This window comes from Vipera berus (assembly GCF_964194415.1).
Source record: "Vipera berus genome assembly, chromosome: 1".
Classification (NCBI taxonomy): domain Eukaryota; kingdom Metazoa; phylum Chordata; class Lepidosauria; order Squamata; family Viperidae; genus Vipera; species Vipera berus.
Window position 1 is genome coordinate 356997475 of NC_138202.1, and position 114592 is coordinate 357112066.

At 44.8% G+C, this 114592-nt stretch overlaps 1 protein-coding gene across 2 annotated transcripts; it reads left to right on the plus strand.

The window, feature by feature from the left end:
- The first annotated feature begins 1044 nt into the window (after positions 1 to 1044).
- On the plus strand, positions 1045 to 87908 carry LOC308679496 (amyloid protein-binding protein 2). Of its 2 annotated transcripts, XR_014028785.1 has the most exons (14): positions 1045 to 1416; positions 21727 to 21815; positions 27185 to 27336; positions 30150 to 30273; positions 39254 to 39422; positions 46375 to 46464; positions 48012 to 48079; positions 48181 to 48286; positions 51015 to 51139; positions 52780 to 52865; positions 56116 to 56306; positions 57886 to 58051; positions 60584 to 61835; positions 87836 to 87908. XR_014028785.1 is itself a non-coding variant. In XM_081346696.1 (13 exons), exons 1-13 carry the CDS (start codon positions 1276 to 1278, stop codon positions 60835 to 60837), a joined length of 1761 nt encoding a protein of 586 aa, XP_081202822.1. In that variant the 5' UTR covers positions 1045 to 1275; the 3' UTR covers positions 60838 to 62109. The 2 variants fall into 2 exon arrangements, 1 of the variants encoding a protein (XP_081202822.1); XM_081346696.1 differs by lacking the exon at positions 87836 to 87908 and having other exon boundaries at positions 60584 to 62109.
- The last annotated feature ends 26684 nt before the right edge of the window (positions 87909 to 114592 follow it).

Below are 114592 nucleotides of genomic sequence, written 5' to 3' on the forward strand. Positions count from 1 at the left end.
ACAAATGCTGGCTCTTCGGCTTTGAAACGGAGATGAGCACCGGCCCCTAGAGTCGGAAACGACTAGCACGCATGTGCGGGGGAACCTTTACCTTTACCTATACATAGAATGAAGGCTACTGCTAAGCTTGTAAGCCGCCCTGAGTCTTCGGAGAAGGGCGGGATATAAAATGGAATAAAAATAAAATAAAATAAATTTCCCTCCCCCCCCACCCCCGCTTCCCGGGCAACCCGGACCTCCAAACTTACCGAACCCCCCACCCCCCACCCCCATTTAGCCTGCCCTAATGGATGACCCACAACCCTAAAGGCCGTGCGTGTGCGTGTGTGTCCCCGTGTCTGTGGAGGTAAGACAGGGGTAGGCAACCTCGGCTCTTTTATGACTCGTGGACTTCAACTCCCAGAATTCCTGAGCCAGCCAAGCTGGCTCAGGAATTCTGGGAGTTGAAGTCCGCGAGTCATAAAAGAGCCGAGGTTGCCTACCCTTGAGGTAAGAGAAGAATTTCAATTTTATTTTTATCTTGATTTCTGTACTTATTATATGTTTTGTTGTTAGCCGCCCTGAGTCCTTCGGGAGATAGGGCGGGATATAAATCCCATCAATAAATAAATAAAGAGAAGAAATTGCACGGCTGTTCCAACAGCAGCCTCCTTCCTTCCTCCCCCCCCCCCCGCGACATCCCCCCTCCGCTAAGCGGAGGGCGCGCGCGCCTCCTTCCCCCCCTGCGGGGGGCGTGGCCGTGGGGGGCCCCCTCCTCCGAGCCCGCGCGTGCGGAGAGGAGGGAGGGGGGGTTCGCCCCTCCCATTTTATTTAGAGGGCCCTCCGCAAACCCCGCCCCCAGCTCCCCCACCGCCCCCACCCCCCCCCCCGCTCCAGACGCCGCCGCGGCCTGCGCGCGCCAGGCGAGGCCGGCCTCTCCGCGGCTTTTCCTCAGGCGCTGTGAGGGGCGGCGGCGGCGGCGGGGCAAGCTCGGCGCGGACTCGCCCCTCACGCGGGCGGCGGGTTTTTGGCCAGGCCGCGGCGGCCGCCTCTTCCCTCCTCCTCCTCCTCCTCCTCAGCGAGGGCGCCGCCAGCGGCTCCTGCCTCGCCTCAGCCCGGCGGGTGAGGCAAAGCGCGGGGGAAAGGCAGGCGGAGAGCCGCGTCGGCGGCGTCGGCTGGGCGGAGCGACTATTAGGCCCGAGCGGCGAGCATAGCGGCGGCCGTGTGAAGGCAGTTGAGGCCTGACCGCCCGCCCGCCTGCCTGCCTGGTCTGGGCGGCCGCCCGAGCCAGGCAAGATGGCGGCGGTGGAGCTGGAGTGGGTGCCCGAGACGCTCTACAACACCGCCATCTCGGCCGTGGTCGACAGCTACGGCCGGGCGCGCCGGAGGGACATCCGCTCCTTGCCGGAGAACATCCAATTCGACGTCTATTACAAGGTGAGGGGAAGGCCCGGCCCGCCTGCTTCTCCGCCTGGGATGAGACTCGGATGTTGGGGAGGGGGAGGGGGGGGAGAGGACACGCTGGAATTTTGCCCCCCCCTTTTTAGACAAGGGGGGGGAGAAAAGAAAACAGGGAGGGTGACTTACCTCCCACACACACACACGGCCGTTGCCCCCCGCCTCTTTTGCACCCCCAACTTCCCCCAAACCACCACCACCACCACCATCATCATCATCATCGACCCCGGACTTGCAAGCGCCCCCCGATCTGCTGACTTAGCCCCCCCTCCCGTGGCTTTGCACCCCTTTTGGGGAGAATTGCAACCCACCCCCGTGCCTATCTCTTTAGTTTCCCCCACCCCTTTGGTTTGCACCCCCCCTTTGAAGAATGGGTTAGTCTAACAACCCCCCCCCCAGCTTTGGACACCTAGGGAGAATTGCAAACCCTCCCTCCTAAGCTCTTTGGTTTGCCCCATCCCATTTGTTTGCACCCCCCTTTGAAGAATTGGTTAGCCCCCCGCCCCCCAGCTTTGCACACCTTCTAGGGAGAATTGCACACACACACACCTCGTGCCTGTCTCTGGGTTCCCCCCACCCCATTTGTTTGTTTGTCTCCCCCCTATGAAGAATTGGACCCCTCCATCTGACAGCTGGTTGTATGGGCAGCTTTTTTTATTGCATAAAGAAATTTGAAAGATAAGTCCCCTGTTTCCTCCCCCCCCCAAAAAAAATATGGGCCTTGTTTATCCTGCACCCAGTTCTGTCAATTCATGCCAGAATTCTACCAAGAGTCCTTTTTCTTTGAATTCTGGTGTTTCAATGTTCCTGGAAAATGACACTGCTGTAATCCATGCCTTTTGCTTGTCTCTGCACCCTTTTTTTGTGTGTGGAGGAATTGCATCTGGGAGCTGCTCCCATTCACATGTTGTTTTCTAAAGTCACCTTGGGACCTCTCAGCCTTTGGTGGAATTTTGCTTCCTTTCTGGGTTTTTTTGCAATGGGATTGGCCTCTTGGAAATGCCTCTTGTTTTCTGTTCCGAAAAATGATTTGCGTCCATCAGAATAACTGGCTTCATCCCAGCCCATTGCTGCACGATTATTCCCCTTTGCTTTTCAGTTTGCATCCCAGGGATCTCTCTTCTGCCTATATCCCACCCAACTATTTCACTATTGCATCTCAGCTTCCTTGGACATTTTCCCTCCACTCCACTCCAAACCCTCCTCATTTCAACCCTGAGCTACAAATACAAGTAGTCCTCAACTTATAACCATTTGTTTAGTGACTGTTCAAAGTTACAACAGCACTGAAAAAAGTTATCAGACTTTTACGTGATCCCGTGATCAAAATTCAGATGCTTGGCAACTGACTCATATTTATGACAGTTGCAGTGTCCCGGGTTCAAGTGATGCCCTTTTGTGGCTTTCTGACAAGCAAAATCATTTGGGAAGCCAATTTCACTTAACAACCGTGTTACTAACTGAACAACTGCAGTCATTCACTGTGGCAAGAAAGGTTGTAAAATGGGGGCAACCACACTCAGTTAAGACATGTCTCACTTAACAGGAAATTTTGCGTGTACATTGTGGACTACCTGTATTCTACTGTATTGGCTCCTCAAAAGTTTATCCCCACTTCTAAAGTTGGCCAACTTTGATACCCTTTCTCAGTATGTGGCTTCATGATTTTTAAAACTTCCTCCAGAAAACTCCTCTCATTTGATTCTTTATAGTTTATTGGAGAATTTGAGACTTGTGCCTATATGACATCCCAGATTTCCACTCAACTACCCAACTAACTCATTTTTTAAGAGTCATTGCTCAACACATCTGGAGGGCATTGGTGCAGAAAGGTCAATTTAGGAGCTGTGGATACATCCTGTAGCACCCTTACAGGGCTAATTTACAACCTTGCTGCCCATCCCAGCCAGACATGAAATACTGTAATGTCATTGCTTTGGAATCTGTGTTGTTTTTATTATCTTGTGTATTTTTCTTAGAATGCACTATGGTTTGCAATGTATTTTTGAATTGTTCTGGTAAATTTTACCTGTTATAATACAGATAGTCCTCGACTTAACTGCTATTTGTTTAGTGACCAGTCGAAGTTACGACGACGCTGAAAAAAGTCACTTAGGACCTGCTTTCACACTTGTGACCATTGCAGCACTCCTATGGTGACGTGATCAAAATTCAGACACTTGGCAACTGGCATGTGTTTACGAGGGTTGCACTGTCCCGGGGTCATGTGATCACCGTTTGTTACCTTCCCAACCGGCTTCTGACAAGCCAAGTCAGTGGATGAAGCCAGATTCACTTAATGACTGCACGATTCACTTAACAGCTACAGTGATTCATTTAACTGCTGCAAAAAAAAGGATGTAAAATAGGGCAAAAGTCGTGGACGTAAGTCAAGAACTACCTGTAAAGAAGGACTGGTGCTTTTTAAACTTAGGTTTTTGAAGTATGTTCACAGATGGGACTTCATCAGGGTGCTGAGATGGGTGGAATTAATTGGAAACAGTCCTTTAATAGAGAATGTGTGCTTTGGGTGGGGGAGGTTTATACCACATAAAAATAATCATCTGATTGTTTACTGCAGTCCCTGCTTTTTGCTATCTCTGAATATTTTCAGAGCGGGATCAACAGGAAGGCTCCAAGCAAGTTGGGCAATAATCCTTGGTGTTTGTCTAGACTAAAATTCAGTGGCTTTGTTTTTCATATTGGTTACGTAGCAAATCACTTTATTTACATAGACTTTTCCTTTGAAACATAATTCATATTTATGTTCTTGATGGTGGTGGAAACCCTGTTCACCTTCTGTCCATTGGCTCAGTGGGTTAGGCCACTGAGCTTGTCGATCAGATGGTCGGCAGTTTGGCGGGTCGAATCGTGAGTGCCGCGTAGCAGAGTGAGCGCCTGTTACTTGTCTCAGCTTCTGCCAACCTAGCAGTTCGAAAGCACGTAAAAGTGCAAGTAGAAAAATAGGGACCACTACGGTGGGAAGGTAACAGCGTTCCGTGCACCTTTGGCATCTAGTCATGCTGGCCACATGACCACGGAGACGTCCTTGGACAAGTGCTGGCTCTTCGGCTTTGAAACGGAGATGAACACCGGCCCCTAGAGTTGGAAACGACTAGCACGCATGTGCGAGGGAACCTTTACCTTTTTAGAGACAATATGCGGCTTTCGTGTTCAAAAAAATAAGAATATTATTATTATTATTATTATTATTATTATTAATTTTATTTGTGTACCGCCCTTCTCCCGAAGGACTCAGGGCGGTGAACAGGGCAATACATATTAAAAAACAAGATACAAAAATTAAAAACGATTAAACAAATGCCCATGAATAAGTTAAAACACATTAAAATAGATTAAAACAGATTAATAAAACCCAACCCCATCCCATCAGGCCAGGCCAGCTTGTTCGAAAAGGTAGGTTTTGAGATCGCGCCGGAAGGAACGGAGGTCAGGCGCCATCCGGAGCTCGACTGGAAGATGGTTCCATAAATCCGGCGCGCCCACAGATCTTCCCACCTATCTTCCCACCTATCCGTTATTTTCATACACTGGAATGAATGTTTGCATGTTACATCTATCTTAATTTTTCTTCCAGAAAGAAATCTCTCCCATCTTTTTCACTTAGGAGTAACTCTTTAAGGGAGTCCATGAGTTAGTCTCAAGTGCAGGCTATATATCATATGGACAGCAGAATGTTTTAATAATAATTTAGCTAGAACCTCTTGTTGAGGGTTTCTGATTCATTCTTCTCTTCCCTCCACCTGAAAGAGCCCAAAATTTCTGTCGCTAAGTAAAGACATTTGTTAAGTGAATTTTGTCTCATTTATAAAGTGGATCATCAGAGTTGTTAAAATAGTAACATGGTTGTTAACTGGATCTGGCTTCCCCCTTGACATTCCTTCTCCGAAAGCTGCAGAATGTGCTCACATGACCCCAGGACACTGCAACCGTCATAAACATGAGTCAATTGCAAAGTGTCTGAATTTTGAGCACATGACCACAAGGATGCTGCAATAGTCATAAGTGTGAAAAACAGTCATATAGATCACGCTTTTCAGTGCCGCTGTAACTTCAGATGGTCACTAAATGAACTGTTGCAAGTCGAGGACTACCTTAATATGTTTTCTATAATGGATTTTTATCATATAAAACATCTGTCCTAGAAATTAAAATGTTCACGTGATGGGAATGCAGCCTCATTATTTAGAAATGGAAGGATGAACTTTAAGTAAGAGAAATCTGTCTGGGAAGAAAAATGTAAGGTCCCTGCATGCTAACAGAGAGCTATACAGGTGCTAAATCTGATTCCCCACCTGCTCCCCTCCTTACGTTGTCCCTGAATTAAAATTAGAACATTATATAAGGAAAACATTCTTGGAGAGTTGTCATGAAAAAATAAATATAACTCCCACATTTTGACCATGTGCCTGTGTTAAAAGGTGACGGTAGCTTGATAATGCAGCTGCCAAAGAAGTCTTCTCTGCCTTAAAAAAAGTGTTGTGCATTCTTGCTACTTCTCACAGCACATTACTTAGCTTATCAGTATGAGAAAAACAAGCCCTCCAACTTTAGTATGTTTTCATGGGAGTTGTGAATTGCTGACTAAGCAGTTTGCTTTGTGCCTTGTGACATGCAGTAGTTCTGTTTGTGTATGGTGATCAGGCGAGGGGGGCCTCTGGACAGACCACACCAAGATCTGATCCCTCCGCAAAGAATTTACTGGGGGAATCCTTTTGTTCCACGCATCAGATATTAGAATCAGGGGTGCGTCATGCGGAAGCCGTGCCCACCCCATTGCCGGCAATGGCAAAATCGTCCCTATGCGTTGCGTGACATCACATGACGTGAGTTTGACATGTCTGTATTAGATGGATATCTCTCAGTGTTTCTTTCAACATCCAATTCTTTCCGTTTGTGATGTTTAAAGGTCAGATAAATGCTGTGTTTTTTTAAACAGCCAGCAGAGAAGTACAAGAAGTCCTCGACTGATGACCAAAACTGAGCCAAAAAAAAATTGTTAAGTGAGTTTTGCCCCATTTTACGAACCTTTCTTGCCACAGTCATTCAACGAATCATTGTAATTGTTAAGTGAGTTACACAGTTGCTAAGTGAACCTGGCTTTTCCATTGACTTTGCTTCTCAGAAAGTTGCAGAAGGTGATGACTTGACCCCAGGACACTGCAACTATCATAAATATGAGTCAGTTGTTAAGCGTCTTAATTTTGATGACGTGACCATGGGGGATGCTGCAGTAGCCATAAGTCACTTTTTTCACTGCTGTTGAACTTTTGAATGGTCACAAAATGAACTGTTGTTAAGTCGAGGACTGCCTATTCAGGGGTAGGCAACCTTGGTTCTTTTATTACTCATGGACTTCAATTCCCAGAATTCCTGAGCCAGCCATGCTGAGGAGAAAGGGAATAGTTTCCATGCTGGCTCAGGAATTCTGGGAGTTGAAGTCCACGAGTCATAAAAGAGCTAAGGTTGCCTAGCCCCGGCCTATATAAATGATACTCTGAGACAGAGGAATAGTCTATAGCAGACATGTCAAACACAAGGCCCAGGGGGGCCGGATGCGGCCCACAAAGTGGTTTCATGTGGCCCGCGAAGCCATCCTGGAAACTGAGGGAACGGCCCCCGCTGCCTTGGCCCCAGCCCAGGCCGGCCAGGAGCCAATGTACAATTTTGTGGTGGTCATCTATGCTGAAATACATTCAGTCTTAGCTCCACAAGGCCATCTGAAAACAGGGACCAGCCCCTGCCATGTCGGCACTGCCCCCTGGGTGCACGCTGGGGAGGTATCACCCTTTGTGAGGAATGAAGAAATGCACCATCGCCTGGAAGTGGCCAGCACATGGCCCTGCCTACTTTGGGCAGGCTACGGTCTGGGCAGCGTTGCACTTCTCTTCAGATTTGTGCCACCCGGGTCAGCCTCTCAGCGCTGTGAGGAGAACGCCCCGCTGCCTGCCAAAACTGGACAGGCTGGGGGCTGGGTGGCATCGCGCTTCTCTCTGGATTTGCACTGCCTGGCTCAGCCTCTCAGCGCTGTGAGAGAGCGCCCCGCTGCCTGCTGAAACCAGGGAGGCTTTGCGCCGTTTGGCTCAGCCTCTTGGCACTGTGAGGAGATTGCCCCACTGCCTGGCAAAACAGGGCAGGCTGGGGTCTGGGCAGCATTGCGCAGGTAACATCGACTCTCACGCTGCTCATGGCATCCCCTCCCCCAGAGCCCACCAAGCCGGATATGTGAAGTAGGCGAGGGCCACGTGCTGGCCACTTCCAGGCGATGGTGCATTTCTTCATTCCTCATGAAGGATGACACTTCCCCAACTGCGTTTCTTGCCTGTTTTTCTCCCTCCCTCATCTCAAATATTTCCCTACCACTCTGTTCTTAGGAAGGAAGGAAGGAAGGAAGGAAGGAAGGAAGGAAGGAAGGAAGGAAGGAGAGGGAGGGTCTGAGGGAACTCCTGTCTTAGTGCTGCCCTGCTTCCCTTTCACCATCCCCTTGCCCCCTCCTCCTGGCCTATTCTGGGGGGTCTCCCATCCTATTGGTAAGGAATCTTTGGATAGGGAATGGGCCTCCCTCTGACTTTGCCCTCGTCCCCATCATGAGCAACCTGGCTAAGGAGAGCAAGCACAGCAGCTGGGTGCCCCCTTGGGGAAGTGGTGCTGGGCTTAGTGCCACGGGTGCTTGAGGGCTGGGCTGGGCATTTGACCTCCGCACCACCATCCAGCCCCCCCCTCCCGGTATGGCCTGAGAAGAACAGTTAGGCTCCTCCACTGGACCATGCCTTGGCACTTGTCCCAGTCTCATCTCCTTCTGCCAGAGACCCTCAGATCTGTCCCACACCTGCCCAGGGCCCCATAGGCACCCTTGACGCAAACAATGTAGAGCTGGCCATGCCCTCCCAGTAGGCCACATGCACTCCAGCCACGCCCAACCAGTAGGCCATGCCCACCCTGGCCACACCCGCCCAGCCCCCCAAGGGCAACCACAGTGCTGATGCGGCCCTCAATGAAATTGAGTTTGACACCCCTGCTCTATAGCATGGACAATACAGATGAATGCCAATTGGAAATGTAATTTGATTAGAAGTGTCAATGAATTACATATATGAGTCTAATGAATCACTCAAAATGGCAGAAGTCACCCAGTTTCTCCAAGCTCAGCCAACATGGCCTTCAGTCCAGGAGGATGGGGGGGGGGTTTACATTCAAATCATCTGGATGGTTTATGTTGGATAATTCTGTACCAGTTCACAAAAGCTTATGCCATGTAACATGAATGCTTTCTGGTGGGGCTTTGCCAATGTTGACCCCTGGCAACTGCCTGGGTTAGTCTCTGCAATTTTCTTGGCAGGGTTTTTAAAAATATTTTATCCGTGTCGTCTTCTAAGAGAGAGGTCATTTAGCTCAGGGCTTTTCAACCAGTGGTACGGGTACCACCTGTGGTACATGGGCACCTGGCAGGTGGTACACGACCATCCTAGAAAAGTAGCGGGGGAGGGGAATGAGCTGAACTAGTAGCAGCACCGCACAAGCCTGAGCAAGAGATGACTGGAGCTGCAGGGCTGTCAGGGCTCAGTGGAAGCGCCAGGATCAGCGCCAGGATCCAGATGGAGCTCGGCACCGATCCTGGCGCTTCTAAGCCCAGAAGAAGCGCTGATCAGCTGGAATGTTACAGCATCTCTCTACATGGCAGGGGTCCGGAGTACCTCAGGGAACACCTGCTGCCGGCATCAACCTCCCTGCGCCCTGTGCGTTCCCACAGAGAGGGACTCCTCAGGGTGCCACCGGTCAGAGAATGTCGATTGGTGGCCCCCAGGGGGAGATCCTTCTCTGTGGGCGCCCCGGAGCTATGGAATCAGCTACCGGTGGAGCTCCGGATGGCGCCCGATCTTCGCTCCTTTCGCCGCGATCTAAAAACATTTTTATTCGAACAAGCCGGCCTGGCCTGATGGGGGATTGGTGGGGTTTTTATTGCTGTACTTTTGGGGTTTTTATAAATGTATTGTATTAATTGTTTTTTAATGGGCAACTATTTAATCTTCTTTTAATATTTGTAGCTTCGCATTTTATTCTTGTCCTGCTCACCGCCCTGAGTCCTTCGGGAGAAGGGCGGTATAGAAATATTAATAAATTAAATTAAATTAAATTAAATCTCCAGGATCTTGTGATTTACATTCAGATGCTTGGCAACTGATTCATGTTTATGATGGTCACAGTGTCCCAGGGTCATGTGAAGTGACCAAAACCTGCTGGAACCACCCAGCAGATGGGGGGGAAATAAAAACCAACCCCCCCCCACTCCACCCCACCCTGCTGCCAATCCTCAACAGAAATCCTTGGACAGGAGGAAGAGCGCCGCCGGGTGGGCAGGCAGGTGTCTTGCTCGGCTGTGGCTTGGGGGGCACTTTTTTCAGTGCCATTGTAACTTCGAACAGTCACTAAACGAACTGTTGTAAGTCGAGGACTACCTGTACTTCATCGCTGTTTTCCTTTTTTTGGGGGGTCATGTTTTTGACACCTTGCTAGTCGACTGGTGGTACTCGGATGTTGCCATATCCTAAAAGTGATACAGTGGGTGAAAGGGTTGAAAAGCCCTGATTTAGCTGGTTTCATGCCTAAGGTGGGACTAGAAATCGCCCATTTTCTAGCAACTACACCAAAGTGGCTTTTGGTTTATAAAACTACAGGCAGTCCTCAATTTACAACCGTTCATTTAGTGGCCCTTCAAAGTTAATTAGTGGCACTGTAAAAAGCGACTTTACGACTGTTTTTCCTACCTACACTGTTGCTGCCTCCCCATGGTCATGTGATCAAAATTCGGACCCTTGGCAAACTGGCTCATATTTATGAGGGTCACAGTGTCCCAAGGTCATGTGCATCACCCTGTTGCCACTTTCTGACAAGCAAAGCAACAGGAAAGCCAGATTCACTTAACCAGCTGTGTTACTAACTTAACAATTGCAGTGATTCACTTAACGGGAAAGGTCGTAAAATGGGGCAGATACACTTAATAACTGTCTTGCTCGGCAGTGAAAATTTTGGACTCAATTGTGGTCATAAGCCGAGGTCTACCTGATGGGTCACACAACACATTGGACCAAAATGCATTCTGCAAATCTAACCAACTGATTTCATTAAATCAGTCATGGCTGAGTTAACTTTTTAGCTCGTCAGCTAGGATAGCAGCAGTCCAGGATTGTGAGAGGTACGTTTAAATTGTTATTCAGTGGGGAGCTCACTTGCTGATCCCTTTACGTTTTATTTGTTTCATTTCAAAATTAAATTTCAGTATGGTGGAAAGAGGTGGCACAGAGAAATGCCATGAATGCTGCTACTTTTGCAATAATCTTATTATCTATAATAATAATAATAATTATCTATAAACCATAGTTTGCAAAACAAAAAAAATTGTGTGATATGCAAGGCCAAAACCAAACAAACCCCATGCAAACGACTAATGCGCTATGTGAATCAAGCCTTTGTCTGCCCCAGCATTTGTATCCTTAGATTCATTGAACTTATTCTAGAGCCAACTAGATGGAATTGTGTTATCTTTGTTTTTCCAAGAAGCAGGAGGAAAAAAATAATTTCAAAATGTGACTAGGAAGTTGTGAAATAACGCTTGGAAAAATCTGGCAGGATGATAGCGCTGCAGAGGCATTATTTGCAAAAAGGCTACATTAGGAAAAATGAAAAGACAAAATAACCTCTGAGACCATGTCTTCTTCTCAAAAGAACAACATGGAACTGTGATTAAAATGTTTAATCCTGTGGTGGAGCCCGTAGTTTCTTTTCCTGGGAGAGAGCATGAAAGAGCATCACGGAGTTGCTATGCTGTGTAAAATAAATATTGTGTGTGCAGCAGCTTGGTGGGGTTTTTTTTAATTTGGAATATTTATTTACTTTATACTTTTTCTCTCAAAGGGAACAGAGTACGTCATCCAGTTTTTTTTTTAGCAAAGTTGTCTTTCATCAACATGTTGCTCTCATCAAATTCGGTCACAACTCTAATATGATTATCCTACGTCCATGGTGGTGAACGTATGGCACGCGTGCCACAGGTGGCACGCAGAGCCCTCTCTGTGGGCACGGGCACCGTCGCCCCAGTCTTAGGCCTTCAGCTGGGTTTTATAAAACCTTTTTTGCTTTAGGCCTCCACCGCCGTGTGCAAAAAAAAAAAAGTTTGATCAATCAATTTCAACTTCTCGCGGGGGAAAAAAAATCTCGCAAAGTTGGAATTGATTGAACTTTTTAGTCCCACCCAGTCTGCCATTACCACTGCAGCCACGCCTACCCAATGGGTCAGGCCCACCCAATTGGCCACACCCACCCAATGGGTCACGCCCACCCGGCACACGACGATAAATAAGTGGGTTTTGGGTTGCAATTTGGGCACTCGGCCTTTAAAAGGTTCGCCATCACTGTCCTACGTTATCAACTATGGTGGTAAAATAGCATAGCATGGGTAAAATGCAATGTAAAGGGGGTCTGTTGCTTATATGGAAGGGCTAATGCCTGCCTTTTAGTATTTTTTTTTTAATTTGAAGAATTAAAAATAAATTTCTGCGATATCTGGAAGTTGCACGTGAATAAGATGTGTATTTAATTTCTTAAAGATCTTTTTTTATAAATAAGGCAGCAAACATAAAAAATAAAATAAAAAATAAAACATACCTAATGCCCTTCCTGCTCCTTTTTTCACCACAATAACCTCGTGAGGTGAGTTAGGCTGAGGGAGAGAACTACTGGCCCAAAGTTTAGATACATAAAAATTAAATTTGCATTCAGATTCCAGAACAGTAGGTCCTTTTTAACTGCAACCCAGTTTGATTGATATTTTCTCTTTGAGTTAATCCTACTAACATCATTTGCTTCCCTTTAATCTCCAGAACAAATTCGTCTTTTCTGACTGCAACCACAGCTAAGCATAATTAAGCCAGTATTTTTAATCATTGGTTATTAAAGTAATGGCTTAGTTCATACGACATGCTAAGCCAGGAAGCAAGCGGCAATATGGTTTAGTTAGTACAATGTTGGAATGTGACGTAGGCCCCCCCCCCCCCCCCCCGGCTTCAAAACATGATTGTTTTTGCAATGTCTGGATTTCTTTTCTTTTTTTGGTTTGAAACATTTTGCCTGCTTATCCAAACAGCTGCTTCATAACTTTGCTTCCTCTCATCTTTGGCCTCCAGGTCCTGCTTTCCTGTGTCAGTTTGGATCCTGGCCTGCAGAGTTCTATACCCAGTAATATCCCCAAAGCACATCGGTTAAATTGCAGCTCTAATCCAACACCATTCAGAGAGAGGTTATGCATAGGCTGATGATTTTTGAAGGGCAAGATCTAAGAGGCAGAAGCCTTAAAGTGACAACTTGGATTTTAACCTAGAAAGAAATGACATGCTGTGTACAAATAATTATTTTCAGAAAGGAAGAGATGGAATACGTATAAGAGAGTTCAAAAGATACGACGACAACAACAACAATAATAGAGTTGGAAGGGACCTTGGGGGTCTGTCTTCTAGTCCAACCCCCTGTTTAGCCAGGAAACGCTATATCAGGGGTCCCCAACCCCCGGTCCGTGGACCAGTACCAGGCCACGGCATGCCAGCAACTGGGCTGCACAAACAAAGCCCCATCCCCAGGGATTTGGAAAGGGACCTTGGAGGTCATCTAGTCCAAGCCCCTGCTCAGACAGGAAACCCTATACCATTTCAGACAAATGGCTATCCAGTCTCTTCTAAAAAAACTTCCAGTGTTGGAGCATTCACCGCTTCTGGAGGCAGGTTGTTTCATTGATTAATTGTTCTAACTGTCAGGAAATTTCTCCTTAGTTCTAGGTTGCTTCTCTCCTTGATGGGTTTCCATCCTTTCTTGTCCTGCCTTCAGGGGCTTCTAAAGAGCAGTCAGGGTTGATCTCCTCTAGGACCGACCGGTTTGATCGCCTTGCAGTCCAAGGGACTCACAGGAGTCTTCTCCAGCACCGTAGTTCAAAGGCCGCAATTCTTTGGCGCTCAGCCTTTCTTGTGGTCCAAAATCCAATATTAGAATATAGGATAACAGAGTTGGGAGGGACCGTGGAAGTCTTCTAGTCCAACCCACTGCTTAGACAGGAAACCCTATGCCATTTCAGACAAGTGGTTGTCCAGTCTCTTCTTAAACTTTCAGTGTTGGAGCATTCACAGCTTCTGGAGGCAGGTTGTTTCATTGATTAATTGTTCTAACTGTCAGGAAATTTCTCCTTAGTTCTAGGTTGCTTCTCTCCTTGATGAGTTTCCATCCTTTCTTGTCCTGCCTTCAGGGGCTCTGGAGAACAGCTTTGACTCCCTCTTCTTTGGGGCAGCCCCTGAGACACTGGAAGACTGCTATCATGTCCCCCCTCGTCCTTCTCTTCATTAAACTAGACATACCCAATTCCAGCAACCGTTCCTTGTATGTTTTAGCCTCCAGTCCCCTGATCATCTTTGTTGCTCTTCTCTGCGCTCTTTCTAGAGAGTCTCAACATCTTTTTTACATCATTGTGACCAAAACTGGATGCAGGATTCCAAGTGTGGCCTTACCAAGGCCTTGTAAAGTGGGATTAACACTTCACGTGATCTTGATTCTCTCCCTCTGTTAATGCAGCCTAGCACTGTGTTGGCTTTTTTGGCAGCTGCAGCTCACGGCTGGCTCATATTGAAGTGATTGTCCATTGGAGTCTAGACAATGCATGGCTTTCTAGTGTGTTGTGGGAGCTCTCTTAGACCCTGAAACCCCCCATCCATTTATCTAGTGATAAGATGGCTCTAGCTAGGTATGGCCCAAAGCATTGCTTGGCCTGCTTCTGTTTCTGGTAAAATTCCAAGTGTTGATCTGTATACCTGTTTTATCAATTATTCCTGATATGGCTGACCTTTGCTTGGAGGACTCAAGAGACACGTAGCCAACTCTTTTGGAAGTAAGGCCTCGCTGAAATATGACAGGCATTTGGAGAGAAGAATTACAGTAATTACTTAAGCCACGCTCATTGGAAGAAGTGCAGTCAGCTGATTCTTAACTTTTATAAATCAATATTAACCAGCTGATTACCTTTTCAGAACTTTTATTTAGCCAACTTAGATACTTTTCATCCTTGAAATACGGTACTGTGGTTCTCTAAGATTGAGTTCCATGCTAAGCCTTGTTTAGTTTTGGTTTGGCGTAATGGTGTTAATGCAGTTAATGTAACCACTGTGATAGAATCTATGGGTTGTGACTCAGTGCAGAGATATGATAGCATGGGAAGCCCATCATATTTCCCCTGTGAAGGAATTCCATTATCTGGGAACCATCACAGAAAAAAATGCTACCCTTCACCACCATGCTGGAGGACTGATCTGTCATTAGAACACAGGAGGGTATCTTTAATTATTGATCACAGGTTAAGTAATTTCAGATCCTGCACTCATCATAAGCCATTATTGGCAAATTACTTTGGGTTGATGAAGGTATGACACCGATTCAAAACCAAGCCATATTTTGATGTCTGAATGCAGCCACAGGTAGTTTGCATCTTTTACTGCATGTTTAGTTTTTCCCCCCTCCAAATTATGCTTTTTGCATTCTTCAAAGGGACTTCAGTGGGTATTTAAAAAGGGATATTTAAGCCACGAAAATGTTGATCTTTATATGAAGTGAAAAGTGAAAATTAATTGTTTTTATTTAGTGTTTATTATTTTATTGTATTAGTTTTAATGTTTGTAAGCCACACAAAGTTGTCTCTGATGAAGTAAGAGGCACATAAATTTAATAAATAAAGACAAATAAATAAAAACATACTACCTGGAGGATTTGCTTTATATAGATTTAGAGGCATGTATGGTTATTCCATTTTCAGAATGTATGGCAGGGAGGAAAAAACAAATTGCAGGAAACACAATGAAATTAGCAAAGATATGTGCCCACCACCATTTCAATAGCAGTAACAATTCTCAATTCCTTGCAGGAAAGTTCAATTTTTCCAGCCTTTCAAAGTAATGCCAGGGTAGGTTTACCAACCAAACTTATCTCTGATAACTCTCATGTGATGAGCCTTTGAGTCAATTGGAAAAGGAACTGTTACAGGCAGGGTGGTGGCTAATTAACTGCAACTATTCTTGAAGAAAATAGACAAATTTCATTTCAAAATAGATTTAAAGTAAACTCTAGTGTTGAGGTAACTTCGATTAGCCCAGGGGTCTTCAAACTTGGCCCTTTTATGACTTGTGGACTTCAACTCCCAGAATTCCTCAGCCAGGCATGCTGGCTGAGGAATTCTGGGAGTTGAAGTCCACAAGTCATGAAGGGGCCGTAGTTCCCCTATGCTGGCTGAGGAATTCTGGGAGTTGGGAGTCCACAAGTCATGAAGGGGCCGTAGTTCCCCTATGCTGGCTGAGGAATTCTGGGAGTTGAAGTCCACAAGTCATCAAAGGGTCAAGTTTGAAGACCCCTGGATTAGCCTACAAGTGACTTTCGCTAACATATAACAGATAACAGATACAATAACAGTCTTCTGGGTTTATTTTTTTTTCTTTCCCTTTTTGATCTCTTTGGACTGGTGATGATACTCTGAAGTGTGTGAGAAGAGATTGAGAAGTGGGTCAGTGCATTATCTTCAACGGAAATACCTCCGGACTTTCTCTTGTCACCAGTGCTTTGCAGTGACTATATGAAATTACTGAGTGAGGTCACCAGAAGGTTTGGTGCTGTGTATTATTAAGATGTTGGTGTCACTTAAAACAATTTGTGTCATCATTCTCATGTCATGTCATTAACCTCCCTAGATGCCTGCCAGTAGGCACTGACTAACTGCAGGAGTGAGGAGGATACACTGAAATGGAATTTAAGCAAGATAGTATGTGTGTTGTCCATGAGTGCTCTTGAATCCTGGTGTTTCAGGTTGAAACACTCTCACCAGAGGTACTTACTGTAAGTCAGGGGTAGGCAACCCCGGCTCTTTTATGAGTCCATGAGTCATAAAAGAGCCGAGGTTGCCTACCCCTGCTGTAAGTAATAGACAGTTCCACCCATTCCTTGTAGCCTGATTTCCAAGAAGTAGTGCATTAATTGGTAGTCATCAAACTGGACTTCTGTGTAATTTGAAAAGTTTGGTTAATAGAAAATATAGCAATCAGATTGTTGGGTTGTGGGTTTTAAAAAAAACAAAAAACCTTGCCAAAAAAAGAAAATCTTGTCAAATTTAAACATTTGCCCTGACCCCTCGTAGATTTCTCGGATAAATTATGCAATGTTGGCTATCATATTTTAAAGAAATAAATAGCCTAGGTGTGAACTCATGTGGTTGCCCATCTTAGTCAAAACTCTGGACAGCTAGCAAAGCATAAAAACAGAAACATGGGTGAAAACAGTAGAACAAATTTACATCTTGGCCCTAAACTCTGAGAGAAGCACCCGGTTTTTAAGGCCTTCTGAAAGGCCAACAAGCGTTGGGCCTATCCAGACTTTAGTGGCAAAGCCCTTCCACCAAGCAGGCACTGTAACAGACAAAGTATCCCGCCCAGATTCCATAAGATGACACCTTTGGAAAGGACCTAAAGCAGTAATGGCAAACCTTTTAGAGACCGAGTTCCCAAACTGCAACCCAAAACCCAGTTATGTATCGTTGGGTGCCGGGTGGGCGTGGCCCATTGGATGGGCGTGGCCCATTGGGTGGGACTAAAAAGTCCAATCAATCAATTCCGACTTTCCGAGATCTTTTTTTTTCCCTGCGAGAAGTTGAAATTGATTGATTGATTGAAACTTTTTTTTTTTGCACACGGCGGCAAGGTTGACTCAGCCTTCCATCATTCTGAGGCCGGTAAAATGAGGACTCCGATTGTTGGGGGCAAAATGCTGACATTCTAAACTGCCCGGAGATTGCTGTAAACTCAAGGCACTAAGGGGTGGTGTATAGGTAGTCTGGGACCTAAACGTTGAGCCCAGAATTTCTCTTGCTAAGCGAAACATTTTGTTAAGTGAACTTTGCCCCATTTTACCATTTTTCTGGCCGCAGTTGTTAAGTGAATCACTACAGTTCTTAAGTTAGCAGCCTGGTTGCCAGGTGAATATTGGCTTCCCCATTCTTGCTTGCCAGAAGGTCGTAAAAGGTGATCACGTGACCCTGGGAACACTGCAACCGTCATAACAATCAGCCATTTGCCACATGCCTGAATTTTGATCACGCGACTATGGGGATGTTGCAACGGTCGTTAAGCGTGAAAAACGATCATTAGTCTTTTTTTTTTTAACGCCTAACTTTGGACAGTCATTAAATCAACTGTTGTAAGTCAAGGATTACCTATATCAGTTTTCAGTGCTACTGCTATTGCTATTTTTCTTTGCATAATCCCAATAGCTCCTTAAATCCATAAGAAAAAGTATGTTTGGGGCAACTCAAGAATGGGCCTCTCAAATGTCATATTGAGAAAGACACTCCCTGCAAAATACCATGTTTTGAGGTGGTTTTGTGGCTCAGGGATAATAATCTTTGATAGCATGGATCATGGAAATAAGGAGGAATTTCCTGACAGTGAGAACTACTAAGCAGTGGAATAGCTTGCTTCCCAGAGGCATGCTCTTATCACTGGACCTTTTCAAGAAAAAAAACAAACCCAGAACATTTGTCCAAGATGGTATGAGGACTCCTGCTTTGAACAGGGGGTTGAACTAGAACACAGGTCTGCAACCCGCGGCTCCGGAGCTGCATGCGGCTCTTTCAGCCGTCTCCTGCGGCTCCCAGTCCTCTGCCATGTGCAGTCCCCCCCAAAAAAAGTGGGACTAAAAAAGTTCAACCAATCAATTCAAATACGCCGGGTAGGTGCATATCTCGCCTTGGTTCCACTCTTCAGTCAAACCCTGTTCTGTGCATGTGCGCGTGTACGCGCATTCACACACATTTTTTGCAGCTCCCAGTTTTTCCTTTTGTGAGGGAACCAGTTCCAAGTGGCTTTTTCACTGTTTCATGTTGTTGGCCCCTGAACTAGAAGATCTCCAAAGTCCGTTTCAAACCTATGATTTTATGAGTATTGCCAATATGTCATAGTATGAGTTTACGCCGTAGGTCTCTTTTTAAGAGATTCAGAATGTGAAGGCTGTGTTGGTTCAGTGGGATTTGATATAAAAATTGCCGCTATAAATAGTTCTTTATGTTTTGCCTAATTCATGATCTTATTATTTATTTCAAGCGTAATCAAGTTCATAATCTTTTTTTTTTTTTTTTTGAGTTCAGCAATCTTGGTGGGAATTGCCCTACATATAAAATTTAGTACCTGGCCAGTTAAGTGTGCCATCTAAAACAAAAAGGGGCCTGTTTTGGAAAGGATTTTAATAACAAATGAGGTTACTTGATAAATACTTCCGTTATATAATTGCAAAATAATTATTTTTCCGGCTATTTTAAAAAGCCATTAAGATACACGGAAAACCATCAGATTGCCAGAGGTGTGTAATATTTGTAACGTGCATTATACATATTCGAATGGTATTAAAGTGATTAATAATAATGGCATATTTATTGACCTGGTTTTGGGCCTACATTGATCTGCGGTTTGTTGAACAAGTTAGCATAGCACGGTCAACGTAGGACACTGAGCTATGAATTGGGCAGACAACCTTTTTTCATTTACTGTATTTCATACTTGTAGGCAGCAGTGATGCCACCAGGATGGCAAACCTGATATTTCTGTTTGCTCTCCCTAACCTCCGGTGCCATTTTTAGGATATTTTGCGATCTGAGGGCAAAAAGGTGGATGAAAAGTTTAAAGCTGAAAATGTACCTATTTTGGCTGTAAGCGAAATAGCCGTATTTTCATTTAGTTCAGTATGCTGCTAACTCAGCTACGGAGGACAGTTTACTAACAGAATAACAAAATTGGAAGTGATCTTGAAGGTCTTCTGGTCCCGTGGTGGCGAACCTATGGCACGTGTGCCACAGGTGGCACGCTGAGCCCTCTCTATGGGCACGTACACCGTTGCCCTAGTCCTGGGCCTTCAGCTGGGTTTTATAAAACCTTTTCGGTTTAGGCCTCCGCCGCCGTGTGCAAAAAAAAAAAAGGTTCAATCAATCAATTTCAACTTCTCACGGGGGAAAAAAAGATCTTGCAAAGTTGGAATTGATTTTTTGAACTTTTTAGTCCCACCCAGTCTGCCGTTACCACTGCAGCCACGCCCACCCAATGGGCCACGCCTACCCGGTACCCGACGATACATAAGTGGGTTTTGGGTTGCAGTTTGGGCACTCGGTCTCTAAAAGGTTCGCCATCGCTGTAATCTAGTCCAAACCCCTGCTCAAGCAGAAGACCGTACACCATTCCAGACAAGTGGTTGTCCAGTCTCTTCTTAGAAGCCTCCAATGTTGGAGCGCCCACAACTTCTGAACGGAAGCATTTTCACTGGTTAATTGTTCTGACTTGTCAGGAAATTCCTCTTTAGTTCTAGGTTGGTTCTCTGTTTGATTAGTTTCCATCTATTGCTTCTTGTCCTGTCTTCAAGGTGCTTTGGGGAATAGGCAACACACACACACACACACACACACACACACACACACACACACACACACACACACACGTTTCTTTGTGGCAACCCTTCAGTGCTACTGAATTTATTTGCTATTTTTTTTCTCAGTGTAAAAGTCATTCTTTAAAAAACAACAACAACAACAAGGAAATGTTTTTTTAATAGAACATTAGATCTAGCTCCCTCAAACTAGGCACACATTGTTTGTTGACTTAGGGAAAGCATGCAGCACTGTAAACATATTTTTTCCCCCTGTATTATACCGTTGTGCAGATTTGCTAGGTAAGCAATGTATTATTTGCTACAGCAGGGGAAACAAAGCTGCTAAGTCCTTGTGAGTGTTTCAAAAAAGAAACTCAAGCACAATCCAAAAGATATTTTTTAATGAAAAAAAAAGGTCTCTCCTTTCCGGATGAGAAAAAAAAACACATCCTGGGATGAAAGTATTACCCTTAATCAGCTATTTTAAGAATTGTCTTCCTGTCTCCTCTTTCTTCTTGGTCCCATCAGCTATCTCTTTTGGATTGCCTTCCTTAAATTTACTATCCCCCAGGTGTACGGTCTCCCAAGTCCCGTGAAAATGTGAAAATCATGTGAAATGAAAACTCTATATCTGGAGGATATCTAGATTGGAGAAGATGACACTTAGAAGATTTCAAAAGGGAGGGGGAGGGGAAATTCATGGAAAATAAAGTTGACTAAGACATAAATAAATAAATAAAAATAACATCATTTTGCTTGCTTGTAGCATCAGGGATTCTGAAATAAACTGCCCTTATATACAGGTAGTTCTTGACTTATGACCACAACCGAGACCCAAAATTTCCTTTGCTAAGCAAGACAGCGTGTTAAAAGTGAGTGTTGTCCCATTTTACAACTTTTAACAACCTTTCTTGCCACAGTTGTTAAATGAATCACTGCAGTTGTTAAGTTAGTAACACAGCTGTTCCGTGAATCTGCCTTCCGCATTGCTTTGCTTGTCAGAAGGTTGGGAAAGGTGATCTCATGGCCCTGGACAGTGCATACATCAGACATGTCAAACTCGTGACGTCACGTGATGTCACGCAACGCATCGAGACACTTTTGCCATTGCCGGCAATGGGGTGGGCGCGGCTTCCAGATGATGCGCCCGGCCCGTGGGCTGGCAGTTTGACACCTCTGGCATCCATTATAAACACATGCCATTTGCCAAGCATCCGGTTTTTGATCCCATGACCACAGGGACCGTTTGAAAAAAAAGGTCGCAAGTCACATTCTTCAATGGCCTTGTAACTTCAGTCACGAAACAAATCGTTGTAAGTTGAGACTTACTTGTATAGGCAAACTCTATTTTTCAGAAGTAAGGGCCATGTATATAACTCTTCCATAAATTTATTTCTTCTTGCTACGTTGATTTAAAATTTGGGATGAAACCAGTCATTGTGGTTTCCTTAAAAAAAATGGTTTAATGCATTGTAGAAGTTAAACTGTGTGTTTAGTTTGAAATGCCACATCCAGAACACATTGCCTACTGTCCAGCAAATAGAAAGATATCTTTTAAGTGGCAAGATACCATCATATTGGAAGGAATGGGTGGCACACCCCAATTCATATTTGCCAAATACAGGAAGTCTGGAGAGGTCTTTGGCTTGAAAAGCCGCTCAGGATCTGGCTCTTCCAGAGGAGTCTTGTAACTGAGCAATCACTGTGCCAAACCCGTGTATGAAATTAGCACCTGTGGTTATATTAATACAAATCATTTCTTTTCTTTTTCTTTTTTTTTCTTTTATGCAGCTTTACCAACAAGGCCGACTATGCCAGCTGGGTAGCGAATTCTGCGAACTAGAAGTTTTTGCAAAGGTGCTTCGAGCTTTAGATAAAAGGTACATTTTGCAAATATTGCTTCCCCTTCCCCCCCCCCCCCTTGTGTTATGTATCAAACAGGTTTTGCCAGCAAAAACTTCCTCAGCCCAGTTCAAATGCCGATAAGCATTTTTTTTAAAAGTCCTGCTAATTTAAGCACGAATAAACTAAGATTCTGTCCTTGATTGGGGGCAGTGTGAGGGGGCTGTCAAACCTTTATGCAGGCTAGCTTGTCCGCTGCAGTTACACAGTAGTTTCCTCTTAATTTAAAATAGGCCTTTTACAGGTAGTCCTTGACTTACGACCATTCATTGAGCAACCATTTGAAGTTACAGCGCCTTTGTAAAAAGTGAATTATGACCGGTCCCTATAAGGTAGAATGATTGCAGCCGCCACCAGGCAGACAATCAAAATTTGGGTGCTTGGCAACCGAGATGCACTTAACAGTGGCTGCAGCCTCCCCGGGGTCACGTGATGCCATTTGCGACCTTCCCAGCCAGCTTCTGACAAGCAAAGCAAAGGGGAGGAGCCAGATTCACTTTAATAACTGCACGATTCACTTAGCAACTGCAGTGCTTCGCTTAACAACCATGGCAGCAAATAAGACACGGCTCCCTTTTTACAGCCGCCTCTTGTAGGAGTAGAAATTCTGGTCCCAGTTTGTGACCACAAGTCAAGGGCTACCTGTGTTATTGGAAACCACTAGCGAACTCTTCTTGGGTGGTGTTCCCTTAGAGCAGGGCTTTTCAACCTTTTCACCCACTGTACCACTTTTAGGATATGGCAACATCCGAGTACCACCCGTCGCCTAGCAAGGGGTCAAAAACTTGATGACCAAAAAGGAAAAAAGTGATGAAGTACAGGTAGTCCTTGACTTACAACAGGTTGCTTAGTGACTGTTCGAAGTTACAATGGCACTGGAAAAAGTGCCCCCCAAGCCACAGCCGAGCAAGACGCCTGCCTGCCCGCCCAGCGGCGCTCTTCCTCCTGTCCGAGGTTTTCATTGTTAGCATTTCTGTTGAGGATTGGCAGCAGGGGTGGGGTGGGGGGGTGTTTGGTTTTTATTTCCCCCCCTCTGCTGGGTGGTTGCAGCAGGTTTTGGTCACTTCACATGACCCTGGGACACTGTGACCGTCATAAACATGAATCGGTTGCCAAGCATCTGAATGTAAATCACAAGACCCTGGAGATGCTGCAACATTCCAGCTGATCGGCGCTTCTTCTGGGCTCAGCAGAAGTGCCAGGATCAGTGCTGAGCCCCAGCTGGATCCTGGCGCTGATCCTGGCGCTTCCGCTGAGCCCCAACAGCCCTGCAGCTCCAGCCGTCTCTTGCTCAGGCTTGTACGGTGCTGCCACCGGTTCAGCTCATTCCCCTCCCCTGCTACTTTTCTAGGATGGTCGTGTACCACCTGCCAGGTGCCCATGTACCACAGGTGATACTCGTACCACTGGTTGAAAAGCCCTGCCTTAGAGCAGGAGAGGAACAGCCTGAACAAACCAAGGGTTGGCTCAAAATGCATCACGAGTCTGGAGTCCCTACACCAGACATGTCAAACTCAAGGCCCGCGGGCCAGATCCGGCCTGTGACCTGTTTAGATCTGGCCTGCAAGCAGACTCGGAGGAGGAGGAGGTGATTGAGTATGTAGGGATGTGTGTGTGAGCTGAATTGGTGGCGCCGAAAAGGCCTGGGGGAGAGTCAGCGGGAGCTGCGGTGTTGCTGGGGCTCTGCTGAGGCTGCAGGATTGGTGCGCGCTGCTTCAGCTGATCTTGGCTTCCGGCGGCCTGGGGTGGCAGCTGCACGCAGTCTTCGGGGGACGAGTCAGCTGGAGCTGCGCAGCTGGGCAGGAACCCCAGAATCGGCGCCGAGCGCCGCGTGAAGACCCAGCTAGGCAGTGAGCAAACATGCATGAGGGAGGAAAGGAGGATATAATAGGAGGCGTTTTGGTGGGAAGGAGGAGGAGTGAAGGGGAGAGACAAGGCGAAAGGAAGGAGAGATGTCGATGGGGCAAGCCTGAAGGAGAGAAGGGAATAGGCTAGGACAGTGATGGCAAACCTTTTAGAGACCGAGTGCCCAAACTGCAACCCAAAACCCACTTGTGTATTGTTGGGTGCCAGGTGGGCGTGGCCCATTGGGTGGGTGTGGCCAGTTGGGTAGGCCTGGCCCATTGGGTGGGCATGGCTGCGGTGGTAACAGCAGACTGGGTGGGGCTAAAAAGTTAATAATAATAATAATAATAATAATAATAATAATAATAATAATAATAATAATAATAATAACCCCCTGCTAAGGCAGGAAACCCTACACCATTTCAGACAAATGGCTGTCCAGTCTCTTCTTAAAAACTTCCAGTGTTGGAGCATTTACCGCTTCTGGAGGCAGGTTGTTCCACTGGTTAATTGTTCTAACTGTCAGGAAGTTTCTCCTTAGTTCTAGGTTGCTTCTCTCCTTGATCAGTTTCCATCCGTTGCTTCTTCTCCTGCCTTCAGGCGCTTTGGAGAACAGCTTGACTCCCTCTTCTTTGGGGCAGCCCCTGAGATATTGGAACACTGCTATCATGTCAACCCTCACTCTTCTCTTCGTTAAACTACACATACCCAAGTTCAATCAATCAATTCCAAGCTTGGGAGATCTTTTTTTTTTCCTGTGAGAAGCTGAAATTGGATTGATTGAACTTTTTTTTTTTTGCACACGGCGGTGGAGGCCTTAAAGCGAAAAGGTTTTAAAAAAACCCAGCTGAAGGCCCAGGACTGGGGCGACGGTGCGTGTGCCCACAGAGAGGGCTCTGCGTGCCACCTATGGCATGCGTGCCATAGGTTCGCCACTATGGGGCTAGGAGAGGCTTCTGTGAGGCAAGCCTGAGCAAGAGAAGGGGACAGCAACTGGCATCCCTGTTCTACACCTTCAAAAGAGATCTAATTCCAGGTCCCCTTGGCGCCAGTTCCCATCGACCATAATAGATCAGATTCTTCTGTATCGATTGCATGGAATCAAATGGGTGGTGCTTTTGAAGTCTTATCCTGACTCCTTGTTTTTTGCGCCTGAGACGTAGTTTTTCCTCCTCAAAACTCCAGAATGCAACCATAGGGACTACTCGCGCTGGGGAGGCTGCATGCATGTGTTTGCTTGCTTTCTATGCCTCCCATCTCTCTGAGGCTACTCTAGAGGGCTTCAGCAAAAGTATCATATAAACATCTACAACAATAACTAGAGACCGTATGTGTAAAATTCTCTTAAAATCCAATCAAGCTTCTTGGGTGAACATTTTCCACTGGGTGGGCATACCATCTCTGGCTGTGATGCTGAGCGATGGCGGATTTGGATTGGAGTTCCAGGTTTTCATTTTGTATGTGTGTTTCCCCCTTTGCTGAGGACGCGGAGCAAATTTCTTCTGTAATGTAAAATGCGGGAAGCTGTTGGAACGAGTTGGGTAGATGTGTTAAAATTTCACCTGCTGTTCTGACTTCCTCTGCAGCTGCCGAGAGGAAAAACTAATACCAGTGTGAGGAGTGGGTGGGAATCTATTTAAAGGAATTAAACCAATAGTTGGACGGTTCAATCCAGGGACTTCCATGAGGCCCTACTGCTGATCTTAGTTATCTGTTGACTAAATAGGAAGATGCAGCGTCATCCCAAGCATGTTTTTCTTGATAATCGCTTTCCTGACTGCTATTTTTTTAAAAAAGTTCCATTTAATTTAATTTTAATTTTTTAATTTTAATCCCATTTATATCCCGCCCTTCTCCGAAGACTCAGGGCGGCTTACAATCTAAGCACAAATCAAATGTGCTTAGCAGTAGCCTTCATTCTATGTATATGCCTGCTTATTAGGGCTTTCACACACCCCCAAGCGGCATTATTACAAAGTCAGCTTAATTGCCCCCAACAATCTGGGTCCTCATTTTACCTACCTCGGAAGGATGGAAGGCTGAGTCAACCTTGAGCCTGGTGGGACTCGAATCTGCACTAATTGCAGGCAGCTGGTGTTACTTAAGGAGGCATTAGCCCACTGCTCCACCAAGGCTCTTTTGACCTCCCAAAATTTGCCAGTGACTGTAGCTGGCTTGAACTGTCATATGGCAAGCAGAGTACAGGTAGTCCTTGACGTATGACCATAATGGAGCTTGCCCATTAGGGTCATACATGGTGATGGTTGAATAGCAACAGGTCACCACATGACCAGATCCAATTTTACGACCTTTTTTTACAACGATTACAGGTAGTCCTCGACCTGCAACAGTTTGTTTAGTGACCTTCAAAGTTACAACGGCACTGAAAAATGTGACTTTTGTCCATTTTTCATAATTATGACCTTTAATGTGATCAACATTCAGATGCTTGGCAACTGGTTCATATTTATGACCATTGCTGTGTCCCAGGATCGTGTGATCAGCTTTTGCAGCCTTCTGACAAGCGAAGTCAGTGGGGAAACCAGATTCACTTAATAACCATGCTACTAACAACGGCAGTGATTCCCTTAACAACTGTGGCAGGAAAGGTCGTAAAATGGGGCAAATCTTACTTAACAGATATCTCACTTAACAACAGAAATTTTGGGCTCAATTGTGGTTGTACGTCAAGGACTACCTGTATTAAATCCATTGCTGGCTATGGTGCACTTTGGTCAAAAAAGTAAATGCCAGTTTTCAGTAAAAATGTAAATTGTGGTCATGTGACTGTTGTTGTTGTTGTTGTTAGTTGCGAAGTCGTGTCCGACCCATCGCGACCCCTTGGACAACGTTCCTCCAGGCCTTCCTGTCCTCTACCATCTTCTGGAGTCCATTTAAGCTCACGCCTACTGCTTCAGTGACTCCATCCAGCCACCTCATTCTCTGTCGTCCCCTTCTTCTATCTTTCCCAGCATTAGGCTCTTCTCCAGTGAGTCCTTCCTTCTTCTCATTAGGTGGCCAAAGTATTTGAGTTTCCGCTTCAGGATCTGGCCTTCTAAAGAGCAGTCAGGGTTGATCTCCTCTAGGACTGACCGGTTTGATCGCCTTGCAGTCCAAGGGACTCGCAGGAGTCTTCTCCAGCACCATAGTTCAAAGGCCTCAGTTCTTTGGCGCTCGGCCTTTCTTATGGTCCAGGTTTCACTGCCATACATTGCAACTGGGAAGACCATGTGGCTGTAGGATGCTGCAGACAGCCATAAATGCAGGCCACCTGTTGGGCACCTGCAATTCGGTTGTGTGACTTTTGACGAGGGGGTTGGCTGTCGGAACTTTGGAGCTGAGTCGTAAGTAACTTTGTGGGGATCCATCCTAACTTTGAAAGGTGGCTAAACAACCAGTCTGCCTGTATTTTTAAGAGACACAGTAAAGACTGAAATTTTCCAGCATTGCTAGAAGGCAGGACAATGTTCTTATCTCCACTGGTGCTTCTTTTGTCTTCTAGGCATCTCCTTCATCACTGCTTTCAGGCCTTGATGGATCATGGAGTAAAAGTTGCTTCTGTCTTGGCCTACTCGTTCAGCAGGAGGTGTTCCTACATCGCAGAATCAGATGCTACCGTGAAAGAAAAAGCGATCCAGATTGGGTTTGTCTTAGGTAACTCTCTGCAGATAAAATATTAGCCACATCACTTCTTTACAGGTACCTTCAAGGGCCATGTGAAAATGTAGCATTTTTGTCTTTTTTAAAAAACAAACCATCCCTAGCAAACTGGACATTGGAGAGTTTAGCATAATTAATAATAATAATAATAATAATAATAATAATAATAATAATAATAATAATAATAATAATAATAATAAGTAGTAGTAGTAGTAGTAGTAGTAGTAGTAGTTGCAAGGGACCTTGGAGGTCATCTAGTCCAGGCCCCTGCTCAATCAGGAGACCCTATATCATTTCAGACAAATGGCTGTCCAGTTTCTTCTTAAAAACCTCCAGTGTTGGAGCATTCACAACTTCTGGAGGCAGGTTGTTCCACTGGGTAATTGTTCTCACTGTCAGGAAATTTCTCCTTAGTTCTAGGTTGCTTCTCTCTTTGGTCAGTTTCCATCCGTTGCTTCTTGTCCTGCCTTCGGGCGCTTTGGAGGATAGTAGCTTGACTCCCTCTTCTTTGTGGCAGCCCCTGAGATATTGGAACACTGCTATCATGTCACCCCTCACCCTTCTCTTTGTTAAACTACACATAACCCAATTCCAGCAACCGTTCCCTATATGTTTTAGCCTCCAGTTTGTCTCATTAAGTAGAGTTTGTCTCATTAAGTAGACATTGTGGGTAGAAGACAGAAAGTTAGGCAAAGGTCAGGCAGATTCTGGTTCAAATTCCTACTCAAGTCATACCTGGTTCAGCTGCACCACTAAACATATATCATTCAAGGAGCAGCTATTTTCTATAGAAGCAAGGTTGCAAGGCCTTCGCTTTCCCCTGTTGAAACAAAATACCCAACGTAGTGTATAGGAAATCCTTGACTTCCGACTACAATTGGGCCCCAAATTTCTATCGCAAAGCAAGACAGTTGTTAAGTGAGCTTGCCCCATTTTACAATCTGTTTTTGCCACAGTTGTTATGTGATTCACAGCAATTGTTAAAAGTTAGTAACACGGTTGTTAAATGAATCTGGCTTCCCCATTGACTTTGCTTGCCAGAAGGTCACAAAAGGGGATCACGTGGCCCCAGGCCCCTGCAACTGTCATAAATATAAACCAGTTGCCTGGTGTCTGAATGTTGACCACATGCTGCAACAGCTGTATGTGTGAAAAAAAAAACCAGACGTCAGTGCCATTGTAACTTCAAATGGTTACTAAAGAAACGGCTGGAAGTCAAGGACTACCTGTGTTCAAAATCATTGTTGCAGTCATTTATCCAATGTTTCCGTCCCTTTTTAACCCCTTCTGTGGCTTCAGTGGTGGGAAAGTACATAGAAGATGGAGGGCAAGCTCTCTCTTCCTGAAAGAAACCTCTTTGTGTATTTGTCTCTGCTTCAAAAACAGGAATGGGCAGTTTAGCCTCTCGAAGCAAGAATAGTTTGCACGAGAGACCGACTCGAAGCTGTTGCTAAATTCCAAACAGGCCAGGGCTCTTTAGGACTGAAGTCAACAATTTCTGGGAGAGTACATACATTTCTCAGATCAGTTTGCCCTTGTTGTTGTTGTTGTTAGTTGTGAAGTCGTGCCCGACCCATTGCAACCCTATGGACAACGTTCCTCCAGGCCTTCCTGTCTTCTACCATCTTCTGGAGTCCATTTAAGCTCACACCTACTGCTTCAGCCACCTCATTCTCTGTCGTCCCCTTCTTCTCTTGCCCTCCACCTTTCCCAGCATTAGGCTCTTCTCCAGTGAGTCCTTCCTTCTCATTAGGTGGCCAAAGTATTTGAGTTTCCGCTTCAGGATCTGGCCTTCTAAAGAGCAGTCAGGGTTGATCTCCTTTGGGACTGACCGGTTTGATCGCCTTCCAGTCCAAGGGACTCGCAGGAGTCTTCTCCAGCACCATAGTTCAAAGGCCTCAATTCTTTGGCGATCAGCCTTTCTTACGGTCCAACTTTCACTGCCATACATTGCAACTGAGAAGACCATAGTCTTGACTATATGCACTTTTGTTGGCAGGGTGACGTCTCTGCTTTTTAGTGTGCTGTCTAGATTTGCCATGGCTTTCCTCCCCAGGAGCAAGGGTCTTTTTTTTTGGCTACAGTCCCCGTCTGCGGTGATCTTGGAGCCCAGGAAAATAAAATCTGTCACTACCTCCATTTCTTCCCCATCTATTTGCCAGGAATTGAGAGGGCCGGATGCTGTGATATTGGTTTTCTTAATGTTAAGTTTCAACCCAAGTTTTGCACTCTCCTTCTTCACCCGCAACAAGAGGCTCTTTAGTTCTTCTTCACTTTCTGCCCTACTGAGTTGTTAAAAGAAGGAGAATTACAATCTTCATTTTGAAAAAAAAAATTCTTCTAAATGCCATTACAGTCATTACCACTTTAGGCCTTGCTCACAGTCACCCATGGCTTAGTAACCCCCTTTTTTGGATTACTGAAATGTACTCTACATGGGGCCATCCTTGAAGACCATCTGGAAGTTGCAGATGGTCCACAGTGCAGCAGCATGTGCAGTTTTGGCTGCCCTACCATTTTTTGTTAAAGCAAAACCTACCATCGTTTATATATCAGTTGATGTGTATTTGATATGTCTATAAAACTGGACTGTTGAAAAACCACCCAGTAATTGACTCCTTTTCTTAATTAGTATGCTTAAATATTATCAGACAGCTTGAATTTCTTATTTAGACCTGTAGTTTCAAACAGGATAAATATGACCCAACGCTTATGTTGTTAGCATTAGAGTCAAGATCGCACGACAGTGTCTTTTAAAATAAGATCATTTGTTTTGAAAATAGGCAGTGATATTTTGATCTTTCTAGGGGGGTTCCTGTCTGATGCTGGCTGGTACAGTGATGCCGAGAAGGTGTTCCTTTCCTGCCTTCAGTTATGTACCCTTCATGATGAGATGCTCCACTGGTTTCGTGCCGTTGAATGTTGCGTCAGGTAAGCATTGCTCTGTTTTGAAGGCTGAAAAAAATTCAAGCAGCAAAATGCACCTCTGCTTGTACGAAGGGATTATCCAGATGTTACAACACATGATTTTGTTGTTGTTTTTTCTCCTCCCCAAACAGGAGGAACAGGATGAAGGGAAAAAAAATTCTGTAAACAGTCTCTCCTTTGTTTGACCTGTTCCTCACACTTGCAGAGCAGAGAGATTGGAGAAGAAGGGGTTACAAGAGAGTAAGCAGTTGGGGAATACACCAAGCAGCTTGTGTAGTGCACTTGCAGCTGCTGGTATCAGCACATTTCTTTCTGTCTATTCCACATTTGAGTGCCTGCTTACTCTCTTGCAATCCCTTCCTCTACAGTGAATGTAAATGCAAACATTAATTCACTTCTATGAAGTGATTATCCAGATGTTACAATGTATGATTGTTTTTTTCCTCCTCCTCAAACACAGATGGAGGAAGAAAAGAGAATGATTTCTGTAAACAGTCTCCCCACACTTGCAGAGCAGAGAGATTGGAGAAGAAGGGGTTACAAGAGAGTAAGCAGTTGGGGAATACACCAAGCAGCTTGTGTAGTGCACTTGCAGCTGCTGGTATCAGCACATTTCTTTCTGTCTATTCCACATTTGAGTGCCTGCTTACTCTCTTGCAATCCCTTCCTCTACAGTGAATGTAAATGCAAACATTAATTCACTTCTATGAAGTGATTATCCAGATGTTACAATGTATGATTGTTTTTTTTCCTCCTCCTCAAACACAGATGGAGGAAGAAAAGAGAATGATTTCTGTAAACAGTCTCCCCACACTTGCAGAGCAAGGAGATTGGAGAAGAAGGGATTACAAGAGAGTAAGCAGTTGGGGAATACATCAAAATGTTTCTGTAGTGCACTTTCAGCTGCTGGTGCCAGCACACTACTTTCTATGTGTATTCCCCATTGTGTGTCTTCTTACTCTCTGGTAATCCCTTCCTCTACAATGAATGTAAATGCAAACACTAATTCTCTTCTTGTTAATTCTGAGGGGCAGTGGAGTGATTAGCAGGCAAACAAAAGTGGAAAGCATGAACCTGATCAGTCATCCAGTACACTTGTGGTCATGTGATTTTCCACTTAGCGACCACTTTGCTTAGCAACAGAATTGCTGATCCCAACGGAGGTCACTAGATAAGACTACCTCTGTGCTGAAGTTCAGTAGAGCTATCAATATCCAAGATACCTTAGAAGATACTCCCTATTTACAAAACCCTCTACAACTAGAGGATAAAAATTAGAACAGTGCTCTGCTCATTCCCAAGTTGGAAGATTACAGGAACCAATGGAATAATGAACCCATAGAAAGCAACAGAAGGATCAGTACAAGTTCTAATTGTAAGAGGACTGGCAGAATCAGGGGTTAAAAGAGGGGTCAGCCCAGAATCTCTTCCTAGCCACCAGCTACGTCCAGCCCTCCTCGAGTGCCATTAACCCTTATCTAACTTTAACCAGGAGCTGACTGTTAGTTGAGAAAATTCTTGTGCATAGGCTTTTAACAGTAAATAAGTTTAATTGGACTTTCATGTGTGGACCTGGTCTTTCCAGCCTGACATTAATCAAGCTATATCAGAAAATGTGGAGAACAGCACTGGCCAACATATTGGAGGAGGCCAGTATACATTCTAATAGACACCGCCCGCGCCCCCCCCAAAAAAAAAGAAAAGGAAAAAAAGGGATTTAACAGAATGTGCGTATTATTATACAATGCTCTTCATTTCACATGCTAGCAAAAAAAATAATGTGTAGAATCAGCCCAATGCAGGTCAGGGCCATACCCGGACAAGGAGATGCCAGAATATTCAAGCGGGTTTTAGAAAAATTCAAGGAACATGAGCCGGTTCTGCTGATGCATGCTGGATAATTGGGAAAGTTGAAAAATAGCAAAAGAAGGAAGTACATGCTTCCAAAAATAATAATAATAATAATAATAATAAGAGAAACGGATTGTGGATTGTGTGTCAAGCTGTGGTGTGTGGTTATAAAAATGGCAATCACAGAACATCTCCTCCTCATGAGAAACCTACATACAGATCAGGAAGCCGCAGTATGGAGAGTACACGATGAAACTCATTGGCTTCAGGTTGGCAAAGGAGTGACAAGGCTGCATGTTCTGTCTTCGTTTATTCAGCCTACAAGCTGATTATACATTAAGTGTGGGACAGGTTTCAAAATTGGAGGAGGAAATATTAGTAATGTGCACTGTGCTAATGACAAAGGTCATTGCTGTCACTTTGATTGTTTTTTTTATCTTGCCCTGTAGACACACCTCCACGTAGAGCAGAGCTCTTCGAACTTGGCCCTTTTATGACTTGTGGACTTCAACGCTGGCTGAGGAATTCTGGGAGTTGAAATCCACAAGTCATAAAAGACCCCCTCCCCCATGTAGAGAGAGCCTGCTGGGCTGTCTGAAGTGCTTAACCCCTTCTAACGTTTCCCTTTACAAATTGGTTGTACACAGTACCACTTTACAATGCCTTGGTAAGACCAGACTTGAAATACTGCATCCAGTTTTTGGTCGCCACAATTTAAAAAGATGTCGAGACTCTAGAAAGGGTACAGAGAAGAGCTACAAAGGCGATTAGGGGACTGGAGGCTAAAACATAACGAAGAATGGTTGCTGGAATTGGGTATGTCTAATTTAATAAAAACTAGGGGTGACATGATAGCAGTCTTCCAATATTTGAGGGTCTGCCCCGAAGAAGAGGGAGTCAAGCTGTTCTCCAAAGCGCCCGAAGGCAGAAGCAACAGGTGGAAACTTCAAGGAGAGAAGCAACTTAGAACTAAGGAGAAATTTCCTGACAGTGAGGACAGTTAATCAGTGGAACAACCTGTCTCCAGAAGTTGTGAATGCTCCAACACTGGAGGTTTTTAAGAAGAGACTGGACAGCCATTTGTCTGAAATGACATAGGGTTTCTTGCTTGAACAGGGGGTTGGACTAGAAGATCTCCAAGGTCCCTTCCAACCAACTCTGTTATTCTGTTCTGGTTGCTGACCTCAACTCAGAACAGTTCTTACATTGACCATTCAAAGTTAACAATAGCACTGAAAAAAGTGAAGTATGACCATTTATCAGACTTACAACCGTTGCAGCATCCCCACTGTCACATGATCAGAATTCAGATGCTTGCAACTGACTCATTTATGACAGTTGCAGTGTCCTAAGGTCTTGGTATCATGTTTTGTGACCTTCTGATAAGCAAAGAGAATGGGGAAGCCATACTCGCTTAACAACTTAACAGCTGCAGTGATTCACTTAACTACTGTGGCAAGAGAAGTGTTAAAAAGGGGCAAAACTCACTTAACAAATGTCTCGCTTAGTTACATAATTGTGGTCATAAGTGGAGGACTACTTGTATTTTAGTCCATGCTACTTTTATGGTTCACTGTTTGCCCAACAGACAGATTAAAGGAAGAAGATCCTGTTCTTTTTTTCATGAGCAACTTAGAGGAGGGAACCAACGCAGTTCTTCCTTCATTAATCAGTAACATTTAGTGTGTTAATATCAATTACTTATTAAGGCCGAATTGGCAAACTGGCTCACCTTTGGGTCTTCATTTAACTCCTTAGAGCAGGGATGTCAAACTCAATTTCATTGAGGGCCGCATCAGCATTGCGGTTGCCCTCAGGGGGCTGGGTGGGTGTGGCCTGGGTGGGCGTGGCCTACTGGGTGGGCATGGCTAAAGTGCATATGGCCTACTGGGTGGGCGTGGCCAGCTCTAGATCGTTCACATCAAGGGTGCCTATAGGGGCCTGGGCAGGAGTGGGACAGATCTGAGGGTCTCTGGCAGGAGGAGGGTCTCTGGGCCAGGGCCTAGGCAGTGGGGCCGTTCCCTCACTGTTTCCAGGATGGCTTCGCGGGCCACATGAAACCACTTTGCGGGCCGGATCTGGCCCCCGGGCCTTGTGTTTGACATGTCTGCCTTAGAGCCAGTATCTACTTCCCCTCAGTTGTTTTTTTACCATGGAAAAGTTTGTCTTGGCAAAAGAATTGTGGGTGGGGAAGTTTAATGATAGGAAAAGCTTGCACATTATTATTATCATCATCATCTTTATTTATTATACATAAATCTCAGTCAACTGAACACTCAAATTGACTGGCGTTGATGGTTGACACGGGCTGCTGCCAGCATCCTAGGTATCAACCAGGTATCTCCTTAAAATGTAAGATGTTCTGCAGTTTTTTGTAGCTTTGCTGGAGTTATTGCAGGAAGCTGCAATTTCTTGATGTGTTTTGCAGAGTTTTTGGACATAGTTCCCAGTGCCCCGATGACAATGGGTATCACTGTTACGCGTTTCATCCATAATCTCACAGTTTCGATGGCCAGGTTGCGGTATTTCGTAATTTTTCCCAGTTCTTTTTCTTCGACTCTGGCATCTCCTGGTACAGCGGTATCAATCAGCTGTACGCTTCGGTTCTCTACGACTGCGATATCTGGCGTGTTGTGTTCCAAATGGCGATCTGTCTGCATTCGGAAGTCCCACAAGTTCTTCACCCTCTCATTCTCTCCAACTTTTTCCACCCTATGTTCCCACGACTTTTCGGACACAGGCAAGTCGTATTTTTTTACACAATGCCCAGTGGATTAATTTAGCAACTCGGTCATGTCTACCTTTGTAATCAGTTTGCGCTATTTTGCTGCACTCACAGATGTGAAACAGTTTCAACTTTGTCATTGCAAAATAGGCAATTTGGATTGTCAGTGGATTTTTGTATCTTCACTTTCATGGCATTAGTTTGTAGTGCTTGTTCTTGAGCAGCCAGTATTAAAGCCTTCCGTTTCTTTCTTGATGGTTCCCATCTTAAGCCATGCCCATGTCAGGTTGTTATCACATTTTACTTCAATGTTTTTCAAATGCTGTCCATGCGAAGCTTTGGTTTTCCCATCTATTTAATCTGTCATCCAGCCGTTTTTCCTTATATTCTGCCTTTATTCTGTTATTTTTATAATGCTCTCTGTTTTTACAGCCTGCAGCAATTTTTCTGTACTTTGATTCACCTAGTCATTCAAACTTCGTTTTTTTTTTCTTCTACAGTTTGGTGGATTTGCAATAGCCCTCTGCCCCTATTTTTCTTGGCAGATACAACCTGTTGATGTTACTTCATGGATGTAGAGCGTGGTGCATATTCAAACGTTTATGCGTCTTCCGGTCTAGGTTTTCCAGTTCAGCCAAAGTCAATAATTCCAGCTGGGTAGCATATCACTGGGACTGTCCATGTATTAATGGCTTTAATTATATTTCCAGCATTCAGCTTTGATTTTAGTATTTTGCGGACTCTCCTGATGTATTGCTTTTGCATTGACTCTTTGACTTTGTAACCGTCATCCTTTGCTTGTGCTTTCATAATACTTCCGTTTCCCAGTTCTGTTCCTTCAATTTGCAGTTTGCAAATTGTTAAAAAAAAACATTTTAAACACAAGGAACAATATAAACACACATACAAACACAAAACTGAAGAACAGAAACAGCAAGGAATGCAAACCTGGATGGAAACAAGGAAAAGGGAGAAAAAAAGGGGAGCCAGTCGTCTTTGCCAACAGCCTTGGTGAAGAACCCCATCTTTGGGACCCTTTGAAATACAGTAGAGTGGGGGGGCGCTGTTCAGATCTATTAAAAATACAAATGAGGGGGGAAGCAAAATACAGAAAATCTACAGAATTATCTGTGATTTTGTCCCCGTGAAAAAGGGTTATTTTAACCTGAAGAAGGCTCAGAGAAGCCTGGAGGAGAAAGAGACTAGCGGTAGTCCTCAACTTACAGCGGTTCATTTAAGGACCATTTGAAGTTACAAAGGCACTGGAAAAAGTGACTTATGACTGTTTTTCACACTTAACGACCGTTACAGCATTCCCCACGGTACCAGCTTGGCAACTGGTTCACATTTACGACGGTTGCGAGTGTCCCAGAGATCATGCGATCTCCTTTTGGGACCATCTGACCGTGGGGAAGCCAGATTCACTTAACGACCGTGTGACTAACTTAACAACTACGGCGATTCGTTTAAGAAATAAAGGTAAGAAAAGTTGCAAAATGGGGCGAATCTCACTTAACAAATTTCTCACTTAGCGGCATAAATTTTGGGCTCAATTGTTGTCGTAGGTTGAGGACACTATGTGCAGAAAGTTTTTCGCTCAGGACCGGAATTGAACATAGCAATTACGGTTGTAACTTGGGCTGGTTGTAAAAACAGGTCACCCTGTGACTGTATTCAATTTTAGGACCTTTTTTTTCACCGCGATCGTTAAGCAGAGGCGACCGTCGTTAAATGAACCCATTAGTTGCTATGGGGCAGTTTTTCCCAGGAACAAGAAGTAAAGGCTGGTTTCCAACAAAAACGTCATAAGTTGCGGGTCATGTGACCGGGACACTACGAACAGCCATAAATACAGGCTCCTAACTCAGCACCCAAAATGAGGTCATGTGACCACGGGAAAAGGCATTTGTTACTGGGTCATAAGGAGGTGTGTGTGTTTTTTTAGGAGGAGTGTCCATCAAAACTTTCAATGGTCGCTAAGTGACCAGCCGTAAGTCTAGGACTCACTGTATAGTTTCACAAAAGACGTAGAGTGGTTTGTACGGTCACTCTCTATCAAGTTGCTTATTATCGGTGATTACTAAGCGCTCTCTGTATTAGGTTGGTTTGTCTAAAGCACATTATTTTTCCTTTTTGAAAAAAAGGAAAGGATTTGGGAGTTAAGCTTTATGGGTTTTGTTGAATACAATCCAGAGACCACCCAACTTCAAACAATTCTTGAGGGGCTTTTTTGTTGTTAGCTGCGAAGTCGTGTCCGACCCATCGTGACCCCATGGACAACGTTCCTCCAGGCCTTCCTGTCCTCTACCATCTTCTGGAGTCCCTTTAAGCTCACGCCTCCTGATTCAGTGACTCCATCCAGCCACCTCCTTCTCTGTCGTCCCCTTCTTCTCTTGCCCTCCACCTTTCCCAGCATTAGGCTCTTCTCCAGTGAGTCCTTCCTTCTCCTTAGGTGGCCAAAGGATTTGAGTTTCAGCTTCAGGATTTGGCCTTCTAAAGAGCAGGCAGGGTTGATCTCCCCTAGGACTGAACAATGAAGTAAACCAGGCATACTACTTCAAAAGGGTTTCTCTGAAGCGTATGTGCTTGTCTTTATCATATTCAAATACCAGTTCTTATTTAGAGGTATGTTGGCCTGGTTTGGACCTAAATACTCAGTGCAATGAAACCTCCTAGTTACAAGATCATGGGAACTCTCATATCTGGAGAATAAATATATATATACTGTATATATATATATATATATATACATATATATATATATATATATATATATATATATATATATATATATATATATATATATATATATATATATATATATATATACACAGTATATATATACAGTATATATATATATATATATATATATATATATATATATATATATATATATATATATATATATATATATATATATATATATATATATATATATATATATATATATATATATATATATATAAAGCAGAAAAATCACTTGTTAGGTGCAGACTGAAAATTCTTTTCATAATCTCTGGTCATAATAGCTTACCTTCTTTAATGGTGGTGGCTTTGAAACGGAGATGAGCACCGGCCCCTAGAGTTGGAAACGACTAGCACGCATGTGCGGGGGAACCTTTACCTTTACCTTTAATTTCATCGGAACCCAGAAACTATAATAGAATTTCTGATGACAAACGAGAATTAATGCAGGGTCTTGATTCCTAGTTAAGCATGAAACCATAGGCTTTCCTCTTCAGATGGAATTAACTGCTCTAGGTTGCCCCCATTCTGTATGTTTTGCATTGCTGCATACAAAAAACCTGGAGAGTCAATAAATGTCCTCAGTCTGGTAAGCCATGGTTGAGTGTTGGTTTACTAGAACTGAGCTATAGCTATTGGTGATGAAGTTTTCTGTGTCTTGCATACTTGTGGATTGGTTGACATTTTTAAAAATTGCTTACTATTGTAGTGTTTATTGGAGGTGGTGACCCTTTGAGAGCTGTATGCAATAAATTTCGTTTTAATATATGCTGATTAGTGTACATTCAAAGTGACAATAAAGCTTATTCTATTCTATTCTGTTCTATTCTATTCTATTCTATTCTATTCTATTCTATTCTATTCTATTCTATTCTATTCTATTCTATTCTATTCTATTCTATTCTATTCTATTCTATTCTATTCTATTCTAGCAAGGGTGAGAAATCTTCCTGATTCCTTAATAATTGCAATTTCAGTACAGGTATTCCTCAGCTTACAACCATTTGCTCAGTGGCCGTTTGAAGTTAACAACAGCACTGAAAAGAATGACATGGCTGTTTTTCACACTTAACGACCACTGCAGCATCCCTACAGTCACATGATCTAAGTTCAGATATTTGGTAGTTGGTTTATATTTATGACGGTTGCAATGTCCTGAGGTCATGTGATCACCTTTTGCAGCCTCCTGTCAAGAAATGTTTACGGGGGACACCAGATTCACTTAATAACTGTTAGAAACTTAACAGCTACAGTCATTTGCTTAACTGTGGCAAGAACGGTCGTAAAATGGGGCAAAACTCAACTGTCTCGCTTAGCAGAAGAAATGCTGGGCTCAATTGTTGTAAATTGAGGACTCCCTGTAGTAGTAGTAGTAGTGGTAAGTAGTAGTAGTAGTAGTAATAATAATAATTAATAATAATAATAATAATAATAATAATAATAATAATAATAATAATAATAATAATAATAATTAATTAGTAGTAGTAGTAGTTGGAAGGGACCTTGGTGGTCATCTAGTCCAACCCCCTGCTCAGGCAGGAAACCCTCTACCATTTCAGACAAATGGCTGTCCAGTCTCTTCTTAAGAACTTCCAGTGCCTTGTAAGAGAAGCATTCTGTAAGTTGAGGGTCATCACACAGCTACCTGGATCTCTTTCCTAGGTTACTGCATGTCCGGAATGGCAACTGTAAATACCACTTGGGAGAAGAAACCTTCAAATTAGCACAGTCTTATATGGAAAAACTAGCAGAGCACGGCCAGCAAGCCAACAAAGCTGCACTCTACGGGGAGCTGTGTGCCCTGCTTTTTGCAAAGAGTCATTACGATGAGGTGAGTCTAGGTAATATCACTAGCACTGATGAGGTTACCTAGTTGGGGTAATGACATGTGTGCAAGAAAGTCACCAAGCTCAGAGATCAGCAAGGACCCCTCATGTCAACCCTGAGCTACAAATATTCTCCTTTATTAGTATTTGTGCGTTTGTGCGTTTATTAGATTTCTATCCCAACTTTATTATTTCGCAAGTCACACAAGGTGGCAAATATGTATCCTCCTCCTGTTTCTCCACAAAACAACTCTGTGAGGTGGATTGGGCTGAGAGAGACTGACTGGCCCAAAGTCACCCAGCTGGCTTTCCTGCCTAATATGAGAGTAGAACTTGTCGTCTCCTGGTGATTGAGCCAAACTCATCCAGCCAGCTATTATACATAGGGTGGGACTAGAATTCACAGTATCCTGGTGATTGGCTCAAAATCAATCAGCTAGCTTTCATACCTAAGGTAGCACTAGAACTCACCATTTCCTGGTGATTGGCTCAGTCACTGAGCCAGCTTTCATGCCTAAAGACAGGACTAGAACTTACTGTCTCCTAGTGATTGGCTCAAAATCAATCAGCTAGCTTTCATGCCTAAGGTAGGTCTAGAACTCATAATCTCCTGGTGACTGGCTCAAAGTCACCCAGCCGGCTTTCATGCCTAAGGTGGGACTAGAATTCACTGTCTCCTGGTGATTGACCCAAACTCACCCAGCCAGCTATTATACATAGGGTGGGACTAGAACTCACCATCTCCTGGTGATTGGCTCAAAATCAGCTAGCTTTCATGCCTAAGGTAGCACTAGAACTCATAATCTCCTGGTGACTGGCTCAAAGTCACCCAGCTGGCTTTCATGCCTAAGATGGGACTAGAACTCACCGTCTCCTGGTGATTGAGCCAAACTCATCCAGCCAGCTATTATACATAGGGTGGGACTAGAACTCACAGTATCCTGGTGATTGGCTCAAAATCAATCAGCTAGCTTTCATGCCTAAGGTAGGACTAGAACTCATAATCTCCTGGTGATTGGCCCAAACGTACCCAGCCAGCTATTATACATAGTGTGGGACTAGAACTCACAGTATTCTGGTGATTGGCCCAAAATCAGTAAGCTAGCTTTCATGCCTAAGGCAGGGCTAGAATTCACAAGTCACCTGGTGATCGGCCCAAAGTCACCCAACCAACTTTCATGCCTAAGGCAGGACTAGAACTCGCCATCACCTGGTGATTGGCCGAAAGCCGTCAGCTTTCATGCCTAAGGTGGGAGTAGAATTCACAGTTGGCTGCAGCTTCCACTTCTTGTTCTGGACCAGCTCTCTTCTCCCAACCCCTAATTAAGAGACGAGTCTGGAAAGCGTCCAAGGCTAAAAGGCTTCTGCCAAGGTTTAATGACGCAGATAACAAAACACAAGAGCTTGTCTTCTCAAACGAAAAAGTTGCTTTCAGCAACTAGCCCCTCCCCAAACACTTCTTTTATAGAGAGCTCAGGGCGTGGTCTCCCTGTGCCTCCTCCCGAGGAGTCCCATAGTCTTTCTTTGTTTGTCCCTGCTCGTCTGCCTCCTACGTCGGGCGTCCTTGAACAGGGCCAGCTGTGGGTCATCATCCTCCGCACTCTCGGGCTCACACAGCTGAGAAGAGGTCCCCGGCTGAGGACTCTGCAAAGCCTCCAAATCATCATCAGCCGGTTCGTTTCCCTCCTCCCCCACATCTGAGTCCTCCGATACATCGGACCCGGCTGTCGGACCCACCGGCTGGCCCTGAGTCACAACACTATCCCGCACCGCAGGGCCCTTCCCTCGGGTCTGCCGATCCGGATGCGGTCGGGATGGGAACTGTTCGTGAAAAGCAGTCACCAACGCAGGGGCATGAACGGCGGTCGCGTCTTCCCATGTGAAGTCCTCCGGCCCGTACCCTTTCCACTCGATCAGGTACTGGAAGCGACCTTTCAGCCAGCGGGAATCCCTGATGCTGGCGACCTCGTACTCGGGGGTGCTGCCTCCATCACGAGTTCCTGATGGTGGAGGTTCCGCCTGGCGAAGTGGACAGGCCGGTCGTTCGGGGACCAGCAAGGACCGATGGAAGACGGGGTGCACGCGCAGGGAACGTGGCAGAGTTAAACGATAGGCGACCGGGTTGATGACGGCCTCGACTGGGAACGGTCCAAGGTAACGGTGGTCCAGCTTCCTCGCCGGCCGAGTGGATGGTAGGTTCCTGGTGGACAGCCAGACCCGATCCCCCACCGATAGTGGAGGCGTATCCCTTCTCGACCGATCGGCGAACCTCTTGTAGTCGGCCTTGGCCTTCTCCAGCTGCCGTCGCACCAACCGATGGATCGCCTGTAACTCCGCCATGAATTCGTTCGCTGCCGGCTCCGGTGAGTCCACGGGAGAAAGAGGGAAGAACCTGGGGTGATAACCCACGTTGGCCAAGAACGGTGTCATCTGCGTGGAGGTGTGTTGCGAGTTATTAAAGGCAAACTCGGCTATGGCCAAATAGTCCACCCAGTTGTCCTGCTGCAGGTTAACATAGCAGCGCAGATACTGCTCTAAGATGCCGATGACCTTCTCGGTACCCCCGTCGGTCTGAGGATGATGCGCGGACGAGAGGCAAACCTTAATGTCCAACGCCCGCATCAACTCCTGCCAGAAGCGGGCTGTAAACTGGGCCCCCCTATCGGAGACGACCCTGTCGGGAAGGCCGTGCAGCCGGAACACCTGTTGGATGAACATGCGACTAGTGGCGCGAGCTGACGGTAAGCCGCGACAGGGGATGAAGTGCGCCATCTTGGTCAACATGTCCACCACCACAAACACTGTCGTGAAGCCGGAGGATGGGGGTAGATCCGTCAGAAAGTCCATGGACACAGCCCCCCAGGGTCTCTTGGGCGTTGGCAAAGGCTGCAGTAAACCAGGCGGGGCCCCTGTCGCTGACTTGGCCTGCCTGCATGGGACGCAGGAGGTGACATAAGACTGGACATCGTGTCGGACTCGGGGCCACCAGAAAGTACGGGAGACCAGGTTCAGAGTCTTGAACAGGCCAAAATGCCCCGCAGCCGGGTTATCATGACATTGGCTGAGGACGAGTCCCCTGAGTGGCCCTCCTGGAACATAGAGCCGGTCACGATAATACAGGAGTCCATCCGTGACCGACCAAGGCGAATCTGGCCCCACCTCTTCCTTCCGCTGAGCCACCCACGCCTCCTGCTGCTGCGCCTCCCGGATCCGAGCCCGTATATCCACCGGCTCCCGTACCGCAGCGAAAGACTCGACGGGGATCACTGTCCTGGGCGGAAGCTTGTCTTCCACTCGGGTGTACTCGGGCTTCCTGGACAGAGCATCCGCTCTCTGGTTGTGCCCGCTTGGTATATATCGCACCCGAAAGTCAAACCTCGCAAAGAAGAGGGACCACCGGATCTGGCGTTGGTTCAAATTCCGAACGGTCTGCAGACTTTCCAGATTCTTGTGGTCCGTCCGGACCTCGATTTGATGCCGCGCCCCCTCCAGATGATGCCTCCAAGCCTCGAACGCCGCCTTGATGGCCAGCAGCTCCTTCTCCCAGATGGTATAGTTGCGCTCCGAGGGATTCAATTTCCGAGAGTGATACGCGCAAGGGAAAAGGGTACCGTTGGGCGTCGCTGCCTGGAGTAACACGGCCCCAATGGCAATGTCGGAGGCGTCCGCCTCCACGACAAACGGCCGTTGCGGGTCAGGATGCTTCAAGATGGGCTCCTTCATGAAGGCGTCCTTCAAAGCTTGGAACGCCTGTTGTTCGGGGGCGTTCCACTGGAACCGAGTCTTCTTCTGCAGGAGCCGGGTGAGGGGGGCTGTCAAGGCAGCAAAGCCAGGGATGAATGTCCGATAGTAGTTGGCAAATCCAAGAAGTCGCTGAACATCCTTCACGCGACGCGGGGGTTGCCAACTCTGCAACGACTCAACTTTACTTGGATCCATGGCGATGCCCTCGGGAGAAATGCGGTGGCCCAAGAAATCAATGGTCACCTGGTAGAACTGGCACTTCTCCAACTTGGCAAACAGCCGATGTTTCCGGAGGCGCTGCAGGACCTGACGGAGATGCTGATGATGCGCTTCACGCGACGGGGAGTAAATCAGGATGTCGTCCAGGTAAATCACAACAAACTGGTCCAACAGATCCCGAAAGATGTCGTTCATAAAATGCTGAAACACAGCGGGGGCGTTGGTCAGGCCAAACGGCATCACCGTGTACTCGAAATGTCCATAGCGAGTACCAAACGCTGTCTTCCACTCATCACCCGGCCGAACCCTGACGAGGTTGTACGCTCCACGCAGGTCCAGTTTCGTGAAGATCTTAGCCTCCCGGAGTCGGTCCAAGAGCTCGGGGATGAGGGGCAGCGGGTAGCGGTTACGCACCGTGATAGCGTTGAGTTTCCGGTAGTCACAGCAAAGCCGTAACTCGCCCGACTTCTTTTTGACGAAGAGCACGGGCGCAGACACTGGCGAGGACGAGGGCCGGATGAATCCACGAGCCAAGTTCTTTGTCAGGAAGTCCCGCAATGCGGCCAACTCGGGCTCCGACATGGAGTACAAACGCCCCACTGGGAGAGGCGCATCAGGGACTAGGTCAATGGAGCAGTCGTAGGGCCTGTGCGGGGGTAATTGGTCCGCCTCTGACTCGCTGAACACGTCAGCAAAGTCGGACAGTACGGGAGGCAAGGAAACCCCTGAGGAACCCTCCACCTGGCCGGCACAGATATGGCGGGTGTGGTCCACGCACTGCAAACTTGGGAAGGTGACCAAGTTCTGAGACCAATAGATCTGTGGATCATGCGCCCGGAGCCACGCCAGTCCCAAGACCACGGGGAAGTGCAGATCCGAAGTGACGTAAAACTGAATGGCCTCCACATGGGTACTGATGGCCATACACACGGGTTGCGTGGCGGCCGTGATAGGCCCGGACAGGAGCACTCGACCATCGATGGTCTCCACAAGCATGGGCGGATCCACCGGACACTGGGGAACAGCCCATTTGGCCACAAAGGCCGAATCCATAAAGTTAGTGGTAGCCCCAGAGTCAATTAAGGCATGGACCGGAATCCCCTCTGGCTTGCCAGGAAGGATCAGTCGTGCCTCCAAAATCAAATGCCGTGGAGGTTCACAGGCACCGTCGGAACGGCGTCGCTCGGCGTGATCGTTGTGGGTCGCCCGATCTTTCACACCGTCTAGATCGGGCTCGGGCCGTTTCCCGATAGCAAAGCAGGGGACTTTCTCGGAGCAGGCTTGGTCACTGACGCCCGCTGACGCTTCTTTGGGCAAGAAGCAGCCAAATGTCCAGGGTCCCCACAGTAAAAACACAACCCCTCCGATCGTCGTCTGTCCATTTCCGTCACCGATAGACGGGACCTGGCGGCACCCAGCTCCATTGGCTCCTCCCTCTGGACTGGGGCCTCACGCACAACAGGGGCGGCAGGGGTCTGTGGGGTGGCACGGCGACTCTTACGCTGCTGCAGCCGGGCATCGATCCGCAGACAAAGATGGATCAGCCCATTCAGATCTGAGGGAATGTCCACGCGGGCCAGCTCATCCAACATCTCCTCTGACAAGCCATCCTGAAAGGCATCCACGAGCGCAGCCTCATTCCAGGCGGAATCCTGGCTAAGCAGCCGGAAATCGCTGATATAGGCCTGTAGGGGGCGCTGACCCTGCCTCAAAGCTTTCAGACGTCGGGTGGCGGTCTGCGCCTTAATCGGGTCCTCGTACATGAGGCGCATATGGTCACAAAACCCCCCAAAGTTATCCAACAAAGGGCTAGGCTGTGCCAACAGAGGCGTGCCCCAACGAGCTGCATCTCCCGACAGAAGGCTCAACACGAATCCCACCTTATCTCGGTCAGTGGGGAAATCAGCTGCTCTCACGCTGATATAAAGCTGGCATTGTCCCAGGAAGGCAGGAAACAGTTCTGGTTTACCAGCAAACTTATCCGGCATAGCTAACTGACATTTCCTCCTGGGTGGGGGGGCAGCATGTACCTGAGCCTGCAGTTGTGCCACCTGAGTGGCCAGCAAGGTGAGTTGCTGGTTGAGCTGGGCATTCTCGGCAAGAAGCTGCTCCATCGTAGTATTAAGGGGTGAGTGGCTGAAAGCAAACTGTTCTGGACCAGCTCTCTTCTCCCAACCCCTAATTAAGAGACAAGTCTGGAAAGCGTCCAAGGCTAAAAGGCTTCTGCCAAGGTTTAATGACGCAGATAACAAAACACAAGAGCTTGTCTTCTCAAACGAAAAAGTTGCTTTCAGCAACTAGCCCCTCCCCAAACACTTCTTTTATAGAGAGCTCAGGGCGTGGTCTCCCTGTGCCTCCTCCCGAGGAGTCCCATAGTCTTTCTTTGTTTGTCCCTGCTCGTCTGCCTCCTACGTCGGGCGTCCTTGAACAGGGCCAGCTGTGGGTCATCATCCTCCGCACTCTCGGGCTCACACAGCTGAGAAGAGGTCCCCGGCTGAGGACTCTGCAAAGCCTCCAAATCATCATCAGCCGGTTCGTTTCCCTCCTCCCCCACATCTGAGTCCTCCGATACATCGGACCCGGCTGTCGGACCCACCGGCTGGCCCTGAGTCACAACACTTCTTTCCAGTAACACCCCCAAGTTTTAGTTGTCCTCCCTCCGACAAATAATTCTGCGCTGTCTGGAGGAGCCCGACTCCCATCACACTTCCGTCAGCGAGAGTCACCTTGAAAACAAATCAGTGAATAAGATTAGTGCAGTCCTGAAAATAGCTTCTGCATTCAGAACGATTCTCTTGGCTTTGTGTTTGACAATAAGGCAGCCTGGGTTGTGCTGATGGGGCGATTGTGGGGACTGAAGTTCAGCTTCTCCAAAGGTGCCACTTAGTGGAAGACCGTTGTAAAAATGTTGGGTGTGACCAGCATGTGTTTCTTTTAAATCAATGTAGCCTTAGTAACAAATGCTTTTCCAAACTTTTGTTGTGTGCCCCATAGGCTTACAAATGGTGCATAGAAGCAATGAAGGAGATCTCGGTTGGCTTGCCTGTAAAAGTAGTAGTGGATGTTTTACGACAAGCTTCAAAGGTAAGTTGAACAATTACTTATATCAGGGGTCCTCAACCTGGGCAACTTTAAGGCTTGTGGACTTCAACTCCCAGAATTCTGGGAGTTGAAGTCCACAAGCCTTAAAGTTGCCAAGGTTGAGTACCCCTGACTTATACGTCGCTGAAGAGGACAGGAAACAGGACCATTTTTCTTTGAGGATAGAGCCTATGAGAACCAGATTTCTTGAGAGAGAAAAATAAATATTTGCAAAATTCATAAAACTCTTCCCAGAGGCAGAGGGAAGAATACAGGTAGTCTTTCACTTACGACCCACAATTGAGCCCAAAATTCATGTTGCTAAGTGAGACATTTGTTAAGTGAGCTTTGCCCCGTTTTACGACCTTTCTTGCCACAGATGTTAAGTGAATCGCTGCAGTTTTTAAGTTAGTAACGCAGTTGTTAGGTGAATCTAATTTTCCCATTGACTGCGGTTGACGGAAGGTCACAAAAGGGGATCACATGACCCTGGGACACTGCGACTTTCATAAATATGAGTCCGCGGCCACACCTCCGAATTTTGATCACAAGATCATGGGGATGCTCCTAAGTGTGAAAAACGGTCCAAAGTCACTTTTTTCAGTGCCACTGTAGCTTTGAACAGTAAATGAACTGTTGTAAGTCGAGGACTACCTGTACCTGAACATTGGCCCTCTGCCTGCGTCATGGTTCCGACAGATGAAACTCTTCAAAAGAACTTCGAGGCATTGTTTTCCTTAAAGAATCTTTATTTTGAGTAGCATAATATCGGCACTTCCATAATCGAAGCCCCAAAACTGAATTCCCCTCCCCTGGGCACAAAGTAGCAAAGCACAAGTCCCTCCTCCAATTAACGGTCATAAATATCAGCCTTGGTGGAGCAGTGGGCTAATGCCTCCTTAAGTAACACCAGCTGCCTGCAATTAGTGCAGTTTCGCATCCCACCAGGCTCAAGGTTGACTCAGCCTTCCATCCTTCCGAGGTAGGTAAAATGAGGACCCAGATTGTTGGGGGCAATTAAGCTGACTTTGTAATAATGCCGCTTGGGGGTGTGTGTGAAAGCCCTAATAAGCAGGCATATACATAGAATGAAGGCTACTGCTAAGCTTGTAAGCCGCCCTGAGTCTTCGGAGAAGGGCGGGATATAAATGGAATAAAAATAAAAAAATAAATAAATCACATTCCCCAATTAGCTTGAAGAAGTGCAAGCTTCCTCTCCATTTCTCCAGCCCACCAATTCTTTATCAGCTCTGAGCTCAGTGACCTTGATTCTCACGCTAGGTTTAGTGTTGTTATGTCTAGCTGGACTCTCATTCACATCCCCCCCCTCCCAGTATCATCTAACTTTAAAAGCGAAAAGGAAAAGATGGCTACAATTCCATCTGTTGTCAATGCGAAAACATCCGATGTTAGCAGCGTTGACATCCCACACACACTGTAGTTCAGATCACAGGTTGAGTTTTAGGAGCTCATTCTCGGCAAGGGGGACAGCAACGAGAAGACAGGCCTTTGAGTATCTGTAGAGTCTTAATTTCTTCCGTCTGTTTTAGGCTTGCGTTGTGAAACGTGAATTTAAGAAAGCTGAGCAGTTGATAAAACACGCAGTGTACCTAGCACGGTATGTATACGTTCTCTTGGAATGCTCTAACATGTCAAAATCTTCTGGGAAGATTTTTGTGATGTACTTACCTGGGGTATTTTATGTTTTTAATCTTTCAGGGAGCATTTTGGAGCCAAACATCCTAAATATTCGGACACTCTCCTCGACTATGGTTTTTATTTGCTCAACGTAGATAACATATGCCAGTCAGTTGCAATTTATCAGGTATGGCTTTGGTTTTGTAATTTATTGCGAGCCAGTAGCATACGTTACTATCATTACGTTGCAAAGCTTTCTTCTCCCATTCCTTCTCTGCATGCCTAATTTTGAACGTAATCTCAAGTAGAGCAGAAGCTGGCAATCTGAGGCAAGACAGAAAAAAATAAAGAAAAAAAAATAAAATAGTATAAAAACAATATACAGGTAGTCCTTGACATACAACCACAACAGAGCTCAGAATTTACGTTGCTAAGCCAGGCAATTGTTAAGTGAGTTTTGTCCCATGTTATTAGTTTTTTTGGGGGGACAGTTAAAACGAATCAGTGGAGTTGTTAAGTGAATCAGTGCAGTCATTAAGCAAATCTGGTTTCCGCCATTACTTTGCTTGCTGGAAGCCAGCTGAGATGGTTGCAAATGGTGATCACATGGCCTCAGGACAGTGCAACTGTCATAAATACACGCCATTTGCCAAGTGTCCGAATTTTGATCACCTGGCCATGGGGATGCTACAATGGTCATAAGTGCAAAAAGCAATCGTGAAGTACTTTTTTTCAGCGCTGTTGTAATTTTGAACGGTCACTAAACAAATGGTTGTAAGTCGAGGACTACATGTGCTTTATGCAGTCCTCTACTCTTTGCAGCAGAGCCAAAAGATCAGCCTTCAATTAATTTGCCTATAGATACAGCTCGTTCCTCTTAGCCTTAGAAGAGCATGGGCTTTGCTATGATTTTTATATACCTGCCCTTTATATAAAGGAGGTGGTTTGGGTTTTTTTGTTTCCGTTTGTGTCTCTCTTGAGTGTTGTGTAGATACTGTTTATCTCTGTGTGCCTGTTGATGGCCGCCACTCAGACATATTGCAGACAAACAACACCCACGTAACTGTTCAAAAGAGACAATGAAAAAGCCAAAAAAGGGAAAAAAAGGCCAAAACAGCTCCTTGCCAGCAAGCAATACCCAGAATAGGCTAGGGCAGGGGTTAGGCAACCTTGGCTCTTTTATGACTCGTGGACTTCAACTCCCAGAATTCCTGAGCCAGCATGACTCACCATGGAAACCTCTCCTTTTCTTCTCAGCGTGGCTGGCTCAGGAATTCTGGGAGTTGAAGTCCACGAGTCAGAAAAAGAGCCAAGGTTGCCTACCCCTGGGCTAGAGATTACTGTTAACACTAGGCCAGCAGTCAAGAAGTAAACAATACACCAGTCAAGGAACTACTAGTGCAGGAAACTAAGCAGCAGTAAACAAGCCCAGGCCAGAGCCACCAAAAACAGTCCCTCCAACGTTGACAGGGCAAGCAGTGTATATAAAATGAGAGCAATCCCCTGTTTTCCTGAAGGTAAAGCCTACCCTGATTTTTGGGGGTGGTCCTACCTTGATTTTTGGGGGTGGTCCTAATATAAGCCCTAACCCCCCAAAATAAGCCCTAGTTTCGGGGTGAGGTACATACCTAAAAATCAAGCTGGGGTGAGGGAGTGGATCTGCTCCCTGCGCCTCACACCCACTTGCCTTGCAGCCAGGCCTCTCCTCACTGGCCCACTTCTTCCGGGGCGTCTTCTGCAGCCAGGCCTGCATTTCTGAAAAGGCCACTGCAGCCGAGAACCGAGAGATGGATTGAATCCATAGCTCGGTATTCCTCTGCAGAGGCCTTCCGGAAAAGCCGGACTGTGAAATGCAGGCCCGAATGAAGCTGCTCCTTCGGCTGCAGAAGTGGATCAGCTGGGCAGGTCTGTCGGTGCAGGAGGGGAGTAAAAAAAGACACACCCCTGCCTCTTTTGGAGGAAAAAAAAAGACCCGGTATTATTTTCGGGGAAACACAGTAGCACTGATGATGTTAGCTAATTGGGTCTGCAAGAAAATCACCTAACTCAGAGAGCACCAAGGACCTCACATTTTAAAATAAATCATATAGTAGGTAGTATTAGTCTTCCTAACCGTTCTGACCATGGGATGGAAAAGAAAAGAGTAAGGGGATTATAGCTTCACTTTTCCACGGTTACTTCTGATGGAAGACTTTAGCCTAGCCCAGAGATAGGCAACCTTGGGTCTTTTATGACTCGTGGACTTCAACTCCCAGAATTCCTGAGCCAGCATGGGGGAAACCATGGTCCCTTCATGACTCGTGGACTTCAACTCCCAGAATTCCTGAGCCGGCATGGCTCAGCAGGGAAACCTCTCCCTTTCTCCTCAGCATGGCTGGCTGAGGAATTCTGGGAGTTGAAGTCCACAAGTCTTAAAGTTGCCAAGTTTGGAGACCCCTGAACTAGGCCTTACACAGCTAAACTGGCTAAGCCAGGGTTAGGCAACCTTGGGCTCTTTTATGACTCGTGGACTTGAATTCCTGAGCTGGCATGGCTCAGCATGGAAACCTCTCCCATTTCTTCTCAGCATGGCTGGCTCAGGAATTCTGGGAGTTGAAGTCCACGAGTCATAAAAGAGCCCAAGGTTGCCTAGCCCCAGCCTAGCTAATTCCATTGGAATGTTCCAAGTAAGGCTGTCTTTTCCCAAACTTGAAACAAATTTCCTTTTTTCCAGTCTTGTGTGCTTAAATAATAAGGCATGGCATTTAGGAAGCCACTACTATGTTAAAACATTCGGTACAAGAAGGTTGCCAATCCTAGGGTAAATGGGCAGGAGGATTCTGTTTGCAGCTAATCCGATGTTAAATATGTAAAAAAAAATAGTTTTGACTGCAAATTGAGTTAGTGGCTTAGATGTTTTGCACTAATCATTTCAGACAGCCTTGGACATCAGACAGTCGGTGTTTGGCGGCAAAAACATCCATGTAGCTACAGCCCATGAAGATCTGGCATACTCTTCTTACGTTCACCAATACAGTTCGGGAAAATTTGACAATGCACTGTGAGTACTGTATTCATTTAGGGCCCAAATGATTTTTTTTGTTTCTTTTATTTCAAAGTCTTATTTAGATGTTAGAAAAGCATGTTTTGCTGAGATAGTAAATTCCAGAATTCATGTCGCCCTTTTGCCACCATGAGAGAGAATTTCTCTTTGTCCTACATCTTTTTTCCTGTTTTACTCTCTAAATTAAGGAGTTATAAAAATACTCAGCCGCCATTTGTTTTTTTTAGGTTTTGAGACACTGTGCTGTGCAGGTAGTCCTCAACGTACAACTAGTCTTTTAGCCACCATTCAAAGTTACAACAGCATAGATAAAAGTGACTGGCAGCTGGCCCTCAGACTTACAAGTATCCCCGCAGTCACGTGATCAAAACATGGGCACTTGGCAACTGGCATGTATTTACGACAGCTGCAGCGCTCCTGGGCCAGGTCATTGCCATTTGTGACCATCCCAGCCAGCTTCCAACAAAGGGAGAAGCCAGATTCACTTAATGACTGCACGATTCACATACCGTATTTTCTGGCGTATAAGACGACTTTTTAACCCATGAAAATCTTCTCAAAAGTCAGGGGTTGTCTTATACGCTGGGTGCTGAAACTTTAGGGACAGGGCTGGCTGGAAAACCTGGAGCGGATCTCCCATTTGGTCTGCGCAGGGAAAGCGGGACCAATTGGAGAAGAAGCTACAGTCTGTGATTTTTTACAGGCTGGGGTCTGGGCGTCTTTCCTTCTAAAGTTGAAGAGCAGCTGCAGTCTATCCCAACTTGAAAGGCAGGTGGGGAATGCCAGAGCAGCTGCTTAGCTCTAAGGACACATTTGACTCAGGAACTGGGCGGGCTGGCTGGAAAACCTGGAGCGGATCTCCCATTTGGTCTGTGCATGGAAAGCTTTAGAGTGAATTAGGAAAAGTTTAATCCACTTGCACTGTTTTATGTTTACATATGTGATGACAAACAGCCTTATGTTTATAAGTGACAGTTTTCCTACTAAGTACCTGCATGTCAGAAGCATTTGAATTAAAATTACCGTATTAAAATCAAATCGGATGTTTTTTAATTTTTATTTGGTGTGCGTTGGAAGAGGGGTAGTCTTATATAGCGAGTATAGCCCAAACCCTATAATTTAACAGGAAATGTAGGGGGTCGTCTTATACGCCGGAAAATACGGTAACTACTGCCCTGATTTGCTTAACAAATCTCTACATAGGGCTGCCCTTGAATACCACATGGAAGCATCAACTGGCTCAGACTGCAGCTGTACAAGCAAATGATGGGCATGCCTCTCAGTATGTGCATATAAGACTTCTGCTTCCTGAGCTGAATTGGTTGCTAATTTGCTTCCGGGTACCATTCCAGGGGATTCCTGGAATAAATGGCATAGTGCAGCGTTATGGGTGGACTTCCAACTCCCAGAATTCTGGGAATTGAAGCCCACCCATCTTAAAAGCGACCAAGACTGAGTGAAAGGAACAGGAGAGGAGAGGAAGCACCGTATTTTTGCCACCATCAGGACCTATTCCTGGTTTCAAGTGGGAAAGTTGTGGCTTTTCACCGAGTCGCACTGATGGGGGGCCGGCAAAGTTCCAGGATAAAGACCAGGAGCTCAAGTGTCCGTCTTGCTTGTTTTTTTTTTATCTTTAGATTCCATGCAGAACGTGCGATTGGCATCATCACCCACATTCTCCCAGAAGATCATCTCCTGCTCGCCTCCTCCAAACGAGTTAAAGGTATTACCTGCCATGGGAAGGAAACAGAAATGGCTACTGATGGTTTTACAGCAGTGATAGCAAACCTTATAGAGACCGAGTGCCCAAACTGCAACCCAAAATCCACTTATGTGCCGTCGGGTGCCGGGTGGGCGTGGCCCATTGGGTGGGCATAGCTGCAGTGGTAACGGCAGACTGGGTGGGACTAAAAAGTTCAATCAATCAATTCCAACTTTGCGAAATCTTTTTTTCCCCGCTAGAAGCTGAAATTGAATCGATTGAACCCTTTTTTTTTTTTTTGCACACAGCGGTGGAGGCCTAAAAGCGAAAAAGTTTTATTAAACCCAGTTGAAGGCCTAGGACTGGGGCGACGATGCGCGTGTCCACAGAGAGGGCTCTGCGTGCCACCTGTGGCACACGGGCCACAGGTTCGCCACCACTGCTTTAGAGAATTCAGCGCTCTGAGGAAACAGCACTAATAGAGATAAGAAACACGCCTTTGTGAGTTCCTTGAACAAGAGAGCTAGTTTGGTCTAGTGCAGGGGTAGGCAACCTCGGCTCTTTTATGACACGTGGACTTCAACTCCCAGAATTCCTGAGCCAGCCATTCCTGAGAGAAAAGGGGAGAGGTTTCCAAGCTGAGCCATGCTGGCTCAGGAATTCTGGGAGTTGCAAGTCCACGCGTCATAAAAGAGCCAAGGTGGCCTAGCCCTGGCCTAGTGGTTAAGGCTTGAAACTGGGAGACTGTGAATTCTGATCTCACCTTAGACATGAAAACCAAAGCGATCACTGGGAGACGGTGAGTTCTAGCCCCGCCTTAGACCTGAAAGTTAGCTGGGTGACCTTGGGCCAATCAACCAGGAGACAGTGAGTTCTAGTCCCGCCTTAGACATGAAAGCCAACTGGGTGACTTTGGACCAATCACCAAGAGACCTGAGTTCTAATTCCGCCTTCGGCATGAAACAGCGGACTGGGTGACTTTGGGCCAGTCACTCTCAGCCCAGCCCACCTCGCAGGGTTGTTGTGGGGAAATGGAAGGATGAAGGAGTGTGTATGTTTGCTACCTTGCGTTACTTATAAAGCAATAAAGGTGGGAGACAAATAAATGTGTCTTGGGAAGACCAGAACTGGACCCAAGGGCTGATTGTTGGAAGGCCTGTTAACATAGCTGAGGGGTTGTTAAGAAAAACAGCTGAAATGAGAGAGAGCTGGCTTAAAGCATCAATTTGAAGTTACGGGACAGCGAAATGGCTAGTAGATAACTTACAAATCCCGGCTGCCAGCAATAAGAAGCACCCAGCCTCCTAGCACATTCATTTCCTTATACTGTAAAGTATTTTTAACGTTTCTTTAGAAATCTGTCGGAATAGGTTGGCACCCTTAAAGCGGCAACCTTTCCCCCAGAACCTTGAATCTCTTATCTCCGTAAGGGCCCAGCTCTGCCCGGACTGAATTTCTCCAAATCATTTCCAAATTCCTGTTAACGATCGCCGGTTAAGATTTAAGCAATAGAAAAGATTTGTCTTCAGAAGCTTCGGAAGGAAATGTATTATGTATCTGAGAGCCCCCCACCTCCAGAGTCGCCTTATAAGGAGACATGGGCAGCATAGAAATTTAGTAAATAATAAATAGTTTAGATCAGGGGTAGGCGACCTCGGCTCTTTGATGACTCATGGACTTCAACTCCCAGAATTCCTGAGTCAGCTATGCTGACTCAGGAATTCTGGGAGTTGAAGTCCATGAGTCATCAAAGAGCCGAGGTCGCCTACCCCTGGTTTAGATCATCAGCCATCAAAAGAACAACCACTGCCGCTTTCCCAACTCTCAGTGCTTCTTATATTATGCATTCCAGGTAGTCCGCAACTGAAAGCCATTCATTTAGTGGTGGTTTGAAGTTACAGTGGCACTGGTGTTTTGCACGTACGACCGCAGCGGCATCCCCGTGGTCATGCGATCAGAATTCAGCTGCTTGATGACTGACTCGTATTTTACAACAGCGTCCTGGGGTCACGTGATCCCCTTTTGCGACCTCCTGACAAAGGCGATGGGGGAAGCCAGATCGACTTTGCAGCCATGCGTTTACTAACTTAACCACTGTAGCCATTCCCTTAGCAGCTGTGACAAGAAAGGCCGTGAAAGTGAGGCAAAACCTCATTTAACAACTGCCTCGCCTAGCGACAGAAATGTTGGGCTCCAGGGTGGTCCTAAGTCGAGGACCTGTAATATTACAGTTATCTGTGCAAAATATTCCGAGGGGGGAATCATTTCTGAAGACTTTCTAATGGTCTGCCAGGAAGCAATCTGGGGGTTTTGCACATCATTTTGAAATCATTTATAGGTAGTCCTCAACTTACGACCACAATGGAGCCCAAAATTTATGTTGCTCAGCGAGAGAGTTGTTCAGTGACTTTTGTCCCATTTTACAACTTTTCTTGCCACGGTTGTTAAGTGAATCTCTCTCTCTCTCTCTCTCTCTCTCTCTCTCTCTCTTCCCTCCCTCCCTCTTCCCTCTCTCTCCTTCCCTCCCTCCCCTCCCCCTCTCTCTCCCATCTCTCCTTCCCTCCCTCCCCCTCCCTTTCCCCTCTCTCCCTCCCTCCTTCCCTCCCTGTCCCTCCCTCCCCCTCTGTTCTCTCTCGCCCCTTTCCTCCCTCTCCCCTCCCCCTCTTCTTCCCTCTCTCCCTTCCCCCTCTCTCTGTTCTCTTTCCCTTCCCTCCCTCTCCCCCTCCCTTACTTTCCCTCCCTCTCTCCCCCCCTCTGTTCTCTCTCCCTCCCTCTCTCTCCCCTCTCTCCTTCCCTCCCTCTCCCTCCCTTTCCCCTCCCTCCCTCCCTGTCCCTCCCTCTCCCCTCCCCCTCTCTCTGTTCTCTCTCCCCCTTCCTCCCTCTCCCCCTCCCTCTCTCCCCTCCCCCTCTTCTCTCTCTCCTCCCTCCCTCCCTCTCCCTCTCTCCCCTCCCTCTCTCTCTGTTTTCTTTCCCCTCCTTCCCTCTCTCCCCCTCCCTCACTTTCCCTCCCTCTCTCTCCCCCCTCTGTTCTCTCTCCCTCCCTCTCTCTCCCCTCTCTCCTTCCCTCCCTCCCCCTCTCCCTCCCTTTCCCTTCTCTCCCTCCCTCCTTCCCTCCCTCTCCCCTCCCCCTCTCTCTGTTCTCTTTCCCCTCCCTCCCTCTCTCCCCCTCCCTCACTTTCCCCCTCTCTCTCCCCCCCTCTGTTCTCTCTCTCTCTCTCTCTCTGTAACCGTATGGTAAGATTTGTGCCCCTTTTGTTTCCCCCTTTGAAAGCGCTCATCTTGGAGGAGATTGCCATCGACTGCCACAATAAGGAAACCGAGCAAAGGCTACTCCAGGAAGCTCACGACCTCCACCTCTCCTCTCTCCAGCTGGCCAAGAAAGCGTTTGGGGAATTCAACGTTCAGACAGCGAAACACTACGGCAACCTTGGCCGACTTTATCAGTCCATGAGGAAATTCAAGGTAAATCCAGCCTCATCGCAGCTAGTGGGCCTTTTTGTCATAAGAAACAGGTAGTCTGGACTGGTTTCAGTCAAAAACATCACAAATTGCGGTCATCCGGGATGCTGCAAACAGCTGTCGTCGTTGCACGGGCCAGTTTTGCAAAGTGCCGACGATGCAGTAAGGCGTTTGCAGGGGGGAGCAGTGGGGTAACTTCAAAACGGGGTTCAAAAGCTTTGGCGGGTTCGTCGTAACTTCGAATGGTTGCTAAGTGGCCTTAAGTTAAGGACTACCTGTATTTTCTTTGTAATGTATTACTTTGTAATAATATTTGCTAATTAATTTTGTGGGTTGCTTTTTTCTATCACCAAAGCTACGAAACTTCATTGTTCACACGACAACTACAGGTCACAAATGAGATGGTTGGTTTGATGTTCAGGTTTTCTGCATTCCTTGCCTGTTTGTTTGTGTTTTTTTTTAATTAAGGAGCATGAAAATAACTTCTACTTCGCTTTTATTCTTTCTTGTTTTTTTGTTTTTAAAAAAATGCATATGATTTTTTTTATGGCTCCCCTAGATAAGACAGACCTGTTAATATTATGTTAGGACAGGGATAGGGAACCTTGGCTCTTTTATGACTCATGGACTCCAACTGTCCCTCCCTCTCCCCTCCCCCTGGCTCAGGAATTCTGGGAGGTGGAGTCCATGAGTCATAAAAGAGCCAAGGTTGCCTATCCCTGTGTTAGGATAAGTCAGCTAACAACCTGCTCAATTAGAGGTGGTCCTGGACTTAGGGCTCCAATTGAGCCCAAAATTTCTATTGCTCAGTGAGACAGTTATTGAGTGAGTTTTGCCCCATTTTACGACCTTTTTTTGCCACTTCTTCAATGAATCCCTGCAGTTGTTAAATTAGTCACATGGTTGTTAAGTGGATCCGGCTTCCCCATTGACTTTGCTTGTCAGAAGGTCGCCAAAGGGCACTCCCAGGACACTCGCAGCCGTCATAAATACAAGCACCTGAGTTTTGATCCTGTGACCACACGGATGCTGCTAAGGTCGTAAGTGTGAAAAATGATCACGAGTCAACTTTTTTCAGTGCCGTTGTGACTTCGACCGGTCACTAAACGAATGGTTGCAAGTGGAGGACTGCCTCTATGTAGAAGGGAGGCAGGTGTATCGTTGAAACGGCAGCATGGACCCAGCTGTTAAAAAAAGTCTGGATTGGAAGAAATAGTAGTGGTCATGGGAATTAAGTACTCCTACTTCCTTCTCTTCACCTCACTGCTTAATTTAGACAGGGACCTTTTTCAGCATCCCCAAGAATAGAATAAAGTTTCACAGATGTTCACAGCCAGCATGGAGCAGGTTCAAATTCAGCCACTCCACCACGTCTTCCAAATTAGCCCAATCCATCTCAATGTTCTTCCTTCGGCCAATTTCCCAGGTGCCCTCTTGTCTGAAAAGTTTTAAGCTTGGCTTTTTGTTTTCGATTTTTAAGAACATTAGCTTGTATTCCCAAGCAGGCAGAGACATGGCGGGGGGGTGGGAACAGCCATTAACAACTCCTGCGTCAGTACCTTAACCATTTTGGCTATTGCAGGAAGCGGAAGAAATGCACATCAAAGCAATTCAGATCAAGGAGCAGCTGCTTGGTCAAGAAGATTACGAAGTCGCTCTTTCGGTGGGACACCTCGCCTCGCTCTACAACTATGACATGAATCAGTACGAAAACGCTGAAAAGCTTTATTTGAGATCCATCGCAATTGGTGGGTCATTTCTTTAACTGTTCGGGAGGAGGGTGGAGATCAGGGGCCCTGGATGCTCCTTAACCCTCATTTATAGAAAATTGATAGACAGACAGACAGATAGATACTGTATATAGATTGGATGGATGGATGGACAGACGGACGGACGGACAGACAGACAGACAGACAGACAGATAGATAGATAGATAGATGTGGATGGATAGGTAGATAAGTAAATAGGTGGCTGGATGGATGAATAGATGGTGGATGAATGGAGATAGATAGATAGATACAGTTGCAAGAAAAAGTATGTGAACCCTTTGGGATTACGTGGAGTTTTGCATGAATTGGCCATAAAATGCGCTCTAAATGTCATGTAAGTCACAACAATAGAAAAACACAGTCTGCTTAAAATAATACTACACAAACATTAGCTGTTGTCATGTTTTAATTGAACATAAGATGGAAACATTCACAGTTCAGGGTGGAAAAAGTATGTGAACCTTTGGACTTAAGAACTGGTTGACCCTCCTTTGGCAGCAATAACCTCAACCAAACGTTTCCTGTAGTTGCAGATCAGACCTGCACAACGATCTGGAGTAATTTTGGACCACTCCTCTGCACAAAACTGTTTCAGGGTAGCAATATTCTTGGGATGTCTGGTGTGAATCGCTCTCTTAAGGTCATGCCGCAGCATTTCAATCGGGTTGAGGTCAGGACTCTGACAGGGCCACTCCAGAAGGCGTATTCTGTTCTGTTGAAGCCATTGTTTTGTTGAATTACTTGTATGCTTTGGGTCATTGTCCTGTTGCATCACCCATCCTCTGCGGAGCTTCAGTTGGCAGACAGATAGTCGTACGTTTTCCTGCAAAATGTCCTGATAAACTCTGGAATTCATTTTCCCATCAATGACAACAATCCGTCCAGGCCCTGAGGCAGCAAAGCAGCCCCAAGCCATGATGCTCCCTCCGCCATGTTTTACAGTGGGGATGAAGTTTTGATGTTGGTATGCTGTGCCTTTTTTTCTCCACACATAGCATTGTGTGTTTTTCCCAAACAACTCAATTTTGGTTTCATCTGTCCACAGTATATTTTGCCAGTAGTGCTGTGGAATATCCAGGTGCTCTTTTGCAAACTTCAAACGTGCTGCAATATTTTTTTTGGACAGCAATGGCTTCCTCCGTGGTGTCCTCCCATGTACTCCATTCTTGTTTAATGTTTTCCTTATTGTAGATGTGTCAACAAAAATGCTAGCATGTGCCAGAGATTTCTGTAGGTCTTTAGCTGACACTAGGATTCTTCTTTACCTCATTAAGCATTATGCTCTGTGCTCTTGCAGTCATTTTTACAGGACGACCACGCCTAGGGAGAGTAGCAACAGTGCTAAACTTTCTCCATTTGTAGACGGTCTGTCTTACCATGGACACATGAACATCAAGGCTTTTGGAGATACTTTTGTAACCCTTTCCAGATTCATGCAAATCAACAATTCTTGATCGTAGGTCTTCTGACAGCTCTTTTCTGCGAGGCATGGTTCACATCAGACAGTGCTTCTTGAGACCAGTAAACCCAAAACAGGTGTGTGATTTTAAAGGGCAGGACAGCTGTCAGCAACGCATCCAATATCATCACACTGATTGGAGTCAAGGTTGGCTCACTCCTTGGCTCCAATTAGCTCTTGGAGAAGTCATTAGGCTAGGGGTTCACATACTTTTTCCACCCTGCACTGTGAATGTTTACATGTTATGTTCAATTAAAACATGACAAGAGCTAATGTTTGTGTAGTATTATTTTAAGCAGACTGTGTTTTTCTATTGTTGTGACCTACATGATGTTTAGAGCGCATTTTATGGCCAATTCATGCAAAACTCCATGTAATCCCAAAGGGTTCACATACTTTTTCTTGCAACTGTAGATAGATAGATAGATAGATAGATAGATAGATAGATAGATAGATAGATAGATAGATAGATAGATAGATAGATAGATAGATAGTAAATGGATGGATGGCTAGATAGACAGACAGATTTTTATAGCCAGTTCAAGCAAGCCTGTTGGGAGATCCTCCTGGTTATTGTGTTTTAAGGTATTTAAAGTAGGATCCCTGATTTATAATTTAGACCTAAATTACTAACTGTTTAATCGTTGGATGTAATTAAGATCATTAATTAATATAAATTCCCTTTGAAGAAAGAAAGCAGGAAGAATCATGGAGGGTTTGGAGCAAATAGTTAAGCTATTTTAGTAATCGTTGGAGATGACGACATCTTCCCAGGAAAAAGAAACTTTGGAGTTCTTCCAGGATCCCCGCCTCTTCCTCTCTCCTTCCACCCCCAGTGGATTATTCTTTTTATAAGTCCAAACTTCCTTGAAAGAATCTGAAGAGTTCCGTTTCGAGAACCATTTATTCGTACCCCGGAAAAAAAATATTCTAGTTTTTTTTTTAAAAAAAAAAAATTATTTCCGTATCTACAATTTTAAAATGCAGAAATTACACTTTTAACATGGCAGCCTTTAATATTGTTCTCGGTTTTTCCAATTTTGTTGTTTTAGGAAAAAAGCTTTTTGGGGAAGGTTACAGTGGACTAGAGTACGACTACAGGGGCCTCATTAAACTGTACAACTCCATTGGCAACTATGAGAAAGTATTTGAATACCACAATATCTTAGCCAACTGGAACAGATTGCGGGATCGGCAGTTTTCAGTCACAGATGCCCTGGAGGATGTCAGCACCAGTCTTCAATCAACTGAACAAGTCGTCCAGACTTTCCTGATGTCTCAGACCGTCGAAGGACCCATTTGCTAAGGAACTTGGTCAATTTTACCAATTCTTGTTTCCTTCTTGGTTTTCCCCTAAATTTACACGGGAAAAGTCATACTGTGAAATTCGAAACCATATATATATATATATATTTTCTTTTTCCAACCCTCCTTTCCCGGAGCTGTTTAAAAAATAATAATAATAATAATAATTTGCATTGAAACACTGGTCCAGTCCAGAAAAATCCCATTTTGGGAGATGACGTCAACTTTTGATGGAGTGACCATTAAGCCGGACAGGTGCTAAATGCTTGAGCATAAGCACAGCATATTTTGTTCGGGTTCAAGATGTGTGTGTTTGTGTACGCGCACGTGTGTGGTTCACAGACACGTACACACAAGCATGTGCGCGTTTGGGGGGGGGAAGATCTCTGATAATTTCTAATTTTTTTTTTGTTCTAAAAAGCCACTTTACAAGAAATCGCTGCGAAGACTAGAGAGAAATAAAACCATTTAACAGTTTTTAAAGAGTTGCATTCTTAATTGAGGAAAAAAAGGTGCCGGTTATGTAAAACAAGATTATTTCTTTTCTTCAGTAAACGGAGAAAATCTTTAATTCAGTATTAGGGCCCTGAAGAAACTGGATGCAAAGGGGGAATAAATAAAAATAAAATAGGACGAGAACTTGTGTGTAGCCTCCGTCGGAAACGTCTTTCCTTGGGTTCACCCGGCAAAGGCGATCGGCTGTTGACTCACCGTGTCGGAACTAGACGGCTTAAGGAAGTCCTTGCCCGGCCAAGCTTGCTCCTAAACCCTTCTTGTCCTCTGCATCCAGATTTCTCCACCGTTGGGATCGTTGAAAAACGATTTGAGAAGCGGAAAACCTGCACGTGTGTACAGAAGAAAGCTGGGAAGGTTTTTTTTATCCCTTCTCACTTTGCACTACCTGAAAGCTACCGAGATTTCTTTGAAGAAGGAATCCATGTCTGTGAACAGCTCTTTCGAGAAGAGTGTGAACTGGACCAGTGGGTTCGCCAAACCGTGGTGAGAGCTCTCCAAAATAAACCCCCTTTGCCTCCATTTGCTTTCTTCCCGTAATAGGCAAAGCGTTGTATTTGGTTTATTCTGGGGTTTTTGTGTGTGTGTGTGTGTGTGACAGGACCAGGATAATTTAAAGTGGACCAGCCTGCCCTTCAAAAAAAAAAAAAAAAATTAAGGATGCATTTTTCAACACTGCCCCAAACGTGGTAGACGGAGCAGAGAATTATATTAGTAGCTTCCACCATTTTTAGCCGTTGCAATGTAAATGCCTTTTAAACTATTACGGATTACACGCTAAGTGATATTTTGCATAAACAAAACTTTTAGAAATGCTTCTCCATCCATCCCTTCTGCCTTTTCAAAATAGGCTGTCTCTGAAGGCCGCAACTTGCTTGTGCTAGTTCTTTTTTTTTTCCTTCTCCTAAAAAGCATCTGGATTTATTTTATTTTATTTTTATGTTTTATATTGGAGACGACCGTTCTTTTTATACTTTGTAGGGGGTCACTGAAATAATATCCAAAGAAGAAGAAGGAAAAAAAAAAAGCACAGCAAGGCAGTCGCGGTCTCTTTCGCTTCCCTTTGTGTTTTTAAGCCTCATTTATTTATTTATTTTTAACACCGAACAAACGACCACAACCTGATTTCCTTAACTTCATTTTTAAATGCTTGTCACTTCTTCTTCTTCTTCTTCTTTTTTTTAAAGCGTTAATGCCTGTCTCACTAGCTTGTCTTAATTTGAGGATGGGGTTGCCTTTTTTCTTTTAGATGAACTGTCTTTTAAATGTTGGGGTAATAATTGAAATTTTGAAAGACCTGGGGGTGGGGTCTGGGCCCAGTTTGGAAAGGAGAGAAGCAAAAAAACCTTGCTGTTACCTCAGTTTTTAATATGGAGACGCTGATATTGTCTCTGTATATTAAAAGTATTGATGGGTAGCCGCCCCTATTTTCAGGGGTTCTTATCAGCTGCCGGGGAAAGAGCTTTTGGCCAGCGGAAAGCACCTCTACGGTTTGGAGTGAATTTTATTTACTGTTTTAATTTTTTTGGGGGGGGAATGAAAAATCTGCATGTCTGTTCTTAAAGTCATGGATTGCTCAAAGAATAGCAATGACTGGCTTTATATATTCCTCTTTATCCCAAATATAGCAATACCATTGGCTTTTAAAGTAGAATATTGCAGGACAGTCCTTTTTATTTTGAACTAGTGCCTTTTAAGAATTTCTTTCTTCTTTCTTTCTTTCTTTCTTTCTTTCTTTCTTTCTTTCTTTCTTTCTTTCTTTCTTTCTTTCTTTCTTTCTTTCTTTCTCCACCATCAATAATTTCTTTTCTTTCTTTCTTTCTTTCTTTCTTTCTTTCTTTCTTTCTTTCTTTCTTTCTTTCTTTCTTTCTTTCTTTCTTTCTTTCTTTCTTTCTTTCTTTCTTTCTTTCTTTCTTTCTTTTTTCTTTCTTTCTTTCTTTCTTTCTTTCTTTCTTTCTTTCTTTCTTTCTTTCTTTCTTTCTTTCTTTCTTTCTCAGAGGTGGGGCATCTTGTAATTCTTTGATGAAAAGTTTGGAGGCAAGTTTTTATGCGGGGGGGGGGGGACAGACCGGGGGCAAAAACATACTTAGAAAAGAGAGTTGAGCGTTGGTTTTGGGAGAATGGCATCTTGAGATCGGGATCGGGCCCTTGAAAAGGGTTTTGGGAGGTGAACGTCAGCAGTCAGAAATTCTGCTTGCCTTGGGGCTGTGCCCAAAAGATTTGGAGCAGGGAGGACAGGTGCAAACCACCAACCTCCACCTGGGCTGGGGTCTCTAGTAAGAAGTTGCAGATCTTCAGTCCTGTTTGCAGGCAGCTGTATGGGAGCTGTTAATATTTTGAGGCTGTTCCCCCCCCCCCCCCGGTCTTCTAGTCGGATATATCTCTGAGAGGTTCACTGTTTTAGGAACGAAGCAGTTGGCTAGCTTGTCTGGATATTTCTTTGCTTTGGGCTTCCCCTGGCCCTTTCAACTCCCACGGTTAATTTTTGTCCTTAAGTGGAATTCTCCATCAGCGTGGCAGCGTAAACATTTCACATTGCGTTATTATTCCCCGTCGTCGTAGCTTTCAAAAACCCCGTTCTTTCTTCCCCATCTCCTCTCGTGCAAAAGCTGCCTTGTTTCCTAAATCATGTCGGTTATATTCTCGGTTGCATTTAGTTGATCGAAATCCCAGAAGGGAAAATGAAATGAAATCAATTATGTGTTTTGTGCTGGCATGTTGCATCGGCCTAGCCGTTCCGGTTAACTAGGGAAAAAAAAGGGGAGGACAGGACCCCAAAGAAATACCTCCCCCCACCCCACCCCCATCTGCAGGGAAAACACAGGAAACATTCTTGAACTTTATAGAGAAAGATCTTTTTTTTTCTTCAGAGTTGGATGGTCCAATTCTAGCTCCATCCTCCCAAACTTTTCATTGCGGAATCAGACGGACCCGTGTTGGTGGCATGTTATCTGAACCGAGCTCCCAGATGCTGGCTTTTTAGGACCCTTTATTTTTGAAAAATCATGTCATGCTACATTCTCACAGCCAAATAGAAGCGTGCAAAGATGCTCGACTTCCCCCAATCGTTTCTGAATTCCTCGGAGTAGGCTGCTCCCAATTCCTCTGCTGTTTCGGTAAAAGCCTTGCTTGCTACAGCTACAGAAAAAAAATTTTTTTTTTGGTGATGTCGAGCAAGTTAATTCCAAAATGTCTCCCTGAATCTTCGTCCCATCATCGTCCTCCCCCACCCCTACCCTCCCCGTTATTGTTGGTCACTGGAGGTGATGTGGTAGGGAAATTGGCTGTGGTTGCTTTCTCTTTTCCTGCGATTGCAAATAAAACTGGGGGAGTGGGGGCGGGGAGTGGATCAATGGATAGCTTGAACTCAAAATCAGAAGGAGAAGCGGCAAAATTCACAAGACAATCCTTTTCAAGCTTTGGCTGCTAGAAAGACAGGACTGGGAACACGGGTGAGTAATTTCCTTAGCTGATGTTTTCGAGCTGGGTTGTCCTTTCAATGCCAGCTCATGTGCAGATGTTGCCAAGGATACCAACATTTATTTTCTGGTCCAGATCACTTGTTTTACATCACGGATAGGTATAACTAAAGTAGAAGATCCAAATTGCATTACTCAGTGGATCACGCAGAATGGCACCACCAGGAGCCAGTTGTGAAGTTTGGGAGACAGTAATTGAGAGGAATTATTCATCTAAACTGTTCCTCCAACCCCCAACATCCTGGCAGTTAAAGTAATTTAGCAAAAATGATTTCCCCCCCCCCTTCCCCTTTCCCTTCACCTACTCAGAAATCCCAGTAAGCTTTTATCTAGAACAGGGCGCTCTAAACCAGGGGTAGGCAACCTCGGTTCTCCCAGAATTAAGTTGAAGTCCATGAATCATAAAAGAACCGAGCTTGCCTACCCCTGCTCTAAACCTAGCAACTTAAGACTTGCGGACTTCAACTCCCAGAATTCCCCAGCTAGCCATGAGGAATTCTGGGAGTTGAAGTCCACCAGTCTTAAAAGTTGCCAAATTTGGAGACACACACTCTCCCCCCCCCCCCCGGATCTATAGCACAACTGGGAGCAGCAGAAGAATAATTCTTGTAAAGTATAAAAGTGAGGATGTAGGTCTTAACTTCAGAGTCACCAGCGCGTCTCACCAATGGGTACCATGCCAGCGTGCCACGGTACCCATTGAAAACTAGGAAGTGGCAAAAACTAGCAAAAATCTGTGCGGTTGTGTTGAACTAATACCGAACTTCAGACGTGGGCTGTTAATTAAAGGCTGAGAAATTCAAGGCTGGGTATTCAAGTCTAGTCCAATTAAAACATTGCATACAGAGAAATTCCAGTTGTTACACCTTTTGGAAGTGATTTTTTTTTTTTTTTTGCAAATCCCAGGATTTTTCCCCTTCTCCTTGCTACCGAGAGCATGCGTCGTGAAATAATTTTGCACAGTCGTGTGAAGCGCTTTGATTAGGAGATAAGTCAAAACTGTAATAAGTATATGAAGATGCACCTATGCAAGCAAAGTGTTCTTTTCCAGGAGTGAAATAGGAAACAGTGGCTCCTTTCTTTAACTTGGGATTTTGGCATTCTGAAAAACTCACTTTGGGACTTCGAATTTCTTTGCCCATTTGATCAGGATTGTGACGAGTGAGCCTCTTTATTAAGGGAACGGGAACCAGCAGAGTAGAGGCTTAAAAATCGGACACAGGTATGACATGCTGCTGTGATAGTTCCTTTTTCCCCCTTCCTTCCATAAAATTATAATTATTGCAGAATTTCCCCCCCCCGAGCTTTTGGCAGCTGCTTTAAAGAACTGAATGGCTCTTGAAAGAACATTTCAGATGTTAGGGCTCCTTCGGAGGCAATGCATTTGTTTAGTTTCTCTTTCATTTGGGCCTTACCGTGAAGTCCGGCTGGAGGTGATGAAGCAAGAGAATAGGATAATCCTGTTCGTCCAGTCTGCTTTCTTCATTGTGTCTTATTTAAACAAAGACTGCTTCCTTAACCCCACTTGGTGGTAACCCTTTATGAATTTTGAGGACTTGGTTCCAGAGAGATGTTGATGGGCGGATGCCTGAGCCAGGCAGCCAGAATAAGAAGGATAATTTAAGTTGGAACCACTGGATTGAGTTGTTTCTGGATTTAAGCTGTTGATTGGAAACTGATTTGTGAGCCTAGAAAGTTGTGTTTAATTTGGGGGAACATCTGCTGGACGGTTCATACAACAGGTGGCTTAGGATCCATTTTCCCCTTGTGCTTTTAAGGGAGCCGGAAACGGAATTGCTTGCGGTTTTGAGGCGACTGCTTTAAAAACCTCCCCCTTGCACCCAAGGGTGCAAATCCTTTCGTGGCTTCTACGCAGCAGGGAACTTGATCTTCTAGGACCACAATTTGAACTTCTTCCCTTCTGTACCCAAAGGGCACAATCTAGCCAAAGGGAAAGGCTCCTTCAGGCAACTTGGGAGTCTCACCGAAACCCAGAGGGCTTCTAAAACTGTCCGAAGGTTGTCTTCTAGAATCGACCAGACTTAATCGAAAGGTATCCCGAAGCACCGTTTTTTATTTTCTCTGCCGCAGGTTTCGCCACCCTGTGATCTCGGGGCTTTGCCATTATTTTCCCCGTGGACCTTTCACATCTTTGTGACTGCGTCCTTCGCATCCGTGTCCTTCTCCCCTATCCCGTCCCAGCTGGGTTGTTTGTTTTTGGGGGGGCAGATAAAAATGACTGGCTGTAGGAGGATGGCCAGGCGTTGGGAGAGCAACGAGCTCTTTAAGGACCGTGCCTTTCAGTGCCACCCATGTCTACCTTTAGCTCTCCGTGCCTGCCTGGCAGAGATCGGCCTCGTCCCACGGGACGTGGAAAGACGGCACTCGGCAGTGGATGCTTCTTTCCCGTGCCTCCTAGAGCGAGGTCGACTTCAGAGGAGGAGTCTTGCTGAAGACCTCAAGTAACTCCAAGGCCTCTGCTTCCCTGTTAAAAAGGAATCTGGGTTTCCTTCGGGCGGCTAACATAATTCCTGAAAATAAAGCCAACTGCTTTAAGGACTCCTTTACTACCTTCTGATTACCAAACTCAGAAAGTGGGACCTTTTTTTTTTAAACAGCCCGAGAAAAATAATAATAACAATAATAGAAGAGTTGCTTGAATGAACCACAGATTCTCACGTCTGCAGCATTTCCTCCGAATTGGGTTGTGTGTTTTTTTTTTGTTGGTTGGTTGGTGTTTTTTTTTAAGTGCACAGCCTTCGTGCCTTCTCGTCAGACACCGAAGCCACTCCAAACTTGGTGCCTTCCGCGTGGATTGGACCACCGTTCCCATCACTCCCAGTCAAAAACAACAACAGCGCACCCAGTTAGGAAGATGCTCAAGGATTTATTTTTATTTTTTTCTCCCTTGTGGTCAAAGCTGCCACATTACTGGGCACGGGGGAGAGGAAACGAGATTTCTGGATTTGGGTCGTGTTCCTCGGCTTCACATTCAAGCCTGAATGGAAATGTTTTGTTTGTTCATGGCTTTTTTTTCAAAAATATATAGTTTTTTAAAAATTTTTGTTGGTTTTGGGTTTCGACACCAGTTTGATCCGCGGCAGGGTTTGCCTCTGGGCCGTGGGGAGGAATAAATCTTGGCTACTTTGCGTGTCCTGTTGCATTGATAGAGAAGGGGTGAAGGCGATTGTCACGTGGCGAAAATGTGCTTGCAGTGGGGTCCCTTTGTGGACAGCGAAGGGGCTCAAGTGCTTTTGGTCCCCCTCCCCAAACTCAGGAATGTTTTGAAGGCAGCGAAGCCCACCTCCCTTTTCCGTGAAACCGATTTGCGGATTCTCATTAGCAAATACACTTCTATGACGGCAATTGTAGGTATCCTAATAGCATGAAGAGGCCTTAGTGCGTTGTTTTTAAGTGCAGATTTCTTTGGTTTGAAGACATTTAAAAAAAAATAAGATGGAAAAATTATATATATGCTATATAAATATATAGAGATATCTAGAAACTTGGTGTTTCGACATCCAGGTTTTTTTTCAGTGTTGGGTCACTAACCCTCACAGGTACCGTGTGTGTAACCATCCTGCACCCCCACCCCCACCCCACCCCACCCCCAGCTTTCCTTTGTATGCATATTCCTTGATATGAGCTATGTTGCCATGAAAGTAAGATTTTAAAACAGAGGAAAAACTTTAGCATTACTACTTGGGGTTGGGGGGTTGTTGGGGATGTTGAATTTTTATTTAATATTACCGGTTTCACTACTATTATTTTTTAATACTCCATGGATCTTAATAGGGGATTAAAATATGTACATAATGTTAAGCAATGTTGTTGGAAACCAACCAGCTGAAAGCTGAGTCACACCACCCCAGCGTCTCTTAATTCTGAATCCCTTCCATCTTTTTCTGTGCCACTGTTACTTATATGAAGACGTTTTGATCATCCTTGGCCATCCCGTTCCTTTTTTTGTATCTGATGCCACGCCCGACCGCCGTGCTTGAATTTTATTCTTTGTACACATCCAACCATCCTGAGTATGTTTGTAACCAACATGGTGATATTCTGTAATTGTATTGCTAAAATGAACTATTGACTTAATAAATATAGTGTTCCTGCAACGTGTGTGGGTGTGATATTTGGCTGATCAGGAAGACACCGGGAGGAGATAATATTTATAGCTCATGGTTGAACACAAGTGTCCTTGCTGCTCTGTGAGCTGGGTGGTTTTCTTGCAGACGTTTCATGACCCAGCTAGGTAATGTCATCAGAACTAGAAGGGAGTGGGGATTGCAGAGTGGAGGAGAAGTAGGAGGATGTTCTGTACCAGCCTGCTACCGGCCCTGCAGAAAAGGCAGGGACAACCCCTTTTACAAGAAGGCAAGAGGCTGGAATTACGCCTGCCAAATTTATTACTACAAAAACAAACGGAACAAGACAAACCAAGAAACAGGAGCTTTAAGAAACAGGAACTATCCAAGTGGTTGCCTTCAGCAAACCAGCCCTCCCACACATTCCCCTTATATAGAGTTCAGGGCGTGGCTTCTCTCTGCCTCCTTCCGAGGAGCCCCATTGCCTTCCGCTGTTTACTCCTAATTGACTGCCTCCTGCGTCGGGCGTCCTTGAACAGGGCCAGCTGTGGGTCATCTTCATCCACGCTGTCAGGCTCACACAGCTGGGTCTCCGTGGTGACCAAGTGGGAGGGGCCTGGCTGAGGGCTCTCATCAGCAAGATCTTCAACACCCCCCTCCTCCTCCTCTGAGTCGTCCGACCCAACTGCCGAACCCACAGGCTGACCCTGAATCACAACAGAGGAGGAGGACTGTGGGGTCCTTGGTGCTTTCTGAGCTTGGTGGTTTTCTTGCAGACGTTTTGTTACCCAACTAGGGAACGTCATCAGTGATAAAAAGCGAGTGGGGTTAGCTCTCACTACGTTATAGCACTGATGGTATTCCCTTAGTTGGGCCATGAAACGTCTGCAAGAAAACAAGCTCAGAGAAGCACCAAGGGTCCCTCAGTGGAAAGACAAAAGTCCTCCGGAAAAAGACTAAATGAACTTGAAACGTTTCTGTTTTAATGATAAATCTATTGTGAACTATTCTTCACGTGACTTGTGGAGCATTTGGGGATCTAGAAAAAAGTTGGCAGCTCCCAGGTCTCTCGTACACTTCGAGGTCAACGGATCGGCTGAGCCTGCGGCTTCATTCACTGAGGACGACCCTCTGACCCAACTAAGCTGCTGATCTTTCATAAGATTTACTATTTCTTTCGAGGGGCAGGAGAAAAAAACGAAGAGAAGGAAACGGGTTTTTCATGTTTTTCTTTGAGGCTTCTTTTCAGGGCATCCAAATATGCAAGATGGTGCGCCTTCACAACCTTTGCATGTGTGTGTTCAGAATGGATGAACTTTCGGTTGTGATGACGCATCTTCCCAATTTACAGGAAATCCCCCCCCCCCGACCTACAGCAGTTTGTTTAGTGACCCGTTCAAGGTTACGCCGGCACTGAAAAATGCATCCTGTGACCGTTTTTTTCACAGTGAACGACCTGTGCAGCATTCTCCAGGATCACGTGATCAGAATCCAGATGCTTGGCAACTGGTTCGTGTTTTGTGAGCGTTGCTGTGTCCCAAAGGTCACGTGGATCCCCTTTTAAGACCTTCAGTCAATGGGGAAACCAGATTCGCTTCACAACCGGTGTAACTAACTTAATCAGTTGGACCGATTCACTTCACAGCCATGGAAGAGAAAGGTCCTAAAATGGAGCAAAAGGTCTGGAGAGAAATTTGGGGCTTAATGATGGTCATAAGTTGGGGACTGCCCATATAGACAAGCACATCTCCCTGAATGCCTCTGTTTCAGAAGGCCTTTACCATTGGAGCAAGTGGGATGGGCCAAACGTAATAGTAATAATAGTAATAATAAAAGTTGGAAGGGATCTTGGAGGTCATCTAGTCCAACCCCCTGCTCAGGCAGGAAACCCTATACCATTTCAGACAAATGGCTGTCCCGTCTCTTCTTAAAAACTTCCAGTGTTGGAGCATCCACAGCTTCTGGAGGCAGGTTGTTCCACTGGTTAATTGTTCTCACTGTCAGGAAGTTTCTCCTTAGTTCTAGGTTGCTTCTCTCCTTGACTCCTCCCACCCCAGGGTTTTGCAACCTCTTCCAAATAATAATTGGAAAAAGCAGGTTTTGCCCCGCAGACGCTAAATTTAATGCACATTGCTGTAAACACTCCATAGGAAGTGGATCTTGGATATTTTGCTAAATGTCTGCAAAAGTCTGAAGTTATGAGTGCCTTCAGGAATTCAAAAGAGTTGACGTAAAGTAGTCCCAACGGTCTGAATTCTTACTTAATGAACTTTTTTTTTTTTAAAAAAAAGCTGTCCTTCTCCACGGTCTGTCTTTAATAGGGATTTGATGATGAAGAGCTGTCTGTTTCTTCATTGGTAGTAACAGAAAGAGGAGCAGAAACGTAGCACGTGCCACAGTGTTGGGATACAACCTCTTTGTCTTGGGCCGTTGAGCACCTGAGGGAACGACATGAAAACCTCTGCAAATTTTGAAAGAGATACCTCTTTAGACCTCGCTAGGATCCTGGAACAGTGCATCCAAGTCTGGTCACTGTGGTACAGAAAAGATGCTGAGACCTTTGGAACAGGGGTCCCCAACCCCCTGGTCCATGGACCAGTACCGGGCCGCGGCATGCCAGCAACCGATCCCCACAAACAAGCAAAGTCCCATCTGTGGGATGCAGGCAATACACAAAACCACGCACACTCCGGTCTGCGGAAAAACCTTTCTCCACAGAACCGGTCCCTGGTGCCCAAAAGGTTGGGGACCTCCGCCCTAGAAAGTGTGCAGAGAAGAGCAACAAAGATGAGGAAGAGTCTGGAGGCTAAATCGTATGACGGATGGTTGAGGGAGTTAAGTCTGTCCAGCCCCATGAATCAAAATAACAGAATAACAAGAGTTGGAAGGGACCTTGGAGGTCTTCTAGTCCAACCCCCTGCTCAAGCAGGAGACCCTACACCATTCCAGACAAATGGTTGTCCAGTCTCTTCTTAAAAACCTCCAGTACTGGAGTATTCACAACTTCTGGAAGCAAGCCATTCCACTGATTGTTCTAATTACTAGGAAATTTCTCCTTAGGTTGCTTCTCTCCATGATTAGTTTCCATCCGTTGCTTCTTGTTCTCCCTTCAGGTACTTTGGAGAATAGCTTGACCCCCTTTTCTTTGAGGCAGCCCCTCAAATATTGGATTGCTATCATGTCACCCCAAGTCCTTCTTTTCACCCACTTCTTGCAACCGTTCCTTATATGTTGTAGCTACCAGTCCCCTAATTATCTTTGTTGCTCTTCTCTGCACTTTTTCTAGAGTCTCAACATCTTTTTTATATTGTGGTGACCAAAACTGGATGGAGTATTCCAAGTGTGGCCGTACCAAGGCCTTGTAAAGTGGTATTAACACTTCATGTGACCTTGATAGCTGGCTTTCATCACTAAGGCAGGACTAGAACTCACTGTCTCCTGGTGATTGGCTCAAAGACCCCCAAATGGCTTTCATGCCCAAGGTGGGACTAGAACTCACCATCTCCTGGTGATTGGCTCAAAGACCCCCAAATGGCTTTCATGTCCAAGGTGGGACTACAACTCACCGTCTCCTGGTGATTGGCTCAAATACCCCAAAATGGCTTTCATGCCCAAGGTGGGACTAGAACTCACCGTCTCCTGGTGATTGGCTCAAAGACCCCCAAATGGCTTTCATGTCCAAGGTGGGACTACAACTCACCGTCTCCTGGTGATTGGCTCAAGGACCCCCAAATGGCTTTCATGCCCAAGGTGGGACTAGAACTCACTGTCTCCTGGTGATTGGCTTAAAGACCCCCAAATGGCTTTCATGCCCAAGGTGGGACTAGAACTCACCGTCTCCTGGTGATTGGCTCAAGGACCCCCAAATGGCTTTCATGCCCAAGGTGGGACTAGAACTCACTGTCTCCTGGTGATTGGCTCAAAGACCCCCAAATGGCTTTCATGCCCAAGGTGGGACTAGAACTCACCGTCTCCTGGTGATTGGTCCAAAATACCGAGATGGCGTTCCTGCCTAAGGCATGACAAGAACTCACTGTCTCCCAGTGATTAGCCCAAAGTCATCTAGCCGGCTTTCATGCTTAAGGCAGAATTTGAACTCACGATCTCCCACTTTCTAGCCTGATGCCTTAACCCCTGGACAAACTCTTTACCTTTCTCCAGGCACGTTTCCTTCTGGGAAATCACCGCTTTCTGGCATTGAGTGCAAATATTCTTTCCATTCCTTCATCTTCATCCCGCAACCTGCGAGCCTCCACCGATCACGCAGCTTTGTCAGTTTTTTGTTACTGGGAAGGCTGGTCACGTCGGCGTGTTCCAAGCGGCAATAGGCTTTCTGCAATTCAGCCACAGAAAAAAGAGGCAGAGGGCCGTGGCTGGCAATGGGGAGCAGTTTTTGAGCGAAACAGAGCTAAGGGAACCCTTTCAAAGGAACTTGGGGAGCACTATTTCTTTTTGATGATTTTTTTTCCTTGCCTAAATCTTACGTATTTTCCTGCAAAATACTTTTTGTTTAATGTACAAGCTCCTGGGCTTACTTTTAAAAAAAAGGAAAGCCACATTGCAACACTCTAAACTGCAGATTTCAACTGTTTCCACAGCTGAATTCCATGCAGGCAGTCCTCGACTTACAACGGTTCATTTAGCGATGGTTCAAAGTCACAAAAACAGCATTGAAAAAAGCGACTCAGGGAGATTTCAGCGTTGCATTGAGTTCCACCTTCACCCTAAGCCAGGGGTAGGCAACCTTGGCTCTTTTATGACTCGTGGACTTCAACTGCCAGAATTCCTGAGCCCATATAGCTCAGCATGGAAACCTCTCCATTTCTCCTCAGCATGGCTGGCTCAGGAATTCTGGGAGTTGAAGTCCACAAGTCTTAAAGTTGCCAAGTTTGGAGACCCCTGAACTAGGCCTTACACAGCAAAACTGGCTAAGCCAGGGGTAGGCAACCTTGACTCTTTTACGACTCGTGGACTTCAACTCCCAGAATTCCTGAGCCAGCATGGCTCAGCATAGAAACCTCTCTATTTCTCCTCAGCATGGCTGGCTCAGGAATTCTGGGAGGTGAAGTCCACGAGTCATAAAAGAGCCAAGGTTGCCCACCTCTGCCCTGCCTAAGCCATACTTTGTGAAATATACCACAACTGGCTGGGTTTGTATAAAGGCCAAAACTAATGTTTTGGTTTTTTTTTTTTCAAATTTGATGCAGTACAGGTAGTCCTTGAGTTACAACCTTTCGTTTAGTCGCTGTTCAAAGTTACAAAGGCCCTGAAAAAAGTGACTTATAGCTAGTCCTCACACTTATGACGGATGCAAAATTCAGGCACTTGGCCACAGAGCCTGTATTTAGGACGGTCGAAGGGGCCTAGGGTTACTTAATCACCACTTGCAAACTTTCTAGGCCGCTTCTGGGAAGCAAAGTCATTGGGGAAGCCAGGTTCACTTAACAACCACATGGTTCATTTAACAACTGCAGTGATTCATTTAACAACGGTTGCCAGGAAGGTCATAAAATGGGGCAAAACTCACTTGTCTGGCTTAGCAATAGAAATTTTGGGGACAGTTGTGGTCAGACATTACAAGATGGCTGCCATTTGGGGAAGAACCCCCCCCATTTTGGAGAGCCCTCTTTCGATATACGACAAAAAAAAAATAGCCAACTCAGAGTCCCAGAGATTAATTTACCAAGGCAGCATTTTACTAAAACTTTGTCAGCTTAAATGTGCTTCTTAAAAGAATCAAGGATGGCTCATAATCAAACTTCCTGAGTGAGGTGAGAAGATAAGAGTGTCCCTAAGAATGCCGGCTGGGTCAAAAAAGTCAAAATGGCCGCAATCGCCTGACTGCTATCCTGCCCCATTTTCCCCAGGAGTGAGTCACATCGGAAGGGGTGTGGCTTCGATTGTCTTTGGCCCCTCCCATTGGACTTTTGGGAAATCCCCCTGCTCACACCTCTGGAAATATAATCCTTACCAGGAATTTGGTGAATTGGTCTGTCTTGCTGTATCGGTACAGTTTATACAGCTGCTTCTCATCGTAGGATGAGAAGAGGGAGACAAACCTCCACAGCATTCTGAAAAGGAGAGGGATAGCATTTTACAACAGGTCCTCGACGTACAACCATTCATTTAGTGACGGGTTGAAATTACTTATGACCGGTTTCCACACTGACAACTAAGGAGAAATTTCCTGACAGTGAGAACAATTAATCAGTGGAAGGGCTTGCCTTCAGAAGTTGTGGGTGCTCCAACACTGGAGGCTTTCAAGAAGAGATCGGACAGCCTTTTATCCAGAATGGTATAGGTTTTCCTGCCTGAGCAGGGGGTTGGACTAGATGACCTCCAAGACCCGTTCCAACTCATTGTGTTATTCTAAACAGCTACATGAAACACAGTTACTGAGCATGCTCTCTAGAAACCTGTGGACTCAAATGATGCTAGCCAGTGAGAGAACTCCAAAACCAATATGTCTGAACCGTATATAACCGTATATAACAGCCGTATATATCTGGCTGGGGAATTCTGGGAGTTGCTGTCCAGGCATCTTCAAGTGAACCAACTTGAAAAACAGTGATATATATAAAGGGATTTCTCCCTTTTCTAAGGGTCTTCTCACCATGACCCTGTGGGAGACCTATCCTTTACTTATACATAAAGAGATATTCATCTGCCTTTCCGACCCAAATCCTATTTTAGCAAAGGGCACACCGGACTAAAAAACTTATTGTTGATTTACTGCTAACAGTTTCTACAAAGGAAAAGTTATTTCCTTACTTTTTCCAGTGTTTCAGTTCCCAGGTTTTGCAGTAATGCTGAAGAAACATATTAATATGGTCCCCAACGATGGTGAGATTTTTTCTGGTGCAAATTAGCTTTCTTTCCTTCGGGTAATCTTTCGGGAAGTTCAGCCTCCGAAGGAACTTTCTAAAAGGTTTCAAATATTCCTTGCACTTGGGAAGAGAAGATGCAGAGAAGTTGCAAAAAAAAAAAGAAATGAAAAATAGTTTCTGTGGTTTGCTGCCTAGATAGATTTCCTGAAGTCATGCTTGACTATTATTTTAGAGTATTATTTTAGACCTCTGGGCAATTTTAAGAGGTGTGGACTTCAACTCCCAGAATTCCACAGCCAGTATGATTATGCTGTGGAATTCTGGGAGCTGAAGTCTACACCTTAAAATATGATGGCCAGGGAATTCTGGGAGTTGGAGACCACCTATCTTAAAGCATGCTGGCTGGGGAATTCTGGGAATGGAGGTTTATCCATCTTAAAGCCTTCTGACTGGGGAATTCTGGGAATGGAGGTTCACCCATCTTAAAGCAGGCTGGCTGGGGAATTCTGGGAGTGGAAGTTCGCCCATCTTAAAGCAGGCTGGCTGGGGAATTCTGGGAGTAGAAGTCCGCCCATCTGAAATATGCTGAGTAGGTAATTCAGGGAATTAAAGTCCACCCAATCTTAAATTGCTAACGCTGAGAAATACTATTTTAAATGGATTCTGATCGGGCCATTTAAAGGTTTGGTGATCCTGAGGCCACTTAAAAACAGAAATATCATTAAGCCTCCTAACATGTTACTAGCCATCCATAATCCGCTGGGAAAAATTAGAAATTAGTTCACTTTCTGCTTGAATACATGCTGTCCCATTTTGCACTTTAGAGTCAATACAGCTAGTCCTCGACTTATGACGATCACCGAGCCCAAAATTTATGTTGCTAAAGGAGACATTCATTAAGTGAGTTTTGCCCCATTTTACGACTTTTCTTGCCACCGTCGTTAAGTGAACCATGGCAGTTGTTAAGTTGGTAAAACGGTTGTCAAGTGAATCTGGCTTCCCCCATTGACTTTGCTTGTCAGATGATCGCAAAAAGGGATCACGTGAAAACACCCCCCCGGGGGAACACTGTGACCATCACAAGTATGAAACCAGTTGCCAAACATCCAAATGTTGATGCTGTGACCATGGGGATGCTGCGACGGGTCCTAAGTGAGAGAAACGGTCTTAAGTCCCCCTTTTTCAGCCCCGTTCAGTAACTTTGAACGGTCACTAAACCTACGATTGTAAGTCGAGGATTATCTGTAACGTCGGAACATGAAAGCTTTAGTAACCGTGAATTTTTGAGACTTGCAATTTTGAAGGTGTCCTCGCTGAGCCCGTCCCTGTGGCGGAAGAGCTTCACTTTGGTAGGCACCATCCTGGCGAGGGTCCCTCGGGCGGTGGCCTCGTTCAACCGGCAGAGCATCAGTGGCTTTGTGGTCACCTGCAGTGGAGGTTAACCTCTGGATCCGAGCATCTGGATTGCCTCCTGCGTGTTGGGCAGAAGGAAAGCGGAGGTGGGAGTTTGTGTGGGCGTGGCCTGCCCACCTGAACGTTCTGTCAGTTGACTTGGGTAGCCAATGGCAGCCCAGCAAGCCCTATAAAGGCCGAGCAGCAGCAGTTGGTCCTCAGTCCGATGTCGGGATGCCTCTTTGGGAACCAGGTCTTCCTTCTGTCTTGGGAGCTGAATCTCTCTCCTTCTCATTCCTTCCTTAGCAACTGTGAGACAAAAGGGCCCACCTGCCACCCCCTCCACTCACGAGCCCCGACTACAACTGTTGTGAACCCACAAACCATAAAAGAAAAGATCGCTTAAGCCTTTCGGCCCATAGAGACATCTCCTAGGCTGAAAGGGATGAAGCGCTTCTCCTGTTAGGAACTTGGCAAATACTGGCAACTCCATCATAATCATAATCAGAATCAGAATAGCAATAGCCCTTAGCCTTATAGGCCGCTTCACAGTGCTTTACAGCCCTCTCTAAGCGGTTTACAGAACCAGCATCTTGCCCGCAACAGTCTGGGTCCTCGTTTTCAGAAGGATGGAAGGCTGAGTCGACCTTGAGCAGGTCAGGATTGAACTCCTGGCAGTGGGCGGAGTCTGCCTGCAATACTGCATTTTAACCACTATGCCACCATGGCAATGGAGGGAGGAAGGAAGGAAGGAAGGAAGGAACTACTTAATTTGCTTAATTTCTGTTTACCATGCTAAGTTTCATTTTCTTTATATCTCTGTACAAGTTATGGACTGCGGTTTAATTTCAGGCTTCCATGTTATTTCAAATGATGTGTGCACAAATGCACACACACAGACACAGACACAGACACAGACACACACATCATTGGACCCTTCCTATAACATTTAATATTTTGGACGCGCACCAGCCTTTTTTTTTCTTCCTTTGCAGGAGACCACATCTACCTTACGGTCTTTTGGGAATATTACATTTTCCCTTTGAATCTTTTTCTTAACTAATTTGCAACCCACTGTATGATATGGACAGCTTGATAATTGTCTTTTTCCACAGTGAATACCTACTTTTAAACACTTACGGTTCAAAAGGCAGAGTGCCACATTTATCCGTTTTTAAACTAAAGTTTGATTTTGTTTATCTCATGCAGGATAGTTCTGTGAGATTATTTTCCAAGCCTGGGGGGGGGGGGAGGGAGGAGGAAAGACTGTATGTGTGTGCATACACATCCAAACATACATATTTTTCAAAAAATTACCCAGACCTGGTAGGCCTCGTTGTTCTCCTCCTCTCTGTCTGCACTTTCTTCTTTCCTGGCTACTCTCTTAGTAGGGAAAATTTGGTTTATGTCCTTCCTCTTTCCCACGCTCTCCATCACTGCTTAGCTTGTGTGGTGTGTACACATGTTTTTATGACCTCACCCTGAGGTGAAAATTTCCAAGTTCCTATAACAATCCCAGGATAATCAGGTGGTCTGGAAAAGGGAGAAGGATCCGAGAACAGAGGCCTTGATATTTTTATGTAAAGATGGGATAGAATTCGGAATTTGGGAGTACTTTGGTTCTTAAGCTTCCTGCTAGCACAGGGATAGGCAACCTTGGCTCTTTTATGACTCGTGGACTTCAATTCCCAGAATTCCTGAGCCAGCATGGCTGGTTGAGGAATTCTGGGAGTTGAAGTCTACGAGTCATAAAAGAGCCAAGGTTGCCTACCCCTGTGCTAGGATGTCCTTCAAGGTTTTTACTGCTTATTTTTATTTATTTATTTTATTTTTATTCCATTTATATCCCGCCCTTCTCCGAAGACTCAGGGCGGCTTACAAGCTTAGCAGTAGCCTTCATTCTATGTATATGCCTGCTTATTAGGGCTTTCATACACCCCCCAAGCGGCATTATTACAAAGTCAGCTTAATTGCCCCCAACAATCTGGGTCCTCATTTTACCTACCTCGGAAGGATGGAAGGCTGAGTCAACCTTGAGCCTGGTGGGATGCGAACCTGCACTAATTGCAGGCAGCTGGTGTTACTTAAGGAGGCATTAGCCCACGGCTCCACCAAGGAGGGAGGGGTGAAGTGGTGAGAATGCAGTACTGCAGGCTACTTCTGCTGACTGCCGGCTGCCTGCAGTTCGGCAGTGGGATTCCCACCAGCTCAAGGTTGACTCAGCCTTCCATCCTTCCGAGGTAGGTAAAATGAGGACCCAGATTGTTGGGGGCCATAGGGTGACTCTGTAAACTCCTTAGAGAGGGCTGTAAAAGCAATGTTAAGCGGTATATAAATCTAAGTGCTATTGCTATTGCTTCCTTCCTTCCTTTCCTCTTCCTCCCTTTTCTCCTTCCCTTCCTCCTTCCTTCCTTCCTTCCTTCCTTCCTTCCTTCTCATGGTGGTGCAGTGGTCAGAATGCGGTATTGCAGGCAGATTCTGCCATCTGCCAGCAGTTCGATCGTGACCAGCTGAAGGATGACTCAGCCTTCTATCCTTCCGAGGTCAGTAAAATGAGGACCCAGATGGTTGGGGACCATAGGCTGACTCTGTAAACCACTTAGAGAGGGCTGTAAAGCACTAGGGAGCGGTATATAAGTACTATTGCTATTGCTATTCTATATGAGCTATCTTATGACAAGATCCTGTCAATACTGCTAACATCAGATGTTCTTGCTTTGACAACAAATGGAAATGCAGCCATTTTCTCTACTGATTTTAGAATTAGTTGCTGCTGAGAGGGGGAATGTGGATGAGAGCCCAGCTAGTCATAACAATAATAACTCAGCTGTGGGAACCCAAGGACATTGGGCCCAGAGCTGATAGTGTTTTGGCAGGCTGGAGAGCTGGGGAGAAAGCCTGTGCTTCAAACTAATTGGGGAATGTGATTTATGACTGTTAATTGGAGGAGGGAATTGCACTTTGTTACTTTGTATCCAGGGAGGGGAATTTAGTTTCTGGTTTCAACTTTGTGGTGCTGATACTTCATTTCTCGAATAAAAGGTAAACAATGCCTTGAAATTCTTTTGAAATTTCATCTGTCGGAACCGTGACAGATCCCTAATATCAATTCCTTTTGTGGGATGTACTGATATGTGTGAACAAATATCTTTCTGGGGAAATGAGATTTGGATCTTGGCTATTCTGAATGAAACTACTTTGTGCCTTCTCATAAACATCTTTTTTCTCATGGTCACATATCCTCCTGAGGGATTTAAGGATGCTAAAAAATGAGGGGCAGGTGTAAACACTAGTTCACTAGATCAAACCTTGCATTTTCTCAGCTAATTTTCTGTTAAACAGATATTCCATATTGTCTTTACTTTTCGAGAACCACCTCTTCCTCCTCTTCCTCTTCCTCTTCCTCCTCCTCCTCCATCCCCATCCCCATCTTCTCCCTTCCCCTCCCCTGGTCTCCCTTCCTCCTGCATTGCAAACAGTGCTCTGGGTTCATTCCTTATTCTAGACCACGGTTTATTTTAGCCAGGGTGTGTTGACCAGGCCATAAAGAATGCATTCACACACCACCTTAAGTCATAAAGTGCTTTGCTTGGTGTGGTTGTAATGCTCACGGCAGACTGCCACAAAAGAGCTGCAAAATTATTGATTGACCACTAGAGGGCACAAAAGGATATTTTTTTTGCTATCATCCCAAGGGCAATGTTTCTTAAAGTTGGTAATGTGAAGATGTGTGGACTTCAACTTCCAGAATTCCCCAGCCAGCATGCTTTTTTACAACCTTCATACCAAGGCTGTTTAAGCGAATCACAGCAGTTGTTAAGTGATTCACACAATCATGTCTCAATCTTGGCAAATTTAAATGTGGACGTCCCCAACCACACATGAAGTTGAGGTCCACCCATTTTAAATCATACTAATTGGGGAATTCTGGGAGTTGAAGTCCACCTTCTCAAAGCTGTGTGAACTGAGCCACTAAGTTCACATTAAAGTGAACAAACCACAGTATGCCTTTTTGCCTTGCAAGATCCCCCGCTGCTGATTCAATCGAATAATATTTCAGCTATGAAAAAACTATAGGAGAGTGTATTACTCTGGTTTTTAAAAGCTGATGACTGTAATTCTTGTTGAAAAAAAATAAAGTGGAACTGCAAGTCCTTTACTCCATCATCTCCCTAAAGTTGGGTGGGTTGGAGAAAAGTAATCCAGGTAGGAAGAAGAACCCAGATTTTGGGGGGAAACACACTGACTCTGTAAACTGCTTAGAGTGGGCTGTAAAGCACCGTGAAGCGGTATATAAGTCTAAATGCTATTGCTAGTGTTATTAAAGAGACACTTTTCTCTCCGTCATTCAAAAACAAAAGCCTTGGTGGAGCAGTGGGCTAATGCCTCCTTAGGTAACACCAGCTGCCTGCAATTAGTGCAGGTTCGCATCCCACCAAGCTCAAGGTTGACTCAGCCTTCCATCCTTCCGAGGTAGGTAAAATGAGGACCCAGATTGTTGGGGGCAATAAGATGACTTTGTAAAAAATGCCGCTTGGAGGGGGGGGGAAGCCCTGATAAGCAGGCATATACATAGAATGAAGGCTACTGCTAAGCTTGTAAGCCGCCCTGAGTCTTCGGAGAAGGGCGGGATATAAATGGAATTAAAATAAATAAAAATAAAAATAAAATAAAAACATGATGCAAAAAAGAGAAGAATCTTCTTCCAAGCCAGATGGAAATTAATCAAGGAGAGAAGCAACCTAGAACTAAGGAGAAATTTCCTGACAGCGAGAAGAATTAATCAGTGGAACAACCTGCCTCCAGACGTAGAATAGAATAGAATAGAATAGAAGAATAGAATAGAATAGAATAGAATAGAATAGAATAGAATAGAATAGAATAGAATAGAATAGAATAGAATAGAATAGAATAGAATAGAATAGAATAGAATAGAATAGAATAAGAGTTGGAAGGGACCTTGGAGGTCTTCTAGTCTAACCCCCTGCTCAGGCAGGGAATCCTGTACCATTTCAGAAAAATGTTTGCTTAATCTTAGTTTCCATCTGTTGCTTCTTCTCCTGCCTTCAGGTGCTTTGGAGAATAGCTTGACTCCCTCTTCTTTGTGGCAACCCCTGAGATACTGGAAGACTGCTATCATGTCACCCCTGGTCCTTCTAATAATAATAATAAAGTTGGAAGGTACCTTGGAGGTCATCTAGTCCAACCCCCTGCTCAGGCAGGAAAACCTATGCCATTTCGGACAAATGGCTGCCCGGTCTCTTCTTCAAAACTTCCAGTGTTGGAGCATTCACAGCTTCTGGAGGCAGGTTGTTCCACTGGTTAATTGTTCTCACTGTCAGGAAATTTCTCCTTAGTTCCAGGTTGCTTCTCTCCTTGATGAGTTTCCATCCGTTGCTTCTTGTCCGGCCTTCAGGCGCTTTGGAGAATAGCTTGACTCCCTCTTCTTTGGGGCAGCCCCTGAGATATTGTCCATCACTGGAGGTTTTTCAGAAGAGATTGGACAACCATTTGTCTGAAATAGTATAGGGTCTGTTATTCTGACTTCCAAGTTACAGTTCCAAGAAACACCTGTAGATGGCAGACTGGCTGCATTTATGATTTGAGAGTTTGGGAACATGGACTTACTTGGTGCTATTTTAAGTTTGCCCTATTGGTGGATTTTTAAGTTGCCCAATTGGTGGATTTGAATTCTGGGAGTTGAAGTCCACGAGTCATAAAAGAGCCAAGCTTTAGTGCAAGGGTCTTCAAACTTGGCCACTTTAAGACTTGTGGAATTCCTCAGCCAGCGTGCCTGGTTGAAAAATTGTGGGAGTTGAAATCCACAAGCCTTAAAGTGGCCAAGTTTGAAGACCCCTGGTTTAGTGTCTGAAGTTACAACAGCACTCAAAAAAATTGTCTTAGAACCTGTTTTCTCACCTACGACCCTTGCAGCATCCCTATAGTCATGTGGTCAAAATTCAGGTGCTTGGCAACTGGCATGCATTTATGACAGTTGTACAATCCCAGGCTCATGTGATCACCCTTTACAACTTTCCCAGCCAGCTTTCAACAAGCAAAGTCAATGGGGGAAGCCAAAACGGCTGCTTGATTTCCCATGCGGAGACTGCAGCGGTCGTGAAAAGTGATCCTTAGTCAATGTTTTGAGTGCCGTGGTAGCTTCAAACAGTCACTAAATGAATGGCTGTAAGTTGAGGACTCCTTGTATAGGCTTCCTGGAATCAAACTTGGAACCATCCAGTGCTTTTTTTGTAAAAGAAAAAGGTGCCTGAACTCACACATATCATACAACCCGCCTTGCCTACTCTACAATGTTCCATCCAAAAAAGGTGCTGGAACTCCATTCTGAGTGTTCTATGACAAAAAAAGCCCTGGAACCATCCATACTGGATTTTTAGCAGTTGAAGAGAAATTATATCCCAAATAAATATTCAAAGCTTTACTACTTGTATTGTCTTCATCAGGACTGAACCAGCTACTGAATGAATCCATTTTCTGGATCTGCACATTAGAGGAATTTTTGGAGATTAGGAGGGAGATTGATCAAATAAACTTCTGATATAATCTATTGATGATGATGATGATGTTGGAAGGGATCTTGGAGGTCTTCTAGACCAACCCTATACCACTTCGGACAAATGGCTGTCCAGTCTCTTCTTAAAGGCTTCCAGTGTTGGAGCATTCACAGCTTCAGGAGGCAGGTTATCTGTGCAACTCTTTGGTAGCGTAGAGTTGTACCAATCTTTGATAGGAAGTCTTATGTATCTTAGTAATTGGACTAGACCTGATATTTCTTACTGTGTAAATCAATTGGCTAGGTACAACAATAATCCAACTGTTAGACACTGGCAATCAGCTAAACGAGTATTAAGGTATTTGAAGCAGACTATTCACTACTCGTTATATCTAGAGCCAAATCGTGAGTTAATCCTTACTGCATATGCAGATGCGAGTTTTGCCTCTGATACAAACACTCATAAATCTACTTCAGGGTTGGCTGTAATGTTGGGAGATTCTTTGATTGGATGGAAGTCTATTAGACAAAAACACATAAGCTTATCTACAATGGAGGCTGGATTTTCATGTCTATCAGTGTTATGTACAGAACTGCTAGTGTACAAACAATTATTGTTAGATATGGGTTTAAATGTAAATGATCCATTTATTGTATATGAGGACAATCAAGCTGCGATAAAGATGGCTAATAATGCTGCAGTAAGAACAAGATCTAAACATACTGATCTTCGTTATCTAAATGTAAGACAATGTGTTAAAGATAAATTAATACAGTTAGAGTATTGTCCATCTGATGTAAATATTGCAGACCATTTTACGAAGGTACAAAGTGCTGTGAAACACAATGCTAATTGTGAAAGAATGTGCATAAGATTGTAAGAGTTATATATTATTCTACCCAAAGGGGAGAATGTTAGGCATATGGTGTTAGCCTACAATGTTGGGTTGAAAATATATTAACCATAATGCTATGTCTTTAAGTTGTTAAATTGGCCAATGGGTGTGTAAGTGTTCTCATGGCCATAAGAGGAAGCTAGGAACGTAGCTTCTTTCTCTCTCTGAATTCACTGATCTCTACTGTTACTGTTTTTGCTCTGCTGTTGGTTTACTACTGTTGTAAGCCTGAACTGTGTATTGACCTCTGGACCGGTAAGAAGACTTTGTAGCTTGGACTGTTGCTATTGTGTATGACCTGGACTGTTTATTTTTTGACTGTGCATTTTTGTTCTTACACCACCTCAAAGTAAAATACTTTTTGTTTTTATAACTCAGTGTATTCCTGTGTGTGACTTTTACTACTCTCAGTACCCTTCCTTGTCTGTGCAACTCTTTGGTAGCACAAGGAGACCTCTGCACAACAAATTCCTTAACAGTTCCACTGATTAATTGCTCTCACTGTCAGGAAATTTTTCCTTAGTTCCAGGTTGCTTCTCTCCTTGATTAGTTTCCATCCGTTGCTTCTTGTCCTGCCTTCGGGCGCTTTGGAGAATAGCTAGACTCCCTCTTCTTTGGGGCAGCCCCTGAGATATTGGAACAATGCTACATCTATCTGTCTGTCTATCTATCTGTCTGTCTGTCCATTATCTTATCTTATCTTATCTTATCTTATCTTATCTTATCTTATCTTATCTTATCTTATCTTATCTTATCTTATCTTATCTTATCTTATCTTATCTTATCTTATCTTATCTTATCATCTTATCTTATCCTATCCTATCCTATCCTATCCTATCCTATCCTTGTCTGTTTGTCTGTCTGTCTGTCTGTCTGTCTGTCTGTCTATCTATCTATCTATCTATCTATCTATCTATCTATCTATCTATCTATCTATCAATCATCTATCTATCATCTATCTATCTATCTATCTATCTATCTATCTATCTATCTATCTATCTATCTATCTATCTATCTATCTATCTATCTATCTATCTATCTATCTATCATCTATCTATCTAAGACTTCAAAATACTGGAGTTACTTTGCCCTAAGGAAAAAGCCAAGAAAGCTATCCCTGAATTTAAGTCTTTTCTTGCTTCGGTAAAAAAAAGGTACAACACTAAACCATAAAAAAACTCTGCAACCCACAGACCACCGCTAGCCCACCCAAAAGAAAATGTCAGCGTAACTAAAGTTAGCCCTGGGGCTAGTAGGTGTTGCTTGGCTCAGTTGTCTGAACGCACGCTGGGAAATGTCATTTAAATTAGATAGGGCCCGCAACTTGGGGGTCCTTCTAGACTCACAGCTCTCTTTGGAAGAGCATATTGGAGCTGTGACTAGGGGGGCCTTTGCCCAGGTTCGCCTGGTGCGCCAGTTGCGGCCCTATCTAGACCGGGATGCCTTGCGCACAGTCACTCATGCGCTCGTGACCTCTCGTCTAGACTACTGTAATGCTCTCTACATGGGGCTGCCCTTGAGGTCCACCCGGAGACTCCAGCTGGTGCAGAATGCAGCCGCGTGAGTCGTCTTGGGAGTTTCCCGATACTCCCATGTTACACCTTTGCTCCGCGAGCTGCATTGGCTACCGGTTGCTCTCCGGGTGAGGTTCAAGGTGTTAGTTATGACTTACAAAGCCCTTCATAGCATGGGTCCGGATTACCTACGGCAACACCTGCGACCGGCGTCAACTTCCCTCCGTCCAGTGCGCTCCCACAGAGAGGGCCTCCTCAGGGTGCCGCTGATCAAAGAATGCCGATTGGTGACCCCCAGGGGGAGGGCGTTCTCTGTGGGCGCGCCAGACCTCTGGAACCGCTTACCGGTTGAGCTCCGGACGGCCCCCGACCTTCGCTCCTTCCGGCACGATCTTAAAACATTCTTTTTCGAACAAGCTGGCCTGGTCTGACGGGATGGGGTTGGGTTTTTAAAACTAGTTTTAACTTTAATATGTATTGATTTTATGGGCATGATGTTTAATGGTTTTTTAATTTTTGTATTCGATTTTTATTGTGTATTGCCCTGTTCACCGCCCTGAGTCCTTCGGGAGAAGGGCGGTATAGAAATCAAATTATTAAATTAAATTAAATTAATTAATTAAATTTAAATCCGTGTTGTTTCTGATCAGGGTCTCCCCCGTTTACGCAGCCCTTGAAGGATTCAGCAAGCTTGGAATAAAATGTTTGCAGAAGGCTAGGAAATGAGTCACCGGCGGCCATAACCTCTCCTTGTATAAACTAATTTATGGAGAGATGCAGTTATTTGAGAAATAACATCCTTTAAATAGATTTTTTTTTTTTTACATCGGCTTTTGCACCTGATGGGGGGAAGATGGGGCAGAGGTGAGCGCGCTGGCTTGCACCCCTGTCGAGGCGCAGCTAATTATAGCTGTAGAATTAATGCACCTTGGCTTTCCCCTCCACTGGTTAATTCAATAATTAAACAGCCTTCAAAAAGCTTTTTAGCAGAAGAGGCCTTGCAACGGAGTACAGAGGGGAGATTTAAGTCAAAGCAGTTGCCACGATCAGCAGAACTTCAAAGCAGACTCTCTTACCTGCCACCGGCTTCAGGACACACAAAATATTCCATCCTTTTCTTGGCATCACCTTTTATTTATTTATTTTATTAAATTTAGGGAGGAAACCAGAGCAGCAGGGAAAATCATAAAGGGCCTGGAAAGAAAACTCAGTGAGGAACGGTTGGGGGCATTGGATAAAATGGGAGAAGACGCGAAGAGGTGTCTGGGAAAATAGTCTTTCTGAAACTTAGCCAGTTTTACCCGTGTGGACTTCAACTCCCAGAATTCCCCAGCCAGCTTTGGGAGTTGAAGTCCATATATCTCAAAGCGTGCTGGCTGAGGACTTCTGGGAATTGAAGTCCATATATCTCAAATGGTCATATGCAACTGTTCAAAGTTGCAACAGTGCTGGAAAAGGTGACCTGGCCTCATGCTTAATGACCATTGCAGTCATGTGATCAAAAATTTTGGATCAAAATTTACAACTGGCACATATTTATGATGGTTGCAATGTCCAGAGTTCATATGATCTCCATTTGTGACTTTCCAGGCCAACTTCCAACAACCAAAGTCTATGGGGAAAGCCGGATTCATTTAATGACTGTGGCAAAAAAAGTCATAACATTGGGCGAGACTCACTTAATGACTGTCTCACTTAACAACAGAAATGCCACTTCTAATTGTGGTCGTAAATTGAGGATGACCAGTACATTGTTTAATTTTTTTTTTCTTTCAGGTCAGATGCTACAAACCTTTCCTGCTATGTGTGTGCAATTCCATTAAAATTTCCAAATTATTTTTCAAAAACACTGGAAGGGCTTTTTTTAATTATCACCTAGATCAGAGTTTAATCAAGCCATCAAGCTAGGAGCCTTGGGAAAAGGCTGCAAATCCAGCCAAGGAGATCCAAGGCAATTTCTCGTTGGCAGCTATTTTTAATCTATATTTTTTAACTTTCTTTTTCACCGTCTTCTGAATCAGTCGTTATGCCTGAATAGAGCAAACATTTGAAAATGTAGTGGGGAACTACTAAGCAATAGTTCCATCACGCAGCCAAAATTGTTATTGACTGATACACTTAATCTGAAGTTGTTTTTTTTAAAAAAAAAAACAGACTTGGTTAAGCCACCCAATAGAAACTGAGGGAGATCAGAGAGGATTATTTCCAGTCCAGCCTTAGGCATGAAAGAAGGCTGGGTGACTCTGGGCCAATCACCGGGAGTCGGTGAGTCCTAGTCCCGCCTTAGACAGAAAAGTAGACTGGGTGACTCTGGACCAATCACTGGGAGACAGTGCATTCTACTCCCGGCTTAGACACGAAAGAAGGCTAGGTGACTCTGGGCCAATCACCGGAAAATGGTGAGTTCTAGTCCTGTCTTAGATACGAAAGAAGGCTGGGTGACTCTGGGCCAATCACCGGGAGATGGTGAGTTCTAGTCCCGCCTTAGACAGAAAAGAACGCTGGGTGACTCTGGGACAATCTCCAAGAGACAGTGAGTTCTAGTCCCGCCTTAGACACAAAAGAAGACTGGGTGACTCTGGACCAATCACCGGGAGACGGTGAGTTCTAGTCCTGTCTTAGGTACGAAAGAAGTCTGAGTGACTCTGGGCCAATCACCGGGAGATGGTGCGTTCTAGTCCCGCCTTAGACATGAAAGTAGGCTAGGTGACTCTGGGCCAATCTCCAGGAGACAGTGAGTTCTAGTCCCGCCTTAGACACGAAAGAAGGCTGGGAGACTCTGGACCCATCACCAGGAGACGGTGTGTTCTAGTCCTGCCTTAGGCATGAAAGCCAGATGGGTGACTTTGGGCCAGTCCCTCTCTCTCTCTCAGCCCAACCCACCTCACAGGGTTGTTGTTGTGGGAAAAATCAGAGGAGGAAGGTGTGTTGGATATGTTTCTCACCTTGAGTTATTTGTAAAATTAGCAAAGGCAGAATACAAATGAATAAATTAATAAATTAGAATCAAATTTAGATACATTCCAATCCTGTTCCAGGACAATCTCATGAAGCAGAGATATAACTAACTTAACAACTGCAGAGGTTCACTTAACAACTATGGCAAGAAAGGTCAGAAAATGTGGCAAAACTCACTTAGCTGTTAATTTTGGGCTGAATTGCGGTCATAATTTTTTTTAAAATTCCATTTATATCCCGCCCTTCTCTGAAGACTCGGCGGCTTACAAGCTTAGCAGTAGCCTTCATTCTATGTATATGCCTACTTATTAGGGCTTTCACACACACCCCAAGCGGCATTATTACAAAGTCAGCTTAATTGCCCCCAACAATCTGGGTCCTCATTTTACCTACCTGGGAAGGATGGAAGGCTGAGTCAACCTTGAGCCTGGTGGGACGCGAACCTGCACTAATTGCAGGCAGCTGGTGTTACTTAAGGAGGCATTAGCCCACTGCTCCACCAAGGCACTAGTGTCAATGTTGCTAACGTCAGATGTTCTTGTTTTGTCAACAGATGGAAATGCAGCCATTTTTCTCTATTGCTTTTAGAGTTTGTTGATGCTGGGAGGGGGAATGTGGATGAGAGTCCAGCTAGCCATAGCAATAATAACTCAGCCGTGGGAACCCAAGGTCATTGGGCCCAGAGTTGCTAAAGATTTGGCAGGCTGGAGAGCTGGGGAGAAAGCCCTTGCTTCAAGCTAATTGGGGAATGTGATTTATGACTGTTAATTGGAGGAGGGAATTGCGCTTTGTTACTTTGTATCCAGGGGAGGGGAATTCAGTTTCTGGTTTCAACTATGTAGTGCTGATACTTTGTTTCTCAAATAAAAGCTTCTTTAAGGTAAACAATGCCTCAAAGTTCTTTTGAAGAGTTTCACCTGTCAGAACCATGACATCTTAGGACTACATGCACACAAGTAAGTCTGATCTGTATTTAGCAGTACAGGGGTCTCCAAACTTGTCAACTTTAAGATTTGTGGACTTCAACTCCCAGAATTCCTCAGCCAGCCAGGGCTGGGCTGAGGAATTCTGGGAGTTGAAGTCCGTAAGTCTTAAAGTGGCCAAGTTTGAAGACCACTGTCACAGTATTTCTCAAACAGGATTTTCCCACCCAGTAAATTGCTCTTGCTGGCTGGGGAACTCTGGGAGTTGAAGTCCACATATCTTAAAGTTGCCCAGTTCTGTTTCCTGGGGTGCCAATAAGAATAAAACAGCCTGGCAAGGTTTTTAAAATCAATCCGTCTAATGAAATATTAACCTGGCTATTTGTTCCTGCTTTTTTTTTTAAAAAAAGAGTCCTGTTAAAAGCATTTGAAAGCATTGGTGTTTTCTCTTGCCATCATTATTTTTTGGCATGGGGCAAAAAAGGCCATTACAGGTAGACCTTAACTTATGACCACAATTGACCCCCAAATTTCCAATGCTAAGCAAGAGACTTATTTGCCCCGTTTTGCAATCTTTCTTGCCACAGTTAAGTGAGTCCTTGCAGTTGTTAACTTAGTCACACAGCTGTTCAGTGAATCTGGCTCCCCCCCCCCCATTGACCTGGCTTGTCAGAAGGTTGCAAAAAGGGATCACATCACACACACACACACACACACACACACAAACACACACGAAGGACACTGCAGCTGTCATAAATATGAGTCAGTTGCCAAGCAGCTGAATTTTGATCATGTGACTGTGGGAAGTCAGCCCCCCCCAGAGAAGGAAATATTAAAAGGGCAGAATATTATATTTCCTCAAAGGATCTTAAAGAGGCAGAAAAGCATGCCTAGTTTTTCTTAATAGCCCCAGGTCTCCTTCTCTCAAGCAGAAACCAGCTATGTAGAAATGCAGATGTGATAATCCATTCAGGAAGGTTGGAGGCCCCCAGCTAGAAGATTGAGAAGACAAAGACACCTAAAATCTACAAAGCCCACCCAAACTCTAAGACAGGACATAATAGGATTAACCCACAGATGCCAAAGGGGCACACTCAGACTCAGGTCAAAGTTCATGCCACAGGAACAATTCCAAACAAAAGGCTCCTGAGGGTATAAAAACCCACTCCCTACATGTGCTCGCTCTCTTTTCTTCCAGAGCCATCTTCCTGTCTGGCTCTCCTCTTCAATAAACTGCAAACTTCTTTCTAAAGCAGACGCCATGTTGTTTATTCCTGACTTGGACTGAACCATGATGAAGACTTTTCCTTCAACATGACCATGGGGAGTCTGGAACTGTGGGGTGAAAAATGTTCATAAATCACTTTTTTCAGTGCTGTTATGACTTCGAACAGTCACTAAGCGAATGCTTGTAAGTTAAGGGCTATCTGTATGAGAAAGCAATGAGACCCAATAAACCAAGGGTCTCCAATCTGTGGGCCATGGCCCGGTAGTGGCCTGTGGCCTGCTGGCCACTGGGCCATGGGACAGGGTGGCTAGTGTGCATGTGTGTGCGTGCACACCCCCTTACTTTCACACTTACGACGGTTGCAGCATCCCTGAGGTCACCTGATCAAAATTCAGACGCTTGGCAAACTGACTCATATTTATGACGGTGGCAGAGCCTGGGGGGGTGTCACGTGATCCCCTTTTGGGACCCTCCCAACAAGCAAAGTCAATGGGGGAGCCAGATTCTCTTAACAACCGTGTTACTCACTTACCGTCTGCAGTGATTCGCTTAACAACGGTGGCGAGAAAGGTCGTCAAACCGGGCAAAACCCATTTCCCCACTGTCTTGATCAGCAAGAAAAATTTTAGGCTGCAGTTAAAAAGGCTAGAGCCCATTCAGAGGCTGTGCCTTTTTCTGAATCTGTTGGCTGAGCGTTGCTGGAGACTAAAACATATAAAGAACGGTTACTGGAATTGGGCATGTCTACTTTAATGACGAGAAGGATTAGGGGGGACATGATAGCAGCGTTCCAATATCTCAGGGGCTGCCCCAAAGAAGAGGCAGTCAAGCTATTCTCCAAAGCACCTGAAGGCAGGACAAGAAGCAACGGATGGAAACGCATCAAAGAGAGATGCAACCTGGAATTAAGGAGGAATTTTCTGACGGTTAGAACAATTAACCAGTGGAACAACCTGCCTCCAGAAGCTGTGAATGCTCCAACACTGGACATTTTTAAGACGAGACTCAACAGCCATTTGTCTGAAATGGTATAGGGTTTCCTGCCTGAGCAGGGGGTTGGACTAGATGACCTCCAAGGTCCCTTCCATCATCATCATCATCATCATCATCATCATCATCATCATCATCATCATCATCATCATTATTATTATTATTATTATTATTATTATTATTATTATTATTATTAATTGAAACAGGATTCTGCCCTCTTGAAGGTTATAATACAGATGCTGCTTTCAGGATCCAGAAGAAAGTAAATATTGTGTTTCCAGCAAGGAAATTTATGTTGTATTTACATCTTAGGTGCTTGTGAAGAAATGAAGCTTGGAGCACATTTCCCTCTTCCTAAAGTAATATTTACTCAGCTGGAGAGCAGCTTCCAGATGGTTTTACCAGTGCATCATTTTGGCTACTTTTTAAAGAAAATAAAAGGGTGAGGGGTTTCGAAGGATGGGGACAAAATTGGAATTGGAAGAGGGCAGGTTTTTCCAGAATACAGAAGCCTGGAAGGTTAAGGAGCATATAAATCAGGCTTCTCTCCCTCTCTCCCTCTCCCTCTCATAATCATAATAGTAAAGTTGGAAGGGACCTTGGAGGTCATCTAGTCCAACCCCATGCTCAGGCAGAAAACTTTATACTATTTCAGGCAAATGGCTGTCCAGTCTCTTCTTAAAAACTTCCAGTGTTGGAGCATTCACCACATCTGGAGGCAGGTTGTTCCACTGGTTAATTGTTCTCACTGTCAGGAAGTTTCTCCTTAGTTCTAGGTTGCTTCTCTCCTTGATGAGTTTCCATCCGTTGCTGCTTCTTCTGCCTTCTGGGGTTTTGGAGAAAACCTCTTCTTTGGGGCAGCCCCTGAGATATTGGAAGACTGCTATCATGTCACCCCCAGTCCTTCTCTTCATTAAACTGGACATACCCAATTCCTGCAACCGTTCCTTTTATGTTTTAGCCTCCAGATCTCTAATCATCTTTGTTGGTCTTCTCGGCACTCTTTCCAGAGTCTCAACATTTTTTTTTTAACATCGTGGTGACCAAAACTGGATGCAGTATCTCTCCCTCTCCTTCTCCCTCTGGTGGCTGGGGAATTCTGGGAGTTGAAGTCCACAAGTCTTGAAGTTGTCAAGGATGAACATCCCTGCTCTAGATTAAGGCAGCTTTGCAAACATAGCCATTGTGAGAATGTTTATGGAGATTCTCAGTCATCCAGGTTATAGCTGACCCAAAGGTGCTTTTACAGGAGGCAACTGGACTTCCTTGTTTTTCCTTGAAGAGGTTTTTCTTCTCCGGATGGTGGGGAATGGAGGGATTTGTACTCCTTGCAGACAGCTGGTCATTTGCATCCTTTTAGAGAGTCATTGAGGCCACCTGGAGGGTTACTTGTGCCCTCAGGGTCACTTGAGTGGTGCAAATGGGCATGGACAAGTATAGAAAGTGGAAAGAGGGGCACATGACTAGGTCAGAGTATCAGCAAATAGCCCGAGCCTGCAAAGATGAAGTGAGGAAAGCTAAGGCTGAAAATGAACTAAGGCTTGCGACCAAAGTCAACAATAACAAAAAAAGCTTCTTTCAACATATAAAAAACAAGAAAAAAGTTAAGGAAATGATTGGTCCATTAGTGGGGGAAAGTGGCAAGAAGGTGACAAGCAACAGGGAGAAAGCAGAACTATTTAACTCGTCTTTTGCATCTGTCTTTACACAAAGGGACAAAGGGAAAAAACAGACCAACCTATCAAAAATAGTGCCATAAAAAACAGAATAGAAATGCAAGTTAAGATAGGCAAGAAAATGGTAAGTGAGCACCTGTCCAGCCTAGACGAGTTCAAATCACCAGGACCAGATGGATTACACCCCAAGGTTCTCAAGGAACTGGCAGACGTGATCTCAGAACCACTGAACTATATTTTTTAAAGATCCTGGAGCACTGGGGAACTACCAGCCACTGGAGGTTCTTAAGAAGAGACTGGACAGCCATTTGTCTGAAATGGTATAGGGTTTCCTGCCTGTGCAGAGGGTTGGACTAGATGACCTCCAAGGTTCCTTCCAACTCTGTTATTCTGTTACTCAAACAAAGGGAAAGATTGGAGAGACATGATATCAGTCTTCCAATATCTCAGGGGCTGCCCCAAAGAAGAGGGAGTCAAGCTATTCTCCAAAGCACCTGAAGGCAGGTCAAGAAGCAATGGATGGAAACTAACCAAGGAGAGGAGCAACCTAGAACTAAGAAGGAATTTCCTGACAGTGAGAACAATTAACCAGTGGAACAACCTGCCTCCAGAAGTGGTGAATGCTCCAACACTGGAAATTTTTAAGAAGAGACTGGACAGCCATTTGTCCGAAGTGGTATAGGGTTTCCTGCCTGAGCAGGGAGTTGGACTAGATGACCTCCAAGGTCCCTTCCAACTTTATTATTATTATTACTGGATGTAGGAGTCCAATTGTGGCCTTACCAAAGCATTGTAAAGTGGTACTAATACTTCATGTGTTTCCATCCGTTGCTTCTTGTCCTGCCTTCAGGTGCTTTGGAGAATAGCTTGACTCCCTCTTCTTTGGAGCAGCCCCTGAGATACTGGAAGACTGCTATCATGTCCCCACTTGTCCTTCTCTTCATAAAACTACACATACCCAATTCCAGCAACCGTTCTTCCTATGTTTTTGTCTCCAGGCTTTTAATCATCTTAGTTGCTCTTCTCTGATTTTTTTTCCAAAGCTTGTTCTTTTCCTCTCTCCCATCTACGTTTTCCCGTCCAAACTGATTTAATAAATGACAGGAAAGCTTGTCCAGGGGAAGCTGTCAAATTAAGGAATTAATTGCTGCAAGAAAGGACTCTGACATCAAAACACTTATTTCCGTGCAAGAAATGTTTCATTTTAATTATGTGCTTGGGGAGCACTGCTTCTGGACACCTGCAAAGAAAAGTACTATAATAATGCACTGCTTTGTGCAGAGAGATGATGAAGTAGAGATGCTTTACTGGTGGCACATCAGCCCTGCAAGGCAGATCGGATCGAGAAATCAACTCCACCGAAGGCTAAAACTATTTTTATTGAGTTTGGCTGTAAACTATTGCACGCTGGCCTTGTTCCAGGTGTGGAAAAGATTTATTTCATTTCATTATTTCATTTCATTTCATTTTATGTTATTAATGTTTTCTTTTGTTTTATTTATTATTTTATATTTTATTTTATTTTATCTTATAGTTTATTTTATTTTATTTTACTTATTTTATTTTACTTATTTTAATTATTTATTTTATGTTATTTTTCTATACCCCATTGTTATTATTTTTACAAACAACTCAAGACAGAAAACATACTTAATACCCCTTCCCCCTCCTATTTTCCCCACAATAACCCTGTGAGGTGGGTTGGCTGAGAAAGAAGGACTGGCCCAAAGTCACCCAGCTGGCTTTCATGAATAAGGCAGGACTAGAACTGCCAGTCACCTGGGGAGTAGGCCAAAGTCGCCCAGCCAGCTTTTTTATGCCTAAGGCAGGATTAGAACTCACCGTCCCAGATAAGATCAGCGCCAGATAAGTTCCAAAGATGAAACATTCCCCCAAGAAAACCCGAATTGGTCTCTTAGCCAAACTGCAAACATTCAAAAAGTCTGCTCCTGGGCTATAAATACTTAAACTTTTTTTTTTCCTTGAAAAGCTTGAACAAAAATAGCTTTTTATGGGGAAATTTTTCCTCTCTCCAGGCCAGTTTTCCCAAGGCCTTCTGAAACCCTATTATTTTTGAAAAGGGTTCAAGACGTGGAATGGAACGAGGGATTGTGCTTTCTGTGCTTGGAAAGGTTAAAAAAACCATTGCAATAAGTTGGGGTTTGTTTGTTTGTTGTTTGTTTGTGTATGTCAGCCTCTGCTTTAGCCTGGTGGGAAGGAGAATCCCTGGTTTCTGCAAAGGAAAATGAGATATTTCAGCCATGTTCACTCTTTATTTTATTTATTTATTTTATTTATTTAGATTTATATACCGCCCTTTCCCGAAGGTCTCAGGGCGGTTTACAGGATATTTAAAAGAAAATCAATACAAAAGTTAAAACAAATTAAAAAAAGATTAAATGAAACCCTGAGAAAAAATAAAAACCCAGTTAAAATTAAAAATTAAAAAAAATTCTCAGCCTGGGCCAGAGAGCTCGAAGAGCCAGGTCTTCAGGTCCCGGCGGAATGAACGGAGATCGGGGGCAGTCCTCAGCTCCGCGGGCAGCTGGTTCCAAAGGGCAGGTGCGCCCACTGAGAAGGCCCTACCCCTGGGTGTTACCCGCCTGGGGGTATCCTGTGGCCTCAGCAAATGTTTGCAACAGCTTAACTACAACAGCACTCAAGTGTGTCTTTTTCCCAAGAGACACTATCGGGGATAATGCTTGCTCATTTAAAAGAGCATCAAGAGAACACACAGTTTTGAACCGCTGCGCAATAAGGCACGGCTGGAGTTGGTGCATCAAACATTCAGGAAAAGCTGTTGGAGTCTGCCCCGACATTAAAAGGAAAGAAAGATTAAAAAAAAAAAAGTTGGTAAATCTGCCCGATTGGTATTGGACTATTACCAGAAATAAAGATGTTTCATGGTTGCCAGCTTTTAAAGTGACCGCCGTAACTCTGCTGTTAAGCACGGCAGAACAGAAGCAAATGTTTGTAGCTCAGGATTGAAATGAGGGGTCCTGGTTGCTCTCTGCGCTGGGTGGTTTTCTTCCAGACATCTCATGACCCAACTAGGCTCCGCTATCAGTGCTAGAAGGGAGAGAAGGTTACTCTCTGTTTATATATGGGTGGGTTGCCCTGTCAGTGGGGAGAGCTCTTAGTGGTTGTTTGATTAGCTTGTTGTTGGTGATAGATGAGGGTGTGTGTGTGTTTCTGTGTGTGTGTGTGTGTGTGTGTGTGTGTGACAGAGAGAGAGAGAGAGAACTATAGATAGATATTGAGAGAGATAGATCATATAGAGATATAGAGATAGATAGATGATAGATAGATAGATGATAGATAGATGATAGATAGATAGATAGATAGATAGATAGATAGATAGATAGATAGATAGATAGATAGATGATAGATAGATAGATAGATAGATAGATAGATAGATAATAGATAGATAGATAGATAGATGATAGATAGATAGATAGATAGATAGATAGATAGATAGATAGATAGATAGATAGATAGATAGATGAGAGAGAGAGATGAGAGAGAGAGAGATGATAGAGAGAGAGGGGAGAGAAAGACAGATAAAGGGGCAGAGATAGAGGGAGAGTGAGACAAAGAGACAGACAGATACAGTACATAGACAGATAGATAGAGATAGATAGATATAGAGAGAAATAGAGATTGAGAAAGAGAGATATAGATAATGATAGATGTTATAGATATAGATGATGGTGATAGATGATATAGATATAGACAGACAGATAGATGAGAGATAGAGATAGAGAGGATGGATGGATGGATGGATGGATGGATGGATGGGAGGTCCTTGGTGATCTCTGATCTTGGTTGTTTTCTTGCAGGCATTTCATGACCCAACTAGATAACTTCATCAATGCCCGAAGGGAGTGGGGTTGTCTCTCTGTTCACAGACTAGCAGTTTCTCCTATCAATGTTGGTGGAGCCTTGTTTTCATCTTGACAATTAAATTAACATCGAAGGCTGGCATTTCCCTACACTTTAAATATTTTTACCGGGAGAGGAATCTAAAAGGGAATACAGAGTCTTCAGCTTACAGCCATTTGCTTTGGGACTATTTAAAGCGGGACACACACAAAAAAAGAGCAGTTACAACTGGTCTTCACGCTTACGACCATCCCAGCATCCCCAGGGTCACCTGATCAAAAATTTGGGAGCTTGGCAACTAGAATGTATTGATGACCATTGCAGCATCCCGGGGTCACATGATCCCGTATTTGTGACCTTTCCAGCCAGCTTCTGCTAAGCAAAATCAATGGGGGTGGGGGGGAAGCTTATTCACTTAATGTCCTCATGATTCACATAAGAACCGCTGGCAAAATCAAGCTCGTAAAATTGGGCAACACTCACTTAAGAACTGGTCTGCTTAGCAGTCAAAATTCTGCTCCAATTGGGTTCGTAAGCGGAGGACTGCTTGTAAATCAAGGCAGAAGAGGGGGGCGGGGGTCTGATAATTCTCATGGGGCCACTTTTATAGGGACCCACATGGAGGTGGGGAAGCTGTCTCCGTTTGCTGAATTTTGAGGTTCCTTATTCTCCCCCATTTAAGCTTAGGTTGCACTTTCTCAAGTACACGTAGTCCTCGACTTACGGCCACTTTTGAGCCCAAGATTTCTGCTGCTAAGCGAGACAGTTGTTCAGTCAGCTTTGCCCCATGTTACGGCTTTCCTTGCCACAGTTGTTAAGCGAATCACTGCAGCTCTTAAGTTAGTCACGCGATCGTTAAGTGAATCGACTTTGCATGTCAGAAGGTTGCAAAAGGGGAGCGTGTGACACCCCCCCCCAGGACATTGTGACCATCATAAATAGGAGTCAGTTGCCAAGCCTCTGACTTTAGATCACGTGACCAGAGGGATGTGTGAGAAACATCTTTAAGTCACTTTTTTTCAGTGCTGTGGTAACTTTGAGCGGCCACTAAACGAATGATTGTAAGAGTTTCACAAGCAACCGTCCCTCTCATTAGGAAGAATATCTGGTCAAACAAAACCAGGATGCTAGGCAGGGGTCTTCAAACTTGGTCGTTTGATGACTTGTGGACTTCAACTCCCAGAATTCCCCAGCCAGGCATGCTGGCTGAGGAATTCTGGGAGTTGAAGTCCCCAAGTCATGAAGGGGGCCATAGTTATTATTATTATTATTATTATTATTATTATTATTATTATTATTATTATTATTATTATTATTATTATTATTATTAATTTTATTTGTATACCGCCCTTCTCCCGAAGGACTCAGGGCGGTGAACAGGGCAGTACTTGTTAAAAGACAAAATACAAAATACAAAAATACAAAAATTAAAAGAGAATTAAACAGAATGCCCACAATTCTTACAATTAGTTAAAACACATTAAAATAGGTTAAAACACATTAATAAAACCCAACCCCATCCCATCAGGCCAGGCCAGCTTGTTCGAAGAGGTGAGTCTTTAGATCGCGCCGGAAGGAGCGGAGGTCGGGCGCCATCCGGAGCTCAACCGGAAGATGGTTCCATAAATCCGGCGTGCCCACAGAGAACGCCCTCCCCCTGGGGGCCACCAGTCGGCATTCTTTGACCGGTGGCACCATGTTGGCTGAGGAATTCTGGAGTTGAAGTCCACAAGTCATCAAAGGGCCAAGTTTGAAGACCCCTGTGCTAGAGAAAGAGGGGAAGGTGCCCTTGTTTGATGAAGGATGCTGGAAGGATTTGGGAGAGGAGAGACAGGAATTCAACAGATGGAGCTTATTTGACTGATTGACTTTCCAGTTGTGAAAACAAGATTTTATGCTGCACCATAAATCCTTTAATTCTTCCACAAAACCAGTTGGTGCCTCGTTTGCGTCACTGGAAAAAAAATTAAAGGTAGGAATAAGTACCCTGGTGTTTTGCTGGGAGCCCACAGTATGTATTGCATGCATGTTAATAAAATTATGGTCTGTCTTCAGAGTGGGTTGGTTGCTTTCGGTGAGACAGGTTTGACCACAACATCCTGAATGAATTGCCCAGCACACAACACTCACAATCTTTCCTCCCTAGGTTGGGAAGGGCCTTAAAGGTTATCACAGTGTTTCTCAATCTCAGCAATTTTAAGATGGGTAGACTTCCATTCCCAGAATTCCTCGGCCAGCATGCTGGCCGGGGAATTCTAGGAGTTGAAGTCCACCCTTCTTAAAGCATGTAGGGTGGGGAATTCTGGGAGTGGAAGTCCACCCATCTTAAAGCAGGCTGGCTGGGGAATTCTGGGAGTGGAAGTCCACCCATCTTAAAGCACCCTGGCTGGAGAATTCTGGGAGTTGAAGTCCACCCATCTTAAAGCATGCTGGCTGGGGGATTCTGGGAGTGAAAGCCCACCCCTCTTAAAGCAGGCTGGCTGGGGAATTCTGGGAGTTGAAGTCCACCCATTTTAATGCATGCTGGCTGGGGAATTCTGGGAATTGAAGTCCACCCATCTTAAACCATGCTGGCTGGGGAATTCTGGGAGTTGAAGTCCATCCGTCTTAAGGTTGCCAGGTTTGAGAAACATGAACCTATCCCAACGCCTCATCATTTACAGTGTCCTAGCAGGACTGATCAGATTATCCAGTGACTACTTAAACCCATCTACTAAAGGAAAGTTTCTTTCTATTCAGGACCACTCATTCCACTAGGGAACAGCTGAAACCCACAGGAAATTCTTCCGAATTGTTAGTCCAATAATCCCCTTTCCTGCCCTGCACTTTGAGCTTCCATCCAAGTCCTACGGCTTACGCTTTTAGCAGAGGGCACAATGTCTAGAAATTCCAGAACCTGCGCAGGGCGCCAGCTTGCAAAGGCTCTCCCACCCTCTCTTTTGCAAGATTGGCTCTAAATTTAAGCGACGCTGGCTGTCCTTGTCCGTGCAATATCTAATTTCTGAATCTGTGCCACTGTGTTAGGTGCCAGGAATGCCTCCAACACAGCAATCTCTGGCAACATTGTGGGAGACTTGAAATGTGGGTTAAACAGAGCCGCCTCGTGCTGCTCAGAACGTTATCAGGAGCTGGGAAATGACCGCAGGGGCTAATGATAGAACAGCCTGATGGGGAAGGGGGAAGGCTAAGCGGTAAAACTCAGGCCCCGATCCCTGAGGGTGTAAGTCCTTCCTAAGCCTTCCTTCAGAAAAGATATATATATATATATATATCTTGTCGCTCATCAAGTCTTATGGCACAGGAGGGTTGAGAGAACAAGACTTGGCAGCTTCAAGGAACAGAAACATTTTCTCCCCGTGCGATTTAAGTAGGCAATTCTTACACTTACTGGTCTAAAACATGCTTTGTTTACTTAATAAGAAAGAGGGGAAGGAAGGAAGGCAAAGAAGGAAGGAAGGAAGGAAGGAAAGGGGAAAAAGAGAAAGAAAAAGAGAGACAGAGACAGAGAGAGAGAGAGAGAGAGAGAGAAAGAAAGAAAGAAAGAAAGAAAGAAAGAAAGAAAGAAAGAAAGAAAGAAAGAAAGAAAGAAAGAAAGAAAGAAAGAAAGGAGTCAGTGGAGGAAGGGAGGGGGGAAGGAAGGATGGAGGAAGGAAGGAAAAGAAAGAAAGGGAGAGAATAAAGAAGGAAAGAAAAAGGAGGAAGGGAAAGAAAGAAAGCAAAGAAAGAAAGAAGAGGGAGGAAGAGAGGAAAAGAAAGAAGGAGAGATAGAAAAGAAAGAAAGAAGGAAAGGAAAAGAAGAAAGGTAACGAAGGAAGGAAGGCATTCTTAAAAGGCACAAATTCAAAACAAGGAAGGAAGGAAGGAAGGAAGGAAGGAAGGAAAGAAGGAAGGAAGGAAGGAAGGAAGGAAGGAAAGAAAGAAAGAAAGAAAGAAAGAAGGAAGGAAGGAAGGAAGGAAGGAAGGAAGGAAGGAAGGAAGGAAGGAAAGAAGGAAGGAAATAAATAAATAAATAAAGAAAGAAAGAAAGAAAGAAAGAAAGAGAAGGAAGGAAGGAAGGAAGGAAGAAAGAAGGAAAAGAAAGAAAGAAAGAAAGAAAAGAAAGGAAGGAAGGAAGAAAAAGAAAGAAAGAAAGAAAGAAAGAAAGAAAGAAAGAAAGAAAGAAAGAAAGAAAGAAAGAAAGAAAGAAAGAAAGAAAGAAAAGAAATTATTGATGGCGGAGAGATGAACAAACAATCCAAAATTCCAATCCACCAGCCTCAAATTATCCTACTTAATTACACAGACTTAAAGGAGGTTCTAAGGCCGGGAAGGGCGGAAGAAAAGAGAACAGGATGGGATGGGGGATGAACCTTATATTATTATTATTATTATTATTATTATTATTATTATTATTATTATTATTATTATTATTATTATTATTATTATTATTATTATTATTATTATTATTATTATTATTATTATATCAGTTACAGCAAGGATGGGGGCACTTGAAGACCTGAAGAACCAGTTTGGGGACAGATCATCTTTAGAGAAAGTCGTCCCATGTGGACCCTAATTCGATGGCAGACCACCTCTCTCTCCCTCGCCTCCCCCTCTTTCTCCATTATTTCATTCAGTTTAGTATTTTATTTGGGGCTGAGAACCCCTCTCAGTTTCGAATACGGTAGTTCTCTACTTACGACCACAACTGAGCCCCAAGTTTCTCTTGCTAAGCGAGACAGATGTTAAATGAGTTTTGCCCCATTTCACGTCCTTTCTTGCCACAAGTGGCGCGTTAGTGGCCGTTCGATTTCCCCATTGACTTTGCTTGTCAGAAGGTCACAAAAGGGGATCACGTGATCCCCCGGGACACTGCAACCACCGTGAGTATGAATTTTGATCACATGACACTGGGAATGCTGTAATGGTTGTCCATTTGAGAAATGATCCTAAGTTACTTTTTTTCAACGACGTAACTTTGAACGGTCACTAAATGATCTGTTGTAAGTCAAGGGCTGCCTGTAGAGGGCAAGGGGTAGCCAGAGCTATCTCTAAAGCAGACATGTCAAACACAAGGCCCGGGGGCCGGATCCGGCCCGTGAAGTGGCTTCATGCGGCCCGCGAAGCCATCCTGGAAAAAGTGAGGGAACGGCCCCCACCGCCTTGGCCCTGGCCCAGAGACCCTCCTTCTGCCAGAGACCCTCAGATCTGTCCCACTCCTGCCCAGGCCCCCATAGGCACCCTTGATGCCAACGATGTAGAGCTGGCCATGCCCACCCAGTAGGCCACACCCACTCTAGCCACGCCCACCCGGTAGGCCACGCCCACCCTGGCCATACCCACCCGGCCCCCTGAGGGCAACCGCAATGCTGATGTGGCCCTCAATGAAATTGAGTTTGACACCCCTGCTCTAAAGTAATCCCTGAATCCCGCAAAGGACCTCAGCTTAATTTCGTCTTCCATTTTAATTGAACTGAAATATACTTTGTAATGCAACTTTAAAGCAGAGCTGTGAAAAAGTGCAGCCCATCAGCCAGCAGGGGACGAAAATATCACTCTTGTTTGGTGGCGTTTGGAGAGAAAGGGATAAGAGGTGAAAATGACTTTTTCAGCCCTTCCCACATCTAAGGCGTTGAATCCCTCTCCCTTCTTTTATCTGATTATGTGCCAGTAACTCAGTAACCGCATTCTAAGTGGACCTAAAGCATTAGTTTACAATACAACATCTGCTTTCTACTCCATCTGGTTTCGTTTCCACTCAGCAATGCTATATTTAAATATCTTTGTGGTTGGATTTGCACTTTTCCTTCAGCTGATAACAGACTATTTTATAACCAACGACCAAGATCTCAAGAGCTTGTGCTAATGTTCTTGGGGCTATTTCTGGACAAGATGTTTGGCTTTTGAGTATAAATAGCAGGCTGGAGTATTTCCCCCCACCCCCAAGATAGGTGTAGGTTAGGAGTAGAAGCCCAGCAGAAATAACTAAAAGGTCAGTTAAAGGAGAGCGTGGCCGCTAAACACAACCAGTGTGGCCTAAAGATCTCCAAATAAATTGAAAGCACGGTGGGGGACTGTAGAGTGAGGTCAAAAAAAAGTCAAGATGGCAGCTGCAATTGAAGGTCTGCATGTCTTTTTGTGTATTGTAATAATAATAATAAAGTTGGAAGGGACCTTGGAGGTCATCTAGTCCAACCCTCTGCTCAGGCAGGAAACCCTGTACCATTTCAGACAAATGGCTGTTGAGTCTCTTCTTAAAAATGTCCAATGTTGGAGCATTCACAGCTTCTGGAGGCAGATTGTCCCACTGATTGATTATTCAGACTTTCAGGAAGTTTCTCCTTAGTTCTAGGTTGCTTCTCCCCTTGATGAGTTTCCATCCGTTGCTTCTTGTCCTGCCTTCAGGGGCTTTGGAGAAGAGCTTGACTCCCTCTTCCTTGGGGCTGCCCCTGAGATATTGGAGCACTGCTATCATGTCCCCCCTCGTCCTTCTCTTCTTTAGACTAGAGACATACCCAATTCCAGCAACCATTCTTTATATGTTTTAGCCTCCAGCCCCCTAATCAATTATAAAAATCTTGACAGACTTAAATGGGAGACTATGAGTTCAAGTTCCACCTTAGCCATAAAATCCCGCTGGTTGCATTTGAGCCAGTCTCTCCCTCTCAGTCCAAACCGCCTCACAGGGTTGTTGTTGTTGTGGGGAAAATAAGAGGAAGAAGGTTCGTTGGATATTTATGCTGTCTTGAATTATTTGTAAAATTTATACAGGCAGTCCCCAATGAACGCCCACAACGGAGCCCAAAATATCTGTTGCTAAGCTAGACAGTTGTTAAATGAGTTTTGATCCATTTTACAACCTTTCCTGCCACAGTGGGTAAAGTGAATTACTGCAGTTGTTAAGTTAGTAACACGGTTGTTAAGAGAATCTGGCTTTTCCGGTGACTTTGCTTGTCAGAAGTTTACAAAAGGTGACTGCATGACCCTGGGAGACTGTGACCGTCATAAATGTGAGTCAACTGTCGGGCATCCGAATGTAAATCACATGACCGTGGGCGTGCTGTAATGGTCACAAGTGTGAAAAACAGTCCTAAGTCATTTTTCCCAGTGCCGTTGTAACTTTGAACAGTCAGTATGCGAACTCTTGCAAGTCATGCGAACTCTTGCAAGTCATGCGAACTCTTGCAAGTAAAGCAGGATTTAAATAAATAAAAATTGACAAACTCTGGAATTGCTGGAATTGGGTATGTCTAATTTAATAAAAACTAGGGGGCAACATGATAGCAGTCTTCCAATATTTGAGGGTCTGCCCCAAAGAAGAGGGAGTCAAGCTATTCTCCAAAGCACCTGAAGGCACCTGGGTTGGACTAAATGACCTCCAAGGTCCCTTCCAACTCTTATTTTATTACTTAGAGAGCCAACTTCCTGCACCAATTGTGGTTACATTGCCCTACTTCAGATCCAGGAAGGATTGCATCCCATTCACCCTGCACTGGTTCCCAACAGGCTTTGCACCTGCAGTTGACACATTTTTAACTTCTCCAGAGCTTGGTTGTCATTTCCAAGAATTAAGCACTTAGAATAGATCTTGTTACAGAGCCTAAAACTCAGGAAGCTTAAAGAAGGTGCTAGCTGTGCAGCACAATTTGTGTGTAGCCAGAAGAAAGAATAGAATAGAATAGAATAGAATAGAATAGAATAGAATAGAATAGAATAGAATAGAATAGAATAGAATAGAATAGAATAGAATAGAATAGAATAGAATAGAAATAATAAAGTTGGAAGGGACCTTGGCGGTCATCTAGTCCAACCCACTGCTCAGACAGGAAACCCTATGCCTATACCAATTCAGACAAACAGCTGTCCAGTCTCTCCTTAAAAACTTCCAGTGTTGGAGCATTCAAAGCTTCTGGAGGCAGGTTGTTCCACTGGTTAATTGTTCTGACTGTCAGGAAATTCCTCCTTAGTTCTAGGTTGCTTCTCTCCTTGATTAGTTTCCATCCGTTGCTTCTTGTCCTGCCTTCAGGGGCTTTGGAGAATAGCTTGACTCCCTCTTCTTTGGGGCAGCCCCTTGGCTATTGTAACACTGCTATCATGTCACCCCTAGTCCTTCTTTTCATTAGACTAGACATAGAATAGAATAGAATAGAATAGAATAGAATAGAATAGAATAGAATAGAATAGAATAGAATAGAATAGAATAGAATAGAATAGAATGGAATGGAATGGAATGGAATGGAATGGAATGGAATGGAATGGAATGGAATAGAACGGAACGGAACAGAACAGAACAGAACAGAACAGAACAGAATAGAATAGAATAGAATAGAATAGAATAGAATAGAATAGAATAGAGCTGGAAGGAACCTTGGAGGTCTTCTAGTCCAGCCCCCTGCTCAAGCAGGTGAACCTATACCATCAAATCAAATCAAGCTTATAGGACAGGGGGTCTTCATACTTGGCAACTTTAAGATTTGTGGACTTCAACTCCCAGAATTCCGCAGCAAGCCAAGGTTGGCTGTGGAATTCTGGGAGTTGAAGTCCACAAATCTTAAAGTTGCCAAGTTTGAAGACCGCTGTTGTAGGATTTCAGTAAAAGTCCAAATTGCCTGCTTCATTTGATGTCCCCAATTATTCAGGAGGTTGAAGGCTTGCAGTTTATGTGCCATTTATTATTTGTATCCCACCTTTTAAAGTTTTTGCAAATAACTCAAGGCAGCGAATATATCTAATACTCCTTCCTCCTTCTATTTTCTGCACAATAACCCTGTGAGGTGGGCTGGGCTGAGAGACACTGACTGGCCCAAAGTCACCCAGCTGCTTTCATGCCTAAAGTAGGACTAGAACTCACCATCTCCTAGTGATTGGTCCAAAGTCACCCAGCTGGTTTTCATGGCTAAGGAGGCACAAGAACTCCCAGTCTCCTAGTAATTGGCCTAAAGTCAGCCAACTTGCTTTCATAGCTAAGACAGGACTAGAACTGCCAGTCTCCTAGTAATTTGCCGAAAGTAAGCCAGCTTGTTTTCATGGCTAAGGAGGCACTATAACTCCCAGGTAGTAATTGGCCTAAAGTCAGCCAGCTGGCTTTCCAAGCTAAGGTGGGACTAGAACTCCCAGTCTCCTAGTAATTGGCCTAAAGTCAGCCAACTCGCTTTCATAGCTAAGACGGGCCTAGAACTCCCAATCTCCTAGTAATTTGCTGAAAGTCAGCCAGCTGGTTTTCATGGCTAAGACGGGACTAGAACTCCCAGTCTCCTAGTAATTGGCCTAACATCAGCCAGTTGGCTTTCATAGCTAAGGTAGGACTAGCACTCTGAGTCTCCTGGCGTTTGCTCCAAAGTCACCCAGCTGGTTCGCGCGCCTAAAGCATGACTAGAACTCACCACCTGGTTTCTAGCCTGGTGCCTTGACCACTAGACCAAACAGGCTCTCTGTGACTACACATTGCTCTTGGTTGAACAAGCCACAACTGGCTGTAAAGTCACACATCAGCCAAAACACAAGACACCTTGCAACTTAGCGGATTGCGGGCACTAGCACGGAATTGTTTCAATTACTACTCGTGTCCCAATTTTCCAACTTCCCTATAACCACGAGCCACCACAATTCTGGTTTCTTGATAGATTAGGGATCAACAAGTTGGCGTCCACTCTTGGGGAACACCGAGATCCCTTTTGTCCAGAAGGATCTGTTCCCAACTTGAATCCTTCAGAATGTCTAATGGTGCCCCCATCACGGCTATAACTGCGTCCTTCAACTTGGCTGTAGGTTGTCCTCTTCTCTCGTCTTCTGTTTTTTCCACCATGATGGACTTCTGAAGTCAATCATGTTCCTGCTATGGAAGGAGAACTCCAAAATATTTGGGAAAACTTATTGTTTCCTCCCCCCCCGCCCCCCGCCTTTCTTTTTTTTTTTTTGCCAGCAATGTTGCACAGAGCCATGCAGGATCCAGGAGTGGTATCTCCTGTCGCCATGGAAATAGTGTGGTACCCAGAGAGGGAAGTCCTTCCTCTCGTTGCCATGGGAACAAAGAAGCAACTGAGCAGATGAGAAAGCACAAAGACAGCCTAGCCTGATGGCCTAAAAAAAAAGACAATTCAGCCTCGGGATGACGAAGGTGAGGTTCTATGGCTTTGGGAACTGTTATTTCCAACATGGAAACAAGTCCACCTTGGCTCATGTCAGCCCTACAGTTGTCAGCTAATTACTGAATATAGTTTTCAGTTTATTCCTTTCAGCATACAAGAGACACAGTAGGTGTCAACGCTGTTAACATCGGATGTTTTTGCATTGACAATAGTTGGAAATGTAGCCATTTTCTCCCTTTCGCTTTTAGAGTTAAATCAGGGCTTTTCAACCAGTGGTACGGGTACCACCTGTGGTACATTGGCACCTGGCAGGTGGTACGCGACCATCCTAGGAAAGTGACAGTGGGGGAGGGGAATGAACTGCACCGGTGGCAGCACCGCACAAGCCTGAGCGAGAGACAGCTGGAGCTGCAGGGCTGTCAGGGCTTAGCGGAAGCGCCATGATCAGCACCAGGATCCAGCTGGGGCTCGGCGCTGATCCTGGCGCTTCTGCTGAGCCCGGAAGAAGCACCAATCAGCTGGAATGTTGCAGCATCTCCAGGGTCTTGTGATTTACATTCAGATGCTTGGCAACCGATTCATGTTTATGATGGTCACAGTGTCCCAGGGTCATGTGAAGTGACCAAAACCTGCTGCACCCCCCCCCCTGCAGAGTGGGGAGAATAAAAACCAAACACCCCCCACCCCACCCCCATTGCCAATCCTCAACAGAAATGCTCACAACAATGAAAACCTCGGACAGGAGGAAGAGCGCTGCCGGGCGGGTAGGTAGGTGTCTTGCTCGGCTGTGGCTTGGGGGGCACTTTTTTGAGTGCCAATGTAATTTCGAACAGTCACTAAGTGAACTGTTGTAAGTCGAGGACTATCTGTACTTCATCACTTTTTCCCTTTTTTTTTTGGTCATCAAGTTTTTGACACCTTGCTAGGCGACTGGTGGTGCTCGGATGTTGCCATATCCCAAAAGTGGTACAATGGGTGAAAAGGTTGAAAAGCCCTGAGTTAGATGATGCTGGGAGGGGGGAATGTGAATGAGAGTCCAGCTAGACATAACAACACTAAACCTAGGATGAGAATCAAGGTTACTGAGCCCAGAGCTGATAAAAAATTGGCGCTGGAGAGCTGGAGAGGAAGCCCAGGCTTCAAGCTAATTGGGGAACGTGATTTATGATGGTAAATTGGAGGAGGGAATTGTGTTTTGATACTATGTGCCCTGAGGAGGGGAATTCAGTTTTTGGCTTCGATTATGTAAGTGCCAATATTCTGCTACTTGAATAAAAGTCCTTTAAGGTAAACAATGCCTCGAAGTTCTTTTGAAGAGTTTCATCTGTAAGAACCATGACAATGGGACTGATTAAAACCATCATTTGCAAAGATTTCTGAGGTGAAGATGCTGTCATATCAGAAATAACATCTGGATTTTCTGTAACTGCAGGATCACTGTGCCCATCATCCCCAGCTGGTGCTACCTTTGTCTATGTGGTAGTGCGGTAGATAGGAAATATGTACAGGTATAGGTATCCTCAATTTACAACCATTTACTTAATGACTGTTCAAAGTTACAACGGCACTGGAAAAAAAAAGAATTATGACCATTTTTCACACTTAACGACCACTGAAGCTTCCCCGTGGTCACATGATCAAAATTGGGGTGGTTGGCAACTGGCATGTACTTATGACGGTTGCAGTGTCATGCGATCACCATTTGTGACCTTCCCAGCTGGCTTCCAACAAGCAAATTCAATGGGGGGGGAAGCTAGATTCACTTAACGACCGCAGGATTCACTGAACAACTGCCGTGATTTGCTTAACTGGCAAAGGCTTCCAGTTTTGTACAGTAGCGCAGCAGCTGTGGGATCACGGGGCTCCGCACCCTACGGTCGATTTCTGCCTCCTAGGGCACCCTAAATGGGCCTGAGGTTTCCCCGTAGTGGCAACAAAGAAGGAAGGAAGGAAGTCCCACTGATTGTGGAGAGATGGTGGTCGATCCGATTGGTTTGGGAAAAGTCCTCCAGAGTACAGCAGGAGAAAAGCTAGCTTAACTTAGCCCAAGCAGTCAAAGCCCAAAAGCACCAATTTAAGCTGACTGTAAACAACGTGTTTGAAACTGGATAAGAACAGTGATTTTTCTCTCTTCTACTTGAAAATTGATTACCTGGAAAAAAAGAAAAAGAAAAACCCCCAAAAGCAAAAAGCCTCGGAAAGTGAGGAGGAGCGGGAACTTTGCCCCACCCTTCTACAGATGGAAGCGGCAAATTAAATTTTTCAGGGGGAACAGAAATATAGTGAAATGAAATGAATATAAATCTAAGACCATTTTTTTCTGTGGTGGTTACGTGACTACGGCGGTCATAAAATGAATGCTGTGGCCGTTAAGTGAACCCCTTGTTTGCTATGGGGTGATTTTTGTCAGAGACTAGACGTAAATGCCGCTTTCCAGGAAAAATGTCGTAAATAGCAGTCATGTGACCACAGGGCACAGCAAAGCAGACCAGTTAAGGGCCCAAAATGCAGTCATGTGACCACAGAGGGCGGGTCTAACATCAGAGGTTCAAAACTGGCCCGTAAGTCCCTCTGGGGAGGTCTGTCATAACTTTGACTGCTAAGCAACTGGTCTTAAATTGAGGACTACCTGTACTCTTTGGGGAAGGATACCCATACAGGGTCAAAAAAGTCAATATGGCAGCCTCAACCATGCAATCAAACACCTGCCCCTTTTTTATTCTAAATATTAATAAGGAAGGGGCTTCAGCTGGATAATTTGGGCTTCCATCTTGCCTTTTTTGACCCTTTGTAGACCCCCTACTCTTTGGGGAGTAATTTTGTTTTTAAATGAATTACAGGTAGTCCTCAACTTACGATCACAACTGAACCCCAAATTTCTGGGACAGTGGTTAAGTGAATTTTGCCCCATTTTACAATCTTTCTTGTCACAGTTGCTAAGTGAATCACTGCAGTTGTTCAGTCAGTAACCTGGTTAAGTGAATCTGGCTTCCCCAGATTCCCCCCCGTCAGAAGGTCGCAAAAAAGGGATCACATGACACACACCCCCAGGACACTATGACAGTCATAAGTATGAGTCAGTTGCCATGCCTCTGAATTTTGATCACGTGACCACGGGAATGCTGCAACGGTTGCAAGTGTGAAAAACGCTCACAGGCCACTTTGTCAGCACTGTTGCAATTTCAAACAGTCACTAAATGAGGACTAGCTGCATGTTTGCAGAATGGTAACATCAAAATTGTTCTTCCCTCCCTCCTACCTGAAAATCATGACAAACGCCTGGTTTTCTTTTTTTTTCTTTTTAATATTTGAAAACTTTTTATTTTTCTTTCAAATGAGCACCAACATAGGTTGTAAATCAGACAAAAAAAATGCTCCCTTCCTTCTAATACTGAAGTAGTATGTACAATATGCCAATGTGTGACACGGTTTAAAACAAATTAGGCCATTAAAAAAAACAGACAAGTAAACATTTATTACTAAAGCAAAATGAAACCTGAAGAAATTGTTAAAACAAATAAAATACCAATAAAATAAAACCAATATTTATTTATTTTTTAATATTAAAGTATAAAGTATACACAGTTCTGTAAACACAAAGATGTCCAACATGATGGGCTGGTATTAGAAATATAGTCTCTTCATTTAGGGAAAGGATAAAGGTATCCATTATTATACCTTTGCAATAATAATATCATTTGTCTGCACCACCATGCAGAGTTTGTTTATTTATAAGTTAAAACCATTCCTTTTTCTCCCCTAACGTCTTTCTGGCTATTTTTTTTTTAAAAAAATATTACTTTAAAGTACAATTCCTGAATGTTTTACACAGGGTTAACAGATACTTTTAGCCAAAAAATGGGCTTAGATGGAAGCATAAAAACAGTGATTCATCTTCCACCCATGAAATGATGCTGCGAAATGTATATTTAGCACACAGTTATCTCAGGGCCCAAAACAGCCCCCCCCATGACGATTTGATTTCATTTTGAAAGGGGGCGTGGGTTCGTGTCCGTGTGCACCACAAACTGTGAAGACTACAGGGAAGGAGACCAACTGTAACACTTACACAAAGCACAATTCAGTAGCTGGTGTTGCTGGTCCACTTTAGTATTTGATCAAAAATCAGACACTCTGGAAAGGAGAAAAATAAAATAAAGCGTGTGTTTTGGTAGTGAGGTGAAACAAGAGACAAATTCACTGGGGTGCAAAGGCTTTACTTCTGATACAGTAGTTGGGTAGAAAGGACACTGCATACTTTTATCTCCAGATACAATTTCTGTATTTTATGCATCAGTTTGACCCAACAGAAACTTCACGGGGAGAAAGTTTTAATTACTTTAGGTCTAGAAATGCTGATTTTGGAGGCCACCCAAGGAACAGGATCAAGGTACCTCCCTTCACCCCCAGATTGAAGAACCAGGATTGCTAATGCATAGTCAAACCGGTTTCTGATCCAAAACAGACAAACTAACAAAAGCTAGAACTATGGAAACCTGGTTTATGTCAGCACGACAATTTCTGCCGCCTTGCTACAATGCCTGCATGTGGAAAACCCATTCGGGAAAACACAGTTCTGTTCCAGTAGTTCTCAAGCTTGGTTGCTTTTCAAGGGGTGTGGACTTCAACTCCCAGAATTCTCCATGCTGGCTGGGGAATTATAGGAGTTGAAGTCCACACGCCTTTTAAAGGGGCCAAGCTTAGAAAAAAAACCGTATGAGGGTGACAAAGAGTTTTGTAAACAGCTCCCCGGTATAAAACCAGCGGGTCAGGATGACAAGACCCATTCACAGCTTAGTGGATTTTTCTACACGATGGCAGCCATTAGGAGGACAAAAATGAAAGGAGAAGATAAATTCTTTGGCTTGGATCAAGATATTGGAGAGACCTGTAGGATTTCTCCTTGTCCAGGGCAGAAAACTGACATGGGGACTTCCCTTTTCTCCAACCTGCTTGCCGTAGCAATATTGCAGTAAAAATAAGAACATTGCAACATGTTCTTTAGCTGCAATAAACTGCAGTAAACACAAGAACAACTCCCCATCAAATAAATAACAGTCGGTTGCATCGGCCTGTAAATAAAAAAAAAGTGTTTTTACACAACAAGCTGCAAGCCCTGAGAGAGAGAGGAAAAAAACACAGGAGGGGCTAAGAAAGGAACTAATTAAAGCTTCCCAGAACTCCATTTGCCATTTTAAGAGGAGTGGACTCCAATTCCCAGAATTCCGCAGCCAGCTTGGGGAATTCCGGAAGTTGAAGTCCACTCCTCTTAAAGCAGTTGTCTTCAAACTTGGCCCTTTTACGGCTTGTGGACTTCAACTCCCAGAATTCCTCAGCCAGGCACGCTTGGCTGTGGAATTCTGGGAGTTGAAGCCCACAAGTCGTAAAAGGGCCAATTTGAAGACCCCTGTCTTAAAGATTCCAAGTTTGAAAAACACGGATTGAAAGAGAGAAAAAAAAGATGATTGGGGTGGCTCTACATTTTCAACGCTACTCTCCGCTACCAACAGTGGCCCGAGGGTTTTTGAATCTATCGCTCCTAATTGTTATCATGCAAAAAGGGGGCCTCAATCAGAAGCAAGTTTGATCAGAAGACATATCGTTGTATGCCACCCAAACTGTCCTCGTTCCTCTTAACTAGCTTGCCACCTCAGGAATGGCAAACGACGCCATCCCATCACCAGTGGAGAAACATAGGACTCACTTTCCACCCAGCTGGCTTTTGGGCAAGGATTGAGAACTGAACTGAAGGGTGATCTAGAACTGAAGTCTAGATCTAGAAGTGAAGTCTAGAAGCGTCCAACTTCCCAAACACCTGAATGGTTCCTCTTATGAAACCTGGATTACCAGTTAATATCCTGGGCTGACCTGTATGACTTGCTGTTAATACGTTGGGTCTGCACCCATGGAGACGTCTTGAAGACATCAGGCAAGACTTGACAGAGGAACCATTTTGGGAAGCTACGACCATCACGGTCCTGGTGAAGAAATCTCACCTTTTCCCTCAAATAAATAAGCAACGTTCACTTGCTCCAAAATCAGTCTTCCAAAACGTAACCGGACACTAGTGCACCAAAATCACCATCGTAGACAGAAGCCCACCGCGCCATCTCAGAAGCTGAAGGATACTACAATTTTTAAGGATTGTCCTCTATACCAGTGTTTCACCATCTCAGCCACTTTTAAGATGGGTGGACTTCAACTCCCAAAATTTTCCAGCTGGCTCTGGTTGCAGAATTCTGGGAGTTGAAGTCCACCCCTCTTAAATAGTGAGAAACGCTGCACTGTCCAGATAAGGAGGATCGAGGTGAAGAGCTAGGCTGCGGCATTGGTGTCCATCCCGAAAACACAATTGTGCTTGATGTTGATTTCCCTCTGCTCCAAATCATAATAACCAAAGGGACCGGCATCTTGTTCAGCAATTTAGGGGATATTTTTCTGCAATGCTTTTCTTGAACAATTGATAACGAGCCCTGGAAATTCTGGATTTTACCAGAGCTTCAGGCTCAAGGATGCAAAACTGTGATGAGGATTAAAGTTAGCTTAGGGTTATCTGTAGTTAGGCCAAGCTGTAGCCAACTGATACCCTATGCCCCTGGAAACAGCTCAACCTCTGTTCCTGTCTAATTCCTACTGAAGTTGTGACAAATTAGCCCTTCTATATGCCATTTCTCAATTTTTAATCTGGAATGCCATTTGGGACCTAAACTTGTGTTTGTTTGTTTTTAACTATTTTGCAAGGAGTTCAGGATTGCACAAAGGGTGCTCTTTTAACCCTTCTGATCCTCCTAAAACGGGGGGGGGGCCTT

What these genes read in the sequence shown, in the direction of transcription:
- LOC308679496 (XM_081346696.1), top strand. Translation starts at nt 1,276, where the DNA reads ATGGCGGCGGTGGAGCTGGAGTGGGTGCCCGAGACGCTCTACAACACC. An exon ending in AATTCGACGTCTATTACAAG is followed by an intron (nt 1,417 to 21,726) that starts GTGAGGGGAAGG and finishes TCTTTTATGCAG; the next exon opens with CTTTACCAACAAGGCCGACT. An exon ending in AGTCCATGAGGAAATTCAAG is followed by an intron (nt 56,307 to 57,885) that starts GTAAATCCAGCC and finishes TGGCTATTGCAG; the next exon opens with GAAGCGGAAGAAATGCACAT.